This window comes from Cryptomeria japonica, chromosome 3 (assembly GCF_030272615.1).
Source record: "Cryptomeria japonica chromosome 3, Sugi_1.0, whole genome shotgun sequence".
In the NCBI taxonomy this organism is placed as follows: domain Eukaryota; kingdom Viridiplantae; phylum Streptophyta; class Pinopsida; order Cupressales; family Cupressaceae; genus Cryptomeria; species Cryptomeria japonica.
The window spans coordinates 953,505,028-953,649,206 of NC_081407.1; the positions used below are offsets into that span (position 1 = coordinate 953,505,028).

The 144,179-nt window shown below is 36.5% G+C and overlaps 1 protein-coding gene across 1 annotated transcript; it reads right to left on the minus strand.

Annotated features, from left to right (window-relative positions):
• Positions 1 to 59,194: 59,194 nt before the first annotated feature.
• LOC131035554 (E3 ubiquitin-protein ligase SINAT5) lies at positions 59,195 to 110,353 on the minus strand. Its single transcript, XM_057967268.2, has 3 exons — positions 109,719 to 110,353; positions 60,368 to 60,754; positions 59,195 to 60,215 (listed from the first exon to the last, which is right to left on the minus strand). Exons 1-3 carry the CDS (start codon positions 109,995 to 109,997, stop codon positions 59,895 to 59,897), a joined length of 987 nt encoding a protein of 328 aa, XP_057823251.1. The 5' UTR covers positions 109,998 to 110,353; the 3' UTR covers positions 59,195 to 59,894.
• Between the last annotated feature and the right edge of the window lie 33,826 nt (positions 110,354 to 144,179).

Genomic DNA, 144,179 nt, shown 5'->3' on the forward strand with positions numbered 1-144,179 from the left:
TAGGTTAAGTTCATAGGATGCGTCGGTTATGGTAAATATGGAGGAACCAAGGTCATCGTTAGTACTATCCTCTTCATAATCAGGCTCAGGAGGTGACCTATCTATTGTTGAACTATCCTCATCAACTGGGTCCCAAAAGGTTTTAATAAATGCATCTCCTTCACCTTTATTAACCTCAAAAGTGTCCCTGTCAGATGATTGTAAAAATGAAGAATCCCACTTGTATTCATGTGAATCTATCTTGGAATCACTCCATAGAACTCTGTCACTATATGTTATAGGGATCTCTCCTGATGTGAAAGATTTGTCGATATTTGTTGCAGGGGTTTTATCTGATGGGGTTATTGATGTTGCTTGGGTGTCTGAAGTAGACAAGAGTCCTATCCCTGGAGTGATAGTTTGCTAGGCAACATAACTCCTTTTCTTACTTACTGTAAATTGAGAAGTGTTTTTGTAACTTGAAAATTTAGACTTGGTAGGTTGATTTGCAATAGACAGTGTCCTTCTTCTAGAAGGGATGATCTTAGAAGTGCTCCTCTTATGTTTGGTTGGAATCCTGAGCTTAAAAGAGTTGCCTGAACTAGGGTTGAATCTAAGTCCAGTTGTATCTCGTGGTTGTAACAATGGTTGCAATGGCTCTCGTACACCTTGCTTATGGAATCCCAATGCACTATGGTCATCATAGCCCATCTTTTGCATTAGGATAAAACCTTTACCATACCTTTTTGTTGGGATCCTGACATGTTGTCTAGTTGTGTCGAAAGGGTCTTTGTAGATCCATCCTGCCAAATCTTCATCAATAGTTTCTTGTTCCTATGATTTGCATGTAATGAATCCATCAAGTGTAGTAGTATGGGATGAAACAAGTGGTTTGAGTGACTGTTGTGGTTTTCCATAAGTCCTAGGTGAGAGGGGTAGTTGGCCAACATAGAAAAGCTGACTAATATTATACTCTCATGGGCCTTCATCTTGTACTTTCATTTTCAGCTTTTCTTGTTTGGGTGTAGGGATCGTGGATTGGTGAGGTTTTTTGGGTGAATGTAAGATGATGAGGCAGTGGCTTCTCTATTACTAGGGACTGTAATATCAGGTTGATGTGTTATATGGTTGCAAAAAGTGAATGGGTTGGCATCACCAAGGATAGTAATCTCTACTCCGTTATATGGAAACTTGATGCATTGATAGTAAGTAGATGGTACTGCTTGCATGGCATGAATCCATGGTCTACCTAATAGGATATTGTATGGAAGAGGAAGGTCTAGTACTTGACAAACCACATTCTTCACCAAGGGTCCTATCTTGACTGGTAGAGTGACACACCCTTTAGAGGAGTGTTCTGCATCATCATAGGCCTTGATGGTGATCCGCTTTTTGGCATCTACTGCATATCCCAGTGTTGTGATTAACTGTAATGTGCAAATATTAAGGCCAGCTCCATTGTCAATCAAGACTCGCTTGATTCTATGTTTATGTATGAATCCCTCAATGTGGAGAGGGGCGTTATGTAGTTGTTGAAAGGATCCATCATCATTCTCTACAAAAGTGAGACATGGTGATGATTTGAGACTACCAACCATGGCTTGAAATTGATATGTATTGAGGTCAGGTGGAACTGACACTTCTTGGAGAGCTTGATCTAAGATGGTTTTATATGAGGTTGATATATGCAAAAGCTCTAGTATGGAGATAAGTTCTGGCATCTTATCTAATTGGTCCACAAGGTTATAATGTTTGGGCACATATGTCACTCTCGATGGTGCACCTGGTAAGACAAGCTTGCTATGGCGGGTAACAACATTACATGCGGGATCCTTGCCTTGGATGGTAATGGCAACAACTTGTTCATTGGCATCATAAAGATTATTGACAGTATAGGTCTAGGTTGCGCATGTATAATTTGTCATGTTATCTTGATTCTTACCTTCATGGGAGGGACCTCCTTTCTCATATGATGGGAGTGGATTTTTTAGCATGGTATGATCAATATTGGAAGCTTTTGCATTGTGACCATCCACTTCTATGTCATCTCGATCAATGAGATCTTGAACGATATCCTTTAATCGATGACAGTTGTTTGTTTTGTGCCCTATTCCTTTATGAAATTCACAATGATCATTATCTCTCCACCAGGAAGGTTTTACTTGTGGTTCATAGTGTGATGTTTTAGGTAATGTGATAAGATCAGAAGAGATGAGTTGGCATAAAATCTTTTCAAGAGATTCTCCCAAGGGTGTGTAGGTGCGATTGGGTTTGTAGGTCGGGTACCTATTTTTAGGTTCCCCTTGTTGTGTGTTTGAAGATTGATTTCCTAGATTGGTTTGAGGATTATCTTGATTGGTAGTAGGGGTTGGGCGATTTTGACAATTCGTGTGTTCACAACACCATCATTAACAATGTTTTTGTTCTTAGCCCAAAACTTTGGTTTGTTACTATTGTAGGTTGGTCTTGGACCATCCTTATTGTCATTGTATATTTTGACAAGTCCCTTTTTGATAAGGGATTTCTCTATTTTAAGTCCTTGAGCGATGACGTCTTTGAAATTGTCGAAACATTTTATGTCTAAGTAAAATTCCATTTCCTCATTTAAGTTTGAAATAAAAATTTCAACTAATTGCTCTTCGGGAATGGGAAATGAACGTCTACTAGAAAGGTGTCTCAATCTTTGTCAGAATATTGAGAGTAACTCACCATTCTTTTTTTTTGTATTCCATAGATCAGCCATGGAGACATCCCGTTCTATGTTATGCACATGATGAGTGAAAAAAAAATTGTATGAGATCCTCATAGGTCCTGATCCCACTGGATAGGCATGAGAACCATTTCATGGTTGAGCTTCCCAAACTTTACGGAAAGAGGTGCATTAAATATGTGTCCTCATATGCAACCTCTAAGGAAGTGGAGAAAAATTCTTGCACATGATCTCTAGGGTCTCCCTTTCCTTTGTATTTATAAAATTTTGGGGTTTCAAAGGTGCGTGGGAAAGGAGGCATGCATATGTTTCTATCAAATGTATATGGATAGATATCTTTGAGAGCATATTCCTTTTATGTCCTTCCTGAGTGCACTTGTTGGGTGAGGTCTTGCATCTATTGTCTTAACATATCCATTTCTGTAAGATGAGGGGGGATGTTGTCATGTTGATAGTTATCATCATAGTTATGTGTATTCCTTGCCTCCCTTGCAACATGATTTTGTTCTTGTCAATGGCTATGTTGGTCTTTTTATGGTATATCCTTAAGTTGTGATACGTCAAAATTAGTAGGAAGATTGGCTCCTTCTTGAGCAAGTTTTAGAAAATGGGCATCAACACTTCCCTTGAGAATTTCTTCAAAAAGTCCGTTAAATATGGGGTTACTAAGTGTGTCTTCTATTTGTGCTTGTGTAGGGGTATCTGGGTCTCCTCTTTTGGAAAAGCGATTAACGTTTGCTTCTTCTTCTTCCCGTATTTCTTTTTGAGTTTGTCAATGACTCTGAGACCTAGTCCTAGCCATGTTTGAAGCATGCATTTGTGGGTGAAAAAGTGTGTGGTTGAGAATGAGATGAATGAAAAGGTGGATGTGTGATCCCTTCTTATAGTTCCAAGATTTTATGATGATGATGATGAGTTGAAGTGTATGTGGATGTTTGATCTCCTACACTAAAGGTTGGGTATCAACACAGTCCTCTTTAGCATTTCTCATTTGATGTCTTAACAATTGTGAGATGAGGTGTAGCAAGGTTTATGTTGTTACAAACACAAGCTATCTAGTAATGAGAGGATGCACTCGTGGACTAGTTTAAACCTATCTAGATGTTTAGTAATGTCTTTTAGGATGATTGATCTTAGATGTAGAGACACACTAGAAAGTAATTTTGTTGGTATGATAAGCAATATCCGAAAGGGCTAAGGACAAGACCTCTTTGTTTTGAGAGTTAAATGGATTTTTTATGTGTTTAGAAAGAGTGTGAACCTTGGAATTTCTATTAAGGGACTATGAATTTGATGATTGATTTTGGAAATGATTTTGAAGTGAGAAAGATGGAAGAAAATGTAGGAGGATTATGTGAACCTAGGAATCTCTAATAAGTGATTGTGGGTTGTGGAATGTATGATGGAGGAATGTGTTGACCATGATTGTGATGATATGATAGAGCCCTTCTTTGAAAGAAAGACTGTGATGCAAGTGGTTCTAATTCAAAGTCATCAATAAAACCGTGACTATGTTGGTATTATGGATTGTGGGTTGTGAAATGTATGATGGAGGAATGTGTTGACCATGATTGTGACGATATGGTAGAGCCCTTCTTTGAAAGAAAGATTGTGATGCAAGTGGTTCTAATTCAAAGTCATCATGTGTTGCATTGATTTTGTCATTGATGTCAAAACTTATCTTTTTGGAGGTCTACATTGTTGATTTTGGCTTATTGTTGCACCAGCACATTGTGTTCACCAGCATGGTTAGTGGCTCATGCACAGTCACTGATATATGTTCACCAGGAGGATATATTGTTCACCGACAGTGATGATAACTTGTTATCATCTAGAGATCATTTGGTTATGTCGAAGACATGGATTGGATGTTTGGATTTGGTGTTTTTCTTATTGGTCTAATCAGGTTGACATAATTGCCTTTACCAGCAGATGGGTCTAGGTTATGGACCGGTACATGATATCTATTCCAGATCAGCACGACACGTCTTGGAAATGGTTTATTGATTGGATAATGTGTAAATGTATTGAGTTGATGCCATAAGAGAGGAAGGAGAAGTCAGCTGACCCCCCTACTAAGGACACATCCTGCACCCCCAAGAGAGCTCACAACTATTGGAACTTACTCTCAGTGAAAGGTTGGTAAATATGTCTACAACCTGCTCCGTTGTAGGACAATACTACAAATCAAGGACCTACTCGTGAATCAGCTCTTGGATATAGTGCATATGGATCTCGATGTGTTTGGTTTGCTGGTGTTGGATCGGGCTCTTCAAGATTGCAATAGCACTCTGATTGTCCTAATGTAGAACTATCGATCGTGGAGTGGTGAACCCAAACTCTGTGAGAATTTGTTGAAGCCAAATGGTCTCAGTCATTGCATTAACAGCTCCTTGATACTCAAGAAATAGCATGCTGCTTCATTCTATGCCAACAAATGGGGCCTGAACCAAGGTGAAAACTATAACCGAAAGTAGACTTACGATCATCAAGATTGCCAACCCAATCGGAGTCTGTATAACCAACCAAGTGAAGTGTTGTGCTTGTTGTATAGTGAATACCATAGTGATGTGTACCCTAGATGTAATGAAGGATGTGTTTGGCGACTTTCCAATGAAGCTCATGTGCTTCCTGCATGAAGCGGGAAACCATGCCAACCACAAATGAAATATCAGGGTGTGTGTGAGTCAAGTAGATGAGACTACCCACAAGCTGACAATACAATGTGGCATCAACTAGTGGAGAAGAACACTGAGCCTCAAGCTTGACTCCTAAAAGAAAGGGAGTCAATGCAGGCTTACAATCAGCCATAAGAAAGTGTGCAAATAGATCAAGAGCATACTTGGGTTGTGATAATGTAATCCCAGAAGATGACTGTGAAATCTCTATCCCGAGAAAGTAGTGCAAAAGACCCAAGTCAGTCATAGCAAATCTGTCATGCAAAGCAGATTTGAAATTGCTAATGATGGATGTGGTGCTCCCTATAATGATCAAATAATCAACATAGAGCACAAGTATCAAGTGAGAGTCATCCTATCGCAAAAGGTAGACATTCGGATCGGAATGACACCTGGTGAACCCTGCTAAGAGATGAAAGGAATCCATCTTGGCGTACCAAGTCCTGGGGGACTACTTGAGGCCATAGAGAGATTTCCTTAGTCTAAAAAACCAAGGAAGTATCCTGGATGAAACCTTGTGGTTGTTCCATATAAATCTCCTCATCAAGATCCCCATGAAGAAAAGCACTCTTCACATCCATCTGATGTACATCCCAACCATGAGCTGCAGCAATAGCAAACGTCAAGTGAATGGAGTTCATCTTGGCTATGGGTGCAAAGGTCTTAGTATAGTCAACACCTGGAACATGAGAGAAACCTTTCACTACAAGTCAAGTCTTATACTTATCCACACTACCATCTATTGCAAACTTGGTTCGATATATCCACTTACATCGAACCATCTTTCTCCCCTTAGGGAGATGGACTAAATCCCATGTGTTGTTCCTCATCAAGGAACTATACTCTTCCTCCATAGCTTGGTCCCACTCAAGAACCCCTGATGCTTCCTGAAATGTCTGTGGATTAGAAGTGGTAGCAATGAATGCATGTGGAAGATCCTGATGTTGTGATCGAGTCCTCCGTTGAAGGATCCCCAACAAGAGAACCCACAGACTCAAGTGTCTGTCAAGCCCAATGATGTCTAGGTGGAGGTGGAGAACGAGGCTCCTCAACTGCAAGTGGACCCTGTAGAGGTGTAACCCTATGAGTTGGAGTTGAAGGAGTCTCATCATATGAATCACTAGCATCAATATCCACAATGGAGGAAGGTGGAGGAGGTAGAGAGGCTAAGTTAGGAAAGCTTTCCTCAAAGTGAACACTCCTCTCAATAAACACCTCATGTGTCTCAGGATCCATCAATCTATATGCCTTAACACCCTCAGGATATCCAACAAATATGCAAGGCCGACTCTGAGGTTCCAATCCCTTGTGTTTCTACGGAGGTATGGGATCCCATGCTGGACACCCAAAGACTCTGAAATGTCTCACAATTGATTTCCTACCAGCCCAAGCCTCAAAAGGAGTAATATCTTGCAAAGCTTTGTGAGGAACCCGATTCTGGATGTGTGTGGCACAACTGATAACATCTGCCCAAAAGGTGAGATCAAGAGAATGTGCATGTATCATACAGCTAGCCATTTCTTTGGGAGTTCTATCCTTGCGTTCTGCAACATCGTTCTGTTGTGGAGTGTATGCAACAGAATGTTGAAGATCAATCCCCTCAAATGTACAAAAATCCTTAAGTCTCTTGTTCACATATTCCCTTCCATTATCTGTATGAAGAATCTTGACCACTTTCCCAGCTTGCTTCTCCACACGAGTCTTGAAGTCCTGAAATCTGTCAAATACTTCACTCTTATAAATGAGAAAGTAGACCCAAGTGAAGCGGGAGTAGTCATCAATGAAGGTGTTGGAAATGGACTTGCCACATCATTGTGAACAAGTTGAAGAACTTCCAAAGCTCTCCAAGCCTTCCCCTTATCAAACTTCTCCTTGGGATGCTTGCCCATGGAACAACCTGAACATACACCCTCTGAAAAACTAATTCAAGGTAGACCTGTGACCATGTCTTTCATGCCGAGCTGCTGAAGATAGCGGTAGTTGAGGTCACCAAACCGCTCATGCCATAGCTTACTATCTGAAATTGAATGAGTAAGCAAGGCCCTAGAAGGAGAACTTGTCACAAAGTGGGAGAATGAATAAAGCCTTGAGTTGTCATTGACTTATCCCACTGCTACTAAGGCATCATCATCAAGTTCCTTTACCACAACTAAATCAAGTGTAAACTCAACCTTTTTTCCATTCCCATAGTGAGTGATTTGGTAGATAGAGAGAAGGTTGGTAGACAAGTTAGGAACATAAAGAACATTCTCAAATGTTCCATCATCCATTCAATTGAACCTTTCCCTTCAACCTCTAATTGTGTATCATGACCTATGCAAATGTGAGGTACCTTAGATGGCTCCAATGAAGAAAACTACTCCTTTGTAGAACCCATGTGATAAGAGGCACCCGAGTCAAGTATCCACTGCTATGAAGAACCTGTTGTAGCCACAAATGCTTGCCCTTTTCCCTTAGAATGTGAGGAAGAGGAAGGCAATGAATCCTTCTTTGTGTAGGTGGATGGCAAGTTGATGTTGTTTTTCTTAAGAAGATTAGTTAACTCATCAACTTGCTTGGTGTGGCATCAATGCTCATCATGACCATACTTCTTGCAATATGCACAAGTTGGTTTATCCCTCTTAGGTAGTGTCCCCTTCTTAGAGGAGGATGAAAAATCACCCTGTGATGGAGAGGATGAGTGCCATTTTTCCTGTTGTGCTTTGACTTAGATTGATTCTTCTTGTTGTTGGAATCTTTGCCTTGACCTCCTTGATTCCCTTGATTAGCCACCAAAGCCTTGGACTTTGAAGACTTGAGAAGCCCCATGTTCAACAACTTAGATTGTTCCAATATCAACATTTCTGTGAAAGCATCAAATGAAGGCATGACATAGGAACTCCCCACTATCAAACAATGAGTTTGGAAGCTAGACACAAATGCTACATATTCTGGTGCAAGCTTGTCCAACAAGTTGAATATCAACTGAGCATCCTTTTTGTCAATTCCACAATCCTTAAGCTTTGCTCTTAGCTCATTTTCTTTGGTGACATAATCTTGGATTGTATCAAAACTCTTGGGATCCAAGTTGGTGAGCTCATTGCCAATTGTGTAACCTCTGATTTCATCAACTTGAGCATACAATTTCTGAAACATATCCCAAGCATCTTTGATTGTATAGTACACTTCTCAATATGAAAGATGAGGTCATCTGATACATACTTACACAAAGTTCCAAGAGCCATGCAATTCTTAGTGAGCCATTCTAACTGAGCATTAGGATCAGCCTTAGGATCAGGTGGTGTTGCTATAGTTCCATCTATGTAATGCGTGAGACCTTTTTCCATTAATTTGCTCCATACTTTAATTTTCCATTATGCATTTTTATGTGGAGTTAAAGGTGGAAATTGATGAGGACTCATTGCAACAAAAAATGAAAGAGCACAAGGAAAGAGAAGCACAATCACACAAGACACCCCCCCAAAATTGATGATTTGGCACTTTATACTTAGTGTGTGTACAATGGGCCACTTGCAAAATTTCAATTTTACAACTGCCTCAATAAGGCCAAAAGAGACTCAAACTAATAGTGCAAGAGATCTAAACTAAGATCCAAGCAATTTACAAGTACCAAATAGGCCAAATAAGACCAATATCTGAAAGTATAATTTCCACTCAAAATCTCTGAAATCTGATCATAGTTATGAAAGTAGACGAAAAAACATGCACTTTCAAAAAAACGGCACCTGAAAAGGAGGTTGTATGAGCTCAAACGAGGCCTTTGAAGTTGCAGAATTGAGGATTGGACAGGTACAGTTGAGAGAATCCAAAAATTCCAAAAAAATTGTGCACCAAAATCAGAAAATAACCACACCATTGCAAAGAGCATGAAACATTAGCCAAATCCAAACTGCTCAACAGAGAGGGGTCTAAAAATTTCCAAAAAATGCTGATGTCACCAAAACACTATGCTAAATTTGACGGCTGTATGATAGTCAAAATGGTCGTCGCACCCTAAACTAGGCTGACTGGGTGCTTACGTGGCAGCTGACTGTGCAAAAAATTTGGGTGGCACTAACTAGGTTGCGCTGCTGACGAGGCAGGTGACTGGGCTCCTGCGTGGCACTGTTGGCGGGTGGTTTCTACAGTCACTGGAAAACTGGCGGTGATTGCCGGAGATCTGCCGGCAGCAGCCAAAAATTGGCAAAAAACTGTCAGAGTCGATGGTCTCAGGGGAGCAGAGTCGGTGGTTGGGGTCAGAGTTTTTGCAGGCACAGCGGTGGTGTGCAAGGCCGGAGTTGCCTGCATGGGCGGCGGCATGGGCTACTGGAGGCTGCAGCTCGAGCTGCTGCGAACAGGCGGTGGCGAGAGGCATGAACGTGCCTGGGCGGAGAGTTGCAGGAGCCGCTAGAAGGCGGTGCAGGGGCCACTAGAAGGCGGTGGCAGGACCGATACGGGTGTTACTGCGCAACCTACAACCTGCAGAGAAGTACGGTGGTGCAGTGGGGGGTCTATGGACCCCCAAAAATAATAATTTTTTTTTCTTTTTTTTTTTTAAACAAAAAAACCCCTTTTTCGAATTTTCTTTTTTTTTAATTTTTAAACAAAAAACCCCATCATTAGCAAAAAATTCCTCCACCCCCAAAAGTCAATTTTCGCCAAAACTGATTGAGTTTATAGTCGATTTTTATGGAAATGGCCTCCCAAACGCTATGGTCAGGTCAAAAACGCTCTAAGATGCCTCCAAAAAATGCTTGTCCCTCAGATCTGAAAATAGCAGCCTTCCAAAATGTCTCCAAAAACCAATCAATGAAGCCCCAATGGCTCTAATACCATGTGAGATTTTACCAAGATCAAGGGTACAATGAAAAGTATAAAAGAGAGACAAAAGAATGACAAGAACAAACTGTATTCTTATCAATATGCAAATGATCAACTGGATTAACCAATACAATGAATATAGGCATGCTTATATAGGCAAGGCCATATGGATGTACGAGCACACAATCATGACATGTGTCTCAATGAGAAACAAGGGTAGGTAAGAAATATTAGGGGTAAGTAGGAGAAATAATATAATATTCCACAAGAGGTGGATGACCCAGCGAATGTGGAGTGTAACAGCAAAATAAGACCACAAAAGGTGGAATTTCTCCTACAAGCTATATCTGTATGTGCACACTTCCCTAAGTGTATCAAATACAAACTACGAAGAGATGCATTATCCTAAGTTAACTTAAGTAAAGTGTAATAATATCCATAATGAATATTTATTTACACCAACATGTATATATAATTGTAAGATCTTATTGAAGATCGGATATGGTATGAGTGTGTGCGAATATTAAAGAGCGAAAATAAGCAGATCCTTGTGTGAATCACACAGACATTATCTGAAGGTTGAAGGAAAGGTTATGAAGGTGTTTGACACTCATGTTCAAAGCTTAAACTGGTACTAAATCCAACATTGCAAATGTTATATTGAAGCAATACATTGTTATTTGATTTAACCATCCAATTGTAGTCAGTGTGACTCCTATTTTGTGATTGAGTAGTGAGCTCTAGGTGGTTGGCCTTTCTGCATGTGCAGACCCCATTTGTATACACTTACTATCTGCAGTAGTATCATCTGATTGTGGGTAAGGTTTCCCACCATGGTTTTTTCTTTTATAGGGTTTCGACGTCAAAATCTTTGTGTTATGTGTTGTGGATATTTTTTCTCTTTTTGTTTCATGCATTAAGTTAAACTGGTAATGCTATAACAGTTAATCTATTTTACCGGCACTAAGTTTCAAGTTGGATTAATTGGTTTTGGGTTGTAATTATTAACAATTGGTTCACAACTAATTCCCCCCCCTCTCAGTTGTCCTTCTTGATTCCTAACAATTGGTATCAGAGCATAGTCCTCTTTTTGCAGAAGCCTAACAGCTTGAGAAGATCCTATGGCAACAAATATTTTCAGGAAGCACAATCCTAAACTTGATGGAACTAACTATGGTATATGGAAGATCATAATGGAAACACATATGAACTGCATTGGAAGAGATATATGGGATCTTACTAAGAATGGCTATGTTGGTCCTACTCTGAATCAACCTCATCCAGCAACATTGGCTAAGGACTTGGAGAATGATTGCAAAGCAAGAGAAGCACTTCTGAGCACATTATTAGATCAGCAAATCATGGGATTATCAGACAGATCTACTGCTAAAGCTATTTGGGATAAACTGAAAACATTGAATGAAGGAGATACCACTATCAAAATTGCAAAAGTGGAATGTTACCAAGTCAGGTATGAAAATTTAAAAATGGAAGAAGATGAAAGAATTTCTGCATTTATGGAAAGAGTAAATGAAATGGTTTTAGGAATACAATGTTGTGGAGGATCTTTAAGTGAAGATGAAATTATTTCTAAAGTTTTAAGAGATTTGCCACCGGCTTACAAAATGAAAGTGACTGCTATTAATGAGTTGAGAACAATGTCTAATACATCAGTTTCTAGAGATTCTTTGGTTGGAAAAAAATTTGCATTTGAGCTTGAAGAGTTTGGTCCTATTGCTACAGTCAAAAGTGATTTAGCTTTCAAAGAATCATCATCGGCATCATCATCATCATCATCATCTAATAAAACTGATTGGAAAGCACTTTATGCAAAAGAACTTGAAGATATGAGAAGATAAAATGAAGAACTTGAAGCACTATTTGCAAGGAAGATGCCTAAAGGTCTAGTAGGAAGTAAGTATGAAGGTAAAGCACCTTTCAAATGTTTCAATTGCAATAAAGTTGGTCACATAGTGTCTACGTGTCCTGATAGACATGCAAGACTAAGGGAGGAAGCAAAAAAACATATAAGCCTAACCCTGAATATCAGAGATATAGATTTAAGAAAAATAGAGATAAGTCATGTTACTATGCAGATGAAGGTGTCACAGATGATTCAGATGAAGATCCACTAGATAGTGGATGGGAATTTGTTGCAATAAAGGAAGATCAACCAGCACCTATTGTCAAACCAGTAGAGAAGGCACTAGCAGCAAAAATTGAAGAAAAGGATGAATGGATCATAGATAGTGGATGCTCACATCATATGACTGGTGATAAAAGAAAATTCTTATCATTACAGGAAATTCATGGAGGTCTAGTAAGATTTGGAGATGATAAAGCTTGTTTAATCAAAGGAAGAGGTACTATATCTTTGCATGGTAAGCACAATATTGACAATGTTTATTATGTAGAAGATTTAAAGCATAATCTTTTGAGTGTTGGTTAGTTAGTGGAAAAAGGATTTCAGTTACAATTCAAGAATGGAAAATCCAAAATATTGGATTGGAGATTGCAACCGATAATCAAACTAAAGGTAATATCTTTCATTTGAATACCAATGATAAGACATGTTTGATTGCACACATTGATGAAAGTTGGTTATGGCGTAAGAGACTCTATCATGTGAATTTTGTTTGCATTGTAAAGATCAATTCAACTAAGGTAGTAACGGATTTGCCTAAGATTGTGAAACCTCATAATCTGGTATGTAAGGAATGTCAAATGGGAAAGCAAGTTAGAACAAAATTTAAAAGTATTTCTAAGAAATCCAATAATATTGTTGATTTAATTCATACTGATTTATGTGGTCCAGCAAGAACAAGAAGTCTTCAAGTATATAGATACTTTATGCTAATAATTGATGATTATTCTAGAATGTGTTGGGTTACTTTTCTCAGGGAGAAATCGGAAGCTTTTAAGAAATTCAAGATATACAAGGCAATGGTAGAGAATGAAACCAACAAGAAAATCAAATGTTTAAGATCTGATCGAGGAGGAGAATTTACATCTAGAGAATTTAATGCATTTTGTGAAGTGAATGGAATCAAAAGACAACTATCAACACCCCGGACACCCCAGCAGAATGGAGTTGTGGAAAGGAAGAATAAAACTATTATGGATGCAACAAGAACCATGATGATGGAGGAAAATCTAATTAATGTGTACTGGAGAGAAGCAGTGAATACAACGGTTTATACTTCCAATAGAGTTCACATCAAAGGTGAAACCAGTAAGACCCCTTATGAACTATGGTTTGGTCATACTCCTACTCTTAAATACTTCAGAATTTTTGGAAGCAAATGATATATTAGGATAGATGAGTATACTAGCAAATTTGATCCTAGAAGTGATGAAGGTATATTTCTTGGTTATTCATCTACAAGAAAGGCATATAGATGTTATAATAAAAGACTACAGAAAATCATTGAGAGTACTAATGTGACGATAGATGAACATTTTAGAGGAGAATCAAGATCTGTAGAACCAGCAGTTGAAATGATTATAAATGAACCGGCACAGATTGCACTCGTACATAATGAAGAACTAGTCACACCGGCATCATCAGAAAACTCAACTGTGACTAAACAACAGCAACATGTGAATGTAAATCTGGATAAACTCGGGTATGTAAGAGTGAATCATTTACAGAATCAGATAATTGGAAATAAAAATCAAGGTGTTATGACTAGAGGAAGATAGGCAAATGAAGAGGTATGTTTAATTTCTCAAGTTGAACCAGCATCAATTGTTGAAGCATGTCAAGATAAACATTGGATAAAAGCAATGGAAGAAGATTCAGAATAGATTGAAAAGAATAATACTTGGACATTAGTTCCCCCGCCTAAAGACAAAAATTTAATTGGAACTAAATGGGTATATAGAAATAAACTTAATGAGGATGGTGAAGTAATCAGGAACAAAGCAAGATTAGTTTGTAAAGGTTATTCACAGAAAGAAGGAATTGATTTTAATGAAACCTTTACACCGATAACTAGAATTGAGGCAGTTAAACTATTTCTTGCATTTGCAACTCATAAGAACTATAAAGTTTATCAGATGGATGTAAAATGTGCATTTTTGAATGGAGATCTTGAGGAGGAAGTTTACATTGAACAGCCTGATAGATTTTCTTTCACACATGATAAGGATATGGTTTGTAGGTTAAGAAAAGCTTTATATGGATCGAAGCAAGCTCTCAGAGCTTGGTATGCTAGACTGGATAAATATCTTTTAAAGCTTGGTTACACAAAAGGTAATGCTGACAGCAATTTGTATTACAAAGTTACCAATGATGATATTTTGGTTATTGAAGTATTTGTGGATGATATCATTTTTGGAGGTGAAGAAGGATTATGTAAAGACTTTGCTAACCAGATGCAAAAAGAATTTGAAATATCCATGATTGGAGAGATAAAAAAAATTCTAGGTTTGCAGATTTCACAAACAGATAATGGTATATTCATATGTCAAACAAAGTACTTGAAGGAACTTTCAAAGAAATTTGGTATGGAAAACTCCAAACCGGTAAGTACTCCTATGACTACAACTGATAAATTGACATTAAAGGATGATATAGCTCTTATTAATCTGACAAGGTACAAATATATTATTGGAGGATTACTATATTTGACACAAACCAGACCTGATATAATGAATGCAGTATGTATTGTTTGAATATTTCAAAGCAATCCTAAAGAAAATCATGAATCAGCAGTAAAAAGGATTTTCTGGTACCTACAAGGCACAACAAATCTTGGTTTATGGTATCGTAAGGATGAAAATTTTGAGTTAAGTGCATATACAGATTCAAATTGGGCAGGAGATGTAGATGACAGAAATAGTACCACTGGCGGTGCATTCTTTCTTGGCAGAAGATTGATTTCATGGATCAGCAAGAAGCAGACTTATACATCATTATCAACAGCAGAATCAGAATATGTTGCAGCAGCAACTAATTACACTCAAGTATTATGGATCGAGCAAATGTTGAAGGATTTCAAGGTAAAATGCAAAGAACCAATAATTATTCATTGTGATAATTCAGTAGCAATTGATATATCAAAGAATTTGGTATTTCACTCTAAGACAAAGCATGTTTCTATTAAGTACAATTTTATGAAAGAGAATGTTGAAGCAAATGAAGTGAGATTGGTTTATGTGAATACTAAAGCGCAAATTGCAGATATTTTTACAAAGTCTTTGCCTAAGGAAACATTTGAATATCTCAGAGAGAATCTTGGGGTAATTTCCCCATCGACAAAGACTTGAATGATGTTGTAGATTGGCATCAATCCGGCAGGGACTCATAGAAAAATCTTTTTTCGGCTTTGATGAAGGAGAGCTACTTCTCAAGGGGAGTAGTCAATTGTATTTTATGTTCTAATTTTTGACTCTTAACTGCTTTGTCATTTGATGTCAAAGGGGGAGAGATATCTATGGAAACTTTGTACTTTGGGAAGAGATGAACATTCTCTTGGAGAGATGTATTTTGGTTTTGATTTTTGGTATTGATCTATTTTAGGAGATTGTTGGTTTTGGCATTTTGGTTTTGGCACTTAGATGTTTTTCCATCTAGTGTTTCCATCAATGCCAAAGGGGGAGATTGTTGGTACTATGGATGACTTCGTCATGTGTTGCATTGTTTTTATCATTGATGTCAACACTTATGTTCTTGGAGGTCTACATTGTTGATTTCGCACTCTAGTTATATTGCCTTATTGTTGCACCGACACATTGTGTTCACCGGCATGGTTAGTGGCTTATGCACAGTCACCAGTATATGTTCACCAGCACGATATATTGTTCACTGGAAGTGATGATAACTTGTTATCATCTGGAGATCATTTGGTTATGTTGAAGACATGGATTGGATGTTTGGATTTGGTGTTTTGCTTATTGGTCTAATCGGTTTGACATAATTGCCTTTACCGGCAGATAGGTCTAGGTTATGGACCGATAAATGATATCTATTCCAGATCAGCATGACACGTCTTGGAAATGGTTTATTGATTGGGTAATGTGTAAATTTATTGAGCCGACATATTGTATCGCATCTAGACTTATTTGAATTGATTTAATTGTAATATCTTTAGTGCACCGACCTTAACATTTGGTCTTAGGTTTTGTATATATAATTGTAAGATCTTATTGAAGATCAGATATGGTATGAGTGTGTGTGAATATTGAAGAGCAAAAATAAGCAGATCCTTGTGTGAATCACGTAGACATTATCTGAAGGTTGAAGGAAAGGTTATGAAGGTGTTTGACACTCATGTTCAGAGCTTAAACTGGTACTAAATCCAGAATTGCAAATGCTATATTGAAGCAGTACATTGTTATTGGATTTAACCATCCAATTGTAGTCAGTGTGACTCCTATATTATGATCGAGCAGTGAGCTCTAGGCGGTTGGCCTTTCTCCATGTGCAGACCCCATTTGTATATTTGCAGTAGTATCATCTAATTGTGGGTAAGGTTTCCCACCGTGGTTTTTCCCCTTACAAATTTTCCACATCAAAATCTTTGTGTCATGTGTTGTGGATATTGTTTCTCTTTTTATTTCATGCATTAAGTTAAACCGGTACTACTATAATAGTTAATCTATTTTACCAGCAACCAAAGTTCATTTTACCGGCACTAAGTTTCAAGTTGGATTAATTGGTTTTGGGTTGTAATTTATTAACAATTGGTTCACAAGTGATTCACCCCCCCCCTCTCTTAGGTGTCCTTCTCGGTTCCTAACAGACTAAAATCATGATATCAATGGATGAAAGTGCGATGTTTCAACAACAACTTATGGTTTTTGTATAAGAAACTTATTCTCTTTTGGGTTTTCTTTTCACTTTGCTTCTTTTTGGTTTTTCTATAAATTGACTTTTTTACGTATTTGAGAGATTTCCAAACACGAAGCATGGGTAGCTTTTTGCAAGAATGTGTGAAGTTGTTTTGTTGAGATTGTTGTTGGGGTGTAGCTTGGTTTAAATGGTGGATTCCTTGGACAAGAAAACACATCAAGCACATAAGCTTATATTCTTGCCTTTTCAAAAATGGCTTAAAAGGTGTGGGTCTAAATCAACCCATTCATGAACTTTTTGACCCTGATAATGCGTGTATGTTTATAGGTCTAAAGTCGGCCCAAATTTTCACTGGTATGAAACAAGATGAAGACAACTCAAAGAATTTTTATCCCTAAGGTAATGGCCAGTTGCAATATTTTTAGCCCACTGCTTGATATTTCTTCGACTTTGGTACTACATACCTTATGTATTTCGTCATAGCAGGTAAGGATGTGATATACTAAGTCTTGCGCGAGCATAACAAATACGTGGTCCCCATGATGGGGGAGTCACCACTTTCATCAAGCTACAAGTATCCTTTCAAAAAGCCTTATTTCTACTCAAAGAAATATGTATGGTGAGTATATTGGGAGCAAAACCATCTATGCTCTTGCACTGAACTTATCACAAACATCCTTAATCAATAGATCGGGTGGGCTTCTAAAATAAGAGGTGTCTAGTAATGTTTGATTTCTTTAGATGTAAGTTCATTTTACAGTGACTCACTTAAGAGCCTTGTAACTCAAGGTGGGGCCCATATGTCCTTTCGACAAGATACAGTGTAGGAACATCTACACCCAAGGCTACAGCTTTCGCTCTCACCTGATTTCTATAGCGGCTCGAAGAATTTACCGCTCAAGGTCGTCCCAAGAGTAATGTGTCTCTTGGAAGGCCTCTCTTTAAAAATAGAAAAAATTTAGAGTGTTACTAACACTTTTCTCTTGCACCTATGACCACAAGAGCCAAGGGAGAGGATAGTGTGTGTTAGAATTGGGACCACTCTACAAATTTTCACAAGCGTGCCAAAGACAAAAGACACTTGTTCTTTTTTAACCTTTCATTGCAATATGATCTATTTTGCTACTTGGAGATGTTGCTCCAACAACCATGGTGTTCTTTTTAACCAAGATATCAAATGATTTTCACACTTGACAAACGTTTGGAAAGCAAACCTGGTCAACAAAAATAAAGTCATGTAGCCTTTGTAGCAAAAAGGTAAATGTGAGGTTCTTTTTATGCACCAAATGAAAAGTTGAGTTTGTTTTAGTTGCACCAAAAGACAATGGAGTTTATTTTATCCCTTTGTTGAAAAACAAGAAAGATTGGAGTTCTTTTTTTATGCACCAAATAGAAAATGTGAAGTTCTTTTTATCCCTTTGTGAAAAACAAGAAAGATGAAATTCTATTTATATGCATCAAATGGAAAGTTGAGTTGTGTTTTAAGTGCAACAAAAGACAATGAAGTTCATTTTATCCCTTTGTTGAAAAAACAAGAAAGACTTGTTTTAAACCAAATAAATTAAAATGCTTTTAAACTAACTCCTTCCAAAACTTGCAACAAACTGTTAGACCTGCAAAATCCACTCAAAAAGTTAGGCAAAACGATGGGCTTGACAAGCCTAAAACTTCATTTTTCTTACAAAAATTAGCTCTCTACCCAATACAAAAGCGTTAATCTGAGGGAAAACAAAAGCACTAGCATTATACAAAGGCGCTATAACTTTCAATGAAAGCGCAATAACAGTGCAAAAGCGCTACAACAAACAACAGAAATGCTAAATTAAATCAAAAGCACTATAAGAGACAACTAAGGTGCTAAATTGAACAAAAGCACTACTATGAAATTAAAAACCAAGTGCAAAATCAAAGATAAAAGCACCATTTCGCGAGACGAAATCGCTAAAGCGTGACCTGTGCGTGAAAATCTACAAATTCAAAATGGTTAGTTAAAAAGTTTTAACTTCTTAGTCTTTGTTTTACTTCGGGTTCACCAAATGATGTTGAGAAAATGGGGACAAGGCAAAAACAAAGTTCAAATGTTAGTTTCCAACCATAAAACCAAGACAAAGAACTAAAACCATTCCAAACATATCAAGAAAGATTAAAAGCATGTAAGTAAAGCAAGATAAAAGAGGAGAAGGAAGAGAAATCTCCCTAAGATGCTTCCATGATGCCTTTTGATGCTTCTTCCTTGTTTCTCCCCTCTCCAAGTCCCAAATGAGTGTAACTCTCAGCTTTTAGCACTATCCATGGATGCCATATGGAGATTAAAGATGGTTGTAGATGATAAATAAATGATATGCAAGTGTAAAAGGGTTGCTATGAAAAAGCTCCTAATGTCTATGTAAATTCCACTATAATAACAATGCTCTAATGCTCTCTAATGCCTCTTTTTTGCTTGAGGAATGAGGTCCTTTTATAGGGAAAAATGTTGATTGGATGGCTAAGATTGAGTGAGCTTGTGAAGTGTCAAGATTGATGGGTTTAGGATCCATGTGATGGCTTTCAACCCAATCCCATGATGACAAGTGTCAACATGAGATGGTTTGAGAGGAGACAGAAGGAGCATTTAATACCTAAGGAGACATGAGTATAACCTCGAGTGGGTTAGGTTATTGGATAAATCTATTATCCAAGGGATAAACTCTTGTGCAAGAGTAAAAGGGATAACCATGGTCAAAGCAATGAATGTTTGAAGAGACCATGAGTTAAAGGATGGTTGAGTTAAAGAGAAAGTCTCTAACTAAAGGTTGAGTTTGAGTTAACCATTTATGGTCATGTAAGAGCCTTTAATGGTTTTAGAAGAATTTAGATGTTAGCTTGTTGGAGACACAAAGCCTTTAATGGTTATTGAAGACTTTTGAGTTGTTTTGGGAAGTGACCTTTCTTAAGGGATGTGCAAATGATTAGAGAGGGGGATTAGGCTAATTAGAAGGGGTTAGAAAATTCTAAGGGTTAGGTATGCAAGTGGATTTGGTGGGTGAGAGAAAATAGGATTTTATTTAGAAATAAAATCTATTTATTTGTGCAACTTGCAGTTGTAGGAAAATGCAAGTGGGGTGGGATTTTAAATGAATTAATTAAAAGTGAATTTAATTAATAGAGGAATATTAGTACATTAAAATAAATATTAAATATTTATTTAATTAATAGATAAATATATGTGTCTACAACTCTTATAAGAAAGGAAAAGATAGTTGTAAAAGATATATCTTGCAACAAGTGTAAAGGGAATTCTTAGGAGGGAGCTAGAGATATTTTCTCAAAAGACATCTACCTCTAAGAGGATATTTTTGAACAAAAATAACATCATTGACCAAAAGAAAAGAAGGAGAACAAGAATTCATACATTCCCCCTATTGTTAGGAAAAAGGGATTCTTGACAAAGGATGACACACTTTTAACCCAAAGTGAAGGGTTTGTTTATAATAGATATGCATTAACAAGTGAATAAGAGGTTGTACACAATGTTGGAGTATAGAAAACATTGACGGGGGGGGGGGGGGTAGGGGGGTGAATCAATGCTTGTGGCTAGATTAAATTTTAAATTAAATTTGAACATCCACTGATAAATACAGACATATATGATTTGAAATAGTTCAAACATAAACACAGCGATTAACACTAGACATGTTTGCAACACACGATAGAGAAATCACTGACCAACATTGACACCATTATTTTCCTGAGTGTAAAACCCTCTTGGGCAATAAAAATCACTCACAAAATTGCCTCACTTACTTATGATAAAAAGTTTGAATACAATAGCCTGATTGGCATAGAATGCCTCACTGGCAAATATAATTTCAAATCTCACTAATATGCACAAAGAGGTCAATATGTCTCACTGACAAGACCTTCAACAACTTCACAATTTAAAAAATGATTACAGAGGGTTACTTTGTTTGTTTGAAGCACATCTTAGTTCTATAGAAGCATATTCTATACCTCATAGACTTCACTGTCAGAAGCCTAGCAGATATAAGACATATTCATACAAAGACTATTTTTTCAATAATGTTCCAATTTTTTTACATATAAGAATTACAATAAACTCGGTGCAAGTTGCACAAAAAAAAAATTCAAACGATACTTGCAAATGTCAATCAGAATGACAGAAAGAGAAAATGCCCTTTGCAACTTCGAATTATACAATTGTCTCATAAACTAGTTTTTAGAACAAAAGAACCCCCATATTTGACAAAACAACAGACCACAATATCTTCTGTATTTTTTTGCTTTTCAGAACCTTTTTTCAGAAAAATAATACCCTATTTAAGGTGCTCCCAAAATTGATATTTCAAAAACACAAAATTGTAGACCAATAACTATCTTTTTAACTGAAACTGAAAACTAATCATTTTCAACTGCTATGGAAAGAAAAAGGTTTCAAAATAGAGCATAATTAGCCTATATGTTGTCCATGAAAGAAAATTCATCTTTTCCAATATTGACAACTAGAAACAACTGCTTTTCACTTCAACAATTGAAACAAGATTACTAGTTTTACGGAGTGCATTCAACTTCCATGTTCCACAATCTAGTGCAAAGTCCAAGTTACCACTAAGAGTCCACAGTCAACTCAAGAACACCATGGTGGTTGTGCCCTAGCTCAATTGTAGCTAGGGTTTCATAAAGAAACCAAAAACTCAAATGCCCACGAACTATTTCAAAGTTACAAATTAGGGCAACAAAGTAAAAAGACTTTTTATATGTCATAAGACCCGTGCTGAATATTCCACAATGATGTTGTCGACTAACATTCGTGCCACAAAAAAATGATAATGTCTTTTTTTCACTCAATGAAAATGTTGACCAGGATTATGACCTTGTGTTCATAATGTCATTGTCTCCTAGAAAATGATTACTTAATCAAGAATGCCAACACCTTTTTATACGATATCAAGCTCATAATCGCATACTAGTTATGAGTATTGCAAACTCATGCATAAAATCAAAAAAAAAATGTAATCACTTTTCATAGTAATGATACCACATATGCTTTGGCCATAAATTAAAACCTTGGTATTTGCCATTGTAATGATAATATCCAAATGCCCTAAGGTGGAAAACAATTATCCTCAAGTTCTCATTACTTGACATCTATATACCTCATAAGCAGTAGACTATTAATGACTTATAGTTTTGCATTAACAAGCCATCAATATTCTATCATAAAACAATGATAAGGTATCAATCTCTTATTAAATACAAAACATATGAGACATTACCACCTAATTCAGAATAAGATACATAAAGTATCAAATAACAAGACTTGTCCAGAAAACCATCCATTGACCATATGAAAAATAATCAAATAGCACTAGCCAAAGACCTGAGAATACCTTCCAATGATCACTACAAAGAGATTGTTCACTGTCAGATAGTAATCTGTCATAATGCTCATTGTAATATAACAAACATAATGTCTTGACTTGACATCAACACTAAAATCAATGTCAAAGGGGTCAACAAACTCCCCCTTTGGCATTGATATCAAACCTGCCACATAATTCAACCTGCTTGAACACCAATGCACCGAATCAAAAGTGAATGCACTATCATCACATTCCTTACTATCAATGAACCTTCATCACATTCCTCATTGTCAATGAACCTACTCATTGCCAATGAATCTGCTCACTATCAATGAATGAGCCTCAAAGAACCTGTAGCATGTGCTCACTGTCAATGAAAAGGACCTGTAGGAACCTATAGCTTGTAATTGTCAATGAACCTATAAGACCTATCCATCTCTTTTTCTCCCCCTTTTGACAACAATGCCAAAGGTCAAAGGGATGATCATAGTGACACAAAACAACATCAAATCAGAAAGAGTAAGGCTAATAAAAGAATGACAAGGTTGCCACAGTGTCAAAAAAAGGAACCAAAAGAATGCATGTACATGAAGGATATCAGAAAACATGAAGAACTACTATCTGCAATATCAAATGTAGCAATGATAAAATAATGCAGCAATATAACATGTCCATGAAGAGCTCACAAATGAAAGACCATAAAAAATGTACCAGAAACCACAAAGAAGTATCAAAAACTAACAATGCAGGGAGGAAAGAAAGAACAAGAAAGCTCCCTCTATAGAAATGCATGAAGCTAGATCAAGATAAAGCACTGAAGGAAAGGACACCAAGTCTTTCTCGTAGTGTTTCAAATAGTGCCTTAGGTAAAGGCTTTATAAATATGTCAGCCACCTGCTCTTTTGAGATCACATATTCCAAAGCACTTCATTGGATAAGACTTTTTCCTGTAGAAAATGGTATCTTATAGCTATATGTATAGTTTTGGAATGCATGACAGGATTTTTTGAAATGTTGATGGTGCTAGTATTATCACAAAGAATGTGGATAGGTTGTGTCACCTCAACTTTAATGCCCTTAAGAGTTTGAACCATCCAAATTACTTGAGTGCAGCAAGAGGAAGTAGCAATGTACTCTGCTTCAACTATGGACAAAGCAACAAAGTCTCATTTTTATTGTGTCAAGCAACTAGTTTGCCTCCTAAGAAGAGGGCACCACCTAAAGTGCTATTTTTGTCATCAAGGCAACCAACCCAGTTTGCATTAGTATATGCCATCAATGTAAAATCATTATGTTTAGGATACCAAAGACCATAATCAAGAGTTTCAATTATATATTTAAGTAGCCTTTTGACAACATTAAGATGTGGTTGTTTGGGAGCAGATTGAAATCTAGACGCTACACATACAACCTGCATAATATCAGGCCTAGTGGTAGTAAGATATAGAAGGTTACCTATCATGGATCTGTATAATGTGTGATCTACATTAGGCAGATCAGCATGTTTTCTAATTTTACAGCTTGTTTCCATGGGTGTACCAATAGCTTTGCTTTCGTCCATCTGAAATTTCTTTAAAATCTCTTTGGCATATTTCATTTAAGAGATAAATATGCCTTTTTCAAGTTGAGAAACTTGTAAGCCCAAAACAAATGACAATTCTCCCATCATGGACATTTCAAATTCAGCTTTCATCATATTAGAAAAATTTGAACACATTGTGTCACCATCACTGCCAAAAATGACATCATCAACATAAATAAATACTACAAGAATGTTATCACCTTTTATTTTGTAGTACAAATTACTATCAACTCCTCCTTTGGTAAAACCTTGTTCCTGCAAGTATTTATCCATGCTTGAGTACCAAGCTCTAGGAGCTTGCTTAAGAAGCTCTAGGAGCTTGCTTAAGACCATACAAGGCCTTCTTTAATCTGAGAACAAAATCACCTTCAACCTGAAAACCTTCAGGTTGTTCCATGTATACCTCCTCTTCAAGAAATACATTAAGAAAGGTAGATTTAACATCTAGTTGATAGACTTTAAAATTCTTGTAAACTGAGAAAGCTAAGAACATTCTTATAGCCTCTAACCTTGCTACAGTAGCAAGGTTTTCATCAAAATCTATACCCTCAATTTGAGAGTATCCTTTACACACCAACCTTGCTTTATTTCATGCAATGTTACCATTTTCATCTAGTTTATTCCTAAAAACCCACTTTGCACCTATCATATTTTTATCTTTGGGCCTAGGAACCAATTCCCAAGTTTTATTTTTTCAGTCTGATTAATTTCTTCTTCCATAGCCCTAATCCAACATTCATCTTGGTTAGATTATGTGTAATTTTTAGGTTCTAAAGAAGATAGTAAACAAAAGTTAGTCGTTTCACCTGCTTTTTCAAGTTTCCTCCTTGTTTGTACACCTGTATATTTGTCACCAAGAAACTAATCCTGTAGGTGATTTCTTTGCATAGATTTCAAAGGTGTTTTGATAGGGACTTCTGTTATATTCTCTAGTGCATTTACAGGAGTTTTCTTTTCTTCTAATGCTTCATGTTCTTGTTTGGTATTCAAAAGATCATCACCATCTTCTTCTTGTTAGTTAGGTTGCAAGTTCTCAACAACCTTAACATTAGCACTCTCTAGTATTTTCTTTAGCCTCTTATTAAAGCATCTAAAGGCCTTACTATGAGTAGAGTAGACCAGGAAGATACCCTCATCACTTCTAGACTCAAAACCACCCAAACCTTCTTCATTTCTTTTAATGAAACACTTGCTACCAAAAATCTTAAAATAACCAACATTAGCAGACTTACCATACCAAAGTTCATAAGGAGTATAATGAGTTTTTACCCTTAATTTAACTCTATTTAAAGTGTGAATTGTTGTATGAATGGCCTCTTTCCAGAATGTATTTGGTAGACCAACATTGAGAAGCGGTATTCTAGCCATTTCTTTTACTATTATGTTATTTTGTTCAACCACGCCATTTTGTTGTGGTGTTCTTGTTGCTGCAAACTGTCTCTTTATACCATGTTACTCGCAGTAATTAGTAAATTCTTAAGAGTTAAACTCTCCTCCTTTATCAGATCTCAAACATTTCAGTTTGTAATATGACTCTTTCTCGACCATCTTTTTAAAAATCTTAAATTTGTTGAAAGCATCAGCTTTGTGCCTAAGAAATGTTACTCGGGTCATTCTAGAGAAGTCAACCACAAAAAGCATAAAGTATCTTTCTACATGTAGGGCCCTTGTTTTAGTGGGTCCACAAGTCTGTGTGTACAATCTGTAAAGGCTTGGTTGAAAAAAATTCTTTTGTTTTGAAACTACCTCTGGTTTGTTTACCATGTTGACAATCATTACAAATGTCATTATCAAGTTTATTAATAGGTGGCAGATTCCTAACATTTTGATGTTTACTCACTTTGACAAAATTGTCAAAATTTAAGTGTCCAAGCCTTCTATGCCATAATCAGCTCTCTTCAACTTGACTCATGAGATAATGTTCGTATTACTATCAGCTTTGGTTCTTGACAAACTATACAAGTTACTTCTAGTCCTTATACCTTTGGTTGTAGATTTTCTTGGTTTCTTTCTTATCTCACAACCATTTGAGTCAAAAAAGACATTTAAGCCATTGTCACAGATCTAACTCACACTTAAAAGGTTATGATTAAGTCCTTCAACATAGTACACATCATGGATAAGAGTTTCATTATCTAGAAGTAATGTACCTTTACCTTTTATTTGTACTCCTGAATTATCACCTTGTGTTACAAATCCTACATCAAAGTCTTCCAGTTTGGTAAATTTGTTTTTATCCCCTATCATGTGGTTTGAACAACCACTGTCTATGATCCACAAGTCTTTATTTTTCACCTATAGAGATACCTCTACAAACATTGACTTTTCAGCAAGATTTTGTTTTGATTTCCAAACAAGTTTGGTTTTCGACTTTTCATTTAGCAAGTGATAGTTTTGCTCCAAGCTTTGCACTTTCAACTTTAGTCTGCAAAATTTAGCTATGTGACCAGTTTTGTTACAACTAAAACATTGTATGTGAATCATCATCATAAAAGGAGTCTTGTAGACAAATTTTATCCTTCTCAACCTATTGCAATTATTTTCTCTGTGACCATATTGATTATAATAGAAGCAATATCCTGAGAAGGATGATCTAAACTTTGAATACTCACTCCTATTAGAATTGGACCATACATAGTTCTTAGGAGTATTATGACCGGAGAGAGTGTTACATTGGTCTTTTTGCAGATTGGATGAATTTGACCATTGGCTTATTTCAAAACCAAGACCTGATTTATCTTTGTTCTATTTCTGCCCTTTCAAGAGATCCTCTAACCTACTATTGTCATACTTCTCAAGCTTCTTTCTCAAGGAAATCATTTTTGCCTCAAAATTTTGACAAGATTTTTCTTTTGCTTCAAGTTCTTTCTTAGTGACTTCTTCTATTCTTTTACTTTCTGCAAGTTGAGTTTCTAAGTTAACAACTTGTTGACTGGCATTGGTTAAGAGATCTTTATATTTGGTCAATTCACTTTTTAATCTCTTTATTTATTTAAGAGCACAAATAAGTTCACCTTCAAGATCAATTTCTACATCTTGTTGGTTCTCTTTATCATAATGAATATTCTAATTGATTTCATTATTGACTAGACATATAGCAGCCATGAAAAGAACTTCCTAATTTTCATCATTAGAGATATCTGAGTTGTTTTTAGAATCTTTGATTATGAGACTATTCTTTTTGAGATTGTTCTTTCTTTTAAAATTGTATTTCTTCTTTTTACCTTGTCTTTTAGAATATTCATGTTCATTTTCAGATTTTTCATATGGACATTCTGCAGCAAAATGCCCCACTTTTCCACAGCTAAAATAATTAAAGGGAAGTTTTCCCTTGTATTTTCCTGAACCTCTTTTTAATTTTCTAGCTAGGTTCAGTTCTTTTTTATCCAAATCCTCAGATTCAGAATATGTTATACTATTCTTCTTTGAATTTTTAAATGCAGCTTCTTTGCTTATGGGCAGCTCATCTTGTTTTCTCATTTCATATGCAGTTAAAGCTCCATGAAGCTCATCTATAGTAAATGTCTTTAAATCTTTAGTCTCTTCTATTGCAAAGACTTTAGAATCAAACCTAGAAGGTAAAGATCTTAAAACCTTTTTCACAATTGTTTTGTCTTCAACTTGTTCACTAAGGCCTCTCATGGAATTGATGGTCTCATCTACTCTAAGCAAATATTTTGCTAGTTTTTTATCATCATCCATTTTAAGGCTTTCAAATCTAGCCCTAAGTGTTTGAAGTTTGTCTTCTTTTATTTTTTCATCGGCCTGATAAATGATAACAAGTTTGTCCCACACTTCTTTAGCACTTTTACAGTGCATAACTTTCACAAGAATCTCATTGGTTAAACCACACAGAAGAGCATTTTTAGCTTTTGCATTGCTCTCATAGGATTTCTTCTCATCAGTTGTAGAAGGACCTTTTGAAGGCAATGTATAACCTTGAGTAACTGACTCCCATACATCGAATCCCAATGAAAACAAATAAGTCTCCATTCTAACACTTCAGAAGGCAAAATTATTACCATCAAACAATGGTGCTTTGGTTGTAAAGAACCCTTCTAAATTAGCCATGACTTATACTCTGCCAATAAACCCCTATTAGACTAAGTTTTGGGTCCGATACCACTTGTTGGAGTATAGAAAACACTGAGAGGGGGGGTAAATCAATGTTTGTGGCTAGATTAAATTTTAAACTATATTTGAACATCCAATGATAAATACAGTCATATATGATTTGAAATAGTTCAAACATGAACAAAGCAATTAACACTAGACATGTTTGCAACACACAATAGAGAAATCAATGACCAACATTGACACCATTATTTTCCTGAGTGGAAAAATCTCTTGGGAAATAAAAACCACTCGCAAAATTGCCTCACTGGCTTATGATAAAAATTTTGATTACAATAGCCTCATTGGCATATAATGCCTCATTGGCAAAGATAATTTTAAATCTCACTGATATGCACAAAGAGGTAAATATGTCTCACTAACAAGACCTTTAACAACTTAACATTTTTAAAAATGATTACAAAGGGTTACTCTATTTCTCTGAAGCACATCTCAGTTCTAAACAAACATATTATATACCTCATAGACTTCATTGTTAGAAGCCTAGCAGATATAAGACATACAAAGACTATTTTTTCAATAATATTCCATTTTTTTTGCATATAATATTTATAATAAACTCAGTGCAAGATGCACAAAAACAATTTTCAAATGATGCTTGCAACTGTCAATCGGAATGACAAAAAGAGAAAATGCCCTTTGCAACATCGACTTATACAATTGTCTTAGAAAGTTAGTTTTTCAAACAAAAGAACCCCTGGATTTGACAAAACAACAGACCACAATATCTTCTATATTTTTTTCATTTTCACAACCCTTTTTTAGAAAAATAAAACCCTATTTAAGGTACTGCCAAAACTAATATTTCAAAAACACAAAATCGCAGACCAATAATTGTCTTTTAACTGAAACTGAAAACTAATCCTTTTCAACTGCTATGAAATGAAAAAGGTTTCAAAATAGAGCATAATCAACTTATATTTTATCCATTAAAGAATCGACTTCATCTTTTCCAATATTGACAACAAAAAACAACTACTTTTCACTTCAACAATTAAAACAGGATTACGAGTTTCACAGAGTGCATTCAACTTGCATGTTCCACGATCCAGTGCAAAGTCCAAGTTACCACTAAGAGTCCACAATCAGCTTGAGAACACCATGGCGGTTGTTCCCTAGCTCAATTGTAGCTACGGTTTCATAAAGAAACCAAAAACTCAAATGCCCACGAAATATTTCAAAGTTACAAATTAGGGCAATGAAGTAAAAAAACTTTTTATATGTCATAAGACCCGTGCTAAATATTCCACAATAATATTGTCAACTAACATTCGTGCCACAAAAAAATGTTAGTCTTTTTTTTCACTCAATGAAAATGTCGACCAATATTATGACCTTGTGTTCATAATGTCATTGTCTCCTAGATAATGATTACTTAATCAAGAATGCCAACACCTTTTTACATGGTATCAAGCTCATAATCGCATACTAGTTATGAGTATTCCAAACTCATGCATAAAATCAAAAAAAAAATGTAATCACTTTTCATAGTAATGATACCACATATGCTTTGGCCATAAATTAAAACCTTGGTATTTGCCATTGTAATGATAATATCCAAATGCCCTAAGGTGGAAAACAATTATCCTCAAGTTCTCATTACTTGACATCTATATACCTCATAAGCAGTAGACTATTAATGACTTATAGTTTTGCATTAACAAGCCATCAATATCTTATCATAAAACAATGATAAGGTATCAATCTCTTATTAAATACAAAACATATGAGACATTACCACCTAATGCAGAATAAGATAGATAAAGTATCAAATAACAAGACTTGTCCAGAAAATCATCCTTTGACCATATGAAAAAGAATCAAATAGCACTGGCCAAAGACCTGAGAATACCTTCCAATGATCACTGTAAAGAGATTGTTCATTGTCAGATAGTAATATGTCATAACGCTCATTGTCATATAACAAACATAATGTCTTGCTTGACATCAATGCCAAAATCAATGTCAAATGGGTCAACACACAAGGATAGACACCTCTTGCATAATAGAGAATCCTCTAGAAAACAAACAACTTCACACAAGGAATAACATCGTATCAGAAGCAAACACCATTCAACAATGGAAAAGTAGATCCTTATAAACAATAGGAAAGATCAATGCCACCCAAGCATGGAGACAAGGGGAAGGATTACACAACCTCCAAAGAGAGATCATAAAGAGAAACACTCTTCTAAAATAAAGGAAATATCCTCATCGGGGATTGATTTTCTTATAAGAGGGATGCGATCCCAATAGAGATATGTACATCCATAATATAGAAGGGTTCATATATACAACTCAAAAAATGGAAAGGATTTGATGAATAATTACAGATTTTTTAAATACTAAGGAAGAGGTCCCTATTGAGGATATGTACTTATAAGGCAAGGATAAGATCCTCGTCATGGATACATATTCCAATAAGAGGGGGAGGATCCTCAATAGGGATATACACCTCAAAAATCAATAAGATATTCTTATCGAAGACACTACTTCACAAAGGGAAAGTTTAATCTTAAGAAGGAGAGATGTTTGAAAATAATTTTTGCCCCCAGCATAGAGACAAGAGAAGATACAAAATAGGATATTATGCTGCTACCAAAGTATGATTTCACATGAAATTGTACCATCATGAATGACAATGAGCCCCCAATAGGAAAGCTAACAATGTCACATAGTGACGAGCAACATAATAGACATTAATGTTATTTAATTATATGATATATTGGATGGAGAAGTTGAATATGACATGCTAAAAGTAAAACCATACATAAGATGATAGTATCAGAATGTCTTGATCAACAAAGTAGTCTCTAGGAGAATAATAGGCCTCTAAGTTATGTTCCTCTTACACACAAACTTCCTCATACATAAAAGAAACCTTAGGAGAGGGAAAAGCATAATTCATTAGGGCGTAATTCTATAAGTAAGGCTATTGGAATGAATAGAAGGTAAAGCCTCACAAATGGGATTGCCAGTCCTATTAACCTCTTAGAAAACTTCATAAAGGGACTTGTCAATCCTCACAATTTCCTTATGAGTTTGATGAGTGTTGAAAGATGTAGAGGATGATCTAATTGAGATGAAGTTATTAAGGGCTTTATTTAACATATCATGGTCATCACTACTAAATATGGCATTCACATTGAGAGATGGTATTTTAGATGCTTTTATGGGATTTGAAGGATTATATCCAATTTTGAATGAGGTTGTATGTTATTTTCTAAAGGAACTCTAATCTCTTGTTCACTTGTGCCATAACCATTTCTACTATATCTACTTTTAGCTAAAATAACAAAACCTGAACCATAAAGGGATGCCATATTGGAAAGATATTGTGGGGCCTCATAGGTCTCAATATCATAGATAGAGGAAGTAGAAGAATCTTTTGAAGAATTATTTGAATTAGAAGCACCCACAAAATTATTACTAAGTTGTTTAGGCAAGTTGATTTCGTCTTAGGTTCCACCATATCATCATCCCTTTTAGTCTTAGGCTCTATTGAGGGTACTTTATATTCTCCTATAAAGGTAGGTGTAAAATCTAAGGACCCCCAATTGTCTTCTAAGAGTACCTCTTTGGATGAAGAAGTATGCTCAAGAGGAGATGGTGTTTCAACTTGAGCAATAGAAGAATTAGAAGAATGTGAAGAAGATTTAGAACCGAATGAAGTTTGCAAACAAGCTTGTAAATTAGTATCAGTGTGCAAAGCATACATCTTGTTGTTACAAATGAATTTGACTTGACGATGAAGAGTAGAAGGGACAGTTTGCATATTATGAATACAAGGTCTCCCTAGAAGAAGGTTACAAGTAAGTTTATCAGGCATGACTCGAATAGGTGTGGATAAAATAACATGTCCTATCTTAATGGGCAAGGTTAGAGTACCCAAGTATTCTCTAGCAACATTGTTAAACCCACGAATAGAAAGAGATTCAAGTTGAATAAGAGAAGTGTACACATTAATCTTATGTAACAAATCAACGCTACAAACATTAAGGCCATATATGTTGTCCACTAAGGTTCATCTTATAGCATTACCATTAATAAGGACAAGTATCATAAGAGGATCATATTGATTTTGAATCTCCTTAGAAGGTAATTTATCTTGAGAGAACACAATTAGAGTTTTAGGTGCTTTTATAAAATCAATCAAAGAATTCATATTATTAAGTGTCACCGCAGGTAGGACATCTAAGTTCTTCAAAGTGTCTTGTAACATTCCATGATGTGTAGATGAATTTTAAATCAAATCCCAAAGAGATATCTTGGTAGAAGTGGCTTTAAGTTATTCGATAATATCATATTCCTTTCCAAGATGTTGAGAAAGATGAGGTGTTGGTGGAAGTATTGATTGAGAAGTAAGAAGAGAAGAAGGGATGACCATAGGGGGATTAGGTTTCCTATTGTTCCTCGTATTATATGTGTGGGCAACTGAATTGTAACTCTCTCGGTTGATTTGTTTAGTGTATTTATAAGGACTCTTAGTGGCCTAACCTCCTTGCACAATAATAACTGGTTTGTTGGGAGTGTAAAAAGTACCACCTTGAACCACAAAAAGAGGTTTATTAAGAGGTTGAGAGCTTTGAGGAGTACTACCACCCTGAACAACAATCATAGACTTGTTAGGTGTTTCATAACCATTCACATGTATCATATTGATCAAATGTGGTTTGGGAATATGTGAGGAAGATTTATTAGAGCTGAAATACAGCAGTTCATAAAGAGGTTTATCAACCTTAAACACTTCTTCATGAATAGGATTGTCTTTGGATTGAATGAATGAGAAATCCTCATAGATGGGATTGTTAGTGATATTGAATCCTTTTAGCTTAAGAGAATCCTTACAACGAGGGTACATTTTAGGAGAAAGATCAATATCATTCCTAGTAGGGAGACTATTAAAAGAAATGTTGATAATATATTCTTGCACTAAAATGTCATCATGGATAGGACCAATTTTGGGAGAGAGACAAGCACTAGTTATCAAAGTGTAATCATTCTCTAAGGTTTTCTTATGAGTAAGACAATCTTTAGGAGAAGGATTAACACTATACATCGATGCATCATCTCTAAGAGAAATACCATGTATGGAAGGTAGGTGACATTAAGAAATTTTTTTATGATATCATCCTCTTTTTCTAGGATATCCTTATGGGAGAGGAGCATTTTAGGAGAAATATCAACATCATTCATCAAAACTTCATCCTTAGAAGAGGGAGTTTTAAAAGAAATGTTAATAATCTCGTCTTGCACCAAAGTGTCCTCATGGGTAGGAGGATCCTTAAGAGAGGGTAAATCATATCTATGAATGAAATGAATCTAACTAAGTTGTCATCATATGTGTAAAAAGGAACATCATGAACATCTTGAATAAAACTTGAAATTGAACTAGCAAAAGAAGATAACAACTCCATATCCAATTATGATCTAATATAACAACGCATATAAATTAAAACACACACAATACATAAAACATTGAAAAAAAATTGTTTTTCTTATTTTGAAATGAAATGAACATGCAAATTAAAAAATGTAATGTAAGAAGGTCGGGTTCACCAAAATGTAATAATATATGAAAAATAGGGTTTTACAAGTTATGCTTTGTAAACTAGGAAATGACCTAACTTCCACATGCATTACATTAAACAAAGGATGAACTCAATAGATCCAATCTCAATACTATTAGGAAGAGGGTTGAATGCAAATTGGAGTCCAAATTCCCTTTTGTTTGAATTGAAAATGGATTTGAATTGTATAGTTGACTCTAGAGATAATAATGATAATTTGAAGTGAAATGATGAAAACAAAATGTTGCAGAAGTCAAATAAAGTTGTAAACTAAGATCTGGGTAGAAGAAGAGGATCAAAACCTATACTCAAAAATTCAGCCTGATTTTTTGGGTCGGGTAGCAGATATTCACCTTGGTCCTTTAACTAAAAACATAAACAAGTTGGGTCTTTTTGAAAATGGAAATACCCACTGAGTCCATTGGTGAAATATCTAGGAAAATTCTTAGGACCAAGGAAAAATTCACCCTAGTCCTTTTGTAGTGCCCTAGTCCTAAAAGGTCTTTGGAACTTATACAAAAGCCAATTTTGTCAATTTTTGTCTTCTCTATCTTTTTTCACTTTCACAATTCCTTAATTAGTCACTTGCACACCAAAAGAAGGGAAATTGTGTTGTGGATAGGGTTTTTCCTTAGGTCAAACCCCGGGTTTGGTATTAACCCTAATTGAAATAGAAATTGAATTGGAAAGCTTGCCTTTTGAGGGTAAAGCTATATCTATAATTGAAATGCTTAAATGTAGATGATTATACCTGCAATAGGTGATGAAATGTTCTTAGAATAAGTCATCCATGTGTTGATGCAATAACATGATAAACACATAAAATCCATCATGGAATCATAGATAAAACATAAGTTGAAGATGCCTTGATGTAGTTAGCTTCTCCTTGAGTCAAATCTACTCTCGAGGAAGAAGAATTTTTCTTGAATTTATGATAATGTTAGCATAAGATGTAATGTTCAAAATGAATTGAGAGGGATGCCTTATATAGGGATCTCATAATTAAATCAGCATTAGGCCAACTTAGATTTGATATATTTTCACACGGAGTGGGATTTGAATTAGATAGGACTGCCAAATAATCCTCCCAAAATTTGGGGAAAAAAGTGTGAGACCAAGGCAAATCCCAGCGACTTGGTCTTATCAACTTTTTTTCAAATTTATAGGGATGGGAGATACGGGAATCTAATGTCAAATTTATCATGGTGGCTCAAACCATAATGCATAGGTATGTGAAATATGCTTTGAGAGTTGAAAATGGGGTAATATTAAGGATAAATCAGGATAAAATGATAAAGGGAACACCTAGAATTAAGGGCCCAAATAAAAGTGTGATGTTGTAATAAAGTGGAATAAGACCCATGATATTGAATTAAATATTAATTAATTATAATAAAGATTCTATAATGCATAGATGAAAGGGAAATACTAAAATAGGTGCTATGAGGGTGTGAAATTGGACACACTACTAAAGGTTTACAATTTATGATGTTACTGTAGCCATACTCAACTCTCACTAAACTAAGACTCCAAGTCTCACACTATACCAACCATATCTTAAATTAGAAGAAAAATTGTGTACTTGTCTCCATCAAAGTCAACATTAAAAATATTTGTAAACCTATGTCAAGAAGCCCATTTGATAATATATTGTACCATCATATTGGTCTCATAAATATATGCACTCCAACAAGTTTTTGACCAATAATTCATCCTAATTCGTACACAATTGCACCCTTAATCTCAATATCTTACAAGTTCTCGAACGAGTACAAACCTCTCCTCACACATCCAAGTGAAAAATAACATGATCCATTATTTAGAGTACTACAAATACTTTTCATCGCCTATTGACAATCCAAAATCTAATTTTGTATGTGAAAGATATGGCATGTTAACTATTCTAGCATAATGTCCACTTTGCGCACCAAATTCTTAAAGAAATAATAAAACCTTATCACCAAATCTATACCAATGCGTAGTGTAATGATAATAAGAAGTCAAAAATCTAATATTGTGGATGAAATTTTGTTTCCCTAGAAGAAAATTCTCTTTAAGGGATAAAAGGTAGTCAAAAGGGCTTCTTTGTAAATCTAATGCAAGCATTGCACCATCAATAATGCACTCGCAATGAGTTGTCAAAAATGAAGGTCTAAGTGTGCACAAGCTAAGACTAGTGACTGAATTAAAAATCAAATTATTTTAATTCAAAAAAAAGCGCATTGGGGGTTGGGCCTTAGTTGGCCAAGGTTAGGGGCATAAGTTTTGCATACCATAGCATCATCAATTGGGGTCCAATTGTTAGCCAACACCCTATGCAACAAACTAGTATTGCTCGATGTATTATCACATAGTACTCTAGCTATTAGCTAGTATGTCATAGCTACCATGGGGGTATTGTAGACCCTATATCACCTATTAAAAAAATATTTATTCATGGGTTTATTATTTTGATTTTGGTTTTAACTTTTTCCTCTCTATAGATCATATGATTTTATGGCCATACCAACGAGACAATTTTTTTTCATCAAGTCGTGGTGGCCAAAATATGTCAATCTTCATCTCTTGGGCCACATAAATCCAATGGTAAGGTCTATTTAGTTCTAGATGATTATTTTTGGAACTTACTCCACAAAATCCTTTTGATGAACACAAAAACAAATTCTACTTAATCTTTTTTTAAACCCCAAATCAATAAAAATAATCACAAATCGACAAACCCCAAACCCATATCTTCAACTCTCATACCTTGAAATGTTTTAAATCTTTTGAACATTGTGATGGCTTGAAATTTGCATGAAATCTATACTCAAACAAGGGTTAAACAAAAATAGAGATCTCTCACCTCCCTCAACCACAACCATGCCTCTAATACCACTTTTTAAGAAACTACCAGGTTGATGAAACCATTTCCTACATAATCCTATGACAAAAAATAATGCATACACATTTATAGAATAAATATAATGCAAAGCTCAAAGACGTGCTACAAGATTACACAAAATATACTCTAGAAAAATCCTCAAGAGGAAAAAACCTAACCTCTGTAAGGATCCACACTCAATATATTATTCAATAATGAAACATTACAATAAACTTACAAAGTCTCCATGAAAAGATCCTCCAATGCATCCTCCATGTGTCAAAGCATAATGGAAAACTATAAAACCACACATCACAAGCCATGTTTTACAATGCAATCTATAAAAGAGATTGATATAAATGATAGTTAGTCTCAAAAGTTGTAATAACCAACCAACCAACTTTAACCAATAAACATGTGTTTGCTTTAATATATTCAAGCTCAGACAAAACCACCAAGTGGTATAGGTAAGACTGTGTGCACAAAACCATTAAGCCCAACATTTACTATTTGGTATTAATGTTTTTCAATAATAAATATTTTTCAATGTGAAACGCACTCAAAATATCTAACCAATGTCAAATAATTTACAAGTAGACTCAAATAAATATTTAAGGTGGCTAAACACATCTCTAAAGACACACCACAAATACATATTTTTTTTACATAACTAAAATATTTGTTTCTTGTGCAAGGTGTAGAACACCCTTTTCCTAACATACAAGAGCCGCATTAGTTACACTAGAAGATAGCCAAGTCAATCCTCCATTACATTTAGATTATTCATAGTTAGCAAATATAGTATAGAATAGATATTAAGGTTAATTTGGCTGTGCATATAGATTCAAGTTTAGCTTTTCACTTGGTTTCAATCCATATGTTTTCCAAGCAAGAAGTAGTTTGTTCTTGCACTATCTTCCACTTAGATTGAATATTGGTGGGTTGTTAATGCTATCACTTAGGTCATTTAGCTTCAACATTTTTATCCAATTCAGATGATCATCTATCATATTTTGTGACAACTAGAGAGCCATTAATATTTCACAAAACCAAATCAAGCATCATTAAACCAAGCACATAGAGATTAACATAAACTATATCTAGGAGTTTATACATGAACAAGTTATTGATCTTTGATACTACTCAACTTTCAAATAATTTTTTGACATCTTCACCAAACCCTACAAAAATTAAAATTCTTCATTTACAAGCTTTGTTGGGGCTATGGAAGCCTACTTCTTCAAGGGGGCTAATTAGTCCTTTATTTCTCTCCCCGAAAGGGTCTTTTCTCTTTGTATTTTGAGGAGTAACGGGTGGTTCTTTTATTTGGGAGTATCTATTTGTGTATGTATACCTCATCAAGCTTCTTTTTCAAGACCCATCTTTTCACCACCTAAATTAAGCTTAAGAGGGGTGTTGATGTAGGTTTTTATTTTACTTAGTTGAATATTTTGTATTTTCGTGCAGATTTAGTTTAACTTACTTAATTGTAGTGGGTGTGCCATTACAAAGATAGATTGCACCTTCCATGAGTGTAACTCCCATATATTTTTGGTAGGGATTTATTTTCCTTATTGGCCAACTTTGTCTTCCTTCTTTCCTATACATGTATCCACTCTAGCTTGTTATTCATTCATTTTATTATGAACTTTCTTAATTTTCTTTTTCTTTTTGAATATTTACATATCTCTTTTTGGAAACTAACTCTATTATACTATTTTGATTTCAATGTCATTTGCTAAAATAGTTATTATTTCTATTTTTGCACCAAATTTTAGATGGATTCAATTTATTTTAATCTAAAACTTCTTTATCAACAAGATTACTTTGTATTTTTTTTTGGACTAAAAAATAAATCTGCTCATATGCACATCATGTTGTCTCCTTTCTTATTCTAATAGGACACCTTCTAGGTCATCAAAAGTAGGTATCATTTCCCTTGCTATCAAACTAGTGATAAACATTTGATATTCATTTAAAATATCACTCAATGTAATAGTAATTGCATCCCTTAACTCCTTGAATATGATAAATTTCATTAGCTTCCCTGTTAATTGAAAGAAACTTTTTTTTTAGAAACAAATTTCTCTCTATGATTGCCCATGGACCAGTAAATATATGATGTCCCTTATATAAGGAATGAGTGTATCTTTAATAGACCAAAGTGAATACTTATCTTGCACTCTCTTTTCTCCAAATATTAAACAGAGGTTGGAGATGTAGTTGGTTTAGCCACAATACCAATCATAATTGACTAGACAATATATCCTTCTATCAAATTTTGCAACTTAAAACATTTTTACATAATTTGCCTCATCTAACTTATGAGTTAGTGAGGTAAGATTTCGAGAAATTTGACATGTTAAAGAAACAAGGAAAATGAAAATTGCTACTTTTTTGGCTTAAGCTCAATTTTAGTTGACAAGTGTTAGAAAATAAGAGGTGAATATAAATATGAGCTTCAAAACAATTGCAAATTAAATCTAACAATGTTTACCAAATGTTAAAAAGTCAACTATAACAACAAAAGAAAAACATCATAGAAAGTTGAACACATAACACCGTTATTATGTGGAGAATCCCTTTTGAGAAAAAAAACTCCACCAAGAAGAGATGAATGACCTGTATTATCAACAATATGTAATTACAATACAACAGTCTAAACTCGTCAAGTCTTCAATTTGATAGCATAACATCCACAAAGCAAAACTTGAACAAACTCTATTTTGTCTCCAACTCAACCCCTCAATATATAGAATTGTGGGGGCTGAAAATACCACCATAAAAAATTATCGTGCATCAAAATAAGGTTCCAAAATACCATGGTAAAAATCCATATGACCTCTACATGCCAACATAGTCTCTTACATGACATTTTACCTTCTTATAGGTTGTCATAAGAATCCCAAAAAAATAAGAGATACTCTTACATGCATAATAAACTATCAATAACTTATATAAGGATCCTCTTACATGTGTCATAATAATTTATTCTCGCGTCCAAAATGATCCACCCCATTTTTATCACTAACAAATGTCATAGAATCTGTCATAACATCCTTTAAAATAGGCTTTCCATGTTATACCACAATGAGAATCTTTTGGCAACTAATAACCTTTTTTAAAGGCATCAATATGTGGCAAAAGTGCCAAGTCATAAAACTCATGCCCCTTACATGGAGCAAAACTATTTAATAGCATAAATGCCAAATAACCATGGGAAAATGTAAAATAATAATAAATAAATACTTTGAAATTGCTAAATTTGAAACACCTTAATTCCCAACATTCTTTCACTTGTTGAATATATTGCAAGAGCCATGGGAATCACACCATCATGGAATCAACTAGGAACAAGAAACAAGGCATGTGGCATTTTTGCACCAAGTAAACTTTTTTGTGCTCATATGGTGAGATAATCTAAAACATTCACCTGACTGTCAATTGTCTTCAACTCAATCTATCCCTTTGCAATTAACTCACGAACAAAATGTTATTTTACATCCACATGCTTAGTTTGTACATGATACGTAGGATTCTTAGCTAAATTAATTGTACTCTGACTATCACAATTAAATTGAAAAGTCTTGCAATCAAAACCAATACCTGCAAACAAACTCTATAACCATACTGCCCCCTTAAAAACTTGGGTAGCATCCATTTACTATGCTTCAGTAGTGGATAAAACAACTATAGACTACCTCTTATTCATCCAACTTACAACTCCTCCAAACAAAGTATTTACACATACCCACTTATAGACCTTCAAATATCCAAGTCACTTACCCTGTTTGCATCAACAGATCCCTATATGTCCAATGTCTTATTCACACTATTAGTCCCAAAAAAATATAAACAATAGTCAGAATTTCTTTGCAAATATCTAAAAACCATTTAAACATTATTCCAATGCTCTCTACCATGAGTAGACATAAGCTTGCTTAAAACTCCCACTACTTGTGCAATATCTAGTCTAGTGCAAACCATTGCATACATTAAACTTCCTAAAACACTATAATAAGACATATTAGGCATATCCTCAAAATCGTCATCATTCATAGGACACATATCTAATGAAAGCTTAGTGCCAACATGTAAAGGAATTCATACCAATTTACTTGCATACTAAATTTGTTCAAAATAGTGCTAACATACTTATCTATGACAACCAAATCTTTTTGTTTATTAAATCTCTCTTAATTTCCATACCAAGTATATACCTTGCAACTCCCAAATCCTTCATATCAAATGTCTTTGAAAGTTGATATTTTAGCTCACTAACCATTATCTTAGAATTACTAATAAGTAGCATATCGTCCACATACAAGACAATAATTAGGATAAGATCATCAATAATTTTAATGTATACACAATTATCTTCTTCACTTCTAACAAAATCTAATTTCATGACAAATGAATCAAAAAAATTGATACCATATTTGGGGAGATGTTATAAACCATAAAGAGATGGTTTTAACATGTGCAAACCAATTATTCTTTTTCTTTTACCTCAAATCCTTTAGGTTATTGCATATAAATTTCCTCTTCTAAGTCTCCATGCAAAAAACTTGTTTAAAATTTGCTCAATCTCAAAATCATTAGCTACAGCAATGGATAGGATCAATCTAATAGAGGACAATTTAACAACGAGAGAGAAAATCTCACCAAAATCAACCCCCTCTCTTGGGAAGTAGCCCTTAGCTACTAGTCTATCTTTATACTTTTCCAATGATTATTTTTGTAGGCCCATTTACAACCAATGGCCTTCCTTTCTTAGGCAAATGAAAAAGATCTCAGGCATCACATGATTTGTATTATCATCATCTCCTCTAACATGGCTTGTTGCCAAGAATTAAATCATCTACAATAATAGCTTCAATATATGGTCTAGGTTCATCATTAGTACTTAATAAAGCAAATATACAACGAAAATATGGTGGTCTATACCTGTCAATTGGATTTTGTTGTTTTGTGGATCTTTTGAGAATAGGAGTGTTGGGCTCTTGTTGTTCTTGATCTTACTCAACCTTTTTGTGTTCATCAATTTGATCAGTAACAACCTCTGAACCCTCATATTCTTCTTCCTCATCTCCATCCTCGTGTCCATCTCTTTGTTCTTCCCAAGGTGCACTTTCATGCTCAATTTCAAAATGTACTCTCTTTTCCTTATCTTTTTCTTTTGGTTGTTAGGGATTAGAAATAACACTAAGTCCCTGAAAAATTATATCTCTAGAAAAGATAATTTTCTTGGTTATAACTTATATCCTTTGCATTATCATCATATCCAATGAAAATGCACCTTTCAGCTTTTGGATTCAACTTAATTCATTTCTCTTTAGGGACATGAAAATAAGTCTCAGAGCCAAATACCCTTAAATATGAAACAGAAGTTTTCTTACTTGTTCACACTTCATAAGGTGTTGTATCAAAAACCTTACAAGGAGATCTATTTAACAAGTCACAAGTAGTACATATAGTTTCAACCCAAAAGTATCTATCAAGTCATGAACCACTGTAGTGTCCCTCCCTTACTCATCTTTCTTTTATTGCATTGATAGAATTTATGGACCTAGTGAGACTCTTTATGATGCTTTTGATGGATGTTTGTGGCTTTATTTACATTTTGGATTCTTATAGTTGACACTTGACAGTTGATACGGTATGGTTTAATGTGGATGATAATACATTCAGGACTATTATGGTGATGGTCATGTGTTTGGTTATCTACATGCACTCTTTTTATACATGTTGAAGTTTATATATGCTCATGATGATATGATGTTGTGTTATCCATATTTCATACTTATATTGGATGTGAGGAGGTTATTGTTGATGTTATGTTGCCATGATTGTTTTACCACTGCAGACGTGAAAGGGATGATGTTATACCACTCGTTTATGAGCATGGTATGATAGCGCGACTCTCTTTCACCTGTTTGACTATTTTATGTTAAATGCGATGTATATGTTGTTGTATAGACATTGGCGTTGTGTAGGAATATAGGTACTAGACATCGACTCCACCTAGTTTCACAGGTCTAAGCGTGTCTTTAATACCAATGACAAGTTTATCGGAGGTGACATGAGGTTCTATTGCACTCTAGGCTTAGTAGGTACCTTGTTAGTCTTGTGTCATGGTTAGAGTCGTCTTGTTAGGCATCCTATGGTACCTTATTTAATCCTATCATGGAATTCTTTGTGGATTTGTAGATTATTAATCAAATTATTAATTAACTGATTATATAGTTTATTAATATTAAATTAATTTAATGGTTGGTTTTGGTATTTAATATAACTACATTTAATTATTGAGGGTTTATAAATATCAATGTTTATTTTGTGGGTTTATATTTAATTGAGTATTTGTATTATTTGTGCATTTGATTTAATTTGTTATTTATTTCATTGGCTTATTTTAGTGTTTACCCTTTTACTTATTTATTTTATTGTTTATTTACTTACCATTTTTTTACTATTGGTTGTGGGAGTTGTATTTGGAGATTAATATTATTTAAATAATATTTTATCTCAATTTTTGCAAATGATTGGTAAAGTTTATTATATTTTTCATTATTTTTGGTTCGGTTGTGTATGATTTTTGGGTGGATTTTAAATATGGAGTTTTGAGATTTGTGAGGGATTCTTTTGGCTGGGGATTTGATTGGAATTCTAGATTTTGGTTCTTGGATGAATTTTCCCTGTGAATTGAAGATAGGAGAGTTGGATTTTGGTTTGGATTGAAGTTGTGATTGTGTTGGTTGGTTGTGGATTTTGGCTTGGTTGTGTCTACTCTTCTACAACTCTCTCTTGTCCATTTCTATGTTTCCAAGTTGGAGGATTTGAACCCTTTCTATGCATTTTATTTTAAAAGATTGTCTGCATTGTGTATGTAGAAGGGAAAATATGTTTTTTGTGTATTAAATGGATGATTTTTTGCTTAATACAACATCGTAGTTTTATTTCTTGTAAATGGAGTGTTGATGATTGGAGTCTAGGTCCCTATTGTTGTGTTTTACTTTGAGACTTTAGCCTAAAGGGATTGTATTTGTTTCCTCAAAGGATTTCATTTGTGTTGTAATCTTAATTCTTGGATTTTGGTTTTTTGGAAGTGTCAGGAATGTTATTTTGTGTAGTGTTAGGAGAAATATGTTTCAATCTAAGCTACTTGTTTTCCCTTAACTTGTTTGTATTCCTCATATTTGATCATAAGGTGTCTTTTTGTTTTATGCTAGAGTCGTATTATATGTTCATTATGTAATCGAGACTTAATCGTTTTATTTCATTTCATTTCTAGGTCGCTTCGGGTCTCTCTTGCAAATGCACCATATTATCCCTTGTATGCGCTACTCTATCTAATGAATGCGCTAGTCTAGTTGTCAAATGTGCCATTTTGGATTGTATATGCGTTGTTGTATCTAGAAAATGTGTCGTTTTGATTTAAAAATGTGCCATAGTTTGTTGTGTATGTGCTAAAATAGTTTGTAAATGTGCTAAGATATGTTTCAAAAGTGCCAGAGTTATGAGTAGATGTGTTGCAGTTTTCTGAATAAGCGTCATTCTGTTGTTCAATGTTCTATTAGTCGTTTTTGTAGTTTGAATTAATTTTGTCAGACTAGAGGCATATTTTTGGGTTTTTTGTGATTCCTGTGTTGTTCTAATATTGATTTGCTTGTTCCCTTGTTGGTTATTTGTGGTATTCTGATATGTGGAAGGTTGTTATGCCTTGAAGTGATCTATATTGATCTATTGTTGGAGTTTCCAATTTGGATATATCATATGGTTGAGTATATTGGTACCATGAATGAAATAATGTGTTATGCCATTGAAATATTGGCAATATGGAAACAATTATGATTATGGATCAGATTTGGTTATGGATCCTTTGGATGGATATGTATCTATTATATGATTCTTTTGGAAGAGCCTTATATGATAGGGGGAGTGGCTTCCAAGTGAGTTTTGGGTCATGAGAGATAGGCCACCAAGAGATCTCTAGTGATGGGTGTCGGGGCCTCAACCACCAAGAGATCTCATTGGAAGTTGTTTTTGTAATTAAGTGATAATCTTAAATAAATTAATTTAGACAAGTTGGGTAGTAGGTTTCATATTAATAAGATAATAATATGATCTACGGTGCCCCACTCATGGCCTAGAGTGTTGTGCAAGCTCAGGATGAGAATGGAAGGCCTTGGATAGGCAACCAAACTCCCTTGATTCTCTCAAAGGTTGAGATAGATCCGCGTGGGTATCATGGGTGTCGAGGTCAAGAGACTACCAAGATAATCCCCTTTATGTTGTGATAACATACGATGAGATTCTTCCCTATATGTGTCCTGGTACCTTGGCTTTGTCTTGATGGTCGCCTTTTGTGTCTTTGAGCTTTATGGTTGAGCCTTGTATTGCATATTTGATTATGACCTTTTTGGCTAGATTTTAGTTGTGGTTGTTGCCTATGATTATGTCCTTTGGATGTTAGGTGTTAGCTTAGGTTTAGAGTGTGTGTGGTACCCTATGTCATTCTCTGAAGCATAGGGGGTGGACCTTTTTGGTTCCACATGGTCAGGTGGTTTGATGCCTTCTTCCATTGGGATTTTCTTTGTTTGATGTTCATGTTTGTGGATGAGGATTCTTTATTCTTCCAGCTTGTGCATGGATCCTTGGAGCAGATTATCATGTATTCTTGTATTTGGAAGACATCATTGTAATCATATACCTTGGGTAATTGTATTTGCAGCTTAAGATTATGACTCATTATTATAAAAGATATTGTATATAGGTGATGATCCTTGTAATTAGAGATTATGGTTCTTGTTGGAGTAATTGATGTTATTTGTATTGATTATAATAAGAGATGTGTATTATGTGAAAGATCTATGTGATTTCCACTATTATAAAATGGTTAATGATAATGCTTAGAATTGTTATCGATATTTAATAATTAGATATTTGGATTTGGTGCTTAAAATAAACTCATTGTATTGGTAGTATTGATATGTCTTGGATGTTTGATTAAATGATAATATGGATAAGGGGTATTGTTATTTGGCTACAATCCATGTATGTGATATGTTGTAGTTAAAATATTTACTTCCTATGTTCTTTAGGTAAAATGAATGTTAGAATTAATGAAGGGAAATTATGCATTAGTATTATATGGTGCGATTCATATATTGTTGTAGTAATGGACCTTTAAAAAAAAATTATTCTCTCTTTTTCCTTATTTAGTTGGTTAGTTTCTCTAGGGTATTTTGGTGGGCATTATAGCCACTTAGAATACTTCTAACTATTTCTATTATTATTAAGTCATCCCACTTAGCATACTTCTAACTATTTCCATTATTATTAAGTCATCCCACTTAGCATACTTCTAACTATTTCCATTATTATTAAGTCATCCTTTCTGCCAATCCTTATTGTTGAGGAGTATACGGAGTATTTGTTTGTCTAACAATTCCTACATGCTTACAAAATTCATCAAATTCCTTAGAAAAATATTCCCCTCCATTATCAGTTCTTAAAACCTTAATTTTGCAATGTGTTTGCTTTTCAACTAAGGTCTTAAAATCTTTAAACTTAGTGAGAAAACTTTATATTTATGTCTTCTAAAATATAACTAGGTATATCTAGAAACATCAACAACGAAAGAGACAAAATATCTAGATCTTTGAATTGATTCAATATCCACTGGTCCAAAAATAACTGAGTGAATAATTTTCCTGAAGGAAATGATTTTCTTTTTTGTTTGTCAAACACAATGTTCACAAAATTCAAAACTATCATCAAAATAGGAAAAACCATCCAACAACTTGTTATTCAAAATGGAAATTTAAACTAATATTACTATTGTAGCCCAATCTATGGTGTCACAACATACAAGCATTTTCAAATTCAATTACATTTGAAGTTTTAAGAACAGTATTGGCTTCAAGCCTAAACATAGTCCCCTTCTTTGTCCTCCTTGCTACCACCAAGTTTCATTTTACTAATATGCAACCATGCTTGTCAAATGTTACATGAAATCCTATCTCATTCAACATAGAAACTAAAATTTACTAATATGCAACCATGCTTGTCAAATGTTACATGCAATCCCATCTCATTCAACATAGAAACTAAAATTAAATTTCTTCCTAAACCTAGGACATGTAAAACACCTAAAAGAAATTTTATTCTTCCATCACTGAAACATAATTGAGTCTCACCCCTTCTGACAATAGGATATGAAGAGTTATCACCAACCTATATTTCTCCTCCATCATACTTATCATATGTGGAAAACCACTCCATATGATACAAGCATCCTGAATCAATTAACCAATATTCTTTATGATAGAAGTTTGTATATTTGACATTGATGTCAAGAGATTCTAAAACTTTAGATGAATAATGAAATTGCAGTTAGTAGAGTTTGGATGTTACAGATTATAAATATCAGGCCTTTCTTCAATGGCAGCATCACATCATGTTTAGGAACTGTAGGTTTTGACCTTGGGTCTGACATAAAACACAAATAATAAAACAGTATAAATCTATATCAACTATAATTTATATTAACAGTTGGGTCAAACTTTAAGTATCTTTTATGTATCTCAAATTGCATATCCATAAAAAACTCACTAAGAATGAATGGAAAATATGTGAGCTTTAAAATTGAATCTTTTTTATGATGGGTTCAATTGATAAGTGGTTGCTTTAACTGTTCCACCTAATGTGTTAAGCATTAGCAAGTTTCCTAACACACATGGTTGGTAAAGCAGTTATACCCGTATGGTTTGAGCAATTGCAAAGGGAGCAGTAGTAATATATTTTGTGTTCTATGACACTTTTTATCATCGATGTGAGGACTAAAGTTTTTTTTTAAGATTGGTTGAAAAAGGTTACAACCAACCATCAATTGCCAACTGAATTAGTTATGACCAATTCCAATTGTTAATGATTGGTAATAGTTCTTAAGTTTCTATTTATATGGGTACATGTTTGAGGCTCGTGGGGTGTGTGTGGGGTTGAATAATGTTGAGAGAGTTTGATAGTAAAATTTGTGTTTAGAATAGCATATTGTGTGTTATACAGAACATCAAAACTCATGAATAAGGCTTTGTGTTAGAATACTAAATGTAGTGTACAAGATGTTGAAAATATGAATGAGAATGTTGATGAAAGAATGAAAAGGACCATGCCATTGTAAAATGTAGAAAGCATGCAAATCATATATTGTGATTATGTAACCTGTGTTTTTGTTAGAGAAAAACAATGCTATGAGTTTATGTGAATGGGATTTTTCTAAAAGACTGCAAATAGGATACAAAAGTTTATTTGCAGATTGAATATAAGACTGATTCATATATTTGAAAAGCTATGATATTCAGTTTGTACCAATTTCAATGTATGCTTCTAATATTGTAGCATTTCAAATTTGAAATCAAGAATTCTTTTATTTGTGACATTCTTAAGGTTGGTGCCTTAAGGATGTTGGGTTGGTGCTCAATTTTATAAATGGTAAATTTGAGAGAGTTGGTGCTCTAACCAGGAATTTGGTGATTCCTCAAGGTTGGTGTCCTTAAAGTTTGTATATAGTTTTGACTTGTGAGGCTGGATTAAGATAGTAGATCCTAACAACACTTCTCACCATGGTTTTTTCCATTCTAAGTTTTCCATGTATTTAATGTATATTGGCTTCATTGTGTGGATGTGTTTCTTTCAGTTTCAAGTTTTGCTAAATTCATCAAAACAATTAATTGGTTGAGGATTTAAATCTTCTCTCTTCTACTAATTCACCCCCACTCCCCCTCTCAGTAGAAGAATTGTGTCACCTGATTTTGAGGATTCCTCTGTAGATGAATCAAATTGTTTCTTTGGATACTTGCATTCCTTCTTAACATGTCCTCGCTTTCCGTAGTTCTAGCACTTCACTTTGTTATTTTTACCATATTTTTTAGATCTACCCTTAGACTCGTCTTTAGGCCCCTTCTTATCTCCTTTAACTCTGTCTCTTTAGACCTTGACATTGAGAGTCTCGCCCAAACTATCCATAGCCTTTGTCCTCATTTCCTATGCCAACAAAACTTCAACAAGAGCATCTATCTTTGAATCTTCAACATAATGCATGTATCCTCTTCTTCATCTAAAATATCTATAGTTGAATCAAAATTAAATTAAAAGAATTTAAATGCTCAACTATTGATTCACCTTCCTTCATTTTAAGAGTAAACAATTTTCATTTCAAATAAAGTTTGTTTACTAGTCTTTTGGCTTGGTAGATCTCACCGATTCAATTTCATAAAACATATATATCTTTTCTTTTGACACATTTAAGAGATCAGAATCTAAAAGACACAATTTGATGGTACCTCATGCCTTTTTATCGACCTTCTCTCAATCTTCATTAAAATGTTTCTTAAGTTTTTCTTTTTTTATTATACCACCTATTGATCATGTTCTTCAAGGAGATCCTCCATTTTTCAGCTTCCACAACTCATCTCCATGTCCAAACAAGAAGAAATTCCAACCATGGTATCAAAACAAATCTGCAAAAAATAGCAACCAAAACTCCTACAAATGCTCAAAAAAACACCCTTCTACCACCCAAGACACAAAACAAGCCAAGCTCTAAATACCAAATGTTAGAAAATAAGAGGTGAACAACAATATGAGAATCTTCAAATCAATTTGTGAGATTTTGCCAAGATCAAGGGCACAATGAAAAGTATAAAATAGAGACAAAAGAATGACAAGAACAAATTGTATTCTCATCAATATGCAAATGGTCAATTGGATTAACCAATACAATGAATATAGGCCTGCTTATATAGGTAAGGTCATATGGATGTACGAGCACACAATCATGACATGTGGCTCAATGAGAAACAAGGGTAGGTAAAAAATACTAGGGGTAGGTAGGAGAAATAATATAATATTCCACAAGAGGTGGATGACCCACCGAATGTGGAGTGTAACAGCAAAATAAGACCACAAAAGGTGGAATTTCTCCTACAAGCTATATCCCTATGTGCACACTTCCCTAAGTGTCTCAAATCCAAACTATGAAGAGATGCATTATCTTAAGTTAACTTAAGTAAAGTATAATAATATCCATAATGAATATTTATTTACACCAACACCCCCCCTTAAGTGCAACTTAGGGGAATGAAGACTCAAGTGAACAATGCAAGATGGGTCTCGACTACTAGGCCATGATAGGTACCCATGTACAATATGCAAATGCAAGCAAAACTAAGCAATGCAATCTCTCACAAACAAAGAAAGGGAGAAAACCCAGTGGGAAAAAACTCCCCCCCAAAAGAGAGATGAATGTACAAAAGACTCTCAAAGAAGAAGGACAAAACCTCACAGAGGAAAAATTCCCCCCCATAAGAGAGGAAGGAGAAGTCAGTTGACCCCCCCTAATGACACATCTTGCACCCCCAAGAGAGCTCGCAACTGCTGGAACTGACTCTGGGTGAAAGGTTTGGTGAATATGTCTGCAACCTGCTCTGTTGTAGGACAATACTGCAAATCAATGATCTGCTCCTGAATTAGCTCTCGGATATAGTGCATATGAATCTCAATGTGTTTGGTCCACTGGTGCTGGACCGAGTTCTTCGAGATTGCAATAGCACTCTGATTGTCGCAATGTAGAATTGTTGGTCGTGGAGTGGTGAACCCAAACTCTGTGAGAATCTGTTGAAGCCAAATGGTCTCAGTTGTTGCATTAACAGCTCCTCGATACTCAGCCTCAGTCGAAGAGAGAGCAATAGCATACTACTTCTTGCTCTGCCAACAAATGGGGCCTAAACCAAGGTGAAAATTGTAACCTGAAGTAGACTTACGATCATCAAGATCGCCAGCCCAATCGGAGTCTGTGTAACCAACCAAGCGAAGTCATGTGCGTGCTGCATAGTGAATCTCATAGTGATGTGTACCCTAGATGTAATGAAGGATGCGTTTGGCGGCTTTTCAATGAAGCTCATGTGGTTCCTGCATGAAGCGGGAAACCATGCCAACTGCAAATGAAATATCAGGGCGTGTATGAGTCAAGTAGATGAGACTACCCACAAGCTGACGATACAATGTGGCATCAACTAGTGGAGAAGAACATTGAGCCTCAAGCTTAACTCCTAAAAGAAAGGGATTCAATGTAGGCTTACAATCAGCAATATGAAAGTGTGCAAGTAGATCAAGAGCATACTTGGGCTGTGATAGTGTAATCTCGAAAGGTGACTATGAAATCTCTATCCCGAGAAAGTAGTGCAAAAGACCCAAGTCAATCATAGAAAATCTGTCATGCAAAGCAGATTTGACCCTGCTAATGATGGATGCGGTGCTCCTTGTAATGATCAAATTATCAACATAGAGCACAAGTATCAAGTGAGAGTCATCATGTCGCAAAATGTAGACATTCGAATCGGAATGACACCTGGTGAACCCTGCTGAGAGAAGAAAGGAATCCATCTTAGCGTACCAAGCCCTGGGGGCCTACTTAAGGCCATAGAGAGATTTCCTTAGTCTACAAACCAAGGAAGTATCATGGATGAAACCCTGTGGCTCCTCCATATAAATCTCCTCATCAAGATCCCCATGAAGAAAAGCCCTCTTCACATCCATTTGATGTATAGCCCAACCATGAGTTGTAGCAATAGCAAGTGTCAAGCGAATGGAGTTCATATTGGCTACAGGTGCAAAATTCTCAGTATAGTCAACACCTGCAACCTGTGAGAAACCTTTCGCAACAAGCCGAGCCTTATACTTATCCACACTACCATCTGCGGCAAACTTGGTCCGATAGATCCACTTACATCGAACCATCTTTCTCCCCTTAGGGAGATAGACTAAATCCCATGTGTTGTTCCTCATCAAGGAACTATACTCTTCCTCCATAGCTCGGTCCCACTCAGGAACCCCTGATGCTTCTCTAAATGTCTGTGGATCGGAAGCGGTAATAATGAATGCATGTGGAAGATCCTGATGTTGTGATTGTGTCCTCCATGTATCTGAAGGATCCCCAACAAGAGATCGTGCAGACTCAAGTGTCTGTCAAGCCCAACGAGGTCTAGGTGGAGGTGGAGAACGAGGCTCCTCAACTGCAAGTGGACCCTGCGGAGGTGTAACCCTGTGAGTCGGAGGTGAAGGAGGCTCATCATCTGAATCACTAGCATCACTATCCACAACGGAGGAAGGTGGAGGAGGAGAGCTTTCCTCAAAGTGAACACTCCTCTCAATGAACACCTCATGTGTCTCAGGATCCATCAATCTATATGCCTTAACACCGTCAGGATATCCAACAAATATGCAAGACTGACTCTGAGGTTCCAATGCCTTGCGTTTTTGTGGAGGTATGCGAGCCCATGTTGGACACCCAAAGACTTTGAAATGTCTCACAATCGGTTTCCTACCAGCCCAAGCCTCAAAAGGAGTAATACCTTGCAAATCTTTGTGAGGAAACCGATTTTAGATGTGTATGGCACAATTGATAGCCTCTGCCCAAAAAGCGGGATCAAGAGAACGTGCATGTATCATACAGCTAGCCATTTCTTTGAGAGTTTTGTTCTTGTGTTCTACAACTTCGTTCCGCTGTGGAGTGTATGCAACAGAATGTTGAAGATCAATCCCCTCAAATGTAGAAAAATCCTCAAGTCTCTTGTTCACATATTCCCTTCCATTAAATGTACGAAGAATCTTGACCACTTTCCCAAGTTGCTTCTATCTATCAAATACTTCACTCTTATGAATGAGAAAGTAGACCCAAGTGAAGCGGGAGTAGTCATCAATGAAGGTGAGGACATAGCGGGCCTTGCTAAATGAAGGTGTTGGAAATGGACCTGCTACATCATTGTGAACAAGTTGAAGAGCTTCCAAAACTCTCCAAGCTTTCCCCTTATCAAACTTCTCCTCGGGATGCTTGCCCATGGAACAACCTGAACATACACCCTCTGAAAAACTGATTCGAGGTAGACCTGTGACCATGTCTTTAGTGTTGAGCTGCTGAAGATAGCAGTAGTTGAGGTGACCAAACCGCTCATGCCATAGCTTACTTTCAGAATTTGAATGAGTAAGCAAGGCCCTAGAAGGAGAACTTGGTACAAAGTGGGAGAATGAATAAAGCCTTGAGTTGTCATTGACTTGTCCCACTGCTACCAAGGCATCATTATCAAGTTCCTTTACCACAAGTGAATCGGGTGTAAACTCAACCTTTTTCCCTTTCCCATAGTGAGTGATTTGGTAGATAGAGAGAAGGTTGGTAGACAAGTTAGGAACATAAAGAACATTCTCAAATGTTCCATCATCCATGTCAATTGAACCTTTCCCTTCAACCTCTAATTGTGTATCATGACCTATGCAAATGTGAGGTACCTTAGATGGCTCCAATGAAGAAAACTACTCCTTTGTAGAACCCATGTGATAAGAGGCACCCGAGTCAAGTATCCACTGCTATGAAGAACCTGTTGTAGCCACAAATGCTTGCCCTTTTCCCTTAGAATGTGAGGAAGAGGAAGGCAATGAATCCTTCTTTGTGTAGGTGGATGGCAAGTTGATGTTGTTTTTCTTAAGAAGATTAGTTAACTCGTCAACTTGCTTGGTGTGGCATCGATGCTCATCATGACCATACTTCTTGCAATATGCACAAGTTGGTTTATCCTTCTTAGGTGGTGTCCCCTTCTTGGAAGAGGATGAAAAATCGCCTTGTGATGGAGAGGATGATTGTCCTTTTTCCTATTGTGGCTTTGACTTATATTGCTTCTTCTTGTTGGAATCTTTGCCTTGACTTCCTCGATTCCCTTGATTAGCCACCAAAGCCTTGGACTTTGAAGACTTGAGAAGCCCCATGTTCAACAACTTAGATTGTTCCAATATCAACATTTTTGTGAAAGCATCAAATGAAGGCATAACATAAGAACTCCCCACTGTCAAACGGTGAGTTTGGAAGCTAGACACAAATGCTGCATATTCTGGTGCAAGCTTGTCCAACAAGTCGAATATCAACTAAGCATCTTTTTTGTCAATTCCACAATCCTTAAGCTTTGCTCTTAGCTCATTTGTTTTGGTGACATAATTTTGGATTGTATCAAAACTCTTGGGATCCAAGTTGATGAGCTCATTGTCAATCTTGTAACCTCTAATTTCATCAACTTGAGCATACAATTTCTGAAACATATCCCAAGCATCTTTGATTGTAGTACACTTCTCAATATGAAAGATGAGGTCATCTGATGCATACTTACATAAAGTTCCAAGAGCCATGCAATTCTTAGTGATCCATTCTAACTGAGCATTAGGATCAACCTTAGGATCAGGTGGTGCTGCTATAGTTCCATCTATGTCATGCATGAGACCTTTTTCCATTCATTTGCTCCATACTTTAATTTTCTATGATGCATAATTATGTGGAGTTAAAGGTGGAAATTTATGAGGACTCGTTGCAACAAAGATGAAAGAGCACAAGGAAAGAGAGGCACAATCACATAAGACACCCCCCCAAATTCACTCAATCAAAGAACCCCACCAAAAGTGATGATTTGGCACTTTATACTTAGTGCATATACAATGGGCCACTTGCAAAAAATGGCAAAGTAGACTTCTGATTTCAATTTTACAATTGTCTCAATAAGGCCAAAAGAGACTCAAACTACTAGTGCAAGAGATCTAAACTAAGATCCAAGCAATTTACAAGTACCAAATAGGCCAAATAAGACCAATATCTGAAAGTACAATTTCCACTCAAAATCTCTAAAATCTGCTCATAGATTATGAAAGTAGACGAAAAAAATTTCACTTTCAAAAAAAACGGTACCTGAAAAAGAGGTCATATGAGCTCAAACGAGGCCTTTGAAGTTGCAGAACTGAGGATTGGACAGGTTCAGCTAAGAGAATCCGAAAATTCTGAAAAACCTGTGCACCAAAATCAAAAAATAACCACACCACTATGAAGAGCACGAAAAATTAATCCAAATCAAAAAAATTGCACCAAAAAAGGAGCAAAATTGAGCAAGTTATGAGCCTCCAAAGTTGGCCTAAAAAACCAAACAGCTCAACAGAGTGAGGTCTGAAAATTTCCAAAAAATGCTGACTGGGCAAAAAATGTTTTTGCAAAAAAAAATATCAGGTGGCGCTGACTGGGCAGAGCTGCTGACGTGGCAAGTGACTGGTTGGAGCTCGCTCGAAAACTGACAGGCGACGGCCAGAAAACTGTCGGCGGTGGCCAAAAAACTATCGGTCGGCCGAAAAAGGGGTTGTTGGAGGTCAGCTGGAGAGCCGACGACGGCTGCCATAGCGAAGGGTCAGCGGTGGTGGCCGGAGCGGCGGGGCCGGCTGCTGAAGCGGAGGGTCAGCGGGGCTCGGCGACAACGGAACCGGAGGGGCAACGGAGGCGCTAATGGGCGGCGTGGGCTGTGAGCGCTGCACGGAGTTGTTGGACGCTGCACAGATCTACGGAGCCTACAAAAAAAAGTGCGACGGGACAAGGGGGGGTCTAGGGACCCCCAAAAAAAATATTTTTTTATTTTTATTTTTATTTTTTTTTGAAAAAAATCCCCTTCGCCTTTTTCGAAATTATTTTTATTTTATTTTTTTCAAAAAAAACTTTTCAAAAACTGGTAAAAAATTCAGAAAAAAGATTATTAAATCCAAAAATTTCGTACCGTACCGCCCAAATTGGGCAAAAAATTCCTCCACCCCCAAAAGTCGATTTTTACCAAAATCGGTCGAATTTATACTCGATTTTTATGGAAACGACCTCCCGGACGCGATAAGGCCGAAAACGCTCTAAGATGCCTCCAAAAAACACTTTTCCCTTAGATCCGAAAATAGAAGCCTTCCAAAATGTCTCCAAAAACCAATCAATGAAACCCCAATGGCTCTGATACAGTGTGAGATTTTGCCAAGATCAAGGGCACAATGAAAAGTATAAAATAAAGACAAAAGAATGATAAGAACAAACTGTATTCTCATCAATATGCAAATGATCAACTAGATTAACCAATACAATGAATATAAGTCTGCTTATATAGGCAAGGCCATATGGATGTACGAGCACACAATCATGACATGTGACTCAATGAGAAATAAGGGTACATAAGAAATACTAGGGGTAGGTAGGAGAAATAATATAATATTTCACAAGAGGTGGATGACCCATCGAATGTGGAGTGTAACAGCAAAATAAGACCACAAAAGGTGGAATTTCTCCTACAAGCTATATCCCTATATGCACACTTCCCTAAGTGTCGCAAATCCAAACTACGAAGAGATGCATTATCCTAAGTTCACTTAAGTAAAATGTAATAATATCCATAATGAATATTTATTTACACCTAACACAATTGTTAATTAGGTCTAAAAGTGTTTTACCAAATGGGAATAACATCAGCTATAATAACAAAAGAAGAAACACCATAAAAAGTTGAACACATAACACTGTGATTATATGTTCGGGAATAAACTCCATCAAGAATAGATGAATGACTTGTATTATCAAAAATATGTGATTACAATACGACACTCAACTCCTCTCAGTCTTCAATCCTGCGACATAACACCTACAAAGCAAAGCTTGAGCAAACTCTATTTTGTCTCCAACTCGACCCTTCAATATATAGACTCGTGGTGGCTCAAAATACTGCCATGAAATTTTACCATGTATCAACTCATAAGACTCGCTCTTTCTATGATGGAGCACAATTATTTAATAACATAAATGTGAGATAACCATGAGAAAATGTAAAATAATAATAAATAAATATTCCAAATTTGCAAAAAATTGAGACACCTTAATTCCCAGTAACTAAGAGCAACGCTACAAAACACAGTGGCAACTGATATGTTTATTTATGTTTATTCGTTTGAAAAAAAAAACACCAATCAAAAAACTAAGCACCAGTAAGCAGCAGAACAAGTAATGAAATTGGAGTGTCACCTTTCTCTTTAGAATTTGGGGCGATTCCTATCACCAATTGTACCAAACAAACCCTTTTGATGCTCTCATTTTGAGGCATCAGCAATTGTCAGATTTGTTTTGTTTGTTGTTGAGAACCTTGCCTTTCAAGCAGTCCTTATAGCACGCATTTGCATGGAGGCTCCCTCAAACAGTACTCTTGGTTTTTTTGGCTGCAGTCACCTGGCAAAGGCGGGAGCTTTCTCTTTGCAAAGAACACTTCATCAATCGTAGCAGCAGAAAAAAACACGTGAGCTCCTTTTCAGTTCTTGGAAAACAAACTTTAGTATGCGGACTTTTTCCTGACAGCTGCACTATGCAGGATACTGTAACATCTCTGATACTATAAAAGAGATTTAGCTAGAACACAAATCTTATTCAAGAAATGAATATTGTAGTATATAGTTTAAAAGAAACACAACAATTTGATATAAGCATTGAACTACCGATGACAGTAAACTAATACTAATAGTATTTTGACACCTAACTATATAACTGGGACACCTCTGACACTCACATTGCCAACATTCTAACTGCCTACTAGCTCATGAACACATGCTTTATTTTGTTATTCATTTATTCTGACAACCCACCGCCACTATAATAATTAGAGGTCATCAGATACAAGATAATCTTGTGTAGTTCCATCTGTCGGCTGGTATTCAGCTCCACATTGCTGGGTGGTTACTGGTTAGACCAATTGCTTCAACTTCAATTGCACTTCCACCCCTTCACACTGCAATCTCCGGTCATAATACAAAGTTAATGGTTCACTAATAAATCATGAATTTGTGTAAGATACAGGTAGATTCAATTCTCAATCCCAAAAAAATAATTTAATTGAATCTTAATTTTAAATAAATAAACCATCTTTGATGTCCTCCTTTTAATGGGGTTGGGATATTATTCTCAGAAAAGACTATTGGAAGCTTTGAGTCTTAATTTTAAATAAATAAACTGTCTTTGATGTCCTCCCTTTAATGGGGTTGGGATAATTCTCAGAAAAAACTATTGGAAGCTAAATAGTGGCTACCACTAGAGGGATGATATAATTTAAATTTCGATGGGGGCTTCCAAGAGCAACCTAGGAAACTTTGGGGTTGAGTGTGTGGTTTGTGATTGGCAGGGGAGGCTGGTGTTTTTGGCATCTAGAAGACTTAAAGCTGAGACAAATAGTGAAGCTGAGCTTCAAGCCCTCCTCCTGGGTTTGTATTTGTGCATTAAATTGAAGTTGACTCTACTATAGTTGTCAACGTCGAGTCTCAATGTTGAAAGTTACATTTCTTCCTTAATTATGTGATCTCATTGCTTGAGTTCTCTAATGATTTTAGAATTTTACAATAAACCACACCTCTAGGGATGCCAATGTGGAGGTTGATGTACTTGCCAACTCAACGATCAACAGGGCTGAGTAACTTATAGTAGTGAATTTGCCGGACTTTTAATTTACTTCGTGTAATTGTTTTGAGTAGAGGGACTCTATAAATAATCATTGTTCTGTGCAGTTGGCGATGCTTGCTCTAGTGAGGATGTCAATTTAAGTGATGAATAATTAATCTTTCACTTTGCTCAATGAGTGCGACAACTCATGCATTCATTAAATCATGGACGTCTTGTTTATTTACGAAGGATTGAGCATCCCAACTGTTACATTATTTTTCCAATCCCCCTTGTATTTGTTGACCTGATGGATACTCCCATTAGGTTGTCTTACTCCCAAAGGCAAATGGCATAAGAAATTGCAGAGTATTTTTAGGATGCAGATTGGCCTAATTTTGTTTGTTGTCCAGTGAGCTCTGGGCAATGAATTTTTAGTTGCTGTGCACAGATAGAAGGAGAACTCGGATGTGGAACTGAGATCAACAATCCAATGAATTTTTAGTTGCTGTGCACAGATAGAAGGAGAACTCGGATGTGGAACTGAGATCAACAATCCAAAATTGAACAGTGAGGCTTGGAATGTGGCGAAAGAAAACTTAAGCGACCAAAGGCTCGTGTGCCTCTTACTATATTATGAGTGTCTGCTAAGTCTTGGGAAAGAAAACGCATGTACTACACTAAAAAAATTCCTCCAATGGTGTCAAAACTCTGTGTATAAAAAGCTGAGGGCATTTAACTTTTTCAAAAGCTTACACTATTTTAGACCGAGTATAAGTGTGATTCTAAGGAAACAATAATTTCAGAAAGAAATTTAAATATCTTAAAAAAATATATTTATTTATAGTTTCACCTACCTACAAGACTATTACACCTCCAAATAGTGCAGTTGCTAATTTGAAACAAATAGACGTCCAAATTATATTAATGCGTCAGTGATATTTTTTATTTAATTTGCCTCAAGCAATTATTTTTCCCTCTGGTTAAAAGGTCTCATAAACAATTGGCACGCAATATGACATCTTTTTAGTTACAAAAGAAATTGAGAAAAATAATAGAAATACGCTCTTTTTATAATATCAATTGTTCAACAAATTTTTATATCTCGCCGTCAGAAAGGTAATTAACAAGAAAAAGGCATTGCATACAAGAACCACATACAATGATGGCCTCAAAGCCAATGTCTACTGAAGCATATAACTTGATCATACAAAATCTTCATGTAGCAAAGTTTTTAATGCTCCTCGATTTAAAGATTTGGGCTTTTACTGGTTTTGATGCTTTGGAGATGCATGAGATTCAACAACTTCTGTATTCTTTAAGCCTTGCCTGCATGATCTTGAAGATTACCTTTAGGTCAAAGTAACATCCCTAAAATGGCAATGTAAAAAGCATACAGACACAAATTATATTGCTCTATAGACAAAAACAGAAATTATATTCATATATACTTGCAGCAATAAATAATCCTCTAATGATTCTCGGAAGTTCTCAATATAAAACACTAATCTATATAGTTTTAGAGATTCTAGATTGCACGTGTAACATGATTCACACTGCACTTTATGTTTACATCAATCATGACACCCCTTTTCATTTCTGACATAGCTCATAGTCAGCTACCAAGATGCACTCAATTGTCAATAAATACAAGATATGTATTGCCAACTATATCAGGAAAGGTCAATGATATCCAAATCATGATGTGCAGCTTCACAGTTTCTGTTGAACTGGTGAAGAAGTTACATGCTTATGGCCCCTGCATGTAAAGGCGCTAGCCATTGAGTGAAGCCAAATATTACATAAGTTGAATTCACCGCAAATATACAGTGATGTAAAGTACCCAGAACATATAAGAGTATTAACAAACCATCAAATTGTAATAGAATTAAATCCTACACAAAACCTCCAAAATACAGCCTAAAATTGCCTGGTTTCCATTGGCTGAACAAAATCAACCTCCAATTGCAGACTGTCTACGCTTATATCTGCACTAAATCAATCCATATGTATAGTTGATGTTCTCCAAAATTATTCAGCGAGATTCCTAGAGGCACCAATAGCTAGAATTAACATGTCTTCTTCCTCCATAACAAAGCTGCAAATGAGAAAAATTAGTCCTCACTGTTCTTTCCAGATTCGCCCAGTGACCCTCAACTTCAATTCTTTCCTCTCTCCTCCTGAAAAGAATAATGCCATGTTTCTCTGAATGATCAACCCATCATGGCTATCACGAACTTTTCGATGACTATCTCTAATACTCCTGGGAACTCCTTGCCAGATCAGCTTTCTGCCATTGGCCCCAACTTCAAGGCTATAGCTGAAATTCTTCGCTTCATTATCATCTCCCATAAAACGCAGAAAAGCCATGTACACTGGTGCATTTCCCAATAGAAAAGCTTCAAAATGAAGACAGAAATACTGTCCAAAACAATTGAAGACCTGTGAAGCATTGAACAAAATTATCAAAGATGATTCTGTCACATTTAAGTAAAAGCAACAAAATCATGAACAATCAGAAGTGGGTTAAACTACGCTAATAAGCACTAAATAAAACTAATCAAATTAGCAAAAATCTCCCCAACTGCACTCACTGTCAGCATCCATGTGGCATTCTCAACTTCACGTGGGTTCGATTTTACATATCGATGGTTGAAAGTACAACCAGAGTGCATGTCCACTTTATGATCATCTCTTAAATGTGTAACTAGGGATTTAACATCGCCTGTAACAGAACACTCTGATCCTGCATAGGGGCAATTATATGGCCTGAAAGTACATTGGCTCTCATGCTTAAGCTTACTGTAGTATGGAAAAATTTCTGGGCATCCAATATTGTAATACTTGCAAGGTAAATCCAGAGATTCTGCAACCTTTTCCAAGGCTAAGCACCTAATGTCCCCAAGTTCTTGTCTGCAAGTAGGGCATTTGTTGAGAACTCTAGACTTGCAGTTGGAACAAAGCGTATGCCCATTATGACACTGAAACATTAAATTCACACCCGTCAGAATTAATGCATATTAACAACAGAAACAATTTTCAAAAATCTGATAAGATGTCAGAAACACAAGAAAAATCTCTACTGAGAAAATCATAACAGATTAACAGAAATCCATGTTTTAGCCAATGAGACATAGAGTTTTAGTTTTACAAATTACGAGCAATGCAAATAGAGTTTTTACAGACAATGATAAATAGAGACTGCTTTTGAAACCTAGTAAAGCAAACAAAACAAAAAACACTTGCACATGCTCAAAACAGAACATCAATACAATCAGTAAAATGAAGAAGGTTCTAGAACAAACAAGATATTTGTGTAGGAAAATAGCAAGTTGTATATCTGCATGATACTTGATATTTTATTTCCAACAGAAGAGAGAGCAAATAGTATTTCATCATTTAAATATGTATGATCATGGCAATTACAAATTCAGTTCTCATATAGTGAGCATTACACAAGCAGCTACAATTAAATATTCCATCTGTATAAATAAATATATAGAGGCAGTGATGATTAAAATAATTTAAATATCAATTTGTAGTATGTTACAAAAACTAGAAGCTCTATTTTTTTTACTAGAAACCGAGTATTTTGTTACTTCACCAATAACATTTCAAAAATAATCAACAGTTTCAACAGGCCTAGACAGGCTTCACTTTCTTTCTTTCATTGTTGAAAAATATAGCATCCAGCAACCCACTGACTCTTGAGCAATCTCTACTCATACCTTCCAAAATAAATCTGCCTAACGTCACTATTTTCTTTTAAAAACCTAGGATGTCTTGATAAAGCTTCATGTAACTCCCTTGTGATTTGCTTTCTGAAACCGTAACTTTTAAAAAAAAATAATAAAATTCAACATAAATGCATGTATCAACAGCAGAATGACTATGACTCAAAAATGGTACTGCAAAACTGATGGAGTAGACATTTTAAGGAATGATGAAAGGCAAGGAATCAACAGAGAAGGGAATTGAAAATGGTCAAAGACTGTTGGGAAAATTTTGAAAATTCCTAGAGAAACATCTGAAAACTGGCCACAAGCTCCTATCCCGACTCCTTTCCCTCTCTGGAGTTTCTAAAAATGTCTGGGCCAGTAAAATGTTTTTAACAGCCCAGGAAAAAGATTCAGCCTACCAGAAATGATTCCCAGGATTTAGAGACTCGCAAGTTTCATCAATATTTGCATAGTTTACTTTGAAATCTTCTAATAGTTTGGGATCAACTATGCTGATGAAGCACAAACTTGTTCTTATTGGAATATAAAAATGTCTGCAAAGGTAACAGTTGTGTTCAATGCATCCCTTTCAAAGAAACACATCATGGGATGTCTGCCACAATCCTAAGACACAATGAATATCTGGGGTCATGGTAGGAAAAACCAACCCAAATTAAGGACATGCTTCCTGCTGTCAGGACTGTCAAGAAATCACTCTGAAGCCCTTAAAGAAATCTCTGATGTGGCTCCACAATGGTGCAAAATGAAAAATCCCCAAGGTCTAATTCTCAATTCATTTTTTCATGTATGGGAATAATAAGTGGCGTCCCAAAAATTATAGAATACCCAATAAACAAATTTTCATTGAAAATTCTGAATTCATGATTGTTTAGTTCATAGTTACCAGACTCGCACTCGGAAACTCGGACTCTGCAGACAAATTGAAAAAATCATAAAATAAAGAAATATTAGGGGTTTAAAGTTCTTTATATACATTGTTCACTAAATCAACTTTAAAGACGTAATAAACTAATCAGTCACAAGCTACTTTGATCACATAAACAAGAATACATCAATCAAATGATTATAAATGCAGATTTGCACTAAAAGAAACACCAAAATTTAATATATAAATCACCAAAATTTAATATATAAATATTCTCAAGTGTTTTAGGTGTATAAAACTCGTGGATCATGATATCCATGGCATAAAAAACAAAAATAAAAAACAGATCGTCCTAAGAAATCAATCCCCATAGGTTTTTAGAAACCAAAGATGATCGAGAGTGGCGATTGTTACTGATGTATATGGTTTATAAATTGAGAAATCGTGATTGCTTACTGATGTTGTAATGTCCCTTTTTTAGCGCAACATGATATGGGGTGTCGTTAGCCTATTCTGACACGGTCCCAAAGGCTAACAAGGACATTGGTGGGATCCTGAGGTGTTTTGGCCTAGGTGTTTTCAGTTTCAGGCCAATCGGTGCTACTTTGGCAGGGTTTCTAGACACTTACTATTTATAGTAAGTTAGTCTCCGAGCAGTGACTTGAAATTTTTAGTGTTTCCCTGGTTGGCATAATTATCAGTAAAAAAATATTTGAAGGCGACAATGATTTAAAAGGATTATCAACAATGTTTTAATATTTAACGATAAAGTGTAAAGTTAAATTAAATATTTAACTTTATCGTTATATTATAAGGTTGGGAATATAAAGTAATGTTTAAAATATTAAAAGTTCCCTTTAATGTGTACATTGTGGGAAATAATATTTTATTCTAAAATGTATTATCTCACATTTAGGAAATGAAGTGTTTGCATCCAGGAAGAAGATATAAATTGAGGTTGAGAGCTCTCTTTTGGGGTATGCTTGGAGAAGATTTAATATCTTGTTGTTGGATTTCTCGAAAAATCTGATTCGTTGGGCTTGAAGGACGAAATCCCTCTTGGTCAACATTCTTCTTGCTGTTGTGAGATACAATCAGGTGAATTTATGGTGTTTTCATTTAGGAAACACACTAGGTTCATTAGATTTTCACAAGGCAGATTTAAGAAGATTTTGGAGCAGTTTGAAGGTGATGGTGAAGATATATGAGTTGCTGTGAGCAGTGCGTGAACAGTGCCGTGAACGGTAATGTGAACAGTGCCGTGAATAGTGCAACTACAGTGTGTGAACAGTGTTTTCAGCAAGTTCTATACTTGTGGAGTTCAGGTTTGAATTTGTTTATTATCATATGGTCTGTAATATTCTTCAGATCTGATTTGTACGCTTGGGGTTGGAATTAAATAAATACCATCAGCATTAATCTTCTTGTGTTTGGTATTTGATATGTCTGGTTGTTTTTTATATTGAATAAACTTTGAAAGCTTTACAATAAATATCAATTTATCCAATTTATCCTATTGCTAATCAAGAACCAAAAAAATCCAGTAGTCAGCTTGCAAGCCAACTGTTTGACAAAATTACACTAAGTAAAAAGGACATAAATTTAGTGCCGAACAGGGGGTGCCCATTACAGATGTATATAGTTTATAAATTGAGAAATCATAATTGCAGGCTTACAAATCAATAAATTTGGACTAAGGAACTGAAAGTGAAACTTTTAATTGTTAAAGTATAGAAACTGAATAACTAATGTCTAGAAGTGAAACTTTTAATTGTTAAAAGTATAGAAACTGAATCAATAATGTCTGACGATGTTGATTCAAACCATAACGGAGATGAAAAAAGATCAGAAATGGTCTACTGCCAAAGGCATTTCACAAAGCAATTATGTGAATTCAGAAGCTTCAACTGGGGCTTATGTAGATCAATCTTTTGTTTCAGGAATGTTTAATGAAATAGAAAATGTAGAAACTGGAATAAGTATTTTCCCTGATACACGTGTCTTCTGAGATTGGAATACTGCTACTGTGAGAAATGGGGAGCTTACCACTAACGAAGTACAGAGAAAACAGACAATGCATTGATTAAAGAGCATCAGCATGGGAATATTGCCTGAGATTTTCTAACAGAATTCACAAGATGGATTTTTAAGGGAATAGAATGAGAATCAACTGAGAAAATAAAACTAGGATGCTCGAGCAAAATTCACAAGATGGATTTTTAAGGGAATAGAATGAGAATCAATCAAGAAAATAAAACTAGGATACTGTGAGAAATGGGGAGCTTACCACTAATGAAGTGCAGAGAAAACAGAAACTGCATTGATTAAAGAGCATCAGCATGGGAATATTGCCTGAGATTTTCTAACAGAATTCACAAGATGGATACTCGAGCAAAATGCATGAATATAATGAGAATCAACTGAGAAAATAAAACTAGGATACTCGAGCAAAATGCATTTAGCGGAAAAGTATAAGATATTGCCAAAAATTATCAAGGAATAAAAATTACAGCTTAGTTTGCCCCTAATTGTGGCTCATGCGATACCAAACATACCATTTTTGAAAAATAAATTGAATGAATGATTCAATAATCGGATGATTACATTGAACAATATACACACGTATATATAGAGGTTACAAGACAATGTTCTATAATTAGAACATAACGTTAAAGTAAAAGACTAAAGAGCTAAACGCTAAATTAAGCGTGAAAGCTAAATTAAGCTTAAAAGCTAAATAAAGCTTATTAATTAACTAAAAAGCTAAATGACAATTAAACAAGGAACTAAATATAGGTGACTAAAATATAATTAAATATTCTAATACCCTCCCTTAATGGTCATTCTATCTACTAACTACCCTACAGAAGACACTGTAGGTCTTTTGATCACAAATGAAAAGAACACTCTGCTGCACTGGAGACCCTCCGTGGATCTGAAAAGTGTTAATGACCAAGAATACCAGAATCCATCCAACCTAACGTTGGGTAACCAAACTGAAAACTGAAACCATGATTTTGAGGAAAATCAGCAAACCCTTTTGCAGAAGAGTATCAACTCCACAACTGACTGCAAGATACCACGGTTGCAGATGTTCGCCCTGGCAGGTGCGACCCAAACTAACTGCAACAAAGCACGATTTTGAGGAGAAAATCGAAAAACCAAGAAATCTAAGGTTACAAATCATCATTTTTGTGGAAAAAAACGCTAAAACCCAGATAACTAAAATCTAACGCGAATATCGCGGATTACAGATGAGATAATTTTTAAGGGAAAATTATAAACCCTACGAACAATTTTTGAGGAAAAAATCGTGAAAACCCTCCCATGATTTTTTGTGGAAAAAATCAAAAAACCTACAGACAATTTTTCAAGAAAAAATCGTGAAAACCCTGGGACCTGTAAGACGAGGTCTGGCCTAAATCAATTTGATCAAGGCAACGATATTCAGATATCGTGAACATGCACTGTTTCTAGGTGTTGTGGCAGCTGTTGAACTTTTGTTTGTGTTCCAACATGATGTTGGCCAAAAATGCCATCACAAAAATGGAGGTTGAACGAGGTCAACCTAGTGAAAGCATGAAACAAAAGAATGAAAGCATGAGACAAAAGAATCTGATTCAAAAATCAAAATAGAAGCAACTGCACAAAAAATTTGAAACCCTAGAGGAGAATTTTGGCACGAATTTCGGGGTTTGGAAGAAACCCAAAAAATAAAAAATTTCTGCAAACTTCAAACAGCATAAACGATGCCCAGAAAACACCAAAATTCCCGACGTCCACAAAATTAGCAGAAATCGCTGACTATTTTTAAATTCCAAGGCAAATTCTCCGGCACAAAATTTGAGGCACGGAAAACGAGGCACCCAAAAAAATATGAGACCAATCCAGAAAAGCTCTCGAAAAACCCACCAAGAATCTGAAATCAAAATGCAGATCCGACGACTCAAAAATTGAGGCACGAAAAACGATGCACCCAGAAAAATCTATCGATGACCCAGTTGAGGTCTCGAAAAACCCACCAAGAATTTGCAAGCAAAATAAAATTTCGACTTGAACTGAAGGGTCAAAACCCTAGTCGAATATTGCAGAAACCCTAAGAAAATTTTCAATCTGCAAAAAAAACTCCAAGTTGCAGGCCCGAAAATCTCCAGAATGCTAAAAAAAAACATGAACTGCTGCCCAACACAGAAATGCACCCACGAACTAGAAACCCTCGAAACCCTCAAGAAGCCTTAAAAAAAGCAAAATCGTTTTTTATAAAAAAAACAATAAAAAAAAATCTGGAAAATATTCCAGAAAGAAGGGCATGCCAAACTTTAAAGAATCCCATCGACCCACTCTGATACCATGAAAAATAAATTGAATGAATGATTCAATAATCGGATGATTACATTGAACGATATACACACGTATATATAGAGGTTACAAGACGATGTTCTATAATTAGAACATAACGTTAAAGTAAAAGACTAAAGAGCTAAACGCTAAATTAAGCTTAAAAGCTAAATGACCATTAAACAAGGAACTAAATATAGGTGACTAAAATATAATTAAATATTCTAATAATTTTACACAAATGGAAATGGACAAGTTTAATTTTAGAAGGTAATAATGTCGTGCAACCTGCTGTATCAGGAGAGGTATATAAAATAACTGAAGACCAATGCAACCAACTGAAGATCTTAACTTTACATGTCTGAAGACCAATACCTCGCAAGTCTGCCAAGTACCCAGTGAATCCTGGTACTTTGGTTTAATTATCTTGAAAAATATTTAATCTTAACTTGATATATGAGTAGATTGTAATTGGTTAACCCCACATCGATAGGAATAGTGAGACAAAGGAGACTTATAACCTTAAGGCATGGCATGCTCCAAAAACTTTGGTGATGGGAAAAGAAGCTAGAGGATGAAAAGCCCAAAGCAGTGAATGTATTCAATGTTCATTCCCCATAGAAACAAATGTTTAAACATTCTTATGTGCTAAGTGGGTCCCCTTGCTTTTGTGATTATTAATTTATTACCAACATAAAAAAGGGGAATGGCATTGGTAAAATGACTACTTATTGAAGTCATCTTACGATGACAAAAACCAAAGAGGTCAAATCCCAAATATCTAGCTAAAAGTTAATCTTTTATCTTGCTACGTACTTTTGGCTTCTACAGTCATCAATTTAGGTGAATTTAAAACATGTATATCTAAGTCATCTTTTTAATGATCAATTTCCACAAGTAGTCGTTTCTTTAATGACTGTTTCCTCATCTATATTGGCAATAATCGCAATACAAGGGGGCCCATAAAAGACACAAGCATGACTAAGCAATTTTAATACCAAAGAACTAGAAGGAAGATGCTAACATTTAAAGCAAGGAACTTTAGCCAATATGTTGTTTTGGAATGGTGAAGATTTTAGTACACATGTAATGCTTTATGATACTCCCTTCTCCATATGAATGTAAATAGAATAATAGATACAAAAGGTAGTAATAATTCACAACAATGATTGCATAAAGATTTGTCTTTTATTCATTCATTCATGAGATTTGCAATAGATATGGGAATTCACACATGCGGTCCCAACAATGTGCATAATCGGAAACATATAAAATAGTTTTAGATTATATATTTTGTTTTGTTTTTGCTTTGAAAGTGATAGTATATATTTTATTATTATATGTAATTTTTTTACTTCTGAAAAGGCCACCATTCATTAGTAAAAAAATAATTTGTGGCTAGCAAAGGTTTTTATTTTATATATTTTTTCTCATATATGAGGAGTTTTTGTGAACGCGGTCAGACCATTACACTCCAGCCTTGTTCCCACTTGTAGGTTTTGCCTCTCAGCATAATAATTGCTTTTTGGTTTAAACTTGCAATCAGGCTTAAAAGGTTGCTTTTTGTAATGTCCCTGATTTTTGTGGTTGCATCAGCCAGCCCTAAAGTATAAAATAATAAATGAAAATATTTAATAATTATACTTTCATATTCCTGGCCGACCTTTGTAGAGCTATTGAAAAAATTATAATAAATCTCTTGGCCAACCTTTCCTTAATCGCCCGTGTTGGTTATTGTTGTGGCCGACCTGTCTTGGATTGGTATTCATAAGGGGATGATTCAAGGAGGCGGCATCAAAGAAGTTTATCCATCGATGCTTTAAACGAATGCTGAAGTGTCTTGGACGCGGACCCAGTATACTTCAACATTCTTAGACGCAAACTTAAGAAGGCATCACTCAGCTAAGGGCATACCCCTACCCAACACCAATTTCAGTGCTTTCAAGTTATAATCTGCTGAGCCAAGAGCTTATACAGTGGAGTGGAAAGTAACACTAAGGTTGAGACGGGACCAAGACCAAGGAAGGCTTCTTGCGCAATCTGAAGCAGTCATAACTGCATAATTGAATGCCACACCTCTAGCTTGCAATTCAGATCAGAGGATCTCACACAATCTTAAGACACAATTCCAGGCCAATCAGTTTGCCATTAGAGATCTCTGTGCGTCAGACAATGAGAGTTTCTAACACAGCCATCGCCCATATCTATTTGGTATGCTTGCACCTCTAAACACAAGATTATCATTGCATATATTTCCAGATGCAAGGGAGTTTAATATCTCTTCTTTCTACATTGTCTGAGTCGGATTTACATATGTGAGAGGTCTGCATGTATGCTGGTAATTGGTATGTCAGATTGTATAAACTCAGATTTGCCTCTGCAGTTATCAATTTCTGAACATTGCAAAGATATATACATTTTCTGAATATTACACAGTTTACTTTTGGGTATGCAACATGTTCAATAATATTGTGAAATTGTTGAATTGAAACATTGCTTGAATCTGAGTTGTAAGGTCCCTTTTTTGTTTTGAGAATACTACTCCAGTTTCATATCTTAGTTAATATTTACTGTAATGTCCCCTCTTTGAAATATAATTTAATAATAAATAATAATAATAAAATTGAAATACAAAAGAATAAACACAAAAATTAAATTGAATTAAATATCAATACACTTATTTAATACTGATTAATCATCCATTTATTTCTATTAGCAATCAATTATTGAATAATGAATAACCATTTATCTCTATAATAATAAATTACTAAATACCATTTATCTCCATAATAATAAATTATCTTATAAAATTGTTGATTGGCAATCAATATTAATTACTATTAAGTAACTATTAAATATACACCTAATGATAGACCAAAACTGACACATGTCAGATTTGTCTGCCTTTGCATACATGTATAAAAGAAACCATAATTAATGCATACGTTAATACAAACCAACAAAGTATTTAGTTAGGGAGTCGCTACATTTGCAAAGGGGGTGTCCGTTGGAAAGAGACACAACTTTCCAACGAACCATGAGATCTATAAGCAAAGTGCTTTAAGCATTATCGGGGGATATAGGGAAGAAAAAGAGACTGTCACAGAAGACAGTATCGAGCACCACACTTCCACTTCAGCATATACTGCCAAAGGAAACCGGGAATATTAACGGGCAGCTTGAGTTTGAATACACCACGCACAGGTAAGACAATATTCTCTAACCATCATATGGTCACATAAGACCACTGGCAGATATTAATATATTATACAGGCACAGCAAGTGTTGCCAACAATACTAGGTAGAGACATAGAAGTTTATATCAGTGATGGCATGGTTCTGTAAGATATTTATATAATCTATTTGCAATCAATTTAATTCTGTCTGAGTACACATACTGTTAGTTGTGCAATACTGAAAATAATTATACAGTTTCATTACAAGAATTATACATGTAAATTAAGTCTAAAGATCTGATAGAGTTGTTAGGCTATTAAGTTTATCTCTATCTTGGGGAGAGCATTGGAGATAGTTACAGTGGCCACGAGGGGCTGCCATGTGGTCAGAGAACCATGGAGTCAAGAGGCCTGTTACAATTTCCCTGCCAGTCTGCCCAAGATAGAGGTAAAGTCTGAGTGTTTGAGGGTATTAAGGATTAAGTAGGAAGCATAGGGGAACTACCCATCTAGCAAGGGGGTTAGGAGTAACCAGCCCTTGGATTTGGTAGGCAAGCAGCCCTTGCTCTCCCATCTAATCCATGATACTTTCTTCTGTCTGCATGTTAGTATTATGAAATTAGGCTAACCCTTAATATGTATTGTAGGAATTGTGTGTGCCATTCTTGTGTGTTGTTTGTAATTAGGGCTGGCGGATTCCAATTGCCTTGGGCAACATTGGAATCCGCCTAAGAGGGCCAGCCCCTTCTCCAACATATAGGCCCAGGCCCTATACCTCTTGGCTACTCCTAAAAGGTCCCCACACTACAAACCCAACACGCCACCATGATAGGGCCTACCCTATCCACTTCGCACAAAAGGAATTAAATAAATTAAAAGAGAAATTAAAAGGTTCATTTGCAAGGCAAGCCGACTTAATTAGAAGTATTGCCACTCCTATAAATAAGACATATACTTCACATAATATTCATCCATTCAGTTTTATGTAAATGCGAAATACATCTGGAGGTAGCGAACTTCTTTAGAGGCAGCAGATCATAGTGAACTTCATTAAAAGGCAGCAGAGTACCAGTCAGATCACAGCGAACTTCATTAAAGACAGCAGGTTATCATTAAAGACAGTGATCTCCATTGAAGGCTCAAGCAAACCTCATATAAGGACTGCGAACTAGTTGAAAGGTGCAGCTAACCCTTGTTATGCACAGCAAGTCAGATTAGAAGGACTGTAAATCATGATCTCTGTCAGTAAGCTAGTTGTGTAGACTTCTATGTCATCTTCCTTGTGACTGCAACATCTATACTCCAGATAAGTGTGTAATTATCAATTGAATCTAAAACCATAATCAGATCTAAGGATCTTTCTGGCTGGGTTTTTCCTCCTAAGAGGTTTTCCCAGGGTAACCTTGTCTTGTCTTTATGCATTCATTTCTTACTATGCTTAAATCTCGAAAACAATAAATCTAATTAACCTAGTTAGAAACAAATTCTGATTTTCTGAGTTTTATTTAATCTGAAAGTACTAAAACTAACATGGTATCAAAGCTATAGGCCAGATCAAAAATTCAGATTTTAGAATTCAGTACTCCTTTATTTCCAGATTGTTGTCGCATTTGCAGGTTAGGTCAATGGGGCTGAAAGTTGAAGATAGGCTTGATGGGAATCTCAATTTTACTGCATGGAAGGTTCGAATCAAGTTGGCTCTAGAGGAAAAAGACCTTCACCAATTCATAGAAGCGAAAGAGCTAACTGAACCTACGGATGCAGCGGAGCTAAAACAATTCAAAAAGGATGCTATCAAGGCCAGAAAGATTCTCATTGATTCAGTCAAAGACCACCTAGTCACCTCTATTGCCTCATTCACCACTGCAAGGGAAATGCTCAACCATCTACAAGGTATATATGAAGTTAACAATCTCGGTAGGGCAATTACTTTAAGACAGCAACTACTTAATATCAAAATGGCAAAAGAAGATTCTGTTATTTCCTACTTTATGAGAATTTCAGGACTAAAGAATCAGCTAGGTTTAATTGGTCATAACATGGAAGACAAAGACCTTGTCATGATTGCCCTAAATGGTCTACCTCACTCATGGGAGTCATTTATCCAAACCATAAGTGGTAGGACTCAGTTACCTACCTGTTGTGACGTATTCACACATCGCCCCATTGCAAATGGGGACCCCTGCTTTTTGCCTTCTGGGGTGTGTTTTCTAGGTCTTTTAGGGTTTTTGTCTTTTAGCATTTGCTTTTCAAGTGTCGCCAGGGAGATCACTAGGATGGCAAGCTCTGCTTGAGTCGAGGTGAGTCTTTGGGGCCCCAGAATTAGGGTTTCTTTAAGAGTCTTCCTTAGGGCCTGGTTTTGCTTTTGTTGCTAATTGTGTCTTGCTTGGTGAGTGAGTGTCATTCTTGAAGGTCCGAGCTAGGTCAAGTTGGTGAGTGATGAAGTCTAGAATGTCATCCGGATCTTCAAATGCCCTGAAATTTGGCTAAGTCTGGAATGCCCTGATCCTGAAATTTGGCTAAGTCTGGAATGTCCTGATCCTGAAATTTGACTAAGTCTAGAAAATTGAAGAATCCGCCAAAAACTAGATTTTGCAATATAACTCCTAGAAGTCTGAAACCACTCTCAAACATCCTGACAGTATATATGGAATATAACTTAAAGTATAAGTAAGAAGAAAGATCCTTATATCTTTCTTCTTTCTTATACTTAAATGTTATATTCCATAAAATGATCCTGACGGAGAGTCCAAAATGTCAAATTTCGCTCCGGAACCTTCCAAAGGGTCCAAAGCGAATTTCACTCCTGACCCTTCCAAAGGGTCCAGAGCGAAATTCTTGAAAACAGTAATTTCTCCCATAGCCAAAGTCGGGATCAAGATGGAGATGCATGATGGTTCTGGGTCTCGATCAACAAACTCCGGATCTCGCTGCTTTCGGTGATGGAGCTACATAAGGGGAGGTATATTAGTTGTTCCGGTTCGGCTTCTTCATATCCAACCCCCCCGCCCCCCCAATATAGTTAAGCGGAACTGGGATCACCCATAGAATAGTGGGGGCCGTATTTATGTTTGCCTCCCAAGGAAGATTAGAGTTTGAAAAATCAAGAATCAAGGTCAAAACATGATTTTCGCTCCTGACCCTACCAAAGGGTCCAGAGCGAAAATCCTTATAACCCTTGTTTTTTTCCTTATTTTGGCTAGGCGTTGGCTTGATGGAGGTTGAATGGGTATGTTTTTGCCTTAAGATGGAGGTAGAAGCTTTGAAGAATCAAGATTTTAGCTCAAAAGGAGAATTTCGCTCCTGACCCTTCCAAAGGGTCCAGAGCGAAATTCCCTATAAACTTCATTTGCTCCCTTGTTTTAGCTTGAAACCTTGCTCCTTAGATGGAAAACGATCTATATTTGCCTCCAAGAGAAAATTGAAGTTTGAAAAATGAACAATCGAGCCCAAATGGTGATTTTCGCTCCTGACCCTTCCAAAGGGTCTAGAGCGAAAATCAACCTAAGACTCAGTTTTTGCCTTATTTGACCAAATTTTGATTTGTAAGGCATCTTGAAGGGAAGAGTGGACATGTTTGGACGTTGGAAATGTTTGAAAGCTTTGAAAAAATGAAGGATTCTAGCCAAGAAGGTGAATTTCGCTCCTGACCCTTCCAAAGGGTCCAGAGCGAAATTCCTTGCAAGCCTATTTTTTGACCTTGCTTAGACCACAAACCTTGTTTCTTGGGTGAAGAATGATGTTTTGTTACCTTCCAGAGAAGATTGGAGTTGAAAAGATGAAGGATCAAGTCAAGAATGAGATTTTCGCTCCTGATCCTTCTAAAGGGTCCAAAGCGAAAATCCTCCTAGACCTCATTTCTTTTCCTTATTTGGCCAAATTTTGATGTCCAAGGTATGTTGAAAGAGAGAATGGGCATATCGAAACCCTTAAGGACGTTTGAAATAGTTGAGGAATGAGTGTTTTAGCCAAGGAAAGAAATTTCGCTCCAGACCCTTCCAAAGGGTCCAGAGCGAAATTCCTTACAAGCCTATATTTTTTTACCTTGCTTGAGCTTAAAACCTTGTTCCTAGGGCGAAGAGAGATGAGATTTTACCTTGCAATGAAGATTGGGTTTGAAAGAATGATGATTTTGGTCAAGTAATTTTCGCTCCTGACCCTTTCAAAGGGCCCAAAGCGAAATTCCTAAAAACCATTATTTTCTTAGCAAAATCAACTCAAACTTGGTTTTCTATAACTTGGATGTGAGAGGAGAAGTGTTTTCTTGCCTTTTAAGGTGGATTCAAGTTGAAATGATGGAGGAGTGAGCCTAAAACAAGATTTTCGCTCTTGACCCTTCCAAAGGGTCCAGAGCGAAAATCCTAAAACCCATCATTTTCTCCAAAATTTGTGCCAAGCCATGCCTAGACTAAGGTGAGGGATGCCCTTGAGATTTCCCTTGAATTGATTGTTGTCTCCAAAAATGATGATTTTGGGCTAGAGGAAGAAATTCGCTCCTGACCATTCCAAAGGGTCCAGAGCAAATCCTCCAAGACTCTCTTTTATCTCAAGTTTATGCTAAGTCAAGTGTGGATCGGAGTAAGTTGAGATTGGAGATGTCCTCAAGAATGACTTTGAGTTGCTAGTAATCAATGAATTGGAAGGAATTAAGCAAAAACAAGAATTTCACTCCTGACCCTTCCAAAGGGTCCAGAGCAAAATTCCTCAAATCCATCATTTTCTCCTTGGATCAAATCAAACTTTTGGTTTTTATGGTGTGGATGGTAGTGAGAAGGTGTGTCCTTGCCTTTTGAAGTTGATTGAGGTTGAAAGAATGAAGAAATAAGCTCAAAATGAGAATTTCGCTCCTGACCCTTCCAAAGGGTCCAGAGCGAATTTTCTCAAAACCACCCTTTTTCCCAATTTTGTGCCAAGTCTAGTGCTGACTAAGGTGAGTTTTGATGGGAGAGGTCCTTAGAAATAACTTTGACTTCTCAATGATTATCAAATGTGAAGGAATTGAGCCTAAAAAGTGATTTTCACTCCTGACCCTTCCAAAGGGTCCAGAGCGAAAATCCTAAAAACTATCCTTTTCTCCAAAATTTGTGAAGTCAGGCCTAGACTAGGGTAAGAGAAGCTATTTGGAATGCCATGGAAAGATGTTTGACCATCAAAAGTGTGAATTTTGAGCTAAAAGGTGAATTTCACTCCTGACCCTTCCAAAGGGTCCAGAGCGAAATTCTTCATCTGCCTATTTCCTCCTTGTGTCAAATCAAGACTAGGAGTCCTAAGGCGTAGTTGAGGTTGAAATGATGTTACTTTGCCCTGCAAGATGAATTGAGGTGAAGAAAATGAAGAGTTGTGACCTAAAAGGTGAATTTCGCTCCTGACCCTTCCAGAGGGTCCAAAGCGAAATTCCCAATTTCACTCAAATTGCTCATGATAGAGGTCAAGGCGTGGATCCTTGGGCTCTAGAGGAAGGAAAACTAGTGTGTGCTCGCCTTGGAAGGTATTTTGGAGAGGAAACATGATAGATTTTGTCCTAAAAAAGTGAATTTCGCTCCTGACCCTTCCAAAGGGTCTAGAGCGAAATTCTTAAAAACCTCTCTTTTGCCCCAAATTTGCATCAAGATTGGTGTTGGTTGAGAATGAGGGCGTCCTTGGGCATGTATCTAAGCAAGTACGGTTGCAAAGTGAGAACAATTTGAGCCAGGAATGCAAATTTCGCTCCTGACCCTTCTAGAGGGTCCAGGGTGAAATCCTTATAGGGTCTGTCCCTGTGGAGAATATTGAGCAAGCTTCATTTTAACATCTTCTTGTTGTTGATTTAAGGTAGAAAATGCTATGTTGAAATAAATCTATTATGAGTCCTTAATCATCTTTTGGTTTGTCTTGCAGTTAAAAGAAGACAAGGCCAAGACAAGGACGACCTTCACCAATCCAGCATCAACAAGGACGACCTTCTCCGGTCCAGCATCATCAGGGACGACCTCTTCCAATCCAGCATTTGAAGGAAAGGTACACCATCCATCCTGCACATCAAAGACAAAGGAGGTTAAAGCAAGGGTTCGTTTAAGAAGCAGACAGTTTCAGAAGAGTTAATTAAAGTTAGCTTCTCAGCATCATCAAATTGAGCATCTACCAAGTTACAAGTGTCAGACAAGGTGGCATCCCAGTCATCACTCCTCTAGTCGGATTGGTCCACCTCAACGTGTCCAGATTCAATGTACCTGACTCATTGGAGATGGCACAAACTTCGATGTACCTACCCCGGTTATCCATTGGTCGAATATTCCAGAGAAGACGTGTCCAAATAATGCAATTATTTCATTGGCCAGAATTGAGTTGTTGTAACAAACCCTAATTAGGGTTTTCATTGTAAAATCTCAGCCATTGATCTCAAGTTGATCTAAGCCATTGAATTGTATTGAGGGCACTATATAAGCCCTGGCTCCTCATTTGTAAAGGCTAATGGTTAGCTAATAGACAATAGGGAGAAAATAGTTGATAGTCGGTGAATAGGTAGTAGAATAGCAGATAGAATAGCAATTAGAATAGACTAGGAAGAGAAGACAAGACATTGTTGCCTTAATTGTAAAAACTTCTTTTTCATTGAAGATATGGTGAAATATGTCGTTTCGTTGCAATATGCATGGTCTCTTGTTGAATCTTCATTTTAGATGATAGATAATTAAATTGAATGAAAGAAGTCGTTGAATGCACCTGTGTGGAATCCGTCTAATCCATACCACTAGTCTCTTACTGATTGTAAGTGCGCCCTGCGTGGTCAACTGGCATAAAATGAGCTTAATCTCAAGTCATTACACGTCTATTATTCATGCATTAACTTGAATGATGATCACTATCTGAAGGTGTCCGATTTGAATATTTTTTAAGCATCCCCCAGAAGATCGCACTAAGTTGGTGTTGAATTGTTCAACTTGATGTTGGACCCAGCCCAGTAGGACTCCACCTAGTCGTTCATCCATCTTCTTGCATTCTAGGTAGTAGAGTAGACTTCCTGAACCGTGCATCTTTTGTCATTTGTTTATCTTCCAGTTAGTTAATAGGACCTATGATTCCAGCAAATCAGACGTTTAGGTCGTCAAGTGTAAGTCCCCTTGTGATTCCAGCAAAATCACATCATACCACAGAGAGCTTATCCACACGTAGAGATCCTACATAACAGAACCTTGGAGTTACTCCGACTGATCCTTTAGCGAGATCTTCAACAGTCGGGAACTTTGTTCAAGAGAGGACAAGATACTTCGGTATTTTATTCTGTGTTCGCATGTGCATAAAAATCACATTCAACACTACTCTAGATCACCTTAAGAATGATTGCATCCAAGAAGAGTCTCGCCTCATCTCAAGTGGGCAAACCAAAAGTCCCCATGTAGATGATCATCACATGCTTGCAACTCAATGCAAAAAAGGGGGAAATTGGAAAAAGCCTTATCCAAAAAGAAATAGGGAATTCAAACCATTTAGTTCCCAACACCCTTGGAAGAAACCAAGAGATACCTCGCGTGTCCAGTGCTTTAGATGTGACAAATTTGGTCACTATGCTAAAGAATGTCAGAATAACCCTAACCAAAGTGAAGAAAACCTAAATGAAGTCTCAGAACAAAATGATGACTTCTTATTCATCTCCGCTCTGTCTAGCAGTGTTCCTTCAGATAGCAATACATGGTTGATTGACAATGGTGTCTCCAGACACATCACAGGCTACTGTGATCATCTTTCAAACTTAGTAGAAAAAGATACCAGCCTTCACCTGGTAATTGGTGATGACGCTCGTTATTCAGTAAGAGGTTCTGGCTCTACTTCTCTAAATTTAGACTGGTATTTCTCTGCATCTCAGTGATATCTTGTTTGTTCCTGGAATTAAAAGAAACCTAATTACCATTTCTGCGCTAGAAGATAAAGGTTATCAAATTACATTTTCTGAGGGAAAAGTTCTTGCTTGGCCTAAGAAATCTAGTTTTAAATCTGCTCGTATAATTGGTCATAGATATGATAGTCTTTATAAGCTCTCTACTAACCCTATTCAAGCCCTCATTAATGAGGCTCCTGAATCCTGTGAGCTATGGCATAGAAGACTTGGACACTTGCATTATCAAGCTCTTCCATCCCTTGAAAAGTTAGTCAAAGGTATGCCTAAACTCAGTCAAATCCATGATAACAGTTGTAAAGGTTGCGCTATAGGTAAAAATGTTAAAAGTCCTTTTCATAAAAGTGAAAATAGAGCTAAAGACAAACTAGAACTTGTTCACTCTGATTTATATGGTCCTATGTCTATAGCATCTCCTAGTGGATTTCTTTATTACGTAATCTTCATAGATGATTTCTCTAGGAAAACTTGGATCTACTTCTTGAAATCTAAAGAATCTGATGAAATCTTAAGTAAATTTAAAGAGTTTAAAGCATTAACTGAAAACTCCTATGGTAAAAGAATTAAATGTTTAAGATCTGACAATGGAGGTGAGTACACCTCCGATAGCTTTTATGATATTTGTGTTGAGTCAAGAATTAAGAGGGAGTTTTGTGTTCCATACAATCCTCAACAAAATGGTGTCGCTAAAAGAAAGAACAGGACTATTGTGGAGGCTGCAAAGGCTATGATTCACGATCAAGATTTGCAAACCTTCCTATGGGCTGAGGCTTCTAAAACAGCAGTGTATATCTAGAATAGATGTCCTCACCGTGTTCTAAAGAACATGACCCCGGAAGAAGCCTTCACGGGATCCAAACCAGACATCAGTCACCTCAGAATTTTTGGAAGTCTCGTTTATGTTCATGTGCCCAAGGAAAAGTGATCAAAGTTGGAACCCTCCGGAAAGAAAGGCATGCTAGTTGGCTACAGTGAATCCTCCAAGGCATTCAAGATATACATCCCGAGTCAAAGGTATGTTGAGGTAAGTAGGGATGTTACATTTGAAGAAGACATTGCTTTTAAGAAATCAAAAGGTTCTTGTGTTATTGATGAAGCTAATGACAATCAAGATATAAACGTTGATACTAACCCTGAGATTCAGAGGGAGTTGGTTGAACCTCCACCTCAAGAAGAACATGATGATCCACCAGAGCCCATGAATCCCACTAATATTCCTAGTGACATTGTCATTACCAAAAAAAAGGCCTCTTTGGGTAAGAAACACCATTCAAGAAGCCGAAAGATTTGCTACTCCCAGTGGCACCTTCCATGAAACTAAGAGACCTCAGGTATTCTCCAACTACATTGCATTGATGTGCAATCTCATTGAAATTGAACCTTGCAATGTTGAAGAAGCCTTGATTCATCATGCCTGGAAGCTTGCTATGGATGAAGAGTATCAATCAATCGTCAAGAATGATGTGTGGGACATTGTGCCCAGACCCAAAGGCAAATCTGTTGTTTCCTCTAAATGGTTATTTAAAATTAAACATAATGTTGTAGTATTGAAAAATATAAGGCTAGATTTGTAGCTCGTGATTTTTCTCAAAAGGAAGGCATAGACTATGAAGAAACATTTGCTCCTGTTGCTAGATATACTTCTATTAGAACGATAATATCTATTGTTGCTACTAGGGGTTTGAAACTACATCAGATGGATGTTAAGACTGCCTTCCTCAATGGTGTCATTGGGGAAGAGGTCTATATTGAGCAACCTGAGGGTTATGAGATTCAGGATAGATTAACTCATGTGTGCAGGTTGAAGAAAGTTCTATATGGCCTTAAACAAGCTCCTCGTGCTTGGTATGAAAGAATTGATAAATACTTGCTAAGTCTAGGTTTTTGTAAAAATGATGCTGACTCTAACATATACTTTAAGGTAGCCAATGATAAAATGCTAATCCTAGTTCTTTATGTGGATGACTTATTCCTTACTGGTAAAGATGAACTTATTATTAAATGCAAGAAAGAACTAGCTTCAGAATTTAAAATGAAAGATTTAGGTCTAATACATTATTTTCTAGGTCTAGAAGTATGGCAAAGATCTAACGAAATTTTTCTAAGTCAAGGAAAGTATACTATTGACATTTTGAAAAGATTTAGAATGATGTATTGTAAACCCATGTCTACTCCTATGGAATCTAACTTAAAGAAGTTAAGTGTTTCTGCAGCTAACTCTGATTTTGTAGATCCATCGGAGTACAGGTAGTTGATTGAATCATTGATGTATCTAGTTAACACTAGACCTGATATATGTTAAGCAGTGAATGCTCTCAGCCAGTTCATAAGCATGCCCAAACATGTTTATCTTGTTGCAGCCAAGCACATCCTAAGATACTTGCGAGGCACAGTTGGTTATGGGCTGAAGTATCCAGTTAACACTTCAATAACCTTGGAAGGTTATTCAGATGCAGATTGGGCTGGAAGTGTCAAAGACAGGAAAAGCACCTTCGGTATTTGTTTTAGCTTGGGATCTACAGTGATCTCTTGGGCTTGCAGAAAACAATCCTCAATGGCATTAAGTACTGTTGAAGCTGAGTATATTGCAGCAAGTGTAGCTTCCAAAGAAGCAGTGTGGCTTCGTAAGCTTCTTGCTAGGCTGTTTGATCAGCCTTGGGATCCTACAGTTATTCACTGTGATAATCAGAGTTGTATTAAAATGTCTATCAATCCAGTGTTTCATGACAGGTCAAAACATGTGGAAACCCACTATCATTTCATTCGAAATATGGTGCAAAGAGGTGCTATTCAGCTTAAGTATGTCAGCACTGATGAACAGGTTGCAGATATTCTTACCAAGCCTCTATCCAAAGTGAAGTTTGTGTACTTCAGGGACAGACTTGGTATTATGGAAAATGAAACCCTAATTGAGAGGGAGTCTCAATCTCAGTGATACATTGTGTTGTATCAAACCACCCTCTGCGGGCAATGTAAGGTGGTATTGTAAACTTCTCAAGGAGAAGTATAATTATTAACCATCCTCTGTGGGCAATGTAAGATGGTATTGTAAATGTTAACCATCCTCTGCGGGCAATGTAAGATGATATTGTAAATCTTCTCAAGGAGAAGTGTAATTGTTAAACCATCCTCTGCGGGCAATGTAAGATGGTATTAGTGTAATTGTTGACCATCCTCTGCGGGCAATGTAAGATGGTAGAAAAGATCCTCTCCACCCTCTACGGGCAATGTAAGGTGGATCCAGTCTATGCTCGTGTGCACGCTGGAAGATTATGATTATGTAGTTCCATACTTTGCTTGTGTGCAAGATGGAAGATTATGGTTATGATTCTCTTTCCTAATTAAGAGGGAGTGTTGTTTGTAATTAGGGTTGGAGGATTCCAATTGCCTTGGGCAACATTGGAATCTGCCTAAGGGGGCCAACCCCTTCTCCAACATATAAGGCCAGGCCCTATACCTCTCAGCTACTCCTAAAAGGTCCCCATGCTACAAACCCAACACGCCACCATGATAGGGCCGACCCTATCCACTTCGCACAAAAGGAATTAAATAAATTAAAAGATAAATTAAAAGGTTCATTTGCAAGGCAAGCCGACTTAATTAGAAGTATTGCCACTCCTATAAATAAGACATATACTTCACATAATATTCATCCATTCAGTTTTATGTAAATGCGAAATACATCTGGAGGTAGCGAACTTCTTTAGAGGCAGCAGATCATAGCGAACTTCATTAAAAGGCAGCAGAGTACCAGTCAGATCACAGTGAACTTCATTAGAGACAGCAGGTTATCATTAAAGACAGTGATCTCCATTGAAGGCTCAAGCAAACCTCATAAAAGGACTGCAAACTAGTTGAAAGGTGCAGCTAACCCTTGTTATGCACAGCAAGTCAGATTAGAAGGACTGTAAATCATGATCTCTGTCAGTAAGCTAGTTGTGTAGACTTCTATGTCATCTTCCTTGTGACTGCAACATCTATATTCCAGATAAGTGTGTAATTATCAATTGAACCTAAAACCATAATCAGATCTGAGGATCTTTTCTGGCTGGGTTTTTCCTCCTAGGAGGTTTTCCCAGGGTAACCTTGTCTTGTCTTTATGCATTCATTTCTTACTATGCTTAAATCTCGAAAACAATAAATCTAATTAACCTAGTTAGAAACAAATTCTGATTTTCTGAGTTTATTTAATCTGAAAGTACTAAAACTAACATTGTGATTGAAGGGTTATCCATAATCAGGTTATCAGCTACTGGTTAAGGTATGATCTCAATTATGTTATGAATTGCCTTATTGTAAATCATGCATGATAAATAATTAATGTGGTCAATGATTAATATGTGGTTATATTCTTAGATGTAATTAGAATGTTCCCCTTATAGTAGAATTGGTAGACACCATAACCAAATTGAATAAGATTATTACTGTGTATAAGGCACAGATTTGGTACATTACATTTACAAAATCATAAGTGGGTATATTTTAGTGATATCAGAGCCACCTTCCTGCTAGCCTGTGAGAAATTTGTGCAGCTTCATGAAAAGATGAAGCTACGGGTATAATGCCATTACAACAACCAGAAGAACCCGCTAAAGGAAGGACAATATGGCATGCTAAATATATGAACCTTGGCCCAATCATCCGGCAAGATATTACCTCTGTTGAATATGTTGGGCTTCAAACACAGTGATGAAGAAGAAGATTTGTGGAGCAGCCCTACCAAAGGAATTTGGGAATGCAACGATTGGATCAGAAAAGGTACACATTTGAAGCCATCAAAATCTTTGAAGAATATTTAGGTCTGCCTGATCAAGTTAAATCTGTATTTACTTTTGATGATTATTTGGTATATCTGGATTGGGTAAACCCAAAAGAAACGGAACTTTAGGACAACATAAACCCAAAAGAAACGGAACTTTAGGACAACATAAGAAGAATAAGAACAGAAGAGAAAAATTCAACAGCAGCGAAAGTGGAACCTGAGATAACCTCAAGTACAGGAGCACAAGAGGAGGTCAAGGAAGAAGTGATAGTGGAGCAAAAAGAAAGATTAGAGTCTAAAGATGACAAACTAGAGACTCCTCAATAACAGAAGATAGTAATGTCCATGAAACATCAACCCAAATTCTAGGTATGGGCATAATTGCATCATGTAATGATTCAGTGTATGAGTTTGATTGGTCCATGCAATTCAATGCAAAATATTAATAGTGATGTTGAGATGCTTGGTTTATTTGAGACTGAGGGACGTGATGAAGAGCTGCAAGTTTATCTAGGTAGTCTCATGATTATGCACTCACATGACATGGAGGTGGGTCAAGAAATATTCACACTCCTTTGTTCCAAGATTGATAAGATCATTTAAGGAGTTTTGAAAAAAAGATGTTTATTTCAGAGTAGCACAGCAGAGTGGTGGAGTACTGATTCTAAGGTTGATATGGGATCCTGGCATTCAGTTTAGGTATGCAGGTGCAGATTGCTTGAGGACAAGCAATCTCCAAAATGGGAGGATGTAATGTCCCCAATTTTTGTGGTTGGGTCAGCTAACCCTAAAGTATAGAATGATAAATTAATATTATTAATAAATGAAAATATTAATAATTATCCTATCGGATTCCCAGCCGACCTTTGTAGAGCTATTAAATAAATTATAATAAATCTCCTTGCCGACCATTCCTTAACCACCCCTGAGTCAGTTATTGATTTGGCCGACCTGTATTGGACTGGTATTTATAAGGGGATTGATTCAAGGAGGCATCAAAGAAGTTTATTCATCAATGCATTAAACAAATGCTTTAGTGTTTTGGACATAGACCCAGGAGACTTCAACCTTCTTAGACGCAAACCTAAGAAGGCATCACTAAGGGAAGGGTGATACCCCTGCCCAGCACCAATTTAAGTGCTTTCAAGTTATCCTCTGCTAAGCCGAGAGCTTATACAGCGGCGTGGAAGGTGACACTCAGGTTGAGATGGGACCAAGACCAAGTAAGGCTGCTAATGCGATCTGAAGCAGTCCTAACTGCAGAATTGAACGCTGCATCTGTAGCTTACAATTCAGATCAGAGAATCACACAGGATCTTAAGACAGCATTCCAGGCCACTCAGGTCGCCATTAGAGATCTCCGTGATTCAGACTGGGAGACCTTCTAGAAACAACATAGTGACTCTCCTTTCTGACATATCTGGAACCGTGATAGAAAATTTTTTGGAACTCATTAACATATGATTCCACATGTCCAAGTTGCTTGAGCTGAGCCAAATCCCTATAGTAGACCTATACATCTTTCCAATCAAAGCGAGCAATTAGCTTATTGACAAATTCCTTGTAGGAATGAATTAAGGCATGATCCTGGGACACTAACCCATGGTACCACCAATCATATGCTACACCCTCCAGATGCATCGTGGAAAACTGTATAGCCTTATCTTCCTCCATAGGTTTCAGTGATAGGAATGTATCAAGTTTGTGCGCCCATGATCTAGCACTTACTTTCCCACTTCCATCGAAAGTGGGCAATGAAACCTTATTCAATGCATCCTTAAATTCCTTAGGTTGAGTGCCTTGCCTGATTTGCCCTCTAGGCCTCCTTTCTTGCCTCTCCATGCAATATCGAGCTTTGTCCTTCCGCTGATTCATAAACTGATTTAAATTCATTAATTGTCTGACTTCAGCAAGCAGAGCTCTATACTGATCATAAGCCACCATAACATCATCAGTGATGTGTGTCTCCTCTTCCTCGACCTCTGGAACTGCTTCTTCTTTAGTTGACCTTGGCATAAACACAGGTCAAAGAGGCCGATCAGACCTTGTGCTCGCTGTCCTAACAGCATTAGAGACCATTCTTCCATGATTTTCACGCCCAACTTCGCTTCTTTCACCATCATGACTTTGTGCCTGCGGCTGGACTCTCAGTTACCAATTGCATTAAGAAGCTGCTACTGTAACTGCATGAAAGTTTGCATCATCTGCTGCTGATGTTGAGCCATTTGAGCCATAATATCTTGAAGATTTTGTTGTCCATTTCCACTCCCTTCGCATTGTTCTGCCATGTTGTCAGGTTCAAACAAAGGTTCCTATTCTACTGATGCTTCTAACTGTTGTTTTGCTCTACTCCTAGTGAAGTATCTATGAGGTCCAATCTCACGAGAGATCATAGAAACAATTCCAGGTAAATTCAAACCCTCATGCAACTGCAGAAACTGGCATGCATAGGAAACCCTCACAGGCTGGCAAGGTCACTATGCTATGATACCACTGAAATATCCCTTTCTCTGATTTTAGGAGACTGATTGCAACTTCTTTTTTTCATTTAAGTGTATCACAGCAATGATGGTTTGATTTGTGACACCCAACAAAACCAAAGGAATACAGGTGCAATGATAAACAAGATAACAGCTATTTTACTGATGTTTGGAAATCAAATTACATATATGGTACTTGCAAATATTTATTTCCAAACTTAAAGGTGCCAATTACTAACCTGATTGCTGATTGCTGATTGCTGTTAAGAAGAATTATTTTAGACTCATTGCAGACCTGTGATCTACTGTTTATGGCATCTAGACCCTCCTTATTGCTGCGTTAACCAGATGTTTCATGCGGACTGAAATTCCTTCATGGCAAATAGATTCAATAATAGGCGTCTGACTATCCTTGAAGTGATCGTTCCACTTCTGCTCACAAATGGACTTGAAATCTAGTCCAATCTTCTGCCGCGGCTGCCTCTGCAGTGTGCGGCTCACTGAAAAAGCATCAATTATGCCTGGGGTTGCATCCAAGCATGGGCCTCTCAGGGTTTGCATCCCAAGAAGCTGGCTGGCTGTCAAACGTATCCAATTATGCTTCATTGATCCTTCGATTCTCATAATATTGTGCTCACCAACAAAGTAGTCAAACCTCATATAATTCGACTTTAGGCATTTAATAATTATAATGGTATATACTTTGATTTAAATCGGCCCCCATGTGAAATTCGTCTAGGTGGATGAAATCTTCATTCATAATGGCCCCTTAGTGATAAAGTAAATAATTGAAGTCTTATTAACAAGAACCATAGCTTTTTGCCCAAATATTTAATCATCACCTCATCCCCTTTATTAACTTAATGCTTTAGCCTGTGGGGAGAAAAAACATAATAGGCTTAGCATTATCATTTATTTATTTATTGTCGTGCTAGGCGAGAAGGGACATTACAATGCATGACTGGCAAAACAACAAAGTTAATCTGATTAAAATTCCAGCGTAAAATCTGATCATGAACAGTATGACTGGCAAAACAACAAAGTTAATCATATACTGAATGTATTCATGTGTGTTGTAGTTGATCATAAGAGTATTCCTGTAACTGATTGACATCAATGACAAACTGACTAACACCATCTTCCGCTGCATTTCTCTGATATTATCCCGAGGCACATATCTTTGTCTTTAATTCAATGTGACTTATCTCGACCAATGATTGGAAATTTGCAATGTTTGCAGTTTTAAGACAAGTTTTCTCTCGTCAATTGTATCTTTAAGAAAGCATTTTGGATGGTCGTATGGATATCTCTTTGAGACAAGGCAAGGGTGAACTTCCCATATATTTAGAAGAAGCATGACATACATCTATGACCTCAAATGCAAGGTTATAAATAAATTCGTATCTCTTTTGGTACACTCTACTTATTCTTATATTCTAGATCAACCAAAAATAGAAATTGTGTAATGATAGGAATATGTCTATAATAATCATAGACACTGATAGAATAGGCAAACATATCAGGTATGAACCAAACATGGAGCATACACATGGATATATGCAAACACGGAGCATACACCCGAATACACATATTGTTAGAACCCTTCTCATTGACTAGAATGATTCATTGATTCATCTTTACCCTATAGGATGGCAGGATCAAAGTCTAATACCATTTGTAATGTCCCCTATCAGAACTTTACTCGTTTTGCCCTAGAATTCCCAAATAGGTTATCATTATAATATTCATAATGTACATGTGGGATTCCCTTGAGGCTTTTTCCAAGAACGCATCCTCATTATGAAGCACCATGGGAGATCACACAAGGCACATTGAGCCTATCCATCAGGCCCAAGAACACGGAATGACACCCACCATTTAGCCTCCCAGCCCCACTCAGGGTTACCACTACTCAAATGGACCTTTATGCTACTTGCACTCCCTATATGTACATTCTCCCCTCCATAATGGAACAGCAGATTGGCTATAAGCTTAAAGGAATATTCACCATCATAAATTATGCATACATTCCTACTTTCTATCAAATAAAAGTCCAATAACAAATTAGCCAAGTCATATTGCTATGCATTCTACTTCATACCACAATATTTGATATATATGTAACTGCTGTTATATATATATATATATATACTCTTATTAGATCAAATGCATATCTTTGTCTTCGATGATGATCACTTGATTGAGTGTCTTATAAATCTGCTTCTTCCATGCCGTTCCCTTGATTATTCTTATTCTATTCTTTTTATTGATATTTATTTACTTCTGCTCCGTACATCTGTATGAATGTGTGGAGTATTTATGGTAACTTTTGTTAATTCTCTGGGTGCAGATTATATCTACCAGAATGTCTGATCTGCTTGATTATAAGTCTGCTATCTCAGCTTCCAGATTCAAGTCTACTGTTGCAGATCTCTATCCATGCTATTAAATCATAAAATATTTCATCTTCTTTAATTCATGTTATTTTCATATATTCACATTATCTTAGTTACAGCCCATGAATAATCACTGCTCTGCTTAATGTCCTTGTTGATCTTCTAAATCTATTCTAAATAAGAATGATCTTCTCTTCTATGCCCCCCCTTCTCACTCCTCTTTATCTTTCTTTTATACCAACTCATATATCTCTTCATGAGGGAGGCATCTATTCCAAAGAGGTCGAGCTCTTTCATAAACAATTAAATTTATTTTAATTCTCTACCTGGTACCTTTATCTCCCTACTGAAGCCAAGTCACTCTCAATCTCAATTTAGCACCTCTAGCTTTATAGAACTGCTCACACCTTAACTTCTATTTTATGACCATAGCATTCTTCTAGAGGAAATAATCAAAAGGAGACATTTGATGTTCGCATTCAATTTCTACAATATCTTGCAACCTTCTACACCTCAAACCCTCTTCATGGTTTTATCTCTCCCAAATACTCTCATAAACTTCTGAGATGCAAACATAGCATAATTCCATCTAGAGATCATAGATCCTTCATTGAACTTACTAAAATTAAATATCATCTGTAGTTTGAAAAGTTGCATGGATACAGATATGGGTACTGTTACGGACATGGTATCTGATACAGATACAGCCATTTTTCAAGATCCCTAATATGGATGCGAGAAGATACGACATTCATAAAAAATACCCATATATGTATAACACAATTTTCTAAGTTGTTTGAAGAGATTTTCATTAGTTTAGATTCCTAGAAGCGACATGGGCACATAATTGCCAGATGAGAAGAACTTGAAACCTATTAAAAAAATGATATTACAAATTTACAAGTTATATAGATACAAATAATAAAATAAAAATAATAATAAATAATTCTGCTGTTTAAATTTTAAAGTTTTTAATATATTTTCAATTAATAATAAATAGATATATATAAATTTCTATCTAAAAGAAAATAAAGGAAATTTATATAAATATTTATTTATATTATTAATTTTAAATATATTAAAAATTTTAAAATTTAAATATAAAGAAAAATAACTTAAACTTTAATATATATATTTTCACAATTAATTTTAAAATCTTAATTTTTTTATTTTAATTAAAATAAAAAATCTTTAATATTTATATTATTAATTTAAAATATATTAAAAATTTAAAAATTTAAATATAAAGAAAAATAACTTAAACTTTAATATATATATTTTCACAATTAATTTTAAAATCTTAATTTTTTAATTTTAATTAAAATAAAAAATCACATTAAAGAAAATAAATATAAGCTATTAATATATAATAAAAATAAAGAAGTAAATGGTTCTAATATTAATATAAAAGTTTAAGCTCGATGATAATAATTAAGGTTATTCTGACGAAATAGAAAATACACAAAGAATCCACGCTGCGGAAAGAGAAATAAAATCGCACAAATTGAAAGAGAAATTGCAAGCAAAAAAACTCCCAAGAACACCCAAGGAAAATTGCACAGGTTGAAAAGAAAATCTGCAAGTTGGAAGAAAAGTCGCAAGCAAAAGAACTGAAGATTCGGCAATTTATTTTTAGAAACCAAAACCCAACGAATCTGGCAATCCAGGACGAGAAAAAAAAAATGTTAGTGTGGTGCAGTTTCCAGGCCGTATCTATGTTGTACCTATTCCATACCCATGTCAGATGTGGCAATACGCCTACAGGCAACGGAAGGTGTCGTATCATGTAGGTCAAAGCCTGAGAGTCTTGCTGTTGTACTCTGTTGTAGTTACATTAATCTTGGATGCACTATTGTGTTATTCCTACTATATTTGCTAGGTATTGTAATGTATTACCAGCATATTTAATATAAGGGTTAAGAACTCTATTTACAGGCTATGGTGGTTGTTGTAGCAGCATTTTGTACCAGATTTCAGTCTTATTCAAAAGAAGTAAAATTTTTGTAGTTAACTTCCATTGGCCCTGATTTGCAATTTGGGTTATCCTTGCTTTGGTAAAAATTATGAAGGGAAGTCCGAGGTTATGCCAGATCTAGTTAGAATATTTAAATATGAGCAAAATTAGTAGACGGTTTTTTGTTGTTCATTGTGAGAACCAAACATAGTTGTTTAACGCCATTGTATCTGGTAGTGTTATGTAATGTCCCTTTCCGGATTAACCCTAGATTTTTGCCCTAGAATCACAATTCAACAAGTTAGGGTTAGGGCTACCTTTTTATCAAGTAAATATCTCTTTAAACAATATGGACCTGGATTTAAATCATACAACCATAACCAAAGATATATATACATGTATATCTATTTCCAATTATTAGGGTTAGATAATAACATATAATAATCTTTAAATCAATACATATAATATCTATGTTACTTCTCACTATTCAAACACATTAGGGTTTGGAGTAAGAAACATGATAGGTCTGCCCGAAGCCATCCCACATTAAGCCCAAGAGTGGACACTCACCCTCTTGGCCCCAATGGCAAGCAACATGAACATCCACTCAAGGTGGCCTACTTAGTGTGGTGCTTGTACCTACTTTACCTATCCATGCCTCATCTCCTAAGGTCAACAACCCATGATGGTAGAGTTGTAGAGAAGATCGTAATAGAAGAATCTTGGTTTTCCTATCGAAGCCCACATGTGGATCTTTGCCCTCTTGGTCCCAGTGAAGGGCAACATGGACATCCACTCAGGGTTGCCTATTTAGATAGCAATCTCATAATTCCCCCTCTTCTTACACCTCCTTCCTCCCTTCCATGATGGGGGTTTACAAACAGATTTATTAACAGTCTCATGCATTTTTCTATAGAATCATATATATACATATAAAAGATAAATATTAACAAATAATGCAAAGGCCATATATATATACACACACCACAAGAACAATTGTTAGGAATGGCATATTGTTGTTATACAAGTCTAAAATGATTAGAATTCTATTGTTCTCATGTCTGATCTAAATATGATCTCGTTGATTGATGGTTGTGAATTGCTTTTGCTTGATCCTGATTTTTGGAGGTCGATCTTTGTCCTTTATACCCTCTCCGAGTGAAGAGGTGTGTCTCTTCTTAATAGCAATGGTTTGCAAGACAGTTATCCCTTTCCTTCGTGTCCTTTGATCCTTCACCAATCGCACCTCTTAGAATTAAGCCTTGCCTTAACTAATTTCCCACAATCTTTGTTAACCCTTCATTCGCTTGTTATGATTACTAGCATATGTTTTTGGATGGAAATTGTGAAGTCTTGGAATAGGTAGTTCTTCCTTATGCTATGTTTGCCCTTCTATGGTAGGGTCGTGATAGTCTGCCCTTCTCGTGATTGCTTGTCCTCAAGTAATTTCAAGTTGGGATGATTGAAGATTTCTTCTCCTTCCCACGTAGCATCCTCTATGGGCAGACCCTTCCACTTAACCAAAAAATCAGAAGTAGTCTTATTCCTCAACCTCTTCTCTCATTTATTAAAGACAGTTTCTGGTTCCAAGATAAGTTTGCCTTTGTCATCAAGTGGGGGTAATTCTACACATAGGGTAAAATATTGCCCTAGGACTCTTTTGAGTCGGGACATGTGAAAGACATTGTGAATTTTGTTGTTTTCGAGCAATCCCAATTCGTAAGCTACTTCGCCTACCCTTCTAAGGATCTTATATGGTCCATAAAACTGAGGTTTAAGCTTCTCTACTCCACTAACTTTGATTGAAGACCGCTTGAAAGGTTGTAGCTGTAAGAAAACCAAGTCTCCAACTTCAAACGTCCTTTCAGTGTGGTTTGGATCGGCATAGATCTTTTGCTGGTTTTGAGTGTGGTGTAAATTGTCCTTGAGTGCATTCATGATATCCATACTCTGTTGTACGAAATCCTTGGCCCTTGGTACTCGGCTTTCTTGAAGAACCAAACTTCCAAAAGAGGTTGCCTCATATCTGTATAAGGCCTTGAATGGGCTCATCCCAATTGGCATGTGGTGGGTGGTATTATAACAATACTCACCAAGGTGCAACCATTTTATCCATGCATTTTGCTGCCCTATGACAAAGTTTCTCAAATATCCTTCTACCCACTTGTTTACGATCTATGTTTGTTCGTTTGTTTGTGGATTATAACTCGTACTGGGAGTGAGTTCAATTCCGAATGGATGGAAGAGTTCTTGCTAGAATAAGCCAAGGAACCAAATATCTCTATCACTAACAATGTTCCTCGGGAGGCCATGGAGTCTGAATATTTCCTTGAATAAGACTTTGGCTACTTGTGGGGCTCGGTAGTCAGAAGATATCACCATGAAATGGGCATACTCGGTTAGGTTATTATTATTCTAATACACTCCCTTAATGGTCAATATGTCTACTGCACCAAGTTGCCCTTTGAACTTAACAAACTTATCTGGATAAAGAGACCTGGTGAGGATATATGCAGTCTGATCCTCAGTAGGAACATACTGCAAATACACAGATCCATCTTCAACAAGCTTGCGGATGAAATGATAATGAAGCTCAACATGCTTGGCTCGCTCATGGAAGACTAAATTTTTGGCAAGTTTGAACACCCCTTGATTGTCACGGAAGAGGGGTGTAGGTTATGCTTGAGACATCTAGATATGTAACCCAATGATCTGATGTAGGAGTTATCATGAAGCAGGATATGTAACTCACTACATAGCTTAGATCAAGTCTAGTGGTGGTGAGATATATTAAACTACCCACTAGTTCCCTGAAATTGGATTCATTCTCAACTGGAGAACCAGATTTGGCCGACAACTTCAGGCCTTTCTCCATAGGTGTAGATGCAAGTTTGCAGTCTTGCATTCGAAACTTATCTAGCAGAGCCCTGGCATATTTAGACTAAGAGATGAAGATGCCATGAGATTGCTGCCATACCTCAACACCTAGGCAGTAATGCAGAAGTCCAAGGTCGATTGTGTCAAAAGACTAGCATAAATTCTACTTGAGATGTTGAACTGCTAGTGATTATCAGATCATCCACAAAAATTACCAAAAGGATGATATCACTACCAATAGTCTTGATATACATATTTGAGTCGGAAGGACTCCTCCGGAAACCCTAATTTGTGAGGTACTTATCAATTTTCATGTACCATGCCCAAGGAGCCTATTTTAGGCCATAGAGTGCTTTCACCAGTTTGAGCACCTGGTGTTCTTTTTCGGCAACCTTGAATCCAAGAGGTTGCGTCATGTAGACTTCTTCTTGTAAGTCACCATTCAAGAAGGCACTCTTGACGTCCATTTGATGGACCTTCTAGCCACACTAAGCTGCCATGGCAAGGACTAATCTGATGGTGCTCATCTTTGCTGTTAGAGCAAATGTCTCCTCATAATCAATCCCTTCGCATTGAGAGAAGCCCTTGGCAACTAGACGAGCCTTGTACTTATCCAAAGTACCATCAGCTTTGTATTTGACCTTATAAAACCCTTTTGCATCCAATGGGTTTCTACCCTGGAGGAAGATCTGACAGAACCCAAGTGTTATTTTTCAGCAAGTTGTGGTGCTCCATTGCCATAGCTTATTCCCACGCAGGTATCCCTTTTGCCTCTGTGTATGTCTGAGGCTCATACACACTGTGAATGTTGGCCATGAGAGCAAAATTGACATAATCAGGATTTTTACTATTCTTCCAAGCAGTTCTACCTTCGATCAGCTCATCATCATGAAGATCAGCAATCGTCTTAGCCCACCATTTAGGCCAAAGAATAGAAGTGCCAACATTGGATGCAGGAGGTGCAACAGGATTAGGTTCATCAAACAGAAGATCAGATGAATCCTGAGGAAAGTCAAGTGGTGCAATTGCGTGTCTAGGTGATCCTGCAAAAGGAGCTGATGTAGGTGCACGAACAAGAACAGCTAGAGCCCTCCCATCAGGTGGACCTAATGGAAGATGAACACCCAAGTTTGAAGCCTTCAATGGCTGATCCTCTGGATCCAAAACTGTAGGAGAGAGCTGAAATGGCCCTCGTTCCTCATCAAACACCACATCACAACTGAAAATGAGACGATCTCTCTCTATGTCAACCAATCAATAGGCTTTGTGATTATCATTGTAGTCGGTTATCATAAGTTTCTGGCTCTTGGCATCCAACTTGGTGTGTTTAGCATCAGGTATCCAGACAAAGGCAGTGGAGCCAAAAACCTTCAGGTGACTGATTCTAGGCTTGCAACCTGACTAGGCCTCTTCCGGAATCTTCTTCTTCACAGCCACAATAGGAGACCGATTCAGAAGATAGATAGCACTGTTAACTGCTTCAGCCCAAAATTTCTTGGGAACATTCTTGTGTTCAAGCATAAACCAAGCCATTTTAGTGATCGTGTGGTTTCTCCGCTCAACGACACCGTTTTGCTAAGGGGTGTAAGGTGTAGTGAGTTGGCGCTTTATGCCATGTTCTTCACAGAAATGGGAGAAGGCAGAAGAACAAAATTCTCCCCCATTATCAGACCGAAGAGTAACAATATGTTAACAAGACTCTTTTTCTACTAATGCTTTGAACTTTTGAAACAAAACAAACACCTCTGATTTCTGATGAAGGAAATACACCCACATTTAACAACTGAAATCATCAACAAAAAGTAAGAAATACCTGCACCCTGACAAATCATACATTCTTATACGCGTCTAAGAATATCCTTCTTGACTCCCTTCCAAGAGTTTTTTTCCCTTATTTGTTTATAGGTTTTTTGAACCCAATCTATAATATAAGGGGTTTATATTATTCTGTAAAAACAAAAGAGACAATTTTGAGTTTGCAAAATTAGGGTAAAATATAGGCCCGAGATCTATTTTCCTATGATAATTCCTAAAATACAGACCCAAGAGCTTATCATTCGAATAATATTTGCACCGAATATCACATGCTAAGAAATGGTTTTTGCTTTTTTGAGAATCTTTTAGTAGGGCCTTTATATCAAGATTCTATACATATGGTATAATAAGTCTTGAAAGAACTCAAAATATTTGGAAACGATATTTTAGTAAAGAAAGAACAAAATAGGTTGCTCATTTAAAGGTAGAATAAATAACGAAGGATCACAAGCATATGCAATTGAAAAAACACAACTGGTTGTGAGTCACGTAAATCATCTCCTTAAACTTCTTACCTTTGGAAATCATTCTCTTATATTTCAGCTTCCCAATAAATAGTGCAAATGCACAATGAAGCATGGTGTCAACCAAATATGTTATGATGATTACTAGAAAGATCTATCAGCATTGCAACGGCTTGAAATACACATCACCTACAAATCCTCCACCGTATGTGGTCAACTAGAATTGTACTTGGTTCATGCAAACACTATTACTATGGCAAGTACATCATCTAAGTCTCTAATTTGGTTATATGAAGTTATAAACTATTCATGTGAAGGTTGTGGTGAGTTCAAATTTTGATCTGAGCTGCAGGTCAAACAAACATTATCCTTCTAAAATGGTGTACAAGCCATGTCGTTGGTCCAATAAGTTGAAATCCATACATCTGCATTATTCAATAAATGAAATTCAATTGTGGTTGTTATGATAATGGGGGATGAATCTGATGAAAAAGGCATTAAACAAATTGTCAAGATCATGAGCACAAATTCAAGGATTAGGAGCTTACATTTTCCTTATCATTTTGTGGCAAAGTCATGTTAGAAATGGTTTCTAGAATAGGGCCCCACAATTACCCAATTTGTGGGTTGCCTTGTATTGTTACAAGGATTAAACTGCTTCAATAGCAGACTATGAATACCCATTTGTGCCTTGTGCTTTTCATTCACAAGTAGTGCATCCTACAATCAAAATTATTGCACCAAGAAGTGCAGCCTTTGCTAGTTTCATATTTAACCTTTGAAAGAAGTCTATTTGTTTGAATTGTAAGCAACCAATTGAGATCCATTACAGCGAGAGTTGGAGTCAGCTATGGAAAATTGGAGAATCTGTTGAGCCTCCATGAGGTGGTAAAGATATTGAAGCACTGCAACATTGGAAAAGCAAGAATTTTTTAGGCACATCACAAATCTGTGAGAGCGCTGGCAAACATGGCCATAGAAGCAAAAGTGGGAGTCAGCAACAAGTAACTTGAAATGATAGCAGGCAACCAGGTAGCAACAAACAAGTGGATGAACAACAATGTTTGCACCTTCTAATTGGTGGCCAACATCAAATACATATTACCTGGAAATGAGACAAGGTATTCTAGTAGCTGCACTCTCAACAAAACCACATTGCATTACATATCTAACCATTCAAATAGGCTTTCTCACAAAGTCTCGAGTTTGAAGATAACTCATAGATGACCCCAGTTAATCTATTCCTTGTATCAAATTCTGAAAATGTGTTGCGTCATGCCATGTGTAGGCATTAACAATCAATAATCATGCATAATGAATAGATGCTTTGCACCAAGACATACCAGTAGCTTTTTCTTTGCTTCCAAGACTTATGGCAACTGTCTTTTGCTCTCATTCCATCTAATTTTTTAAAATAATAGTTTTCTATTGGTGTGCAGATTCCCTCAATTATATCACAATTTGGTTGTCCAGTCTTAAGGCTATTTTCTCAGGCTGTTACAATATATTATGTGAGTAGAGATTGTCTCTTCTTATGCCTCAGGTAAACGCTCTTCTGTGAAATAGTGTATGTGGCAAGGTATATGGGCTTAAGCTGAACAAAATTGTGATCCATTAGAATTAGTTCCTAGTACAACACTTCTGTGAAATAGTCTATGTGGCAAGGTATATAGGGCTTAAGCTGAACAAACTTGTGATACATTAGAATAACTTCCTACTTACAACAATAGGAAATAAACTAAAGCTTGCATTTGTTTGAGACATCATTTCAATAGGTGTTTAGTCAGGTGAATAAGTTTTTCTTTCTTTCTTTACCCCAAGTAGGCATTTGAATAGTTTTTCATTTTGTGAAACATAAAGGATGAAAAAACATTCTCCTCTACTTTCAAACAGGCATTTTCTGGTTATTTAATTTCATAATGTTTTCAATTTCTTTCGGTAGAACTGGTGTTTGCCCAATGAATAGCAATCTTATTACTTGTCCTCCAAAGAAAACAGTGATAGGATTGCTTATTTGCTGCTTTTTGTTATTCACAGCACAACTAAATGTAATGAGAATTTGGAAATGGTTACCCCTAACATATGAAACCTTTACATGATCATGTAAAGTACGTGGTCAACATCCCGTTGCCATATGTTGGTTGGGGCAGACTCTTCAGCGCTAGTTGTCTGCTTTCAAAATGGATGGCCTTGCACCAAAATTACTTCAATCCTTTGCCTTCTTTTCCTTGGGAATTCAAATTTTTATAGCTGCTTGACCAGATCATATGGCCTTTTGCTACCTTTATGAACTCCACAACTGCGCATTGGTTATGATTTTAATGCTAGTATTGCCCACTTGATTGGTGGCTTTTAGACTTTTGCTTTAATAATGGAAATATTTTGCATCAATTGATATATGGCTGATGTGTTTTTTGCATTAATGATCTTATGTTAAAAGAAATGTGCTTTATGACTGGAGAAATCTTTTCTAATTTAGTAGCCACAATAAAGTAAGAAAGAAATAAATATAAATGAGATTGCCTCACTGTGATGATTGTTAATACACTCATAACTATCACCTGCTTGAGTTCCTATTTCCTTTAAGTGGTAACTGGCACTAAACCTGTTCTCACATGATGGATCATATGAGTTGCAACAGAGGTTACAAGGTAGATCTGGTTAATGACGATAAGAATTACTTCAATTCTCTGAAAAAAGTCTATTGCATTATGACAAGCATAGACCTAATAATTATTGATAAATAAATGTTGCTCGTGTATCATTTTTGTTGATACTTAGACATCACAACCATATTTGTTGATCTATCAAATGTGCCCGTAACACTTAAAGAGCATCAATAATAGGACAATACTTATGTGTCATATTTTTTACAAGTGTAAATGATCTAATCACCTACTCCATGCTCAATTGGGATCTCTATAATTGTTAAAAGACTATTTCACAAAGAAATGATATATTTGCATTAAATATCCTAGATGAAATTCTTAGTCATAAATTCAAAATAAAATGATAATTGAACCTTTTTTAAATCTTTATTCGGAATGGTGCATTGAAATCAATCACATTAAGGCCCTAAACCAGTAGTTGCAACATTCGGATAGTGTGGGGGAAAGAGACATTCTATATATTATATCCATAAAAACAGTTGCTTTAGCATGAATTTAGCATTTTTTATAAACTTTATGTATTGACAAAATCCAGGTAAATTCTTGGATATAATGCACCTACTTATAATGGGTAATTGTCGCCCTAAGAAACTGTCCAGGAAGCAAGCCTAAAAAGGATGGCTCACCCATTACTAAGAGAATTTTTATTTGATGATTTATTTATTCTATGCTTAGTGGGATGACTATTTACTACTAAAAAGCATGGAAATTCATAACTATTTATGGTTGTGACAATCTCATACTGTAATGTTCTTATAAAAATGAATATCAATAGATCATCATTATTTTTTGGCTATTATTTCTATATTTTGGTCAAAACATTATAGCTTTTTCATATGTAAATGAATTGCTTATTATTAGTAAATTGAGTTAATTATTGGAGATAAAATATCCACTCTTGTTCATCATTTGGATTAGCTATACTTAAGTATCAATAACAAGTATCTCAAAGCAAAGTGTGCACATGATTTACTTAAGAAAGTAATATGATCATTTTATATTAGCTATTATACTTATTAAAGATTCATATTAATCAAACCTTGAAAACACCATGAAAAAAAGATCAACCCTATTTTTCAATTAACCCAAAAGTATCTAGATTAAATAATACCTATCAATTGTTGAAAACTGATAGCTAGATCGGATTATATGAGCAAATAAATATGAACAAATGTATCTACATTGGGCTGGGCCCAAAATTGTTTATTGTAACTTGTAAATAAGGTAGGCCCAATTTGGGCGGTAAAATCAAATATGTATTTGAGCGATCATTTATGTAATTGGGCTGGGCCCAAACTCATGTAGCTTGTAAATGAGTATCAAGCAATAACATCTTAATAGGTCAAGACCTATTTGAGCAGTATACATAATATTATTAAGAAATTAATAAGGCAGGCCGACTTGAGAGTTGACACCACAAGTCAAGTATATAAGCAAGTCATTTGCATGGCATAATCAATCAATCATAAAAAGTGAATTACTTCTCCAATATTCATCTATGTGCTCAGCGAATTCCTTTTGAAGATCAGCGAATCATCCTTAAGGCTGTCAACACCTTCAGCAAACATCCTTCTTGAAGGCAGCAAATATTACTGTGTGGCAGCAGTCATCATTGAAGATCAGCGAATCATCCTTGAAGGCTGTCAACACCATTCTAGGATCTGCGAAACCTCATTCTTGTGACAGCAAACTGATCTGATGTTGGAGATAAGTTTCATGTCTTGTAATTGTTGTTTTTAGTCCTTTAGATTAATACAATACTCAGATAATAAAATTTATCTTTAATTTCCAGATTAATATTAATTGCTGTTAGTGTTTAAGAATTTCCAGAATTAAGCAAAAGTAGAGAAATGAATAGAATGAACACACAACGCACAAGTACCCTGGGAAAACCTCCTAGGAGGAAAAACCCAGCCAAAAAAATCCTGAGATCTGATTATGGATTATGAATAATAATCTGATTACAATACTTATCTCAGTTTACCCTTAGGGCTAATGGCATCTTCAAGTGGTTTCAGATCTGCCCCTTAACCAGTTTCGGATCTGCCTTTTTGTTGTATCAACCAGCAACCAAGGATTTGATCTTGAAATGAATTGTATGTCTCCAGCTGATGACTGTAATCAACTTCAGAACAGCAGGTCCTTCAATTGGCAGATCGCTTGATGAAGACCACTCCCTTAACAGCAGAGATGGATCGATTTATGCCCAGCAGATAAAAGACTAAGTTCGATGTCCTTCAGATTAGATTCGCATATGAGAGAGTAGATGAGTGAGTGTACAAATGAAGTCAAGTTGTCCTTTATTTATATGAGGCGAAGGACCTATTTAGGTCGGCTTTGACATTAATTCTTTTTATCCTTTTATTTCTTTTGTGCGAAATGTCTTTTTGAATATAGGGTCGGCCCTATTTAGAGGGAACACGTTTCCCTTAGGGTGGCGTGAGGAATAGGTTAGGGAGTGGCGTGTGAGAGAGGGCCCATCCCTATACGTTAAAGAGGGGTCAGCCCTTTGGGCGGATTCCAATGTTGCCTAAGGCATTTGGAATCTACCCCTCCTACCTAATTACAACACTCCCTCTTAATTAGGGCAGAGAAAACATAATTAGAATATCATAATCTTCCATCTCGCACACAAGCAAAGAATGGATTACATAATCAAAATATTGTAGTCTTCCATCTTGCACACAAGCATATAATGGAACTACATAATATAATCTTCCAGCTCGCACACAAGCATAGACTGGATCCACCTGACATTGCCTGCAGAGGGTGGAGAGGATTTTTTCCACCATCTTACATTGCCCGCAAAGGATGGTAACAATTACTCTTCTCCCTGAGAAGATTACAATACCACCTTACATTGCCCGCAGAGGGTGATTTGATACAACACAATGTATCACTGAGGTTGAGACTCCCTCTCAACCAAGGTTTCATTTTCCAAAACACCGAGTCTATCTCTGAAGTACACAAACTTCACTTTGGACAGAGGCTTGGTAAAAATGTCTGCACCTGATCATCAGTGCTGACATACTTCAGTTGAATGGCGCTTCTTTGCACCATATCTCGAATGAAGTGATAATGAGTTTCCACATGTTTTGACCTGTCATGAAACACGGGATTGACGGACATTTTGATACAACTCTGATTATCACAATGAATAACTGTAGGTTCCCAGGGTTGTCCAAACAGCCCAACAAGAAGCTTACAAAGCCACACTGCTTCTCTAGAAGCAACACTTGCTGCAATATACTCAGCTTCAGCAATACTTAGTGCAACTGAGGATTGTTTTCTACAAGCCCAAGAGATCACTGCGGATCCTAAGCTGAAACAAATGCCAGAAATGCTTTTCCTGTCTTTGACACTTCCAGCCCAATCTGCATCTGAATAACCTTCCAAGGTTATTGAAGTGTTAAATGGATACTTCAGCCCATAACCAACTGTGCCTCGCAAGTATCTTAGGATGTGCTTGGCTGCAACAAGATAAACATGTTTGGGCATGCTCATGAACTGGCTGAGAGCATTCACTGCATAACATATGTCAGGTCTAGTGTTAACTAGATACATCAATGATTCAATCAACTACCTGTACTCCGATGGATCTACAAAATCAGAGTTAGCTGCAAAAACACTTAACTTCTTTAAGTTAGATTCCATAGGAGTAGACATAGGTTTATAATCCATCATTCTAAATCTTTTCAAAATATCAATAGTATACTTTCCTTGACTTAGAAAAATTTCGTTAGATCTTTGCCATACTTCTAGACCTAGAAAATAATGCATTAGACCTAAGTCCTTCATTTCAAATTCTGAAGCTGATTCTTTCTTACATCTAATGATAAGTTCATCTTTACCAATAAGAAATAAATCATCTACATATAGAACTAGAATTAGCATTTCATCATTAGATATCTTAAAGTAGATGTTAGAGTTAGCATCATTTTTACAAATCCTAAACTTAACAAGTACTTATCAATTCTTTCATACCAAGCACAAGGGGCCTGTTTGAGGCCATATAGAGCTTTCTTCAATCTGCACACATGAGTTTCTCTATCCTGAATCTCATAACCCTCACGTTGTTCAATATAGACTTCTTCCTCAATGACACCATTAAGGAAGGCAATCTTAACATCCATTTGATGTAGCTTCCAACCTCTAGCTGCAGCAATAGCTATTATAGTTCTAATAGAGGTATATCTAGCAACAGGAGCAAATGTTTCTTCATAGTCTATGCCTTCCTTTAGAGAAAAACCACGAGCTACAAAACTAGTCTTATATTTTTCAATACTACCATCAGCATTATGTTTAATTTTGAATAACCATTTAGAGGAAACAGCAGATTTACCTTTAGGTCTAGGCACAATGTCCCAAACATCATTCTTGATGATTGACTGATACTCTTCATCCATAGCAAGCTTCTAGGCATGATGGTTCAAGTCTTCTTCAACATTGCATGGCTCAGACTCAATGAGATTGCACATCAATGTAACATAGTTGGAGAATACTTGAGGTCTCTTGGTTTCTCGGAAAGTGCCACTGGGAGCTGCAAATCTTGCAGCTTCTTGAATGGTGTTTCTTACCCAAAGTGGCCTTTTTTTGCTAACAACAATGTCACTAGGTATATCAGTGGAATTCATAAGCTCCGGTGGATCATTATGCTCTTCTTGAGGTGGAGGTTCAACAGGCTCCCTTTGAATCTCAAGGTTAGTATCAACATTCATATCTTGTTTGTCATTAACTTCAGCAATAACAAGAGAACCTTTTGATTTCTTAAAGGCAATATCTTCTTCAAAAGTAACATCTCTACTTACCTCAACATACCTTTGACCTGGAATATAGATCCTGAAGGCCTTGGAGGATTCACTATATCCAACTAGCATGCCTTTCTTCCCAGAGGGCTCCAACTTGGTTCATTTTTCCTTGGGCACATGAACATAAACAGGACTTCCAAAAATTCTTAAGTGACTGATGTCAGGTTTGGATCTCGTGAAGGCTTCTTCAGGAGTCATATTCTTTAGAACACTGTGAGGACATCTATTCTGAATATATACGGTTGTTCTAGAAGCCTCGGCCCATAGAAAGGTCTGCAAATCTTGATCATAAATCATAGCCTTTGCAGCCTCAACAATTGTTCTATTCTTCCTTTCAGCAACTCCATTTTGTTGAGGATTGTATGGAACACAGAACTCCCACTTAATTCATGTCTCAACACAAAAATCATGAAAGCTACCGGAGGTATACTCACCTCCATTGTCAGATCTTAAACATTTAATTCTTTTACCAGAGGTGTTTTCAGCCAATGCCTTAAACTCTTTAAATCTACTTAAGACTTCATCGGGTTCTTTAGATTTCAAGAAGCAGATCCAAGTTTTCCTAGAGAAATCATCTATTAAGATTACATAATAAAGAAATCCACTAGGAGATGCTAAAGACATAGGACCACATAAATCAAAGTGAACAAGGTCTAGTTTATCTTTAGCTCTACTTTCACTTTTATGAAAAGGGTTTTTAACATTTTTACCTATAGCACAACCTTTGCACGTATCGTCATGAATTTGACTGAGTTTAGGCATACCTTTGACTAATTTTCCGAGGGAGGAAAGTGCTTGATAGTGTAAGTGGCCAAGTCTTCTATGCCATAGCTCACAAGATTCGGAAGCCTCATTAATGAGGGCTTGAACAGGGTTAGAAGAGAGCTTATATAAACTATCATATCTATTACCAATTACACGAGCAAATTTAAAACTAGATTTCTTAGGCCAAGCAAGTACTTTTCCCTCAGAAAATGCAATTTGATAACCTTTATCTTCTAGAGCAGAAATGGAAATTAAGTTTCTTTTAATTCCAAGAACAAATAAGATATCACTAAGGTAAAGTGAAATACCAGAGTCAGAACCTCTTACCGAATATCGAGCATCGTCACCAATTACCACATGTAGACTGGTATCCTTTTCTACTAAGTCTGAAAGGTGATCACGGTAGCCTGTGATGTGTCTGGAAGCACCACTGTCAATCAGCCATATGTTATTGTCTATGGATATGTTGCTTGACATGGCAGAGATGAATAAGAAGTCATCATTTTGTTCTGAGACTTCATTTAAGTTGGCTTCTCTTTCCGTAGGATAATTCTGACATTTTTAGCATAGTGACCAAATTTGTCACATCCGACACATTGAACACGAAAGATATCTCTTGGCGTCTTCAAAGAATGTTGAGAAATAGGTGGTTTGAAATCTCTATTCCTGTTGGGATAATGCTTCTTCCAATTTCCACCTTTCTTGCATTGGGCTGCAAGCATGTGTTGATCATCTGCATGAGGACTTTTGAATTGCCCCCTTGTGATAAGACATGACTCTTCTTGAATGCAATCATTCTTAAAGCGATCAAGGGTAGGTAACTCAGTTCTACCACTTATGGTTTGATTAAAGGACTCCCATGAGTGTGGTAGACCATTTAGGGCAATCATAACAAGATCCTTGTCTTCCATGTTATGTCCAATTGTACCTAGTTGATTCTTTAGTTCTGAAATTCTCATAAAATAAGACATAACAGAATCTTCTTTTGACATTTTGATATTTAGTAATTGCTGCCTTAAGGTAATTGCCCTACTGAGATTGTTAATTTCATAGGTACCTTGTAGATGACTGAATATTTCTCTTGCGGTAGTGAATGAGGCAATGGAGGTAACTAGGTGGTCTTTAACTGAATCAATAAGGAGCTTTCTGGCCTTGACAGCATCCCTTTTGAATTGTTTTAGCTCAGCTGCATCCGTAGGTTCAGTTAGCTATTTCGCTTCTATGAAATGAAGAAGATCTTCTTCGTCTAGAGCAATCATGATTCGAACATTCCATGCAGCAAAGTTGAAATTTCCATCAAGCCTATCTTCAATTTTCAGCCCCATTGACCTAACCTGTGAATGAGACAACAATCTGGAAATAAAAGAGTACTAAATTCTGAAATCTGAAAGTTGATCTAGCCTATAGCTTTGATACCATGTTGTTTTTAATCCTTTAGATTAATACAATACTCAAAAAATAGAATTTATCTTTAATTTCCAGATTAATATTAATTGTTGTTAGTGTTTAGGAATTTCCAGAATTAAGCAAAAGTAGAGAAATGAACAGAATGAACACACAACACACAAGTACCCTAGGAAAACCTCCTAGGAGGAAAAACCCAGCCAGAAAAGATCCTGAGATCTGATTATGGATTATGAATAATAATCTGATTACAATACTTATCTCAGTTTACCCTTAGGGCTAATGGCATCTTCAAGTGGTTTCAGATCTGCCCCTTAACCAGTTTCGGATCTGCCTTTCTGTTGTATCAACCAGCAACCAAGGATTTGATCTTGAAATGAATTGTATGTCTCCAGCTGATGACTGTAATCAACTTCAGAACAGCAGGTCCTTCAATTGGCAGATCGCTTGATGAAGACCACTCCCTTAACAGCAGAGATGGATCGCTTTATGCCCAGCAGATAAAAGACTAAGTTCGCTGTCCTTGAGATCAGATTCGCATATGAGAGAGTAGATGAGTGAGTGTACAAATGAAGTAAAGTTGTCCTTTATTTATATGAGGCGAAGGACCTATTTAGGTCGGCTTTGACATTAATTCTTTTTATCCTTTTATTTCTTTTGTGCGAAATGTCTTTTTGAATATAGGGTCGGCCCTATTTAGAGGGAACATGTTTCCCTTGGGGTGGCGTGAGGAATAGGTTAGGGAGTGGCTTGTGAGAGAGGGCCCAGCCCTATACGCTAAAGAGGGGCTAGCCCTTTGGGCGGATTCCAATGTTGCCTAAGGCAATTGGAATCCGCCCCTCCTACCTAATTACAATCAGCAGTAATTGCCTTCATATTTGACATAATATAATTGGATTTTAAGGCTGGGTTTTCAACCTCCAAGAGGGAGGTTTTCCCAGGGTATTGCTGTGTTGTGTTTATGAGCATTGTGTTTTCATTACATTTTCAGTTTACATTGAATTCTGTTATATCTGACTGCTAAATTCAACATCAATAAGTTCCACATCTAAATTTGTGCAGGATCATTTTTTGAATCATTGAAAAATAGTAGAAGGAATACTAAAAGTATATCAAAGTTTCAATTAGCTTTAGCCTTTATTATTCCTGAACCAAAACAAAATTATATTTGGTTTTGTGAAATTGACTAGACTTGTTATCCTGTTGATAAGAGATACACCTCAAGATATGTCTTCAAACTATGGTGCAAGTGGTATCACATGGATGAATAACTTTCTAAAGCTTTCTCTTCTATAGAGGCTGCCTACAGAAGTATCTGCAAAAGAGTCAATGTGGCCTAGGAGATTATTGGAAGAGTCATATGGATACTAGTGACAGTCCCATTTTATTATATGATAACAAAAGCTATTCTGCTCTTGCCAAAAATTCTTGTGCATCCAAAAATAATGCACATTGAAGATTGGGCATTTCATTCAAGAAAAAAAGTTGTTTTCGGTAATGAAATTACTCTCCAATTCGATTAAACCAACTATCAAGTGTTAGACATATTGTGATTCTGGAGATATGGGCTTGCATCCCACCAACCATTGAATAAAATCTCTATGAAATGCCTCTATTAGAATGCTCGGCCTCAAGGAGTTGCCATTGAGGTGAGTGTTCATAGCAATGACACCTCCTAGTGGCTAATTCGACGTGTAAGACCAGAGGGCATTGCAAGACCTACAAGCACTAAATAAGACCTAGGCTATGTAAGTCCTACAAGCACTATGTCTATCTTCCTTTCTATTCCTTCTTCCATTTGTAAAATAATTTTGTTACATGTGACACCTAACTTAGCACTTGTAAGATCTACAAGCATCGGTAAGATCTAAGGACATTATATTGTACATAAGACCTAAGGGCAATATTGTAACAACTTAATGGGCTATTTTGAGGAGGTTCGGGCCCCAACAAAATCTTTATAAGATCCTTTTAGTCATCATTCTAAGGAAACTAGGATCTAAATTATCACAAGAGATTTATCACATAGTCCAAAATGCATGATCTTCATCTTGGCATATATTTTTATCCCTACGGCAGACTTATCAAAAGTCCACATTGTCTTTTCTCTCTAAAAAAATTTGACAACATGAACCCCCTAAAACATTAATGGGGAGAAATAAGAGCATACTGTTTATTAGGAAATTGCATTAAATGTAAGTGATCCTAAATAGCATTTATAATAATAAACTTATAAGATTAATCCTTATAATATAAAGTGTAGGGTGATTTATAAAGTTTAGCTATAAATAAATATTTTATTTATTAATCAAATTAATAACCAAAAGGGTATAAGGTGAAAGATTGTGACCTAACCTTGGGTTGCCTTAAATATAGGAAATCATATTGCATGCATATATTACATGGCGGACATCTGTTGAGGCACTCGTAGAGCATTAGAGATAAATTTGTGAAAGCATTTATATGCATGTGAGGCCATCAAGGAAGGAAGGGAAGAACCAAGTCCTTGATATGTTTGTTCTATAAAAACATTATTGTAAGTTTCCTCAGAAATGAATGATATTTGTGTGATGTTTTTTATATACAAGGGTTTTCCCCATACATATATATATATATATATATATATATATTGTAATGCATTATTTCTATGCTTTCTCCAATTCTTATTTCATTTTCTATTTTTTATATAACGATTAGTTGTCTATGATCCTAATTTATAACACATGAATAGGGTGATGGTACTCATGATCTGTTATATATATATATATATACATATATAGTGTAATGCATTATTTCTATGCTTTCTCCAATTCTTATTTAATTTTCTATTTTGTATATAGTGATTAGTTGTCTATGATCCTAATTTATAGCACGTGAATAGGGTGATGATTCTTATGATCTGTAGTCCTACGCAAGAGCTAACAGAAAGGGAGAATGGGACCAAGCTATGGCAGAAAAATACAATTTCACAATGAAGAACAAAACTTGCAAATTGGTATACTATTCTAAGAGAAAGAGCATTGAAGACTATAAATTTAATTCAAATGGATCTATTAAGAGGTTCAATGCACAGCAATGGTAAACAGATATTCCCATAATGAAATAATTAATTATTACGATACTTAGCTCCAATTGCCAAGATAGAGTTTGAGGAAGGGAATGTTAGAATGTAAACCCATCTTGTCAAGCCCTTTGAGTTAGCAATGTTGTTGTATACACTAGAATGACATGTATGAGATTTGGGCCTTCATGGGTTGGCCTAATTTTTATAAATCACATTTTACTTTTGTAATTCCACTTCTTATATTTCTTTTGGCATGTCTTGACACTACCACAAATCTTTGCTGTCTTTTTTTCCAAAAAGGAGCTTATTATTTGTAGGATAATAGATGTCATCAATCTCACAATGAATAGCATAAGGCATGCTTTATACCTCTTAGACAAAATTCAGCAAAGTAGAGTGCAGAGATGGGAATAGGGCAACATGTGTAGAGAAGGTCATGGATGATTCGTACATCCTAAGGCCCACACATTTGAAGGATATATCAGAGATAACATTTCGACTAAAAATTAATGTACATGAAAAGTTCAGATTGGCACAAGCCTATACAGTATGGTATAGAAACATTCAAATAAGTTCAGCTACATCTGAACATGCTCCACATGAGAAAAAAGGGAAAGATAGATTTCTCTTTCATATATTCATGCGAGAGTAATCTAAAATACTTTGTATTACTCATTTGCTGATCCATTAACATAACCATTCGCCCCTAGGTCATTAAAGGTGTTCCATGAATCTTCAAATAAGTTCCTGCAGTATCACTCTACAAATAAGAGCAACAATCAAGCATGTTGAATAAGCCAGTGATCTAAAGCACAGTAAAGTAGATGAGCATTGTAGAGATGCTAATAAATCTAAAACGCATTCGAAGGCTCAGATTGCATAAACTGACTTGCCAAAATCGCAAGATGATAGTGCTAATGGAGATGGGGATCAGGAGACAAAATCTTACTCTTCTGGAGTTTTTCCAATTTAGTTTTCTCCATGGTGGATTCTTGTAGTAATATCTCTTTTCATGTGTGTTAATTCATTTGCTAGGTTATTTTCATTCCATTGCAAATAGTTCACTGTATCAAAAATTAAGAAAGCATATAATTAAGATAGCTGATTACAAGTGTAGTACTTGTTCATCACAGCCAATGGATGGTACATCAGTCAACATTTAAGGTGAAGAACCAGCATACTTTATTACACTGTTGTCTTGTTGATTGGAAAACAGCATGTATTTGTGCATGCGCACAATTGCATGATGGATGTATGATGTATATGGAAGCCACATAGCTTTGACAAAACACTGGGTCGGCTCATAAAGAAATGTACATCTGTGTTGGTGGATTGACTATAGATTGTAATCTATCATACCACTCCACAAGTGGATGTTGATTTGAACAATGAAGTGTAAGGGTCTTCTAAAATGTTATTAGAAATCTACACTGTGTACTTTTCATTTCCATACAGTGGTGATACATGCCAAATGAAACCTGCTGCCACTGCCCATAAAACTTACCTATTTAGCAATAAAAACCCAGCCACTTGTTTAATAAAATACTAAAGCAATGTTACTGTAACCATTTATCCTCTGCATACTGATTTCACATGCATACAGTGAAATGATTAAAAAAAAATAACAAACTAGATTACAATTCTATTGCACTTCCTTGTCGTTATTACTTCAGCCAAAGAACTGGTAATTCTCTAAAAAATGTAAGAAACTTGAAATAAGTTAAACCTAACAATTATTGTCTTTATCTTATAACAACTCATTGACAGCAGAGCTTTCAATCCTCTATTATTACAATAATTTTTACTTAAATGCGAAAATTTCTAACGCATGATTGACCTACTACTAGATCAAGCATCAAAATTTCCCGCAGTAAAAAACACAGATTTAAACTCCATTACATTTCCATGTCATTCATAATATCTTGCAGCAAAAATAATGAAATTTATGCACACAACATATCAAAATTGAAACAAATTATATAGCTTTTTTGACCTGCTACTAGATTCAAGAACCCAAAGTTACCACGGAATTTAACAATAAATTTAAAGAACGCAATAAAATTAATTAATAATAAAAATAAAAGAAAAGAAAAAAAAAAATCAAATACTGATGCATTTCCACGTCATTAACAACAACTCGGACAGAACATTGGAAATTTTTGTGCCCAATGTAAAAATATTGAATTTAACCCTAATACAGACGATTCTTAGCTTTTCTTCATACAAATTTAACACATTAAAACAAAAGAACAGATTCAAACTCTATTGCATTTCGTATCACTAACACCACAGGGGAACGAAAATGACAAAAGAAAAAACAGCACTGAAAATTCCGCATTCAGTTACCAGTATTCACCATAACATAATTCGACCCTAATACTGAAAATTCCGTAGCATTTTCCACCCAGTACTGATTTCAAACACCCAATTTTACTAAACGGAATTCCATGAACCCTAAACAAATAAATCAATAAAATAGGTGAAACATTAAATACCTGGTGAATAGGCGGATACATAGAATTAGTGCAGACAGGGCACTCAAGGAGCTCGTGGACGCTGCTGGCAGCGGGAGAAACAACAGCGCTAAGAGCACTGGTGTGATGATTGCCACTGTTAACAATGTTGTTGTTACTGTTTTTGTTGCTACTGGGATTTTTAACAAGAGGCCGCTGGATTTCTTCATCGTCTTCATCATCTGCAATTGAAAGAGATTCAAGAACCTCCACATCCATACATGGAACGCTTGATCTCTTTCTTGACCCTACGCAATTCATAACCAAACCGATACAAGCGCGTCTCTGGCCAGGATTTTGTTTCCAATTTATTTTGTTCTATCTTCTTGGGTGTTTCTCGAGTAATCTCTTTGGGTGGTGGTTCTGATTATTTTGGGCTGGGATTGTCGTTATTTTTTGGCAGGGCTTTTGTAATTTAGATTGAGGGTTTCGAATGCGGTGCCTGTGTCTGTAACACGCAGTAAATGTTTTAGGCAAATAGTGTAGTTCAGCATCCCCGGGGGTTTCAATTATAGGGATTGGATTCCATTTGTTTGGCTTTTAGGGACCAGCCCTTGTCAACGGTTCTGCTCTGCCCTCCCTTTTATGCGGAGGAATTTCTTTTTTATTTATAAATGTACATGCAACCAAAAATGAAATATATATAGGTAATGATACCTTCCCTCTCTTAGACATCTTACTTGCAATGGTAAATTTGTAAGTAATAGGAGGAAAGGGTTTGTATTTTCAATGGCACTTCATCATGGAATGTACAATTTGTGAAGATATTCGCACTTAGTACAAAAATGGTTTAAAGGTTGACAATATGCACTAGTTATTTGAGGAAGATGGGATTACTATGATATTGCTATCAGGGTTCAATTGTGTAGTTTTTGAGTCAAACTCATTGACCCATGTTTCATGAGTAGTGGTTCACAAGAACCCATCTCACATGAGTGCTAAGTGGACCATTCATTCTCATTAGAGATGGATTCTTGTGAACCACTACTCATGAAACATGGGTCAATGAGTTTGACTCAAAAACTACACAGTTGAACCCTAATAGCAATATCATAGTTTGACTTGTTGTGGAAAATACCTCCTACTTATCATAAGATGGGATTAATCAGATGGCCAACGTCCTTGTCAAAATCAATAGTAGGAGATGCGACATCGAAAAGAATCTAGAGGTAATTTAAGAGTGTTTGTTTTTGGTCCCATAGACTGTTTAGTCTCATAGACGTCATTAAAATCTTTCATTCATGCATTCATCCATTCTAGGTATTTCCATTAGTTTTGTGCCCTTTGAAAGAAATGTTCTAATATATATATACATACTTTCCAAAAAAAAAAAATTGCTTTTTTGTTTGGAATTCTTTTAAGCTTATATTTGATGAATACTAAGAGGAGGGGGGGGAGAGGGGGAGGGGGAGTGAATTAGTGAGCTCAAACCCTTAAACAATTTAGCAGTTAACCGGTACAACAGATTTACTAACAAAGCGGTTAAGATAAATGCAAACCAAACAGCAAATAAAGCATTCACCCACAAGAGCGCAATCACAATAACACAAGAGGTTTTGACATGGAAACCCAAATGGAAAAATCACGGTGAGATGAAACTCACAAGTAACTATCTACAGAATAGTAACCAGACCGGTTAAGGTCATACAATGTTCTTCACCAGAACAGATCCTGTTAGGAATCTAGATCTCTGTTAGGAGATAAGTCCTATTAAAGACTACCTTGTGAGAGGATTTCAAATCCACAGTTGTGAACCGCCTTGTTAGGGGATTTACAAAGGCTTTGTCAGGCCTACTCAATTAAGGGTTCCAGACTTGTTGAAGATGTGGGTAATCAACAAGTGAGTGATCTAGAAACTAGCACAGTGTGCTTGATTAGATCCTTGATAACTCATTGTTAATGCACATTTAGCATTACTTCAGTCTTCAATATCTCCACACTTTGTTTCTTCACACAGACCTAATCTTTTCTTCTGTTATCGCACATACAAAAATTTCATGCACTTCTAAAACCCTATCAACTCTTAAAACCCTAGACATGATGTCCTTATAAAGGAATATGATTTCATGTTGGTCCAATACGATTACATTGCAAGTTCCTAGGTTCAGTGCATCTAAATGTTGGCATTTCAATTAGGATATTGAGAAGGTTGTTGATGATTATGGATATAACTGATTAAGGATGTTTACTGTCTTAATATTATTATTTTGTCATTGATGTCAAGAAATTGATTTTTTAATTCAGTATGATGTTGCCATATCTTAAGAAGTATGATTTGATGAGTATAAAGATGTCGGTAAAAGACACAGAAAGAATGTGATGAATAAGGGGAGAAATAAGTTATTCAATGGGCAACTATTACCGAGTTAGACAATGATGAGATCATGATGTTTAGATTGTTTTGATATCCTACATATGTTGTTGATTGTAAGGTTAATACTATACTATGTTACCAAGCAAAGAACCTAGTCGGTAAACCCTAAGGTTATCGCTATCGGTTAATGAAGATGGAAGGTCTATCGAGTGAAGTTTAGTATTTACCGAGTTGCAACCGAGCTGTAACAGAATGCATTAAATGATTAAAAGCGTTATTTAATGAAGGAAGCTAATGAGCTAGAATTGATTAAATGATTGGTATGTTGTGCATGAAGTTTGTTAAAGAATCCATGGCAATGGAAGATCGGCAGAAAGATCTATAGCTCATATTGAACCGCCAATACCTTAGCACAAGTTCCAAGAAATATATGCAAGTTCCAAGATGAGGTAAAACATTTTCAGATCGAAGGATACATTGAACCTAGTCAAGTTTGAAGATCCGATGGCTATGATTGATCATGGGATATGTGATCAAGGAGATTCAACGGTTAGCAAATTGTTTATAAATAAGGAACTATTGATAAACAATGTATGCGGGCAAGTGTAAGCATAGGGATGCTACATAGTGATTACCGAGCATAGAAGCTTGAAGACCTGTTTGATTAACAGAGTATAGAGCCCAACAGAGGGACAAGATAAGTAATATGACTAGATTGTATTGAGCAAATAAGAATCTGCTTTAGCAATTTTGATGTGAAGTTGCAGATATATTTTATTACTGTTATTTTGTAAAGTGACAAAAAATCTCTTAACCGAGTGGACTTGACAGTCTTAATTGTAAAACCCTCTAGCAAGGTGACATTCTAAATGAGTGTTTGAAATTCTTTGAAAAGGTCACTTCTAACAAAGTGAAGATCCTAATAGATCTGAGGGAAATCCCTTAACCAGGCCACATCTAGCAATGTGTTTGTAATCTTTAACAGGATTTGCTTTTAACCGAGCATACTCTAGAAGAGTATATTTCTTAGTGGGTCTGAAATCCCACTGTGGTTTTTCCCTATTTGGGTTTTCACGTTAAATCTGGTGTTATGAGTGTTGTTATGATTATGTGTTCTTAAGGTTGCATGTTTTATAGTTTTGATTACATATATTTGTTTAAGCTACTGAGGTTGAATCTGTTGATTTTATGGAAGATTAAGTTTATATGATTCACCCCCCCCTCTCATCTTGTTAGCTTGGCATCTGTACCTAACAATTAGTATCAGAACTATCACTAGACACATTTGGTAACACAACACAAAATCACTGCCAAAGTGTCGGTAGATGATAACTCATCACAAAAATATCGGTTGGTAACTCATCACAGAGTAATATTGATTTATTACCGATTATCGATCCATACATTTTACTAATTAGCAGTTTGTCAAAATGAAGATTGGGAAAACGTTAACAACCGCTTTGTTCCTTCGTACCTCTTTGGATCCTCAAACCGCTTGAGGTCTTCATACCGCTTTGTGACCGGTAAACATTTTCTGCAAAACACTGATAGTCTAAAGACTATAATTCATAATACCGGTTGGAACAATTATCGGCTGAGCATAACTCATGCATAGGAAAGTGATCATAAAACAAGTGTGTGTCCATCAATGACAATCACAACATCATCAAAATGCCAACAATCTCCCCCTTTGGCATTGATGGCAACACTTAGGAAAATTTTGACATCTAAGTGTTTTACAACAAAAATATGTCATAACCAAAATTACTCCCCCTAAGAATATACACTGTCCTTTTTTGTAGAAAATACAATGTTTACTACTCCCTTAAAGAAATAACATGAAAGTATACATAACATTCACCAAAATTTTAGATACTAGTCCCCCTTTGCCAATAATGACAAAGCACTGCAGAATAACCCCTGTTTCTCATTATCATTAAAATAAATAAGGGTTTATGACAATAATGAGTGAAACTTATCAAAAACATATTTAAAATCCTGCATAAAAGTCTTCATGGATAATGACCATGACTCTAGTAATGAGGTAGCCACCTCACTTTCCATCTGCATCTGTGATACCTGTTCTTCCATGGCATCAATTGTGCTCATCTCTTGAGTGGTTGTTAATGCTTCCAGATTAAGAAAGCACTTCTGAAGAATTTGCAGTTTAGGTAATAAAACCAGTTGAAGCTCCTGCAAATCTCTTGCCCAGTTGCTAATCTCCACTTCTATTTTGGCAAACTGAAGCTGATACTGGTGCACAGTTCGCCCATATGTAGTAGAAGAATCATAGGGCGTCTTAAAGGTGCTTATGTGTGCCTGTAAATCAGATTGCAGTTTATCCTTTTGTGCAAGCACATCATCACAAAATACATGGGGTTGGTTGATTTTGCTTAACAGTAACTTGCCCTCATCCATAGCATCTCTTATGTTCTTCTGTTGTTTCAGAAGTTCAGACCGAAGCTCGTTCAATTTCTTCACTAAGGCAGTGTTTAGTGCTTTTTGATGCTTCTTCAGTGCATTAGCTTCAGTAAATTCTTCCAGGCATTGTACCTGGTCCTCTACAACTGTGCAGAGAAGCTTTAGTTGGGCCAGAGAGGAATCGGTACTGGGGAGGTTAGTACCGAGAATCAAACTGGTAAGAGTGTCAACCGTAGTTTGAATAACATCCTGCTCCTTTTTCCTCCTTAATGCTTCTAGTCGCTCTTGTGCAAGCTTAATGCTTTGGAGCAGCTCCGATTCATTTACAGATTGGAGGTCAATAGGACTGGTGATGCCAGCCAGTTTGGCTTGACCACCAGTTGCCTTTGGGGTCTCCACTTGTGTGCTCTTTGATGCTTCCTTCTTCTCTTCGGCTCTTTGCTTTTCCTCTTCTAGTTTCTTTTGCTCCTCTTCTTCTTTCTTTTTCTTCTCTTCTTCCTTCTTCCTTTCTTCTTCCTTTTGCTTCTCCTTGTTTTGTTTCCTCTTCTCCTATTCTCTCTGCTTCTCCTCTTCTTTCTGCTTCTCCTCTTCTTTCTTTTTCTCTTCCTCTTTCTTTTTCTCTTCCTTCCTTTTCTCTTCTTCTTTCCTTTCCTCTTCCTCTTTCTTCTTCTCCTCCTCTTTCTTCTTTTCTTCTTCTTTCCTCTTTTCCTCTTCTTTTCTCTTCTCTTCTTCCTATTTCCTTTCCTTCTCTTCCTGTTTCCTCTTCTTTTCTTCTTGTTTCGCTTGCTCTTTGTTAGCCTTTTCTTTGTCCTATCTCTCCTTGTCTGCTTTTTCTTTTTCAGCATTTGGAGTGACATCTTCAACATCTAACGCATCAACATCAATCGTGTCTACCTGTTCTGTTACTCTTTCTCCTTTATCATCAAATTCCTCATCCAATTTTTTGGTTTCCAGTTCCTGTTCGGCCTTCTTGTTGGCCTCAAACACTTGGTGCAATCTTAGAGCGGCTTTGGCATGGGGTGTGTATCTTTCACCACTTCATAGACTTTGTCTTCCAATAACAAGAGTCTTCTTCTTCTCATGAGGAAGAGGCCTTTGTACTTATCCATGATTTTATAGAGCTCAAAATTTAACAAATCAGGAAAATATTGTGCAAAGATTTACTCTCTTATTTCCTGTTCTTTTTCAATGGCAATGTGCCATTTGTTATCTAAAGAATTGTATAAAGAATCTGGTGTCACTGGTCTAATTTCTGATGGCGACTGGTCATTAATACATAGATATTGGATGACTTCCTGTTCAACTTCCTCTTTTTCATTATCATTAAAATCATCAAAGTGATATATTAAATCACTTAGCACTTTTCTCCTAACATTCTTGATAGTCCTTTGACAATGTGTCAAGGGTTTGTAAGAGGAAATGTCTATATTTACCAGTGCTGACGATGTCGATTCATTGCTGGTTGTCTTTGCCTTCTTCCTTGTTTGCCTGGTCTTCTTAGGTTGTACTTCAGGTTCTGTATCCTCAGAATCCGATGAGTTGCTCTTGGTCTTCCGCTTTCTTTCAAAAACCTTGGCGGGTGCAACTTCTGATTTCTTCTTGGCAGGTTACCACTTGGTCACTTTAGGACTTGCTGAGGTAACCGATGTCGATACCGATGGCACTGCCTTTCCCTTCTTTACTAAAGGTTCTTCAACCGGTTTTATCCTTTCCAAGTAGGTGTTGGTTCTCTTCTTCTTCTTCAGATCAAGAGGCGAGGCAAGTAGGGTAGAGGCGTACCCATCTAGCATGTCATACCATGGGTTCAAATTTTTTTTTTCTGGGCTCCACGGCCTCCATTATGCACTCATCTACTCTGATGATAAAGAAGATGCCCTCTTCATACTTCTTAACAATATCGCCAGATATCCTCATCTGCTGGCTCATCTTCTGCTTGAATTCATCAAAATATTTATTCAAGACTTTAGGATAACTGGTTCCCACCACTTGAATACTTTCTCTAATTTGTTTGGTAACTGGTTCGTCAGTAGACCATTGACTATCGCCGACTCCCAAAAAATAGCCTTAAAAGTAGAAAAACAAACCTACCAAAAGTTGTCCAAATTTGAATCTTAGGGCATTGTCCTGTTTGATAGACTTCATGTTTATTAACAATTGCTTATGCATACATGTGCATAGATCAAATGACACATCTTCCATGATCATTTTGTGGGCGGGATTTACCGCAATAGCAGAGACATAGTTTATTCCCCTAGCATAAAACGTCTAGTATCCGATCACCATGCAAGCATACTTGACCAAATCATCCTTGATGGTGTTGAAGGTCATTCCCCGTTGGTCGCTCACAGAACCGGTGAGCTTAGTCATTTCAGTCTTGATGACTTTTCTTAGGGTTGGCACCTCACTAGTTTTGGAGAAACCGGTGACGACATGAATGGTTTCAAGCGTAATGTCATGTGTCCTTTCGAGATACATCTTGTCACCATGCACTTTGCTTAGGATGATGCGGATGTGATCTTCCATGAATTCTTCAAGAAAGTACACAACATTGTGAAGTTTCTTCCTCTCCAGGATGTTGTATTCCGGTTTAATCTTCTTGTCATCTCCACAGAATAGACCTAGCTGGGAATGAATTGCTAAGGATCCTAGGTCTTCCAGTTTACAGTCAATGTACCCTGAAATATCATCTTCCACTATGACTCCAGCGGGTATCTGGGATAGGGCATTGTATTTCATCTTCTATTGGATAAAATCTGCTTAATCGACAGGTGTACTAGAACTGGAGTGCGATGCAGAAGTCATGATTAACTGATAAACAAGAATTTCAAGAAATACCTTCAGAATTTCAAGATTTAGGGTTTGCAAATTTAGTTTCTCTTCACACCACTTCGGTTGTTGGATTACCGCTTTGTGTTCTTCACTTGATTGATTGACACTATCTCCCGATTTAGCAGCAAAGATTTGAAATCTCTCTGAATCACAAGTCGAATCGCCTTTTGTTGCTCTACTCTTGAAAAATTCTTCGCTCGAAAAATTGATAAGTGAAAATGAATTGAAAATCCCTTTTAAACGAATTCTTCACCTACCATAATAAATGCTCCACCGCTAGGGCACAAACCCTAATTTGCCTTTTATCGCTTCGCAATCTTCTGTCGATTGTTAGGTAATGCATACCGGTTAAGGTCTTTTACTGGTGTAAATCAGGGGTTCGAAACATTTCACCGATTTGTTCCCCCTAAGCTTTTCTGAAGCTTAGTTTGCCGGTTCAGAGACTTCCACACTAGGTGCAAAAACTGGTTCATCTCGTGACACTTCTTCAGGTTTCTTTTTCCATGTTTTATTCATTCCTGCTTGAATGGTTTCAACATCAATCTTCCCTTCTGGAGTGACCGGTATGTCATCTGATAGGTTCTTTCTCATTCTGCAGGTTCTGGCAAGGTGTCCCGGTTTGTTGCAATGATAGCATACCATTCCAGGTGTTCTCCATGGTCCATTATTTATTCTACCATTCTTCCTCCTGCATGTTGCAGCAGTGTGACCGCTACCATGGCAAATCAAATAGGTTGCTCTCCAACCGGTTGTCGCTTGATAGCCACCACCACCTGACTGATGGTCATAGGCAATATACTAGTTTGGATTCTGATTCACAGAGGATTCAGGAAAAACTCCTTGAGTCCTTTGAGGATATCTCCCAGTGTTGTGCATAACAGACCTGCATTCAAATGCTCTATGCCCATACTTGTTGCATGCATAACAATTACCATTGAATCTATTGGATCTAGGCTTAGTGTTTAGAAAATAAGGAAAATTATTGTAAGCCTTATTTCTACACACATTAGCAGTATGTCCTTCCTTGAGACAATTAAAGCAAACAGGTTTAAACTTTTGCTTACCTTTATCCTTTGGTGTCAGTTGCTTCTTTGATGCTCCATCTTTTGTTCCAGAGGTCTCACCTTTCTCATAACCAGAAAAACCAAGTCCAATGGTATTCTTTACTGGTTTTGTTGATTCAAGCTTTTGTTCTAGCTTAATAGTACTCTTATTGAATTTGGCAAGTATTTCCTTTGACTCAGTGAGTTCCTTGGAAATAGTAGCATTGGATTCCTTCAAGGTTGCATTCTTAGAAATAGCCATGTTTAGTTCACCTTGCATTTCTTCTTTTTCCACTTTACTCTCTTAGAGATGAGCGGTAAGGGCACTGATTTCTTGCTTCAGCTTGGAGATCTCATGATCTTTGTCTTTTACCAGGTCTTCAGCTTTCCTCCAGTTCTCAAGCTCTTGGCACATTCTGATAGTCAGTCCTTCCATTTCCCTTCTCAGGTTAGCATTAGATTCATTCAATTTTTCAACTTCTTCAACTAGGGCTTCCATGTCTGCTTCATCAGAAGAACTATTTTCAGTAAGCTCCATTAGTTTCTCAGCATGCTCTCTTCTCTTTGCTAGAGAGGCTTTATATTTGACTTTAAGTTCATCAAAGGCTTTCTTAGTCTGAGTGAGACGATGAGTAAGCTCCCTCACAGTGTATTCCCCCATATCTGCTTCCAAGTGGTTAAACTTATAGAAAGGTTGGCTCTGATACCAATTGATGAATACTAAGAGGGGGGGTGAATTAGTATACCAAAAATTAGTGAACTCAAACCCTTAAACAATTTAGCAGTTAACCAGTACAACAGATTTACTAACAAACTGGTTAAGATAAATGCAAACCAAACAGAAAATAAAGAATTCACCCACAAGAGTGCAATCACCATAACATAAGAGGTTTTGGCGTGGAAACCCAAACGGGAAAAACCACGGTGAGATGAAACTCACAAGTAACTATCTGCAGAATAGTAACCAGACCGGTTAAGGTCATACAATGTTCTTCACCAAAATAGATCCTGTTAGGAATCTAGATCTTTGTTAGGAGATAAGTCTTGTTAAAGACTACCTTGTGAGAGGATTTCAGATCCATAGTTGTGAACCACCTTGTTAGAGGATTTACAAAGGCTTTGCCAGGCTTACCCAGTTAAGGGTTTCAGACTTGTCGAAGATGTGAGTGATCAACAAGTAAGTGATCTAGAAACTAGCACAATATGCTTGATTAGATCCTTGTTAGCTCATTGTTAATGCATATTTAGCATTACTTCAGTCTTCAATATCTCCACACTCTGTTTCTTCACATAGACCTAATATTTTCTTCTGTTATCACACATACAAAAATCTCATGCACTTCTAAAACCCTATCAACTCTTAAAACCCTAGACATGATGTCCTTATAAAGGAATATGATTTCATGTTGGTCCAACAGGATTACATTGCAAGTTCCTAGGTTCAGTACATCTAGACACATTTGGTAACATGACACAAAATCACCACCAAAGTGTTGGTGGATGATAACTCATCACAGAAATACCGGTTGGTAACTCATCACAGAGTAATACCGGTTTATTACCAATTACCGGTTTATACATTTTACTAATTACCGGTCTGTCAAAATGAAGACTGGGAAAACGTTAACAACCACTTTGTTCCTTCATACCGCTTTGGGATCCTCGAACCGCTTGAGGTCTTCATACCGCTTTGTGACCGGTAAACACTTTCTGCAAAACACCGATAGTCTAAAGACTAATTCATAATACCAGTTGGAACAATTACCAATTGAGCATAACTCATAAATAAGGAAGTGATCATAAAACAAGTGTGTGTCCATCAATGACAATCACAACATCATCAAAATGCCAACAATATTTATCTATATATATTCTCACCTTCAAGGTTGAGGGACATAACTTTCACTAGAGATTGAAGATGACTTTGTCGATGTATTTAATGACAATGAAGCCCTTACTGAATCTATCATATACTGATTAGATATAGTCATTATACACTTGGATATATTTGTATATCTTATTTATGCGTTTGTTACATTTAATTGTATACTAATTAAGTATAGTTGTTATACACTTAGGTATGATCGTTTGTCCACCTAAGATCATTTATGTAATGAATTCAAATCCAAATTTTGGCTAACTAGCCCATTTTGTTTTCTTTCCTTGAGCCAACTAAGTACATCTTTTGTGGAATTTGATGTTGTGTTAGTATTTGTAAGCATTTATTTTACACATAAAATTCTAGAGTGTTAAAAGAGTAATCAATAGTGAAACATTTGGATTTAGTATAATAAAAAGAGTAGCAAACATATACATGTCATTCTAGACCCTTACCCATTATCTTCAATCTTGTTCCTAACTATTATGGGGGTTAGCTTAGGAAAATGCATACCCTCATGACACTAATGGCAATACTCCCTCAATATTCTTATAGAGTAAAGTTGTGCAAAATATTAGGTCAAGTTCACATGTGCAAGGCGTTTCCACGATCATGAACTCAACCTTAATATTTAAACCCAACCTAGCACAGAGCAAATAAAATACTATAAGCGTAGGTACTTTATAATATGGCAATATTCCTTTGGATTCCCAAAATATTCAAATTTCAGTGTCAAGCCAAATTGCATTCATTCTTTAAGCACAGAGCTAAGTACATCTAATTTTTATTTACTTTTCACATTGAATTATTATAATTTTATAATATCATTTTCTCTATATTGATTAGTCTAAGCTAATTGTGCTTATGTGTATGTATGATATTGTATTAGCCTAGACTACACCTAAGAATAGTTTATTTTCCTTGACATTTTGGTGAATCAATTCAATCTTTAATCTACCTTGGTTTTTTTCTTTAGGGTTTATACCTATTGCCTTGGATTTGTACCCTATAATCAAATCACCATCTTGCTCCTTATTTGTGTTAGCCCATCAGTGTATTGATGTCCTAACTAAGTGACTCATCTTCATTCTTAAAACTTTATAAAAATGGAAGACTTAATCATTTTTGTGGTTGTTAGACTTTTCTTATGGTTTTGCAACCATTGTTGAGCTCCAACAAGGCTTTCACAACCCAATCAATACCCAACAAAGTTTTGTTTTAAAGAATTTAGGCCTTAGTCAATTTTCACCTTCAATTTCAAAATCATTGTCAAGTCTTGATATATAATTCACAAAACCTATTTGGACCCCAGCAATACTTAGTCCCCACTTGATCCTATTCATTCTTAAAGTCCTTAATTTTTTTTCCTTTAGTTTTTTAAGGGTTGTCGGACGCCAACATGGTTTTTACAACGAAGTCAGGGCCCGACAAGTATCAGTCCTCCAATCAAAATGAGAAGTTTTTTCAAGAATTGTCAAAGATTGTTGGGGTTCCCACAACCCAACTATTGTCGAAAGACATTTTGACAAAAGAAGAAGATAAAAGCTTTAGCTAAAAGGTGAACTTAAATAGAGTTCTCAAAACCTCAACGAAGTCCAATGCGCCATCTGAAACTAATACAAGGAAAGTAAAGGGAGATGATTGAAGATTATCTTATGACGACCAAAATAAAGGCAAAGGTGATGTTTATGGTACAAATGGAATAACAATATTGAAAGACTAAATGAATTCAACCACGAAACCCTAGCCTAACAACAACAAAGATCCACCATAACATATGAAGATTACCTAAGACAATGCAAATTACCCAAAATCACAAAGATTATACCATCACATATCCAATAGGGTTTGGATCTCCATTCTTCCTATCTCCATTGATCTTGCTTGATACATTTGCTCTCAGATTTTATGTGTGCACAAGAGCTCAACAAAGAACGAAAATGTGGTTGCAAGTAGGCTTGATCGCATATGAAAGTTTGAATGCTAGTCTAGGAGGATTGATAATGAAGGAAGCATCCTCTTATATAGAAGACATTGTAAGAGATGAAGGGATAAGATTAAGAGGTGTAAAAAATAAATGGCCAGCTAGGATTAGAGGGTAGGTAGAGAAAATAAGAAAATAATAAGAGGGTAGGTAATGTATGAATTAAGAGATGAATGACATGTGTCATTGGTTGAAAGGCTAATGAATTAATTAAATAAATAAAGATTTATTTAATTAATAGAAGAAGTGGGATCAATTAAATAAATAAAAGTATTTATTTAAATGAGAAATAAGGCTAAAAGAGGATAAATGAATTAATTAAATAAATAAAGATTTATTTAATTAATAGAAGAATTAGGCTTAAGATAATTAAATAAAATATTTATTTAATTAGACAAGACAATTTTAGGTGTCTACATTTTGCCCCTCTTTGAGACAATGCAACTTGTCATGTTGTTTCAAAGAAGATAAGATGAACTGATACAAAGTTGCCTCAAGATGGGAATGAATGCCCCCTCAAGAGATTGGATGAAAATGTCTGAAAATATCGCAGACAAACTCTCGATAAGAAATAAAGGCTAGAAAGGACTGACAAGATAGGATAGAGTGATAGAGTCACATGATAAAGAAGACTAACTAGGGCTAGGGTAGTCTATAAGATAGACTACAAGGGAAAACATCCTCATTGTCATCCACACACCTAAGAGATCAGAGTGCAGAGAGAGCGAAGAGTAGTCAACAGTCAACAGCGATGGCATTGGTGCATAGATTCAATCGTGTTCACCGATATTAGAGGCCAGCAAATGCAGGAGAGTCGATAAGTACCGCAAAACCTCCCTATACCTTGGTGCATTAATTGTTGTCATAAATGCATGTCAGATAGTGCAATAAATGCGCTTTAGGTATGTCAAAAAAAATGTCAAGCAGGGGGGAAAATGCCAAGGCGCGTCTAGGTAGGCTAGGCCCGTCTATGTTGGTGCCAGGTGCGTCTATGATTTTAATAGTGTCTGCATTCAATGCAAGTGCGTCTGCGAAGTGCATGCACGTTTATGTAGGACAGGCACGTTTGCATTCAATGCGAGTGCATCTGTGAAGTGCATGCATGTTTATGCAGGACAGGCACGTCTGTGCAGAACAAAGGCACGTATGTGTGTTTCAGGCGCATCTGCGAAATGCAGAAACGTCTGTGAAGTATTTAAGCATGTTTGTGTCATGAATGCGCGTTTATGTCTTCAAGGTTGAATTGGTAGTTTTGTGATAAACATACGTTGTCGATTAGATAAGCTACCGAGAGGATACACTCAAACAGGTCCTCTAGGGAAGACTAGGATAGCATATAGAGCTGGGATTGACAATTCTGTGATAGAACATACGTTGCCAATCAGGAAACTACTCAAGAGGATACACTCAAGTAGAGGCCCTAGGATAGGATAGATCGAGGCACTTTGTGATGAACAGGGAGCACCATAGAAATTGATAATTCCGTGATAGAACATACGTTGTCAATTGGATCAGGCTAAAATTGACAATTCTGTGATAGAACATACATTATCAATTGGATAAGCTACTCAAGAGGATACACTCAAGTAGGTGCCCTAAAAGATAAAAGTAGCACTTTGTGATGAATAGGGAATGCTACTAGGATAGAGTGCCATATATATATATATATATATATATATATATATATATATATATATATATATATATATATATATATATATATATATATATATATAAGCACTAGGATAAAAATAAGCACTTTGTGATGAACAAGGAGTACCACTAGGATAGAGTGCCATATGATAGATATAAGCACTATAATAAAAAGCAACACTTTGTGATGAACAAGGAGTACCACTAGGACTGACACAGTTGATTGGCTTGACTATAGGAGGACCTGCCTATGCTGGAGTCATGGGAGAGATTCCCTTCGACTCAGAGTTTGGGAGCAGAGCTGACATTCGAGGATAAAGTCGCAGTGGAGGCCATGGGCTTGCGATATATTATGTATGTGCCTGAGTTTCGAGCGAACATGGGATTGCTGACTGCTTTAGTTGAGAGATAGCACTCAGAGACATGTATGTTTCATTTGTCGATGGGTGAGATGACAATCACCTTAGAGGATGTATATAGGATACTGAGGATATCGATCGTTGGGGAGTTAGTTCCTTATGATCAAGAGGGAGACAGGGATGCACCGAGACGAGTGTTTTAGGATCCAGGACTAGAGATGAGGGCTGGACATGTGGTGTGGGACACCATGACACAGACAGGATTGGCGCTACTGGTGGTGCTGGCAGGAGTGATCAGTGGGTTCCTCTGTCTGGACAAGGCAACACGAGGGTTGGTTGTGGGATGGGGGAGGACTCTGGATACATTGGTGACTGAGCACACTAGGTTTGCATGGGGGTCGTGCCTGTTGGCACACGTGTACTATGAGCTGCATTAGTTTGTATATCATGGATCAACAGGATTGGGATGCAAAGTGACATTGTTGTAGGCATGGGCATATGAGCATCTATCGGTGACATGGCCGATACACTTTAGAGGCAGGAGACATGGGTGCAGCTATGTGCCTCTGTATGATATGATTACTTCTTAGCCACATATTGGGAGGCTAGATTATTGGCGTTAGGTTATTGATGAGATAGACAGTGTGGTATGGAGGCCTTACTTAGACTGTGAGAAGTGGGAGGATGACACAATGGAGCTTTCATATGTATTCAGGAGTAGGATTCTGATTGGTCGGACACCATATATCATTGAGCGACAGTTGATAGATAGGGTATGCAAGTAGTTTGGCAGGATACAATGGATGCCACGGGGGTTAGGGATCTATGCACGAATAGTGAGGGATCAGGTGCATTTAGGGCCATTACTTTCTTATGATCAGGCTGTGACACAGATGCTAGAGATGGTTCCCATGCCTTGGTACATATGGGCATATGTGGAGGATGCAGGGATGGATGCAGAGTACACTGCATATTGGGCAGAGCATCCATTTCCATGGTTGACGGATCCAGGGGAGCTGATAGAGGGAGACAGTGGAGGTGATGGAGATGATAGTGGGGATGGCGGAGGCAGAGGCTGACAAAGGAGGCGGGGCACAGTAGTAGAGAGGAGGGTGGCTCCGAGGAGAGAGGGCAAAGAGGAGAGACAGATGCATGTAGTGAGGGGTAGAGGTGGATTATCGTTACAAGTGCCAACAACATAGGTTCCCAGACAGGTACAGGGATGAGGACAAGGATAGGAGTAGCCACAGGAGCAACCACAGGGACAGGGTAAGGGGAGAGAGGAGGAGGATGAGCTATTATCCTTGAGGGAGATTTGCCAAGGACGGGAAGATGAGATCCAGGATCTGGAGAGGGAGACTCAGGAATGAAATGTGGTCCTCTAGTACCTCCACTATTAGGTCTCCTTTGATCCATGTTGAGTTGAGTTTCTTGCATAGGTCAATTTTCCACTATTTGAGACATGTCAAAATCATGAGGTATCTTAGCTCCACTTTGTGCCATCACTTGTAAAAATATTGTCTCTCTTCTCATGATTTCCTCAACCAATCTATTAAAATGGGGATCCATGATGGAGTCTTCCACTTCTACTGAATGTACAAAAAAGTTGTCTGTATTGTCATTGTGCGTATCATTGTTGTTTGTGTTATCCATGTTCTCAACATTTTGAGTGTTTCTATAAGTGTCCATGTCAGGTAAAGTAGTATGATCAGAATTGAAGAATATATCATTGTCATACTCATAGGCACTCGTGTTTGCGAACTCTTGAGCCTCTTTAGCTTCTCTCCTAGATTTTTGGGAATAGTTTTTAACCATGAACTAGGTCTTGACCAAGATGTGTGAGACTAGATAAGAATGGAAAGAGAATGGAAGACCAAGAGTTGGATGGAATGTAAATGAATTTGAGGTGTACTTGCAATGTCCAAAGTGTAAGATCAAGTATGTATGCAGTAGAGTAGGTGTGGCTTCCAAAGAGATGATAGTTTCTCTTGATGAGGTAAGTTGACCTTGACTCTGAGTAAGACCAAATGAGACCCAAAGGAGATAGACCTTGATGAGGGACCACTTAGAAAAATGTTGTTGTATGTAGTGTGTTGACAAAGCAAGATGAGGACAAGCAAGTGACCTTTTGACTCAAGTTTAGACAAATGTGAATGTAATGCAAGGTGTAAAGCAATGATGAACTTTGTGAGACCCAAAATAGGCTGAATTCTAGATGAAAACCTAAAGAGATAACCTAGGAAGCTCAATAAGTCTGAAACTGATTGCTCTTGTTTGCTTGACTGTAAATGTTTTTCAATTCTGAACATAGACGTGCATTTATACTTCACAAATGCGGTTTCTTGACACAGACATTTTTTAACATTGCACAGACACATTTATGAGATTTTGTGAATGAAGTTTTGTTTGTGATAACACAGACGTGTTTCTATCCTACACAAACGCGGTTAAATGACATAGAGGTGTTTAAACACTGCACAGACGCATTTCCAGAAACAGAATGCAATTTTTCCAATTTTGTAAAGTTGTTGTTGTGACCAAATCTGAATTTTTGATTGTTTTTCGTGACAAGAGGACACAATGTTGATGAGGACTCAATGTTTGCAAGTGTTTAGACTCAAAATGACTCCAAAGAAAGTGTGTTGTTTGATGTAAAAATGTTTTGCATACACTTGAAGACACAAAAAGACACAATGTTTTGATGTTTGATCTTGAATGTTTGAATGTTCAAAAGAAGACAAGCACAAATCTTATGGATGGCCAGGACAATAGTTGTTAATCCCACATGGGGTTTCCCCCGAGGCTACGCTATTCAGAGTGGATACTTAGATGCTTGACCCCACTAGCTCCACCCTCGGCACTCACTTCTCTGGGGCAGCCAAGCATCAGTGCATATACACCCATAAGATCTACTAAACCCCGTGTTAGTAAATCCATACTTCATTTTCGAACCAGAATACATGCACGGTGACTAACACACGTGTTAGTCAATTCGTATTGTCTTTTTCGAGCTAGGATAGACGCGTTCGGCCACAACTCCAAAACAGACAAATTTTGATTATCAAGCTAGGTTTCAATTTATTAAAATAAAAATTTGAAAATGACCCCAAATGTGTTAGTGTGTGAGAAGTGTGTAGTCAATTTGTTTTGGTCCGCATATGCATTTGTGATCAGATTCCGCTAACTCATCTTACATATTTCATTTTTTGCAAGTGTTCTTGAAGCCAAAACTCCTCGTGGTGAACTTTGTATCTCTACTAAGAACCGTATGTGTGTGTGCCGCTCCAGAGGTTCGACCTCCTACCCCAACAACTAGAGGGATTTTGGCTTTCTAAAACATAAAGGTGCTAGTAAGAGAATCTGCTCGCGTGGCCATACATGCGACACAACTCTATAAATACAGAAGGCTCCCAATCAGTAGGGGTTATGCCCTACAACTGATCAAATAAATTTGATCAAACGGGCTTATGGGGAGACATAATGTCGGTATGAACTAATCAACACACGTTACCCATGGCTTTCACCATGAATACAGTTATTTATAGTGGTTTGGAAGAGGTGGGTTTTCCTCGCTACCACTTGGGTCATTCTCTCCTTACTAGTAGTCCTAATGACCACACGGGGAGACAGGACCTCTAGAGATTAAACAAAAAGAGCCTATTACTCAAGACACAAAAGACACTGGTTCAATTTTAGTGCACCAATTGAAGTGTTTGTTAATCTATGAAAACAAGGCACACAATAAAGATAAAAAACCCTTGCCAAAATTCTACAACAAATATTTTTTTAGTAGTTTTGTAATAATACCCCTCCTGCAAGCACACAAATTAGGTAAATTTTAGATCCAAAAGACTTTGTGAAAAGGGGCCTTCAGCAAGACGTGTTGCCTCAAGGACAAGCTGCACTAATTTGTTAGCTTAGATCACAAGATGTTAGCCCGAATAAACCAGATCTGAAATCTAAATGATGAAATAAAGCCTTAAAATTGGAACAAAAATTGAAAATTGCAAAATCAGAAACACAGACATGATTAAACCTCACCCAGACGCAATTAAAGGACACAAATGCGCCTTAAACCCTCACAGATACATTTCGGCAACACAGACGCGATTGAAAGATGCACAGGCGTGACCCTCCAATCTGCAAAAAAATTAAAGTAATGTTGAAGACGCAGATGCGATTCCAGAGGTCACAGACTTGACAGAAAAACAAAAACGTGGTTCCGATATGCACAAACCCAAAAATATCAAAATGTTATCGAAAAGTGTCAGATCTGCAACTTAAAAAACACAAAATCTGCAGTGAAGATGTTAAATGCAAAAGGGACAAGAGTCCCACAGGGCGTGCCAAAATGTTTATGGTACAAATGGAATAACAATATTGAAAGACTAAATGAATTCAACCACGAAACCCTGGCCTAACAACAACAAAGATCCATCATAACATATGAAGATTACCTAAGACAATGCAAATTACCCAAAATCACAAAGATTATACCATCACATGTCCAATAGGGTTCGGATCTCCATTCTTCCTATCTCCATTGATCTTGCTTGATATATTTGCTCTCAAATTTTATGTGTGCACAAGAGCTCAACAAAGAACGAAAATGTGGTTGCAAGTAGGCTTGATCGCATATGAAAGTTCGAATGCTAGTTTAGGAGGATTGATAATGAAGGAAGCGTCCTCTTATATAGAAGACACTGTAAGAGATGAAGGGATAAGATTAAGAGGTGTAAAAGATAAATGGTTGGCTAGGATTAGACGGTAGGTAGAGAAAATAAGAAAATAATAAGAGGGTAGGTAGCGTAGGAATTAAGAGATGAATGACATGTGTCATGGGTAGAAAAGGCTAATGAATTAATTAAATAAATAAAGATTTATTCAGTTAATAGAAGAAGGGGATCAATTAAATAAATAAAAGTATTTATTTAAGTGAGAAATACGGCTAGAAGAGGATAAATGAATTAATTAAATAAATAAAGATTTATTCAATTAATAGAATAATTAGGCTTAAGATAATTAAATATTTATTTAATTAGACATGACAATTTTAGGTGTCTACAGGTGAAAGTGATGAGTAGTTTCAAAACCTTTGTCAAAGATCGACAGGGTTTTTGAAACTAATTGAGAACCCGATGATCATATTTGAAAAACCAAAATTTGCAAAGGAACCCAAGTACAATGAATTGATGACAAGAGAGTCAAGGTTGGTGGAATTCAATGTTGTACAAGAAAGAGATTATTAACTCCAAATTTGTCATTTTCAAAAGCATTTGTCAAAGAATTAGCAAATTTCTAAGAGTTCACAACACAAACAAGTGCATGGACGAGATAGTGGGTTCTCTCATAACAATGATCATTCATAGGAGGTAATTATTTCCCTAATCATTGAAGAGCTCATTTAATACTAGTGCTAGGGTTATTACATTAATTTCATCATCAAAATTGACCAAAACAAGGGGAAACTCCCCCCAATTTTTTTTCTAAAAATACTAGGGTTACCTACTTTAAGGCCAAATTCAAGAAATTGACATATAATTATCTTGGTTATTTGGCATTTATCGGGTTTAGAAAGTTTACTACCAGAGTTTAGTGACACATCGGGCACATTAACTTGCAAGAGTTTTAGAAAAGGGTAAATAATCCTAATAGACATTCAATTACCCAATGATTTGTGAAAAAGTGGATTGTTAGAGGTTGTCGCATTCCTAGTCATTGAACAATGCAGAGACCTTGTCATGAAACACATAAACAAATATGATCCCAACACCAAATAGATTGAAATAAATGATGATAGGGTAATCATAACCCCAAATAGAGCAACAATCCATACTTGATTGAGACTCCTAAATAGAGCTATTTACTCACACTAGGATTTTACCTTATCACAAACACATTTCAATGAAAAGAAAACTCGTTATAAAAACATCACAACTAAGGAATGGTTCGCTATGCCAAAGAAGGGGCGGGCCCAACTATTGAAGATGATCGAAAAGTAACATTTAAAGGGATAAATTATTGATATTATCATCTTGTTATATAGGTTACATGAAGATGTGGATGCATTAAATTTGGATGAATGGATGTAAGTTTTTGTACAGGTTATCTACACCATAGATCAATAATTAGACTACGAAAGACTAATCAGTGACAAGTTACATTCTACAATCACTTGTTTTTCTCTCAACGAGTTTTTCTACATGTTATATTATCTATTTTATGCCCTAAACTATACAAGAAAGTGGCTTGGATTGAACCACATTGAACATTGTGATAATAATAGCCATATTTACAATTACTACTTGGACCTCCAACTACCAAATAATTATTCCATTTTCATAAGAGTGAACGATGCATTCACAATGAAGTTAATAAGGGAATTCCAAGGAGATTTGGGGCAAAGGATTTCACCAGAGGCTATCAAATTGATTGGCTAATATGAAAATGATTTTATTCAATTCATACATTTTACCTATATAAGAATAGTCGGTCATGATGGTTTCCCATATTAATTACCTAAATATGTTGAGGACGTGTTTGTCCATATTGAAGTATGTCGATAGGTATGTGAAGTGAATAAGAGATGTGTTGAGAGAAATAAAATTGGCATTCAATTCCCTATCAGACTGGGGTATTACCTTTTGTCTTAATCAAATGCTTTGAACATTGAAAGAGATCTGGTAAAGTATACTACTTCAACTTATGACCACCTTATATTTTCTTTTGATAGCAAGAGTTGCGCTAGAAATAATTTACATTTAGGTCCCACATGCCATCATGTGCAAACTTGGAACATTATTAGGTCTATTGCATTGATGATTACGAAGTTAGGAGGAGAAATTGGATGAGATTAAGCTTTAAACAAATCATTGAATACCGTCTAGGATAGGATGTTGAAGCGGTTGAGGATGATGAATCTGACTTGGTAGAACCTATTTACACATCTAGTATTCAAATGCAATTAATTGTTTTTAATTGATTAGAGTTTGCCTGAACACATGAACCTGCAAACAAGAACTGTCATAGTCCTCAAAAGGACATATATTTGGCTAGCCAAAAAGAGAGTTGAAAATCCCAAGGCCACTCCAAATAAAGGACATAAAATAGGAGGGAAAGGTAATCCTAGTTCTGTAAGTGCTTCCTCATCTAAACCATCTTCTCAGGCAAAAAAAATGATTGCACTAAGAGGGAATGGAGCTGGAGACAAACCTCCTAAAAAGAAAAGCTTCCTAAAATACCTATGGAAAAGGCTTGTTGACAGATACAAGAATAGAGGAGAAGAAAAAAGAAGGAGAAGGCAAGGGCAAAGAAAAGGAAAAAGATACCAAAGAAGAAAAGAATGATGCAAGTGTACAAGAATAACCATTAGAAGCAATGGATGTTGATCAAGAGAAAAACTCCCAAAAAGGTGATACAATTTCCTCTTTTCCTTTTGATTTGCAAAATATAGAAAGAACACATCCAATAAAGAGGACCTTATTGTTCAACCTAGATTCCTTGAAAACTGCCATGAAAACACTCTCTTCCCCATAAAGGTTGGAAACTACCTTGTCTAAAAGTAGGAAAAATGAATCTACAAAATTGCTAGCTAACAATGCAGTTAAGCAACTGCTGCAAGCCTCCCCAAAATTTAAAAAGCTCAAAATTACTTCTAGGTTAGTTGATGACCAAAACATTGAGCATTTATTTTTTGAGATTGCTCACCCTTCCACACAAAAGGGTCCTAGTTGATTGCTCACCCTTCCACATAAAATGATCCTAGTCAAGATATAACTCTTGATTTCAATATGACTTGTATTGATATGGAACCCCTAGTAGAGATGTTAATTTACACATTTTTCAAGTAACCACTTAACGAAGACAATTGAATAGGATAAATATGATAAAAAGGAATTGAAAATGATGGTAAATATACTCATCGATTATTTAAAATCATTAGTGGATCCATCCACTCAATCATCCAGTTCCTCAAGGTTTATCATTGATCCAAAATCAGATGCTGGTAAAGAAATATTAGTGAAGTGCAAATTGATAGCCATTTCGGCTGAATCATGTAGGAATGGAACAATAAGATTAAGACTAAAGGAAACCTTTTATTGATAGTATGAGAAAGGCATATGGTGATCTCATCATGACTAGAGTTGTTGCCAATTTAGAGATAGAGACCACTAAACAAGAAGAAACTACATACTTGCAAGCAATAGAAGAGCTTATAGAAACAATAGTTATGGGTATGAATACTATAATAATTGAAAAGGTCATAACTGGTACTCAAGACAACCAATACATAATTTGGATAGAAATTCGGTTGCATAATACTTCATGGACGTTAGTTGCCAAATCAAGAAATGAGACAACTCTGGAGATGCTAAAGCTGATGAAATTAAAGTTAAACTTGAGAATACCATCAACTTCTTTTCAGATCATAAAGCTTTTAATGAAGATAATATAAGAAATCTAGTTAAAATTAACTCTACCTTAACTTGGTGCGCAAATCATGCTAGAATTTCTTCACCAAAAATGAGTAGTTTGATCCAAAAAGGTGTTATGGAGATTAAGGAATCAAAATTTTCTCATCCCAAACGAACAAGAGATCCCTATTATCTTACAAACACTTAAAGATTGCAAGGTGTAGCATCGTAAACTATCACTGGGCCAATTCACACCTCATGTTTGTGCCCCTACTTTAGTGTGTCCTATCCTTATTGCCTATCTAGGTCCGTTTTATTCTTATTCTCCAGTTCTTATTCCATGTACATCCACTTATGGACTTCCTAGAGGGGTACCCTTCTCCCTAGGGCTTAATTATGGTCCCTTTCTGAGAAGGACTAGGATGCCCAGTGCCTTGGTCCCTCTTAGTTGGACCCAATTTTGAAATGGAGCAAGGGTCCTATCTCTCTGGTGGAAATTCAACTCTATGGCTTTGTATGACCATTGGAGATCAACCCAATCAGTAAACGAACTAGATACCCCTATATAAAGACATTTGATCAACCTAATTTTATCTATCAAGTCTCCATCTTTAGAGCAATCAATTCCTTGCATCTATGAAGCATTCATTATCAAGCAATTTTCAAAGATCTTCAAGGTTGCATATTCTTCATTCAACCATTATGGAACAAAATTACATCATTCATATGCAAGAATGTGTGTGTGATTAGGGTTTTGTCATGTTAATTCTATTTCATACAACATATGTGATTACATTCAAGAAGCAAATCATCATTATCAATAATTGCAAATTTGAGGTATATCTTTCCATTGTTTATTTCAGTATTTGCATTATTTAATTCAAGGTTAATTCCTAAAGTGGGGTTTGAATTAGGAAAACCCTTGTTCCCAACAATTTCCCTTCTCTTTTTCAGTACAAGAAACAAGTACAGAGCTATAATTTTCAATATTGACATTATTTGTAGAGATGAACAAGTTCTCTTTTGGACGACGAAAAGTTTGGAGGACCAGGGCAACCACCACCATGGTCCCAACAATTCAAGTCAACCTTTTGGGAACATATCCAAACCTTCATTTATTGCTTAGATCCAAGTTTGTGGCTCTATTCAAGGATTTTAGCTCAATGTTTATGCCCAATCTCTTCAATATCCACACATTTACCCTAATTTCAACATCTTCAACAAAATCAACATAATTCAACTCGAGGGAAATAAGAGCCCCAACAAAAGGGCCTCGAATCATATCATAATCTAGGTTTATTAGGCTTAGATCTATCAAATTCCTATCTTTCCCTAATGTAATGGTCCCTAAGCAAAATTAATGGTCTTCTCGCTTGTAATGGTGGAAACCCTAATTTTCACCACATTACATTTTGGTGAACCCAACTCCTTACACCCTTATTTCTGATTTATATTCTCAGATCTGATTGTTTATGCATTTTCAAATCCAATTTTTCATTTACAAGATTAATTTTCAATTGAATTACACAAATTTAGAGGTTAAGTTCATACAAACCCAAATTTATAATCTAAAATTGAACTTGTGGGTTGCCTAATTTGGATTGCCTAATTGTTTTAGATCTGATATGGGAATATTTTAATTTTCAATTTTATATTCATAGATCTTATTTTAATCAAATTACATAAATTTAGAGGTTAAATACCTAAAAACCCCTAATTTATTTGGTTAATTTGATTTGTGGGTTGCATAGTTTGTCACTTTTATTTTCAAATATGATTTTACACATTCATAATGACACTTAATAGATCTAATTTATTTGCCATCACATATAGTTACATTTATTTTCACTTATATTTATCATAATCATGCGTTGGATAATGGTTTCTTTCATCTACATTGCTTCTTTTCATTCATAGCACTTTGGCATATTGCATTTTTAGAATTTTCAAGTTGCTTCTTATTAATCAACTAAATCTTAAAGCTTTTATTCATGATGCACATTTGTACTATCCTAAATTGCATTCAGTGCATTTATGGCACTTACGCATAATGCTCGATGCATTAATGACAAAATTCATGATCAAAATTATGCTATTTTGGCATCATGGGCTCAAAAGGCAAAGTGCCTCTGTATGCCTCAAAACCCCCTTTGGGTTTATCTTTGGTCAAACGACAGTGCGATGCGTGGACGTCCTTGCACCGCGCTAACGTCCTAGTAAACATACGGAATCTCAAATCTAGCAGAGACTCAGACGCTGGTCGAGGCGTGTCTTTTGGCTTGTGTTTTGCTATAATGGCTCTTTGTGCCTCCTTTGGGTTTAAAAACTCTTCCAAGATCATTTGGAGGGGTTCCCATCTTGGGTTCTTGGCTCTCATATTGAATTTTTTCTCTCTACTCTCTTGGACACGTTTCTACCAATATCTAGCTGCAACTAATGCGTAGCAAATCTCACCAACAATCACATACCAAGGGCTTTGTCATGCTCATATCTCGAACAAAGAGGGTTTTGGATACACACTTTCATTTTTCTTTATCTTCTATCATTGCATGCAATATATCTTTCATATTTTGATTATATCTATTATCTTTCCAATTTACCAATTTTACATTATATGCAATAGCGGTTTGCTTCCTTTAAGCAGAGTATAATTTCTATTTGCATCTTTCTAATTTACCAAGTTACTAATTTATTTATTTTTCAAATCTATCTATTTGGTTGTCTATGGTGGTGGAAACACCTAAGCGGGGGTCTGACTGAGGCAGGCCCCTATATAGCTCCCAACATTTTTCTCGACGTAGTGTGCGCAGGTGGCGAACGGGTCTTGTGCATCGAGAAGTGTGCACAAAAGTCTTTTTGGGATTTTATGTTCTCGGGTCATATAGACGACAATGCTCTGCACTAGCATCCGTGCCCAACGCTGAAGTCCAAAACTCGAGAATGCCTCATTTTAGAGGTACATTCCTCTTTTAATTCTTTTATGTTCTATAAAACTAGTTTTCTGTATTTCACTTTTTTGGCATCATAAATCTATTATTTACCTCTATATAGTCTTTGGTTTAGCTTTTTTATCCCCTAGTTCATGTTAGCTCCTATTCGAAGAGGTAGCGACAGATTGGTTTATCCTCTAAGATTCATCATCTTGGAGGGGACAAATCTCATCCCCTACATTTTTGGTGAACCTGATGTGAATGCCTAATGTCAGATCTTTTCCTCTTAGAGTTTGATCCCTTTGATAAGGCATTCTTTAAGGATGACTTTGATATGTTGGATGAAGTCTTAGATGATTTCCTAGAAGCACCTCTATCCAAAAGAGAGGTAAAGGGAAATTCATCCTCTACGACATCCTTTTTCAAAGGTGAAGAGTCTGTGAATGTTATCGTTGTCTTCGTGGCTCCACAAAGGCCTAAGAGACCTTACATCCATGTGACTGTGGCAAGTCCTTCTCTTAAGAAAATTAAAACCATCAATGGGAAACCTTTCAAAGGAGAAACTTTCAACTTGTATGTTAGATTCATGCAATCCAAGCAATCTTCTCATGATACCATTGCTCACACATACAATACTCAGAAGAGAAAACAAGTTCTTGAACAAATGCAAACTTCTTTACCTCCTCCTCAACCTATCCTTCCTAAGGCACCTTTGTCAGCAGATAAGCGACCTGGTGACTATGATCTCGTCGAGCAACTTAAGGTTACTTCAGCTAAGATGTCACTATGGGATTTTCTTCAAACCGCTCTGGTGTACCAAGGTATATTGCAGGAAGCCTTGCAAAAGATCTTGCTACCCTCTTCTGCAAGACTGACAGACATCAATGCATTTATGGATCATATTCGTGTGGATTTGTCGAATATTACTTTCTATCCGCATGAACTTCCACCTCCCGCAGTAAGAAATTTAGTGAATCCTTTAATGATTATTGTTCATGCAAATGGCATTGGTATTAGACTAACACTTGTTGATACGGGTTCTACATTAAATATTTGTAGTTTAGATTTGTTGCCAAAAATCAAGGTGGACCCAAATTATTTGGAAGCCTCCTTATTCATTTGAGGATTTGATAACAGTGGTAAAACCATTGTAGGGACTGTCATATCGTCCTTGAAGGTTGGACCCGTCACTATCCCGACCCTTGTGCATGTGATGCCAGGCCCTTAGTCATATAACCTCCTTTTAGGTAGACCATGGCTCCATTATTTGGGAATTATTTCATCTACACTTCATGGATCCATTAAGTTTGTAGCTAACAATCAAGTTGTCACAGTTAAGGCCAATCCTAAGGCTATGCAGTTATGTCAAATAGCAGTAGTTGGTCAAGACTTTATTGCACCTTCATTTCAAAACTGTGTACCCACTTTGTCTTCTTCGGTGACAACTTCTATCTTTGTCGTCTCCCCTAAAAAGAAGGAACAAAAGAAGGAAGAAGTGATTAAAATGCAAGATGTTGTAAAAGAGAGATCATTTGAGGAGTAGGATTCTTTGAAATAAAAATCCCCGAAGGTAGATCCTCTTGAAGTGTAAACGTTGGAGTCTACTTCTAATAAGTCCTCTCTAGTTAAGTCACCCTTGTCATCAAAGATGAATGCATGCTTAGGTGATTATTGGGGTTCTTTGGACTTCACCGACTCTCATGTTGGCAAGTATAAAGTAAATCCTGTCCATCTGAGTATTCCCAAGATCTCGTTCACCTCAGCTACAAAAGATGATTATATATCCATAAAGTCAGGTGATGTTTATCATGTTGATCACCTTTTCTATACAAAACCACCATCATTCAAAGAATTACAAAACATTTATGGTCATGGATATAAGCTCGTATCTTAGCTCGGCTATTATGGAAAGGGTTGTGGACCTAATGGACAAGGTATTCAAATTCCTTTAAAATTCAAACTTATCACTACAACATTGGACTGGGATATCGTCATATGGGTCAAAAGGTGAAATCATGGTTAATTGTTAGCATGATTTCGGTCGATCTCCTTTCTCTCAAGATTGTTCATCTAGAACTGATTGATAGTGATGCGTCATCTAACAAAATTTCCTTGGACCTTTTTCCTTTGGAAGAATCCCTAAAGGAATTTCTAGGTGCATATGATGAGCTTCCCTCTTATCATCACAAACATTGATTCCCTTACTGTCTGAATACCCATGCATATTTTGGGGAATCCATTGCACAGAGGGCACCTTTATCTTGCAATGAAGAACAAATATCCACATCTCACCTAGAAGACCGTAGTTCACTCCTTAGTGGGGAGACTACTGATGTCATCATGAGTGATAAGACTCTTGACAAATCTATCAAGGATGGGAAGTGCTTATCTCTTCAGGAATTCAAAGAATATTTTGATCTTTTACATCAATTTCCTAACATCTTTTCTTGGTAGAATAAAGAGATGCCTGACATTGATGACTCAGTTGTAGTACACAACATTGTGTTTAGTCCTTATGCTAAGCCGATGAAGCAAAGGATTTGAAAGATGATTCCCAAGGTGGACTTATTTGTCAAGACTGAGATAGAGAAGCTCTTAAAAGCCGACTTTATCTGTCCCATCGACTATTCATCTTGGATCTCAAACATTGTCCTGGTAAGTAAGCCCGATGGTCAGATTCGCATCTGCATTGAATTTTGGGATGTGAACAAAGCTTCCCTCAAGGGTAATTTTCTACTCCTAAATATTGACATGATCATGGACTGAACTGCAGGTTATGCCTCGCTTTCTTTCATGGATGGTTTCTCGGGTTACAATCAAATTTGTATCAACCTAGAAGATCAGTATAAAACTACTTTCACAACCCCCTTGGAGACTTTTTGGTATGTCGTTATGTTGTTTGGGTTGAAAAATGTAGGAGCAACCTATCAATGGGCCATGACCTTGATATTCCATGATTTCATCCATAAGATTTTAGAAGATTATGTTGATGATATCTTGGTAAAGTCTTTAGTGTGTAAAATGCATATCGAGAATCTTTGTCTAGTCTTTGAAAGGTTTCGGATATATAAGATGAGACTAAATCCTCTCAAGTGTGTCTTTGGTGTTGACGCCAGGAAGCTTCTAGGATTCATTGTCTCCCGTTGAGGGATCGAAATAGATACTGACAAAATTGATGCTATTGTGAACATACCTCCACCTAAGAATATCTCTCAACTTTGTAGTCTGCAAGGGAAGATTAAGGCTATTTGCCGATTTATAGGGCAATTGGCTGATCGTACTCTTCCCTTTACTCGTCTACTAAAGAAGGATACCCATTTAAAGTGGAACGAAGAACATCAAGAGGCTTTCAATTTTATCAAGGATTACTTAGATAATCCTTTGATCCTAATGCTAGCCATGTCTGATAGACCTTTCTTCCTATACATCTCCACCACATCTCACGCGCTAGCAGCCTTGTTAGCCTAACATGATGATGAAGGTCGGGAAAGAGTAGTCTATTACATTAGTCATACTTTGGTAGAGTACGAAACCCGATATTCCACTGTAGAAAAGCAATGTTCAGCTCTTGTCTTTGCAACTCAGAAGCTAAGACATCACATCCTTCATGCAAGGACACGGGTCATTGCTAAGAATGGTTTATCCTCCATGTATGGTGCTGCTCTCAAATGACCTATTAATACGACACACCTACGTAAGTACTATGCATAGAAAATGTGTGGTATGTGTCATGGGCGTAATGCCTAGCTCTCTATGGTAGTCACGTCATGATACATACATACATATACATATACATATACATACATGTATATGTATACATACATACATACATACATACATGTATATGTATACATACATACATACATACATGTATGTATGTATGTACATGTGTATATATGTACATGTATATGTATATATATGTATATGTACATGTACATGTATATGTATATGTATACATGTACATGTACATTATATGTGTGTGTGTGTGTGTAAATATGTATAAATATTTACACACACACACACACACTCTATATGTGTGTATGTATATATATGTATATATACATATATATAAATATTTATACACACACACACACACATATATATATACATATATACATATATATGTATGTATATACATACATATACATATATATGTATATATGTATATATATACATATATATACATATTCACACACACACACACACATATATACATATTTACACACACACACACACATATACATATTTACACACACACACACACACATATATATATACATGCATATATGTATATATATATATACATATGTATATGTATACCGGTTCTTGGTAACATACCGGTATGAGGACATGATGACATTATATGTTGTCATTGATGTCAATATGCTGAAGAAGAGAGAACCGGTATGTTACCAAGAACCGGTATATGTGCCAAAGTGAAGCGGTGTGTTTGTTCAAGGTGAACCGGCATGTGGTTATGGGAACTGTACATGGAAGCTTTGTATGACTTCTGGTTGGTAGTCTCAACTTCAGGATTTTCGGTTGAAGTACTTCAAGCCTGTGTGACTCAACCGGTGACTTTGTGTGATAAGTTAGCATTGCAACGAAGAACAGATCATGTTGCCACGTCAACCTTGTGTGCATGAAGGATCTTGCATGAAGGAGATTGTTCCTATCTACCTCAAGAATGTGCGAAGTCTGTAAACAGTGATAACGTGTGATGGGTTATCAGCCGCCATGAAATCAGTGGAAAATGAATGATGGAGAACATCTTGAGATTGGTTCAAGACTATTGTATTTAATGCAATGTGCTCAACGGTCAGGATTGAACCATTTGAATTGCTTAACCTAATAGGTTTAGGGTTTAGGGTTTATGTTACCGACCTATCTGTTTCCTATAAGGTCGATGTTGTGTTTCTTTCTGAGGTTGTTGGCAAAAGTTGTGTGTGTGTATCCAAGAGAAGAGATACGTGATTCTTGCCAAACCAAAGGAGAGAAGTGATACCTGCAGAGTGTAAGTGCAAAAGGTGAAGAGGAGCTAAAGCGGATCTGCATTGGCATTGAGTGATGTTACTAAATCATTGTAATACTTGTTGATCTCTAACCACTTCAACAGTTGGGAAATCCCTTAACAGGGTAGCTTTAACCGGCTTACTGTAAATCCTTTAACAGGGTGACTCAAAACCATTGAGTTCTTGAAATCCTCTAACAAGGTAACCTTTAACAGGGTTTAACCCTTAACCAGGTATTCTAGCCATCCCTTAACTGGGTGATCCCTAACAGGATCAGTTCCTAACATAACCTATTGTATCAGTCTTTAACCGGACAAGGCTCCTAACATAGCGAACTTCTAAAGAGTTCAAAAACAACTTGTGGGTATTCATCCCCACCGTGGTTTTTCCCAGTTGGGTTTCCACGTGAAAAATATGTGTGTCATGTGTGGTGTTATTCGTGTGATGGTTCAAGTGATTTGTGTCAAAAGGTAAATCATGTTGATCTAGTTGTTTATACATATTTGATGATAGATTACCTGTTCATGCACTAGGGTGAAATGGAAATGAAGTATTAGATTGTATGAAAAGATAAGTGTTAACTAGTTTATGCTTGTCTCAGTTATTCTAGGTTTTGCCGGTTATACTCTGTTTAAGACCAGTGTTACTGTTTGTCTGCCTAAGCACAACGTCTGCTGATAAACTGGTTTAGGATTGTGTTTTTGTCTGTACTGATTCACCCCCCCTCTCAGTACCGGTTTGGTACTATTCGTTCATCATTGAGTTATCATATATGTATATGTGTGTGTGTGTGTGTGTGTGTGTGTGTGTGTGTGTGTGTGTGTGTGTGTGTGTGTGTGTGTGTGTATGTATGTAGATACATACATACATATACATATACATATACATATACATATACATATACATATACATATACATATACATATACATATACATATACATATACATATACATATATATATATATATATATATATATATATATATATATATATATATATATATATATATATATATGTTCAAATCAATGTACATGTATCACATCACTACAAAAACACATGATGCTATCATATGTATATCTGAAATACATAAATATATTCGTGTACATAGATAAAAAAAAATGTTGTACATAGACTCGATCAAAACTGTCTCATGACCCCTCTGGTGGGTGGGTCCCTGAGGTCGCTAGTGCTAGAGGATCTCGACCTTTGTGAGGGGGTTATCTCATTGAAGTGGACTACGATCCTGCGGCAGTGGTGCTTCACGATAACAGGCCCCTCATCTCCCCCCATAGCTCTTCTATGACCTCTTGCTACATCATCAACTCCCCCTATGCAATCATCTCTCATTGTCATGATGCCTCTAGATCGGTCATCAACTGACGCACTCGGGGATGGTCCAAGTGACCTGCGACACCCTGTTGGGTGACCTCTACCCGCTGCTGAAGGTCATTGATCTGGCCCTACAGAGCATCACGTGCCCTCTCGACACTCTTGACTCGCATAACAACCCTGTCTCTCTCTCTGAGGACAGTACAAACCTCCAATAGGGCTGCCCTACTGCCCTGTCAAGGTGGCCAGCTACAGTGCTCCCTGCACCAGCTCCACCCAACCCTCCTTGTATGTTGCCCACAGTCTTGCAACAGGCTCAAACAACTATGCATGTCTCCCAGCTATCTAGAGGGGCCAATAAGTGTCCAGCATAGGACCCCGAATCTATACATCAGGCACAATCTTTGCAAGCACCTAGTGGATAAAGCTCAGCCACTCGATGACACCCTCTGCAAAAACAAAATATTTCTATATTAGCATCCATAGTATCAAAAGTATCTACATATATACAAGTGTGTTAACATATGTGCAATTAAAAAAAACTAAAGTACATCAGCAAAAATCAAAGCACATACCAGGATCGCTCCTCTGCCAGTTGGGTCTCGTGGAGGCATCTTGTTGGTGGATCCCTCACCAACCGTTGTTGTTATTGTTGGTCATGCTGGTGGCATAGAAGACAGTGCAACTTTTAATGGTGGGAGCCTCCTAGTGGCAGGAATGGGTCTATTTGGGCTCGGGCTCCCCACCCTCTATCTCTGTCCCGACCTCTTGCCCTCATCACTCGAGGAGGCCTAATCGTTAATGTCACCTCCCAGAGCTTTGACATCTCCTCCCTTTGCATCTGGTGGGAAGATTGGTGTTAGACCTACTCTACCCCACTAGTTTGCAAAATCTGGTGTGACGCTGACATCGTCTATGTCTAGCTGTGGTGCGATGTTGTCATCGTCGCTACCCTTGAAACTGTCCCATACATCTCCTAGGGTAGGGTGAGGTAGGTACTGCGGCCGTAATGTGCTCCTGGTCATTCGTGCATATGTGGGTGCGCCAGGCGGGATGTTTGTACCTGTCCAAATTGCCGCATGCATAACTGCCAGTAGTAGGGCATGATGACATGATCCTGGCACCCAAGTAGGAAGCGGTCCCGCTGCATCCAAGGGAGTTGTGTACGATCTATAAACCACACCCCCATATCTCGGTACGGATGCCAGATGGTCCCCAATCCCAAGCAAATCCAAGCCGACCCTCCAGAACATCAGGTCCCCTATTCGCCATCCATCGTGCCATAATAGATATGCATGTTCTCGTGGCATGTCTAACAACATGGGCGTTGGAAACCCAAATGGTCACGTACAGGTGATATGCTCAAATGCCCAGACCTATAAGAGGGTGCATGTTGTGAGGCTCTGTTACTCATGATGCACGTACCAGGAGAAATCATAGTAGAGGTGGGCCAACATGCTACGACCTCACGCATACAATGTCTGCCTCTCCTCCATCTCCCATATTAGAGGCACGAACCCAATAGTCAACTATCTCTAATCATTTGTCAGCACCCATCATGCCACGGTCGCTATCATAATGCACCATACCAAGGGAATGGACACTAGCCCTTGACCCAACGCTCGCAGGTATACATGCCCCGTGGCATCAATCCTCCATCCCAAGGCCCACTCCTGTTGTCTGCTTAGCTTCACAGTAGATAGTATAGCTAGTGACATCCCCTCCCCTTGAATGGGAAGTCAGAGGATGTGATACATGTTGATCAGAGTCACCATCATCTTCCCTGTCGGCAGATGGAATGACATGGTGTCTGCATCCCATCTCTCCATCAACGATTGTAGCATCAGGGCATGGAACTGAAACTCGGGTAGCATAAATGTCCACCGTAGACCTACTCTCTAGAGTAGTCATCTATCAGCCGCTGACAGCTCCTCCACCCAACCGTGCAAAGCCTGCAACAAATGTCCCGAGGTGTGCTCCTGCATCTCGGGCAATGTCTGCACATAGCAAAGATATCTTATCAATCTTCATCTTTATTGCTCTATTGACGCCTGTGTGCTCATCTTATGGATGACAATGCCAGCGCGTCGTCCAGACAAATGCACCTATCAGAGACAAAGGTGCGTTGTCCAAACGGCAGCGCATCCCTTGGACGCCTGCGCAACCATCCCTTGGACGCTTTGTTGTCCTCAATTTTTGATTTCAAAAATTGGACTATCACATGGAAATTTTTATTAAAAAATGAAAATTTTTACTCTATGGCACGCTTCCTAAG

Excerpts from the sequence above, each read along its gene's own strand:
- LOC131035554 (XM_057967268.2), bottom strand. The coding sequence starts at position 109,997 with ATGAATTGCGTAGGGTCAAGAAAGAGATCAAGCGTTCCATGTATGGAT. Across the intron at positions 60,755-109,718 it reads TGTATCCGCCTATTCACCAG|TGTCATAATGGGCATACGCT; the intron begins GTATTTAATGTT and ends TTAATGTTTCAG. Across the intron at positions 60,216-60,367 it reads ATGCCACATGGATGCTGACA|GTCTTCAATTGTTTTGGACA; the intron begins GTGAGTGCAGTT and ends AATGCTTCACAG.